At 43.0% G+C, this 144,179-nt stretch overlaps 1 protein-coding gene across 1 annotated transcript; it reads left to right on the top strand.

Annotated features, from left to right (window-relative positions):
• The first annotated feature begins 38,270 nt into the window (after positions 1-38,270).
• RMDN2 (regulator of microtubule dynamics 2) lies at positions 38,271-115,752 on the top strand. The gene is made up of 11 exons (XM_077811893.1): positions 38,271-38,571; positions 40,076-40,528; positions 47,010-47,205; positions 49,480-49,582; positions 51,838-51,898; positions 72,400-72,475; positions 75,207-75,288; positions 81,311-81,405; positions 89,999-90,052; positions 90,152-90,232; positions 114,835-115,752. The coding sequence occupies exons 2-11, from the start codon at positions 40,086-40,088 to the stop codon at positions 114,886-114,888; spliced, it is 1,245 nt and encodes a 414-aa protein (XP_077668019.1). The 5' UTR covers positions 38,271-38,571; positions 40,076-40,085; the 3' UTR covers positions 114,889-115,752.
• Positions 115,753-144,179: the final 28,427 nt, after the last annotated feature.

Genomic DNA, 144,179 nt, shown 5'->3' with positions numbered 1-144,179 from the left:
GCCTTCTTCAGCTTCATGGTCTGGGAGCCTGCCTTGGGAGGGTATTGGCTCCAGGATGATAAACAGTTCCTGGCTGTCGGGGAGAATGGTTTCTCCTCTTGCCTGCTGTGTGCTATCCTCATCCTCAAAATCCTCATGCCTGTTGCAGGAGACTCCTCCCCCCCCCCTTGCAGGAGTCCACATACAGGGGTGGGGCATTGGTAGGGGGACCCCCTAGAATTGCATGCAGCTCATCATAGAAGCAGCATGTCTGGGGCTTTGACCCAGAGCAGCCGTTTCCCCCTTTGGTAGGCTTGCCTGAGCTTCTTAATTTTCATGTGGCACTGCTGCAGGTCCCTGTTGTAGCCTCTGTCCATCATGCCCTTGGAGATTTTGGCAAATATATTGGCATTTTGTCTTTTGGAATGGAGTTCTGCCTGCACAGATTCTTCTCCCCATACAGTGAAGGATCTGGTACCTCCCGTTCGGTCCGTGCTGGAGCTCTTTTGCTATTCAGGGACTGCATGGTCACCTGTGCTCATGAGCTTGCCATGCTGGCCAAACAGGAAATGAAATTCAAAAGTTCCTGGGGCTTTTCCTGTGTACCTGGCTAGTGCATCGGAGTTCAAAGTGCTGTCCAGAGCAGTCACGATGGAGCACTCTGGGATAGCGCCCGGAGGCCAGTACTGTCGAATTGCGTCCACACTACCCCAAATTCGACCAGGTGATGTCGATTTCAGCGCTAATCCCCTCGTTGGGGAGGAGTACAGAAATCGATTTTAAGAGCCCTTTAAATTGACAGAAATGGCTGTGTCATGTGGACGGGTGCAGGGTTAAATTGATCTAACGCTGCTAAATTCGACCTAAACTTGTCGTGTAGACCAGGGCTAAGTCAGTTAAGTTGATAAACATGAGTTTAAACAACTAAAATATATAATAAAGCAAATATAGCAAGAGAATTCACTTTCCTCTCCAGATAGAAAAGACAGACAAGTCTAATGGGAAAAAAGGGTTTTTAATAAATGAAGTATAATGTTACTAACAGGCACCCTTTGATTGTTAAAAACAATGATCAAGCCGCCTGTAGTATTTCAATAGCTACATGGCATTGAGTGAGCATATCTAATTTTGGATGGGCAACCTTACATTGTTAAAAGTATATTCAGGGCTGGATTAAGGCAAGCCAGGATGCGAGGCACACCATACAGCAAGGCCCCTCATAGCCCCCCCCCATACCCCATGATCCTGGCTCTTTCTTTCCCACGTTAGGTATGGTAGTGATGAAGGCTTGAGCTGGTTGGAAGTTTTCCAGTGGAATGTTTTTCCCATCAGAAAATGCAGATTCATCCAAAACTGTGGGAATGTGTTGATTTTCTGCAGGAGAAAAATTCCAGTTCCTGCACAGCTCTCTCACAGATGCATGCGCAAGGGCAGCAGCAAGGGGCATCCTTCTTCATTCCAGGAGCCGCAGGAAGTGTACCCTGCTCTTGGGTCCTCTCTCACCCTTGGAGACAGGCAGAAGTGGGGAGTGCACTACTTACTCCAGCAGCAAAGGGTGCCCGCTTAGTTGGGGGACCAGGGCTGCTGTATTTTTAGCCTTCTGGCACACAGTGCTCTGCTGGGCTGGTGTTGATGGACCTCCCCTGACCCCACACTCTAAACAGTGGGTCTTGGAGTTGACAGTCCATTGAGTTACATGGGGCAGTTCACCACATTCAGAGCTGTTATTTCAGGCGGACTGCAGACTGGACACACATAGCTGCATCAGTTATGCTCAGATCATGTTTCAAACTTTTCTTCAGTCATGAGGGCTAGATGCTTGCATTTTTTTTTAAATGAAAGCTGAGATTCTGAGTTAATCATGACACAAGGAGTTTAGGCCCTATTCCTATATAGTATCTATGCCTCAATCCATCTTTGAGCATATTTATTTTCTTCACAATAAAGACACTGGAATGAATTAGCATGCCAAAGCAGGACAAATGGCAGTTATCTTACAGTAAAGTTTAGTTTTGCCCAAACCCCTGAATCATATAAAATCAGATTCAGCCAAATCCTGAAGTCCTTATTCAGGCCCTGATTCAGCAAACCCCTTAAGCACATGTTTAACCCCCATTGACATAAGTGCTTTGCTGAATTGGGACATCACTTCATACTCAGGAGAAGCTTTTATTCAAGTTAATGGAAATTTTTCGTGGGTGAAAACTGGGTTTCAACTTTTCACCATTGTTTGAAGTTTCAGGAACATTGCACCTGCAAATAAAAAAAACTCATCATCTCTTTTTATCCCATTTAGCTTTTTTCTTCAATCTACCCCTAATTTATTTTACCACTTATGAGTATTTGTACAAGCATAAACTGAGCAGTACAGCCTTGTAAGGCATCTGGTCAAGAGGCAGAATTAAACTTGTCATGATTAAGAGATTTGCCATAAAAAGCAAGCAAAGAGCTCATTCCTCTTTCATTGATTCCATTTTAGGTTGTAAACCAAGAAGTGAATATTTTGTTAAAAAACCTGTGTTGTACACAAAACCAGAAGGTTAAACATGATTTTTTTTTTTAAGCAAGTGCAAGCTTTTGGCTACAACCCAGCAGACGTTTTTCTTTGTCCATTAAGATCTCCTACACAATGTTCCAGGGGAGGATGAAATTCCTTGGGTCATGTTGTTATAAACATTCGTCACTGCAAACACACTCCTAATAGAAAGAACAGGAGACAAAATGTAAGACAGTACCATGCTGAATGTGCTCTACCTATGGAGAATCTAAAGTCAGGACCGAACCAATAAAGCCAAAGACCAAATAAGCCACCATGAGGCAATTAGAAAAGATAATTTGCAGATAGTCAAGTACAGTAAAAGTTAGGAGGAGAGAAATTGAACTCTGTCATTGTAAACATAAGACACTGTAATTTTGAGATATCAAAGGGAAGAGTTAGGTGTGTTGACTCTGTCATTGTAAACATAAGACACTGTAATTTTGAGATATCAAAGGGAAGAGTTAGGTGTGTTGACTTTATTTAAAATATCTAAACAAAACAGGAAGAGTACTGAGATCTCCCTTGGGAATCTTTTGCTAAAGAGATCTTATCTAGAAGCACTTCCAAAACCAAAGAATTAGCTTAAATTTCCTCCACTTGGGCTGGAGGCTCCCCGCATCTTCATAAGAACTGTGAGGAATCTCCATGTTACCCATCTCTTCCTATTCCCTCAGCTCCCATTACTTGGTTCTGCCACTGAACAGGCTAAGTCTGAATCACCTTTTATGCCCTGGTTTACAGTGAAAAATTAGATTGACCTAGCTATGTTGCTCAGGGGTATGAAAAAATTACACCCTGCGCACCATAGTTAGGCCAACCTATTGCCTGGTGTAGATGTAGCTACATTGATTGAAAAATTCTTATGTCAACCTAGCTACTGCCTCTCAGAGGGGTGGATTAACTATAGCAATGGAAAAAAAACAAACTTTCCATTACCATAGGAAGCATCTATACCATGATGCTACCGTAACACAATTACAGCACCATAGCTGTGTAGCTGTAGTGCAAGTAAATCCTCTGTCTTATTTCCCCACCCCACCCTCCTCAACAGTTTTCCTAACTACCTCAGGTAATTTGGCCTCTGCCCTAATATACAGGGCCTACCCTCAGGAGAATTGGTGCTGTAAAACACATTTTTTGGTATTCAACCCTGGCATGTTCCGAGTCAAACTAGAGGAGAGAAATCCATGTACCCTGACACGACCACTGGTCTATAATTCGTGCACCAGAACTCTCCCACATTCCACAGGGACAGATTAAAGGGTTGGCTGATGCTACCTCCACAGACACTGCACTGTCAGTTCCCAGCCAATCCTAAATGGGTTGTGTAAGGAGAAGAGCCGGTGGTTGGGCAAATGTCCTTCTGCTGCTTTGTCTGCACCTATCTTAGTCCTCACTAAGTTCCTAGCCAGCCAGAGTGCCATACATCCTACAGCAGGGGTCGGCAACCTATGGCACCTGTGCCAAAAATGGCACGCGAGCCCATTTTTAATGGCACACTGCAGCCTGCCGGGGTCCTGGCAGGCAGCAGCATGCCATTAAAAATCCGGCCCGGCCCTCTCTTTTCCGCTCCCTGCCCCCTCCTGCGGGGGCAAGGGGCAGAAGCTTGGTCCTGCCAGCTCCCCTGCCTCTTCCCGCAGTGTGCTGAGTTCCTGCCTCTCCTCCTCCTCTCCGTCCCTCCCTTCTTGCTCGCCAATCAGCTCCTTGTGAGGGAGGCGGTGGGGGAGGAGCAGAGTCAGCATACTCGCTGCTCCTGGCGGAGGGAGAGAAGAAGCAGGGGCAGAGCCTTGGGAAAGCAAGGCATATCCCCTCCAGCCCCCTGCCATGAGCACCCCACGACCCCAGCCTACACCCCCAGCCCTCTGCCCTGGCCCTCCCCCCTCCACGCACCCCCGGCCCTGCAGCCCCACACACCCCCAAGGCCCCTGCCCTGAGCCCTGCAGCCCCCTCACATATACCAAGCCCTCTGCTTGACTCCTTCACCCACCCCCCCAACCCCAGCCCTGACTCTGGCACCCCCACACCCTATACTCCTGACACCTGCACCCCCTCACATGCCCCAGGCCTCTGCCCTGACTCTTGAACACCACCCCCCAACATCCCCACTCACACCCTGAGCACCAAATGGGACCTCCTGAACCTCCCCCCTCCCACATTCCCACCTGCACCCCTCCCACCAAATGGGAGCTGCCCAGGTAAGCACTCCACACCCAAACCTCCTGCCCTAACCCTGAACCCCTTTCCTCATTCTAGCTCCTGACCAGACCCTACACCCCAACCCCCAGCCTACTCCTTCACCCCTAGCCCTGTGCTCAGTGCACTCCCACCCTCAGCTCAGTGCAGAGAGAGAAAGAGAATGGCCAGAACCAGGGAGAAGGTAGGTACCCACTGTATGTGGGCAGGACCAGGACCCCAGACTGGCAGCGGGCTGGGCGGGTCCAGCAGCTGGGATCCCGGCTGGCAGGAGCCAGCGGATGGAACCCCTGAGCAGCAGCGGGCTGAGCTGCTCAGCCCACTGCTGGTCTGGGGTTCTGGCTGCCAGCCCCTTGCTAGCCAGGGTCCTGGCCGCAGGCCCTGCTCAGCCCGCTGCCAGCCTAGGTGAATGGAACCCCAGACCAGAAGCGGGCTGGTGGCATAAGATCAACATTTTAATTTAATTTTAAATGAAGCTTCTTAAACGTTTTGAAAACCTTGCTTATTTTACAATACAACAATAGTTTAGTTATACAATATATAGACTTATATAGAGAGACACCTTCTAAAAAACATTAAAATGTATTACCGGCATGTGAAACCTTAAATTAAAGTGAATAAATGAAGACTCGGCACACCACTTCTGAAAGGTTGCCGACCCCTGACCTACAGCATGGTGTTCTGGCTGGTTGGCTTTTAGTCCTATGCCTTGGCCACCACTACTGATTACTTGACCATTTTCCCCTTATGGGGGAGTCCTATGGAATTACTAGAGATTAAACCAATAAGGTTCTATAGAAATGTAATAGGATTCTGTCAAACTACTCTGAAAACTTGTAGAATATAATAGAGAATGAAGGCTTTTTATGCAGGGTTTTATCTGTAAAACCAACCTACATAAATCTGTGGAAGGGTGTAAATTTCTATTAAATTCAGTAGGATGGTGCAGAAAACATATAGAAAAGTTATCATGTTCTATTAAATCCTATAAGACTTTTCCATAAGGCCCAAAAGTGTGATTTAACTTTTCTACAAGCAGCACTTCCTGGCTGTGACTGGCAAGCAGCTCCTTCTCTGCAAGGATGGATTTTCCCAATCTTCCTTTGTTTTTTTTGTTTCTTCAAATATTCAGTTTTGTCTCTTCTCCTGCTTCTCTGTTTCCATCCTTCCCCCATAATATTTTTCTTCAACATTTCCCCTGCAGCTCCTGTATTGTAGTAATTCAGAGAACATGGGTTTGTTCTGAAACTTTGTGTTTCTGGATAAACTCATGTTTAGCATTTGTGCTTTGTTTAGGGGTCTGCTAATAAACAAATCTCAAGATAAGTAAACTAGTTCAGCTCCAAACTCAAAAACAAGAAGAATAAAAAGAAAGGGAACTGTAGCAATGCAATGACTCACTGGTACGGCACCTCCTACTGGTCATCTGGGAATTAGCTTTTTTTTCCTGCTTATGACACACCCTCTGCAGGCTGGTGTCTCACCTGCCACTGGCCCAGTGTCCATTCCAGACCCTGGTACCCTTTATCCTGGGGTTCTGCCCCAGCAGTACCCCCACACCCAGGGGAAACCACAACCTTCTAAACCCACCTTGCTTCAGTGGCTATTGCCAGTCATCAGGTAGCCCCTGCTCACTAGGGCAGACAGCAGTCTGTAATGGCCACTCATCATTGGCACAGGGGTAGGACCTGCTGCCTTTTCCTATCCTCAGGCTGCCCTTCTGCAGCCCCAGTACCTTTTGGCCTTAAACAAGGCCTGCAGCCTGGGGGTTTACCAGGCTGGAGCTCCCCAGCTCCCCTTGCTCTTCCCCAGCCCTGTTCTGCTTCAGGTAACTGCCTCTCAGGCAGCTAGCCCTTCCTACAGGGCTAGCTGGGCCCTAATTGAGCTGGCCACAGCTGTGGTCAGCTATGTACGTGCTTTCACCCAGCTGTTCTTAATCCCTTTCCCTGCTGCAGCTCTCTCCAGGGCTGCTTTTATCCCCTGTTCTGCAGGAGTGGGGCAGTTGCCCCACTACAGGAACTATTCTGCTCTCTGAAACTAGCAAACACATCATAGTAACTGCTGCCTTGCTGGTTGAGAGATTTGGATACAGGCTGAAGTATTAATGCACAATGTCATTCCTTCCTCCACTTGAATCCTGCATCTCTTCTTCCTTCACAGCATCCCTCAGCTTAACTATCCCCTTTCAAGATATATCTACACAGTGAGCTGCAGCGAGTCTCAGAGTCTGGGTTGACAGACTGTGATGCTAGAAACCTCAGGGTCCTACCACACTCTGTTCCTGAAAGAAGCAGAAGAAAAGTCCTTCAAGCAGCCTATAGTGGTTGTGGGGAAGCTGCCAATGAGAGAGGCTGCAGGGAGCAGCCAATCAGGGCCCAGCAGACTCACATAAAAGGAGCTGCAGGGGCAGAGTCAATCAGTGATTGCCTGAATCTGAAGGAATGTAGATGGTGTTTCTATCTGGCTGAAAATGCAACAGGACCACAGACAGATCAGTTGCTGATAGGGACTCGGGGAGCAAGAGAGAGCTTCTGGCTAGCTGCTAGAACTGAAGATAGAACAGCTAGGGCAAGAAAGGATGAAGAGTCTCCAGGGAGGAAGCCCTGGGAGCATTGCCCTCATACTAGGGTTGAGGGACTATCTGAACTGGATAAAGACTGCAGACTCACCTGACCAGAACGGGGTGCTTATGAGAGGTGGGTGCCATGCTGTTACACAGACTCAGTTGGGCTCGCAGTGTTGGGCTACTCCCCTCCCCCAGGCTTCAGAGCTGTAGCTCTAGTCTGAGCTTCACTGTCTAAACAGCTGTTGTTAGCATGGTAGCCTGAGCCCTGTGAGCCTGACCGAGTCTGTCAACCCAGGTTTTGAGACTCACTGCCACAAGCTCTTTAGACATACTCTCAGATGTCTATTCCATTATGTCTCTGTTCTTTCCTCCTGCCACCCTGTAGTGGAATGCTCAACTGTATTATACTGTTCAGCCACTAGGTTTCTCTGGGTGTAACAGCTTAAATAAGGTAACTTCAGCAGTACCTGGGAGAGCATTAAAGGATCTTACAATGAACACATCTGGTGTGTATCTTGCTCAGTAAGAAGCTCTGTGACTAGCTCATATCTGGTACAGGAACATGACCCACCCAGTTCCTCTCTTCTCCATCATTCTGTCTTTGTTCTCTTCTGTTCCAAACCTCTCTTTTCAAACATCTCTTCTCCTTTTTCAATCCTCTTCCTAGAAAAACTAGTAATAGCCGAATCAAAAAAATAAAAATACTGTAAGTTGTTCAGTTCAGCAACCAAAACTTTATGCAAAATGTCTAAGCCTGTTAGGACCAAGATTTTAAAAACTGGGTGTCTAACGTTAGACTCCTATGTTCATATTAAAGCACCTAAATAAGTGGACTGATTTTCAAAAGTGCTCAGCACCTCACAGTTTCTAGTGAAGTCAATCAGACATTTCTATCAGTGTCTAACTATGGATTCTGATGTCACATTTTAGGCCTCCCATTCAAACAAACAAAAAACCCCCAAACCTATCTTAGCCCAGCTCTATAGGCTTTCACTGAGAATCCCACAGAGGCTCTTACGTGAGCCTTCCTGTTTATTGACACAAGAACATGTAGCAAGACCTTGTAGCATTTCAACATTTCCATGCGAAGTCCTAAGTGGTATCATAAAGTACAAAGCAACTGGTGAAAAATTGGGGTTGGGGAAGGGACTACATATTTTTTAATTTTATAAAAGTTCCTTTCAAGAGATGGAGCAAAAGTTCAGCGCAATTCTTATTTTTATGTAAAATGTGCCTTTCCCTAGTTAATATAATTAATAAACTAGAAGAAAGAAATCCTGGAATGTCATATGCACTGAGAAGTGTTTGTGTTGATATGAATCCTAGGTTCCGACTTCCCCGCTAGCCAGGGGGTGCTCAACTCCCCGTCCCCCAGGTCCTGCCCCCACTCCACCCCAGACCACCCCGCCCCACCTCTTCCCACCCCTGTTCTGCCCCTGTCCTACCTGTTTCCCTCCTCTTACCGCCCCCTCCCCTGCGATCGCCCCGTCCCCGCTCCTCCCCCTTCCTCCTGGAGCCTCAGGCACACCGTGAAACAGCTGTTCTTCGTGGTGGGCGGGAGGCGCTGGGAGGGAGGGGCAGGAGTAGATCCATGGGGTTGCGGGTGGGCGAGAGGTGCTGGGGAGTTGGGAGGGGAGCTTGGCTGTCGGTGGGTGCTGAACACCCTCTAATTTTTCTCCGTGGGTGCTCCAGCCCCAGAGCACCCACAGAGTCAGAGCCTATGATACGAATAGTGTGCAAGAGAACAGGGCTGAGATGTGCTAGGATAAATGAGGACCTTACACATGCCTCTGTGATCCAGAAGATGCTGTGCAACTCTGGAAAGGCGCCAAAAAATATTGAAGTCAGTGGGAGTAAAAGGGACTCAGGCCCTCACAGGATCAGGCCTGGGGTCAGTCCAAATGTTGGGGACTGCTTTGTTTTAGCACTGATATTCATGCGGAAGAGGAGGGGTACTTTCAGACTCCAACGAGAGATGGCTGAATTGGAATTAATTTGCAAACTGGATACAATTAACTTAGGCTCGAATAGAGACTGGGAGTGGATGTGTCATTACACAAAGTAAAACTATTTCCCCATGTTTATTTCCCCCACCGCTCCTCGGACGTTCCTGTTAACTGCTGGAAATGGCCCACCTTGATTATCACTACAAAAGGTTTTCTCCCCTCCACTCTCCTGCTGGTAATAGCTCATCTTAAGTGATCACTCTCCTTATAGTGTGTATGATAACACCCATTGTTTCATGTTCTGTGTGTATATAAATCTCCTCACTGTATTTTCCACTGAATGCATCCGATGAAGTGAGCTGTAGCTCACGAAAGCTTATGCTCAAATAAATTGGTTAGTCTCTAAGCTGCCACTAGTACTCCTTTTCTTTTTGCGAATACAGACTAACACGGCTGCTACTCTGAAACATCCCTTAAATAGTTATGCTTCATCAATTGCTTTACAGAGATCTGCCTGACAGCAAGTTACATTCTAGCCCCCCCTAGTGGATGATCACAAATATGAGCCCGAGATGACATGAAGGTGATGTAAGGAGACCTAACGGATAACCTAGATTTTTTCTAAAGTTAAAACAAACCCTGTTAATATTAGGGCCCTGGGCCACAGGAACTGAGGGTGACCCTTCCTTCTCCTAGAGTCAGCCCAAGAGCAGCCAAATATCAGACATTTTCATATGTGTGGCTGAAGGTGGAAGAAGTCATAGCTAGCATTTCCAAATGCTCACCTTTTAACCTGCAGGGGATTAACATATGGTGCAGCTGCTTTCAAAAAGTAATGAAGGCCACCTGCTTGCATTGCAATATCATGCTGGGAATTTTTTTTAAAGGCTTGCTGCTTTATGATGTGATTTTTGTGCCATAATTGTTTCAGTGCTGAATTAGGTACTTCCAATGTCAACTGTGCTTGTCCAGTGCTGTTGGATGTGCCTGTGATCAGTACCTTTTACTTGGACCAAAACCCAACTACAGAGGTTCCATTCCCTTTCCATATCCCCGTTGCCTCACCCAAGGATGTAAAAAAATACTCAGCAGCCTGAACATAAAGTAATGTGAACCACTAAGGTCTGTTGAAGGATGGGTCCAGGAAGGCCATTCACAGGCCAGGGCCAGCTCCGAAAGCAGACTCTTAGTGAGATGACATTCAGCACCTGGTTTTCTGCATCAGAGGAATCAGGAACCCTGGAGAGACCACCCAGAACTCTTCGTCCTATCAGAAGCAGCTAGGTCATGTAGAGTCAGTGTTACTGGAAGATTTAAAAACAATTGCATTAGGCCAATGATATTGCCTACAAATGTTGCTTTTAATTTAAAACCTTTATTTTTAATTTATATTTAATTTATCGATTCTGGTAATTAAGGTTGTGGCCTGCCCTAAAGGAGGTTCCAGGGAAAGCCATGGCTGGCTAACTTTCTCTTGAAAGGACATGGATACAGCCCTCCGATCAAGAATAGACAGTCAAGCAGTAAATCTTTGAAAACAAAAGTAATATTTATTTAGAAGTGAGTGGTTATAATAAAAGAGTACAGATAGATAAAATAAGGTTACAATTAAAAAGGGAATGAAGAGGCACGACAAATAAAAACACAACACTACAATAACAATTTCAATTTAACTCTGGCACACAGCTCCTCCTTGCTTAATGTCATCGTTACATTTTTGAAATATGCGACTAAGCAAAATATTGTTAAGAGAATCCAATTTCCCAATAAGAATGAATGTAAACAGGGAGGGTTAGGTTCCAGAGAAATTTTTTTTGCCAGACAAAAGACATTATATACATATACAGTATAAGTTTTAAATAACTTTAAACAAACAATTTAATACTGTACTCACCAATGATGATTGTGAAGCTTGGTTGAGGTGGTGAAGTCATAGGGTAGAAGACGGTGGATTGTCTGGCTGCTCCTCTTGCTGAACTTTCCCAACTTGAAAAAACACATCTAGAGATTGTTGTTTTGCTTTTCTTTTTTTTCTTCTTTCTTTATAGTAATTTGTTACATCACCAACTCCCCTAATCACTCTGGAGTTGCGTTTCCTGTTAGGATAGTCATCACTAAGGATTTGCAAGCCAGCTTCAATCATTTGGAAAGCTTCAGAAAGACGTTTAGTAGTCAAAATTCAATGGGTTGGTTCCTCTACTTCTTGGCCCTCTTCTTCCATTGCTCTCATCACCTCTAGTAGTAGCTTTTCTCCGTGTGATTGCAGAAGTTGTGTAACATCGGCTTCTTCCACCTCATCAAAACCCACTTTCTTGGCCAAGCTGAGGATATCTTTTTTCATAGCAGGGACATCTTTAAATCCTTTTAAGTCATTGACACATTCAGGCCACAACTTCCCCCACGCACCATTCATGCCTGCCTGAGTAACTTCAGCCCAGGACTCACCAATGCTATCGATGCATTTGAGGATGTTGTAGTCACGCCAAAATTGCCGAAATGTAGGCTTGTCTTCCCCATTGGTGCCTATGATGACTGAGCTGGTCTAAAGTACTGCATAAGTAATATGCCTTAAATGCAGTGATGGCTCCTTGGTCCATGGATTGGACGAGTGATGTGGTGTTAGGTGGCAGAAAGACAACTTTGACATTTTCGCACAGGTTGTCCAGGTTGATTGGATGAGCCGGTGCATTACCAATAAGTAATAAAATCTTGAAATCAAGATTTTCCTTGGCACATTATTCCTTCCATGCAGGGATGGCAGAGAGAGTCAGCCATTCTGAAAAAATAGCTCCAGTTATCCATGCCATCTTATTGGATTTCCAAATGACCCAAAGGTGTTCCTTTGAAAATTCCTTGAGCGCTCATGGTGTTTCAGAGTGGTACACTGTCAGGGGTTTCATCTTCATGTCTCCAGCAGCATTACAACCTAGAAGCAAGGTTAGGTGGTCTTTAGCTGCTTTAAATCCGGAAGCTGTCTTCTCCTCTCAGGAAAATGAAACTCCGTTCAGTCATTCTTTTCCAGGAGAGGCCTGTTTCATCAACATTGTAGACTTGCTTAGGTGAATAGACGCCTTCCTCGATTATTTTCTTGAGATAGTTGGGGAATGTTTTAGTTACTGCAGTATCGGCACTATTGGCCTCACCGGACATCTTGATGTTATGAAGGTGGAAGCACCTCTTGAACCGATCAAACCATCCCTGACTTGCCATGAACATCCCTGTCTATGATCTTTCACCTTGGTCTCTCTTCAAATTGTCATACAAACTTTTTGCCTTAGCTTGTATCACTAGCAAACTCAGAGGTATGTTCTGCTGGTTGTGGTCCTCTATCCACACTGCGAGAAGATGCTCCATGTTTTCCATCAAACTGCTTCTTGATCAACTTATTTTAGTAGCACTAAGTGGTGTTACACACTGAGCACTAGCCCTGATCTTGTTGGCATTACTCCGAATTGTTCTCACAGTGGTCAGAGTAAGACCTAGAGCGATGCCAATGTCTACTGCACACTCACCTGCATCAAAACAGCTTAAAACATCTCATTTAATACCCAAACTAATGGTTTTCCTGGTTTTCTTACTGCTACTGCTAGGCACTCCACTATCACTTGCTGGGCGTTTTTGACTCATGATACTGCGTGATACAATCACAATGGGTTAGAAATGTTCAGGGAATACTGACACAACGTAAACAATGGCTACCACACTGAAGCAGGAGTGTCGCTTGGCTTACGTCACAAAGTAGTTACCTACTAGCAGGGGGTGGCCAAACTACATTATAACAGAACATTGTATGACTTTAAACGAGTATGTTCTCTAATAGATCAGCGACATAATAACGAAACAACATTAACCAGGATAACGTTAAGTGAGGAGTTACTGTATAACAATATAATCATTAACTTAATATTCTATAACTTATAACAATATAATAATTGAACAGGTAACCATATATTAAACATTCAATATTAAATACTTAAAACTAAGCATCTAGTAAGCACTGGCCTGGCAATTACTAAATGGGTAGGAGAAGAACTCAGACCACAGGCATTCAGCTTTATTTACAGTTGAAACCCATACGCTCTAGGACAGTGGTGGGCACCTGTGGCCCGCGGGCTGCATGTGGCTCATCAGGGTAATCTGACTCTGGGTGGCGAGACATTTTGCTGACATTGACTGTCTGCAGGCACGGTCCCCCGCAGCTCCCAGTGGCCACAGTTCACCGTTTCCAGACAATGGGAGCTGTGGGAGGCGGCGGCCAGCATGTCCCTGCAGCCCGCTGCTTCCCGTGGCTCCCATAGGCTGGGAACAGTGAACTGCAGCCATTGGGAGCAGCGGGGGGCTGTGCCGGTGGATGGTCAACGTCAGCAAAATGTCTCGCCGCCCACAGTCAGATTACCCTGATGAGCCACATGCGGGCCACAGGTTGCCCACCACTGCTCTAGGATGTTAAAATAGAAGAAAATTCAACTTACAAATTCAGAAGTCCCTCTGAACTGTCTTACAAGGTCCTTCTGCTCTGTCTCAATTAGGGATCGTTTGTAAATTTAGGGAGCGCAGGTTCTCTGGTGAGTTCACCGCAAGCTGCTGCTGAGGTAAATGCTGCTCCATGGTGGCAGGGACTGAAGCCGGTTGGTAGCTGCTGTGGTGGCTGCTGCAGTGGCCTCCTGCTGTCTGGGTAGCAGAAGCGGCTGTTGCCAGGGGCAACCTTGGAACTCGGGGAGGGCTGCTGTTACTGCAACGGCAAGAGCTGCTCGGGAACCAGGCTAGCGAGCGTGCGTTGCTGTGCTATTGTGCGGCGTGGCTGGGGTGCCATTGCTGTGGCTTGTGGTGCTGCTGCAGTAGTAGCTGCTTTGTGAGCGATGGCCTCTAGTGAGCATTGTCTGAGGCTAGCGAGCGTTGTCGATGCTTCTGATAGTGGGTAGCTAGCTTCTTTGCTGCTTGCTGTAAGGAAATAGTTAGCTTTCTTACTCAGCAGGGTTCCGCTGGTGTGGTTGCTGCAGCTCTGTGAGTGGCTTCTTTCTTCCGGGTGTCCTGCAGCGTTCCGCTCTCCTTCAGGTCCCTGTCCCCTAAAAGAGTTTAGCCTGCTGGCTGTCACCTTTATATATGATTTGCAGCTCATTAGCGATAATTTGGCTGAATTACGATAATAATCAGCTTTCAGGGATTTGCATATGCTAATTTATGTCGTGTCCCAACATGACACTCAAGCTCAGCCAATCAGCTTCCAGTTAGTCACATGTACTTGTCGGTCCTCCTCCCATAGACTTCTATGGGCTCAATGTATTCCTATTCAGTTTTTCAGTTGACCTGTGGATGAACCCTAGCTACTTCCTGTTTGAAAGTCCTATGTATTCCTATGGGCTACAATGTATCTGTCTGGGATTTTGCTGAGTCATTCCCCACAGGAAGTGGAATTCACCGTTGCATCACAGAAAGTGAAGTTATTACATCATATGCAATGGACCCCTATGTGCCCTAGAAACTACAGTATTCTTAATTTTTATTTAATTAAAGACTTATTCCTAAAACAAATTACTATCCTAAGCATTCCAAAGGGTCCTGATACTATTATCACTCATTTTATGTCCAATTAATCAGTTTATAATTTTTCCGAATTTAAACCCTTCCGAGGTTTTTCTGCAAATTTCCAATTTAAAGGTTTTTTGCACACACTACTCCTTTGGAAGGCTATTCCAGAACTCCATTCCTCTGATGGTTAGAAACCTTTGTCTAATTTCAAGCCTAAACTTGTTGAGGGCCAGTTTATGTGCATTTGTTCTTGTGACAGTGTTGCACCTTAACTTAAATAACTCCTCTCCCTCCCTGCTCTTTATTCCTCTGATGTATTTAGAGAGAACAACTGTATCTTCCCTCATCCTTTGTTCTGTTAGGCTAAACAAGCCAAGCTCCTTAAGTCTCCTCTTGTATGGCAGGTTCTCCATTTCTCTGATCATCCTCGTAGCCCCCCTCTGCACCTGTTCCAGTTTGAATTCATCTTTCTTAAACATAGGATGCCAGAATTGCACACCGTATTCCAGATGAGGTCTCACCAGTATCTTCTACAATGGTAATAATACTTCCCTACCTCTACTGGAAATACTTTGCCTAGGATTACATTAGCCCTTTTCATGGTCGCATCACATTGGTGGCTCATAATCAATCATTCTGTGATTCACCAATACATCCAGGTCTTTCTTATCCTTTATCACTTCCAACTGATACAGCCCCAGCTTACAGCAAACATTTTTGTTGTTAGTCCCTAAATGCATGACTTTGCACTATTAAATTTCATCCCATTTCTATTACTCCAGTTTCCAAGGACATCCAAATCTTCTTGTATGATATTCCTGTCCTCCTCTTTAGTGGCCATACCTCCAAACTTTACCTCATCTGTGAATTTTATTAGCACACGCCCACTTTTTGTGAAAATGTTAAATAATACTGGTCCCAAGACCAATCCTTGAGGAACTCCACTAGTGACGTCCCTCCTGCCTGTCAGCTCACCTTTCAGCATGACCTATTGTAGTCTCACCTTTAACCAGTTCCTTACTTTCCTTTCAATTCTAGTATTCATCCCCATCTTCTCTAATTTAACTTCTGTTGAAAAAAGAGACAAGCTTCTGAACTCCACAACACTCTTCAGGCTCCCTGAAAGCTTGTCTCTCTCACCACCGGAAATTGGTCCAATAAAATACATTACCTCATTCACCTTGTCTCTTAAGTATATTTCAGATCACTTTGTACTGTCCATGACCACACTGACCTTCACACCTCCTGAGGCACTCTTCATGGACTTTTCATGGCTTTCATTTCTGTTTGGAAATTGTGTCTCTCACTGTGGGTACTATCACAAATGAAATGTGTAATAAAATTTAGGTAGCAGGAATGCAAACTTCTCCATGCCCTAGGTCTTGTTTTCCCCTCTATTCCCTTCTCCTGTTTCTGCCTCCCCAGAATTTGGATGCTCTCTCCAAAGTGCATATCAACTACTGACTCAGCTGACAGTTATGAGAACTATTTCAGACTCTCAAACAAAATAATATTTGGTAGTATTTCTTGGCATTTACTTGAAATAGAGTTAAATCATAAAATGAATAAAAGGTGTAAAAATATTCTAGCCTGGCCAAACTCGATGGAAAATGTTACGTACAAAGTATTGAAACATCTTCTTGGACCTAAATTTCTGTGTCATCTTGACCTTTTCTCCCGCTCTTGTCAGGAAACACTGCGCCAGCCTCCAAAAGGAAAATTTCTCTTAGAGCCAAATTTAGCCTGGGAGTTAATAGGTGCAATTCATACTGAAGTCCATGAGAGTTGTGCCTTCTTACTGAAGCAAAGAAAGCCTACCAGATGCTTCACCAGGTATGTGTTTGTCTGCCTCCATTGTGACTGAAGAACCTCTAGATGCCCCATAACCTCAGAACCTGCGCCAGTGAGGTGGTGAGTATCCTCAGCTCACTGTAATGTCAATGGAAGTTGATATATGCAGTGTTGTAGTACACATGTTGGTCCCAGGATATTAGGGAGACCAACTGAAGTTGGTTCAATAAACGATATTACTTCCCCCACTTTGTCTTTCTGATGGAAGTTGACATTTACCACCTCTCAAGAGGAGCTCATCCCTTTGCAGAATTGGGCCCCAACTGTTAGCATTTGGCAGTGCCACATCTCCAGTCAATGAATGACCATCACTACCCTTTTGTTTTACAAACCTGTTTTCTTTTCATTTATCAGCAAACTCAGTTATAAGACTTCTTGGGCATGAGCAGAGATAATCTGTTCTTCTCCTGTTAATGTCTGTAATGCTTAGAGCTCATTGAAATTTTTAAAATGTAAAAAGTCCATTGAAAAATGGCTTTTTTAAAAAAAGAAAAATTGTTGCAAAAAAACTGTTGACAGGAGTTCCCCTGCATAAGGACCCCAAAGTACAAGAATCCACCCCTTAATTAAGGAGCCAGTAGTCAAGCTCAGGAAACAACCAATGCTTTCTGGGCATGGAGTTGAGCTCCATTTAGTCTTAACTCAGTGGTAACTAAACTTTTCCTGTCATGCCCCACATTATCAATAATGGAATCTGTCCAACCCTCCCTCCCCACCTCATTACTGCATAGTTGGCTCAGCTCAGCAGAGGAGCTTGGGCTGAAGGTGGATCTGGGGGCAGCATTGGGGATGGGGGAGGAGCTGGGGCTAGAAGCAAAGCTGGGCTGGGGGTGGAGAGGGAATGAGGGCAGAGCAGGGATGGGGTGGACCTGCAGCTGGTACCAGAGCCAGGGTGGGGGTTGAGCAGGTGGCGGAGCGGTGCTGTGACTGGGTGGCAGAACAGGGCTGGGTGGCATTCCCTCCCTGCTTCTTGTGAGGCAGGGAGGGACCCTGCTGTGTCCACCCCCAAACATTCTTCCACTCCTTCCTAGGGGGACACACCCCACAACTTGGGGACAACTGCCTTAAGTGTTTTGATCAGACTAGTACACATTGTACCAAGAAGCCACTTGGAGCTAAATGTCCTGTACAGAAAAACTACATGAAAAAAATGGTAAGGTTGCAAAATGAAGTGTTCAGGTGTTAGGAAAAGAAAAGGGGTAAAGCTGGTCAGGCCACCTGAATCCTGCCCTCTTCCCCATATGTGTTTTGATGCAGTCTTTCATTACACAGAATCTGATTATCCACTATACCCAAGAGGGGCAGCTGCAGGGAACTAGTTATGGCTCCATGGTTCAGAGCTGGCATTCTCTGGTGTCAGTTATGGCTGCACCGGGGCACCTGTAAATTATGCCATCAGAGGCTTGAGCATCGCAGAGCTCTCCCACACCACCTCCTCCCTGTTCCACCCATGTCCTGAATCCAGAATGCCCGCAATAGGCCTAAGATTGCCAATTTGGATTGGATGTTTTCCTGGAGGTTTCATCACATGACATAGTCTTTAATTAAAGATTCATCTTTAATTCCTGGAGACTCCAGGACACTCCGTGAGGGTTGGCAACCCTAAACAGGCCTCTTTTCCACCTTACATCCAGAGTGGAGGGGGTAGGTAGATTTAGGATAGTTTGCCAGATTATTATCAACAGAGAGTTCCCCTGCACAACAGCCATTGTCAGCTTCTTTAAAGTCACTTTGCGCTGCGTATGATATATTGAATAGATTCCCCCACCACATCTAGCCACCCCCACACACGCAGTTACACCTAAATATACACAGACTGTCAGACAGCCAGGTGACTGGTCGTGGCTTTAGCAGGAACAGGAGAAGGCACAGTCTGTCAGAACTACCAGGCAGATGGGACTATCCCCAGCAAGGTAGCAATCAGGGTTGTCCTTACACATATGCAAAGTATGCAGCTGCGTAGGGCACCAGGAAATTTGGGGCACCAAATTTCCTGGTGCCCTGGGTAGCTGTGTGCTGCTCCAGGCCCTGCTCCGGCTCTTCCCCAAGGCCCATGCCCTGCTCCACCTCTGCCCCTTTCCTGCCCCAGCCCTGCCTTTTCCCGCCCTTGCTCCGCCCCCGCCCCGCCCCCACTCCCCTGAGCTCTGCAGCAGGGCCGGGCCTGCACTCACCGGCGGCGGCAAGTGCAGCGACTGGGCTTGAGCCGCACCACCGGAGTGCTGGGGGGTGGTTCCTCCCTGCCCCACAAGCCAGCCATGCCCCCCCCCGGCGGAGGCCTGCCTCCCCACAGGGGGGCTGCAAAGGCCCCAGAATTGCTAGGGACAGCCCTGGTAGCAATGTTGACCAAGCTGGGGTGACTGCTTTCATTAGGAGCCTATATACCTGCCTCAGAGTGATCTGGTTGGACGCTTGCTTATGGATTGGCTGGACTGTTAGGACTCGCAGGGAATTACTTCAGATGACTCATCAGGCTCAGAGCACATCAGGCTCACACTCATCACACAGACTATTGTATAATTTAGTAGGAGGGATGCAAATTATAAACCTAAAATTTATCTCAGATCCCATTTAAATATAGCAGCAGTTCTGTCTGCCTCATTGGGAACTACTTGTTTTACTGGTTTTTGTTGTTTCCCTCATGTTGGTTGATTCCAATTCCACAGGTCAAAATGCTGATTTTAAGCTTTGGCAAGTACATTGGGCCACAAACAGGAGATACTCTGGTTTTAATTTAGAATCCGCTCTGCAGAAGCTATGGAACCAAAGAGGACTCAGTTTATTTAAAAAAACAACAGGAAAAAATGTATGGGAAAAAATACCTTCATAGTAAATCCTTATATTCCTTCTAGCTGTCCTTACACAACACTTAGAATTATGTAATGTAGTTGTCAAGAACTGAGTACTTTCTCAGATGGAGAAAGCAGTAACACTCTTCTAATAGCGGGAGGTGACAGAAGCTTTGGGAAGATACTGATATACATTCATTATATTGCTTTTACAGGCTTCAAAATTTCTTCAGGGCATTTCCTGCTCTCAAAGGTGAATTCAACTGAATAATACTGAATCCCTGCTTAAAAAAACACCCCAGACACTCCTTTCCTGTAGAACAATTGGAAATTAAAAGGTCCAGGATTATACAGAAAGGGCACTGGCAGTTATGAATGTAATGCTTTAGGAGATGAGATGGGTTCTCCTGTACAAAATTGAAGGAAAAGTTGCAGCTGGTTGAAAGCCAGGTGGTAGCGTAAAGTAAACGGTAGAGGGGACAGAAATCTACACACACACCACCCCTTCCTCTGTTCAAAGTACAAACTGATTGAAAGGGGTCCTGTAGTAGCGGTGGGAGAATGAAATCCTTTACCCATGAGCTTTGTTAAAGAGACATACTCGAAGTGTATCAGGGGAAAATAAATTACTGGACATTTATTAATATACAGTGTTTGCCATAGAATGCATATAAATTAAATTAATTTAAAAATTATAGGGTGGCTTTAGATTCACAGTGGCAACTTTAAAATATGCAATAATTTTATAACTTTTTGTCCTGTATCAAATATACTGTACATATATTCTGTTTTCTTTTCCCCTTTGTAATCAGGCAAAATTCAGAAACTGTAAATTTCCCCACTCACTCAGACCATGCCAGAGGAAAGAAATGTCTATATATGTGCTAGCTGGTTAACATCGAGTATTGAGCCACTACTCATTAACTCTTACTCAGGATTTGTGTAACTTTCTGGTAATGACGGTATTCTAGGATGGCATTTGTGTAAATTGCTGGATATTATGTAGTGACGTTCCCCTGGTGTTATCCAGACCGGTGGTCTGCTACGTCACTCCAATCCTTGACTCTGGGAGCCACAGCCTCTGGCATGTAAGCTGCTCCTTGGATTGTGCAACCAAGTGACACTAGCCAATATCTCCGGTCCCAGACACAACCCTAAGAGCCTCCGTCTTGCAGTGTCCAGGTATGCACACTGGATACTGCAAGCTTATATGAGTTCGTCAATTTAACAAAGAAATTGATATGCACCAGGCTTGTTATCCCAAGGGGAGTCTCTGACATGCTTCAAACCAAATGCACTGCTTCAGGTAGAATAAACAAACAAATTTATTAACTACAAAGATAGGTAGGCAAAAAGTCAGAGTGGTTACCAAAATAAAATAGAATATAAGCACGCAGTCTAAACTCTCAACCCTATTAGACTGGGCAGCATCTATATTAAGCAGTTTTTGTCACCCCACTGGACATTACAGTCCTTAATATACAGGTTTGTTTCTTAAACCTGGGCCAATCTCCTCTGTTGGAGTCTTGTCTTCTTCTCAGTGTTTTAGGGCTTGTCTACACGGGCAATTTACAGCGCTGCAACTTTCTCGCTTAGGGGTGTGAAACTCCGTCCCCCGAGCGCTGCAAGTTTCAGTGCTGTAAAGTGCCAGTGTAGACAGTGCACCAGCATGGGGAGCCATGCTCCCAGCGCTAGTAGCTAGACCCCTCATGGAGGTGGTTTCTTTAGAGGGTGGCTTTAGATTCTGCTCTGCTGCGACCACACAAGCCACATTAAAGCGCTGCTGCAGCAGTGCTTTAGCGTTGCCAGTGTAGACTAGCCCTTTGTTGCTTGCAGCAAAGGTGGGGGCAGGAGAAGGGCCCAGTATGTGTCCACTCTGTCTGTTTTATACCCTCAGTCCATGTACTTGGGGAACACAAGTCCAGGCATGTCTGGAGGGCATTGCTGAGCAATTCCTCTGGTGTGGCCACATGCAAGTGAGTCATTGCATTGTAGCTCCCTTGCTGGACAATGGCTGCTGATGGGTTTCAGAGTAGCAGCTGTGTTAGTCTGTATCTGCAAAAAGTAAAGGAGTACTTGTGGCACCTTAGAGACTAACAAATTTATTTGAGCATAAGCTTTTGTGGGCTACAGCCCACTTCATTAGATGCATAGAATGGAACATATAGTAAGAAGATATATATACATACAGAGAACATGAAAAGGTGGAAGTTGCCATACCAACTCTAAGAGGCTAATTAATTACGATGAGCTATTATCAGCAGGAGAGAAAAAAACAAACAAAAAAAAACTTTTGTAGTGATCATCAAGATGGCCCATTTCAGACAGGTGACAAGAAGGTGTGAGGATACTTAACATGGGGAAATAGAGTCAATTTGTGTAATGATCCAGCCACTCCTACATGCCTCCAGCTTCCATCCAGGACACACCACACAATCCATTGTCTACAATCAAGCTCTAAAATACAACTGCATTTGCTCCAATCCCTCAGACAAACACCTACAAGATCTCTATCAAGCATCCTTAAAACTACAATATCCACCTGCTGAAGTGAAAAAACAGATTGACAGAGCCAGAAAAGTACCCAGAAGTCACCTACTACAGGACAGGCCCAACAAAGAAAATAACAGAACGCCACTAGCCATCACATTCAGCCCCCAACTAAAACCTCTGCAGCGCATCATCAAAGATCTACAACTTATCCTGAAAGATGATCCCTCACTCTCCAGATCTTGGGAGACAGACCAGTTCTCGTTTACAGACAGCCCCCCAACCTTAAGCAAATACTCACCAGCAACCACACACCACACAACAAAAACACTAACCCAGGAACCTATCCTTGCAACAAAGCCCAATGCCAACTCTGTCCACATATGTATTCAAGTGACACCATCATAGGACCTAATCACATCAGCCATGCCATCAGGGATATATGCCATCATGTGCCAGCAATGCCACTCTGCCATGTAAATTGGCCAAACCGGACAGTCTCTACACAAAAGAATAAATGAACACAAATCTGACATCAGGAATCATAACATTCAAAAACCAGTCGGAAAACACTTCAACCTCTCTGGTCACTCAGTAACGGACTTAAAGGTGGCAATTTTGCAACAGAAAAGCTTCAGAAACAGACTCCAGCAAGAAACTGCTGAACTGGAATTAATTTGCAAACTAGATACCATTAACTTGGCCTTGAATAGAGACTGGGAGTGGCTGGGTCATTACACAAATTGAATCTATTTCCCCTTGTTAAGTATCCTCACACCTTCTTGTCAACTGTCTGAAATGGGCCATCTTGATTATCACGACAAAAGTTTTTTTTTCTCCTGCTGATAATAGCTCATCTTAATTAGCCTCTTAGAGTTGGTATGGCAACTTCCACCTTTTCATGTTCTCTGTATGTGTACATATATCTTCTTACTATATGTTCCATTCTATGGATCTGATGAAATGGGCTGTAGCCCACGAAAGCTTATGCTCAAATAAATTTGTTAGTCTCTAAGGTGCCACAAGTACTCCTGTTCTTTTTGTTGATGGGTTGTTTGACACCCCGCCCAGGCATTGGTTACTTTCCTTGCTGTTGCCTCTGGGGAGCTAATATCTGGCTGATTCCCCAGTTTACAGCCTGTTTTAGTGACCACCGTACAACACAATTCTCATACCTTCATATGCATTAATGATACACATGTATGGATAGAGAAATGACTTTCAGCAGATCATAACCTTTCCCCTGATACCTTACAAGGCATGCTTTATATGTAAGATCACGATTATATGAAAATGAGGAATATGGGTATTACAGTACGCTCCCCCAAGGTATGGAATGGCATTTATGTAAATTGCTGGATACTATGTATAAAAGATTTTAAATGTAAACGTACATTGTGTATGTTTTCCCCCTTTTTCAGTGGCAGGGAATTAGCTATCCTTTGAAAAACTGGCTTATGACTCCTATTTCTCAATCCTAGAAATAAAATATACTTAAGTCCATCCACTTCGTAGAGTGGTAATTTCAAGAACTTTTGGCATCTCTAAAAATAAGATTTAAATGTCTAGATAAATCAGGTGACACGTGAGAACATTGTGCTTCAAAAGATTACCATACTGTCATGCCAAAGTGTGTAAGATGTTCCTGGCTTGCTGTATGGCACACAAAGTAGCTATTAAACATGCATTATCTTTGAAAAGGCAGAAAGTATTGAGTCAAATGAAAATGATGGATGAAGTGATCTTGATGGGGTACAATTGTAAAAAGTTATGTAGCATTAATACTGTGTAGAACCCAGGAATATCCAGCTCCAATAAAAGAGCACAGTTTCTAAGGTACATACTTTATATTTGATTCACCCAGTATTGGAGGGCTATATTTGTTATGTTAACCTACTTAGAGGTTGGAATAGATACTTATTTGTAAATACATTGAAATAAAGAAATCAAATCACATGTATCTGTGATCCAGCTATGTAAACATTTCTTTTTTTACTTTTGTTACACAGGGTGATGTTGGCTTGTTGGGAGCTATATTTCTGCAATTTGTCCATCTCAACATAGCAGGTACTAAAATGCTGCTACAAACCTCTACTGCAGACATATTACATTGGTAATTTACTGCACTGTATTACTGGTTTAAGCCCCATTTTAAACTAGTATGGTGTGCCTATATTAGGGTTTTGCACTGGTATAAGTACACTGAGGTATTTACACAATTGCAGATTTCACTAATCTAGATGAGACCGCCCTAAACCTAATCTTTCTCTTCCAATGTTTTCAAATTCCTGCCTGCATTCAACAGTGCCTCTATTGTGCATGGCAGAGAAGTGCTAGTCGATTGCATCATCTTCACAGCTGATACTTAATGCTGTGTGATTATACAATTTATATTAAGCATTACTTGTTACCGATGGAAACAAATTGCAATTTAGGCCCCGATTCAGGCCTCAAATTGAAATTAAGCACATGCTGAAGCACCCTTCCTGCATAGGGACATTTTCCTGAATCAGGGCCTAAGACAGTGGAATTGTTGACATAGCTGTGTCACTTGCTGCACAAAACCACTTGGTGTGTGATATGTTCAGGGACACAGTTGTGAATTCTGTGCACCCTCCAAAGTCCTGTTGATTTCAGTAGGAATTTTGGATGGATAAGGAATAGAGAATGGGAACCCAGGGATTGCTTTACAACTTAAAAATTCTTCTAAATATTAAAAATACAACTTTTTGCAGCCACAGGATCTACTGCATTTAAATGTTTTAATAAAATGTTTTGCATCCTTGAAACAACTGTAAAAAACAAAACAAAATAAAATTAAAAGTGAGATTTTATTATAGGTAGAAAACAGTTTATATTTTATTAATCCTGAAGCAACTCTAAAACCGAATTCAAAGCCTTCTTCAAAATCTTGAAACAACATTTAAAACACCAGTGGATAAACAATTGCTCTAAAACTCACTACATATTGTGGGAGCAGACATTGTCCCACTGAAATTAATATAATTTTGTCAAATTGCATTGAACAAATTATTATTTTGCAGGCTGGAGGTCTAATCCTGCCATCCTTATCCATGCAGAACTCCAAGTGAAGTCAGTGAGAGTTTGTCTGTGTAATCTTCAGAAATAATCTCTATGATCCTAATTCAGCAATCTATCCCTATTCAGCAAAACACTAAGCACGTTTACTGAATAGAGATGGAATTAAGCATGTGCTTAAACGCTTTCCCAAATTGGGGAGTATGAATACTTTATAATATGTAATCACTATTTAATGTGCCTATTAAAGTGCAAAATAATATATTTGGGTATTTGAAAATTTGACAATATAAATTTGTTACTGATATTCCATTTATTATTGTCAGTAAATTTTCTTTTTGAGGTTGGCATCACTAGTCAATCTTCAGATGTGTCAAAACTGTTGCTTCACTGAGTTGCTGTATAAGGGCACAAGCTAATGAAAACCAAGAAAACATATGGAGAAAAGCTATATAGGTTGTGTTCCTCCCACTTAATTCTAATACTGACCTCTGCACAAGAAAAGTGCCAGCTAATATCACAATTGCTATAACATTTGTTCCCACAAGATGGCATTGATAACACTATTGGGTAAGAAGCGTTACTAAGACTGAGCATCCCATTGAAGGTCAAGAAACTATCTCTACTTTTTTCATCTTCTGGTAAAGAATGGATCAGTTTAATTTGTAGCTGATAGTCACCCATGAAAAATGACACAAGAAGGTAAAACTGGGTGCAAACTGCAGAAGAAAAATAAAAACCTGAATTTACACAGTGTGACCCTAAGCACCACTGTGTTCACACACTAGTGTAATGACGTTTGTACAAAAGGTGCTTTGTAAGGTAACTTTGAAAACTAACAGCACACTGGTAATTAATATCATTGTAAAATGCATGTGCTAACCTTATATGTGAAGTTATGAATTCCCTCTTTATAATGTTACTAGGCCAGTTTTAAGAGGACAGACTAGCTTAGGTAAAGGTAATAAACAGGTCTGTCCTACCTCAGTTTACATATGAGCCATAAACAAAGCTATTAAGCAAACCAGTGTGGGGGTGGAGAGGCTGTCTTGAGCATGAACTCGAGGGACAGAGATTTAACATGGCACCTGCACAGCAGAGAGACACAAGAGGCTGAATCCCCAGTACACCTTCCTATGTCTAAGAACAAAGAGAGTTCTTTGGGAATATAAGGGACAGAGGGAGATTCCATCTTTTTCTTTCACACCTAAGACAACAAGGGAAACCAACATCTCGTACTTCTGTGGAAGGTCCTGATGGAGAGACAGTCAGCCATGCTGGACCAACAGTAATTGGTGAATAAAACCATCTTAAACAGAAATTGTGCCTTGCCTGATTAAGTTTTAGACTTTTAGGTGCGTGTTTTCACTTTTATTCGTTTGTAACCATCTCTAGCTTTATTTCTTTTACCTGGCATCACTTAACCTATGTCCTGCTGTTAATAAATAATCTAAGCCATCCCAGTGCTATTTTTGAATTGAAGTAATTGTTAACTCCATTTAATATGGCTAACTGATGGGTATTGTCTCTTTAAAAGAGCAAACTAATGCTATTATTTCTCTGAGTGGCCTAGAAGAGGGTCAGACACTTCTGGGAAGATGGTTGTGGGGAAATTTGGGATTGGAAGTATTTTTGGGCCATCTTGCCAGGTGTAGCCAAAGTTCATGGAAACCTGGGGCTTCTGTTGTGTTGTGCAGGCTGCTGGGGTCAGAAGGACTGAACCAGGGCCGCACGTCACATAGACACTTAGGATACTCCACGCTTGTCTGCTGGCTGTGGGCATCCGAGCTGTGAGCCGCAGCAGCAGAGCATTTAAGGCACCGGGGTGACAGGGCAGGTGGTGACACAGCACCTTACTGGTCTGGATTGCACCCCAAAACGTGACACACTGTACATTAGCACACCAGTCAACTGCTTGAAAAATAAAACCCGGGGGGACTTGCAACATACAAAGGTGTCAGGTGCCGCCTCCTACAAAGCGGAGAGGTTTTACAGAATTCTTTTTGCTAGAAGCAACCTAAATCACAGATAAAAATTATGGTTGTATATAGCAAATATCCTATAACATATTGTGAATGACTTCCTTCCCCTCAATTCTTCTCATTTCACCACTTTTCCTTCTGTATCTTGATACATTAAAAAGCTGTCACTCACAAACAGTGATCTTTTTCAGTGTCTTGTTATTTCCCCCGCAACATTAAAAGCCTCCTGGAGGGGAGGAAGGGCTCTGAAGCTCCTGCCCCCTCATGTCCCACTCACCCCAAGTTTCAGAGCTCCACGCTGAACCACAGCTTCAAAGCACTGTCTGCACAGCTATTTTCAGAGCACTAGTGCAAGTCCTGCTAGCCCAACTCTGTCAACCTGGGCTTGGAGACTTGATCCCGCAGGCTCCAAAATGCTGTGTAGACATAGCCCTAGCCTCCAAGTACTGGACTGTGGCTGCCTTAGAGCAGGGCTACAAGAGGGAAGGGAGGAAATTGTTAGCTCAGACCCTCTTCTGCACCAGCACAGGTGACAGCCAGAATTCTGGTGCTTGCACTCCCCGAGTGTTACACAGCTGGGTAAGTGGAGCCAGCAGTCCTCCACACCCTAAATTGGTAGCATGGCCTGCCCCCATTGCTAGTGCTTAAAGGCTATTGCTGGGAGGACTGCATGCTGCTGATGAAACAGTTCATGAACGCACACCCCAGGACCAGTGGAGGCATTCGGCCTGCCTCAGCACTCCTCACCCAACATCTTCGACAACTGCCGCTTGTGCGGTAGACCTCAGCATCAGCCCTGTGAGCTCAGTGAGAATTTAATTCCCTGGATACAGCATTAACTATAGCCCAGGTACATATCAGTCGCTGGAAATTTCAGGAAGAAGTTTTGCAAGCACAGTGGTAAAACGTTCCTAACGCATGCAGCGGACTAGATGGAAGAGTTGTTCAGGACAGGACTACCTAGTGCCCCTAACAAAGTTTGTTGGTGACATCCCTGTGCTTGGGACAATGAAAATATGTGAGCATTTGGTGGTACTCCATCGGAAGAACCTAGAGCCCTTGACTGCCAGTCTCATCATCTCACCAACAGACAATGCTGGAGAACTTGAAATACCTAGATGTATATATTAGAATTATTAATGAAATAGTTAATAGTATTGTCAGTGTTAGACTTCATTTTGATGAATGGGGCAATTCATCCCCCTTGGCAAGTGTTTTAGTTTACCAGAGAATTGATAAGACTGCTTTGGTTTATATTCAGTTCAAATTCTGAAAATCCTCCCTGCAACTGGCTAGAACCATTTGTATTTAAATAAAAGCATACATCCTTCAGGGATTGACAACTACTGCCACTGTCTAGTTGGAGACAGGTTGAAAACTTGGCCCTTCGTGCTTTAGGTGTCATGCCGAAATTTTCATAATTTATTACCTGTAAATCCCAACATTCATTCCTCTAACTTGTTATTAACAACAGATCCAAGCCCTGCCAGCCCTCTAAGAGATATTTGCATCAGAAAGTCACACTTCCTAAGGCAGGGGTGCGCAAACTAAGGCCATGGGCTGAATCTGGCCCTCGAGCTTCCGTTGGGGAGCAGGGTCCAGGGCTTGCCCCGCTCTAGCGCTGATGAGGGAAGGGAGGTTGGAGCAGGGTTGGAGGCTGCTCTGCGTGGTTCCCAAAAGCAGCGGCATGTCCCCACTCCGACTCCTATGCATAGGGGTAGCCAGGAAGCTCCGCTCTGCATGCTGCTCCCTGCAGCTCCCATTGGCCAGCAACCGCGGCCAATGGGAGCTGCAGGGGCAGTGCCTGCAGACAGGGCGGTGCACAGCAGAGCTGCCTGGCTACGCCTTCACTTAGGAGCCAGAGGGTGGACATACCGCTACTTCTGGGAGCCGCTTGAGGTAAGCACACCCCAGAGCCTGCACCTCTGAGCCACACCCCCGCCATGCCCCAACCCCATGCCCCAGCCCTAGTCCCCCTCCTGCCCTCCAAACCCCTTGATCCCAGCCCAGAGCATCCTCCTGCACTCCAAACCCCTCATTCCCAGCCCCACCCCAGAGCCCGCACCCCCAGCCCAAGCCCTCACCTCCCCCCCTGCCCCAGCCCAGAGCCCCCTCCCACATCCTGAACTCATCATTTCCGGCCCCATACTGGAGCCGCACCCCCTCCTGCACCCCAACCCCAATTTCATTAGCATTCATGGCCCACCATACAATTTCTATAGCCGGATATGGCCCTCGGGCCAAAAAGTTTGCCCACCCCTGTCCTAAGGGGTAGAAGCCAGCCCAGCCCAGCCCAGATGAGAGGACGAGAGGAAAAGAGGTAGACTAGATCAGACTTGCTTAAGAGAGAGGGGGGTTAATTAGATCAGATGGGTAAGAATGAGTCTGTGGGAGGAGGCAGGCAGGAAAGTGAGACTGTGTCAGCAGGAAACTGTAGTTTGCTACCCAATACCAACGTGAGCAACTGTCCTGTAGAGTCCAAGAAGGCTCACTCGCTTGTGGCTCCTGCAGATGGAAATTGTCACAGCCCTTTTAAATATTCTAAAGTTGCACATCAGGGATAAAGGACAGATGGACATCCCTTGTCTAAGGGCTTGTCTATACTTGAAACGCTATGGTGGTGCTGTGGTAGCACTTCAACGTAAACACTATGGGAGGAGTTCTCCTGTTAATTCACCTCCCTGAGAGGCGGTAGCTGGGTCAATGGAGGAATTCTTCTGTCGACCTAGCACTATCGACACCAGGGGTTAGGTTGACAATGACGTCGCTCAGGGTAGTGGATTTTTTACACCTGTGAGCAACATAGCTGTGTCGACCTAACTTTTTTGTGTAGACCAGGCAAAAGGGAAAAAGGATTAAATAATGTGAAACTTTAATGTTATTTCAAAGTTTGAAACCTTGGAAGATTTCCTGTAACATATGTTCATTATAGCATAAAAAGCTTTCTTGGACTTCTGAAGGACTATATAATTCTTATATTTTTAAGCCATTTCTTAAATTTGTCTTCTGAATAAATCTGCTAATTCAGTCATTTGGAATGCATCCAAGTATTTGCAGCATGGTTTCTGGGTAAGGGTTATTTCTGTGTAGGAGGAAATTAGACCAGCAGTATAGAATTACCCCTTACATTTTCTGTGCCCTGGTCGGCCTGTTAACTTTTTCTTCTCATTTTGAACACATGCTGTAGAAAGTCTTCTATCTTCTGGACAGACAGCTCTTATCTCCTAGGTCAATTAAAGTTAACCATGCACCTTGGCCCAAAAAGTGAACATGCACTGGGATAATACATTTTGACAAAGATGTCCTTGAGTATCCTGACAAGCAGAAGAAATGTATGCAGACAGAAGAACATATTTCAAAATAAATATTGCCATATTATAAATAAAATAAACTTTACAGATAGTTTCCAGTACTCCAATTTGAACTGTCAGTGCAAAAAAAAAAAAAAAAAAAGTGTTAATCTGAAGATCAATGAGCAATCACCCAGCCCCTTTTAACTTGGAGGCTTTTTTTAAATTAAGAAGTGTGCTTGGTACATATTTAGGGACACTTGCAGCTTAGATGGGTGATGAGTCTAATGGGGAATGCTCCTCGCTTCCCTTTGAGGTATAAAATAAATATTTGGTAATTTGTTAAAGAGGCTTACCTATACACTTAAAGACAGTTGCCAAAACATTAATAGTTGATCAGCTGGCAAGAGCAAGCAGGACAAATGTGCACTTTTGTCAAAAAGTGGGGTCCAGAGGAACATGCGGGAGGGAGGGGAGAGCGGTGACGCAATCCCTGTGCGGGGGGGAGGCAGGGCTTGAGTGAGAAGCAACAGCAGCCCCAGTCTCACGCTGCGGGCAGGCAGGGCTCAGGCAATCAGTGGGGGAGGAGGGGCTTGGGCTAGCCCCACGTGGTGTCCCGTTTTCCCTTTGGGAAATATAGTCACCCTAGTAAACCATCTCCTGTTTGTCACAAAGTGTTAAATTGTCTTGTCACACACAAAAAGGAGACACTTTGGTCAAGAAAATTAGATGAGTTGCTTCAGTCTGTGCTAAGTAGTTGCTGCTCTTAACATTTACAAAATAATAAAATACAAATAAAATAGAATATTTCAGATATCTTATGTCACAATCTGATATGACTCAATGTGATAGGACACCTCATATTATGCACTGCTACTAGTGACGCTCTCAAACGGATCCTCACAGCTCCTGCCACAGTGAGGTAGGCAGGAGAGGCTTGTTATCCTTACTTGACAGAAGGAGAAACTAAGGCTGAGAAAGGTGAAGTGACTTGTCTTAGGTCATGAACTGCTCAGGGACAATTATTGGAGAGAAGCAGCAAGATTAATCAGACACATGATTGGTTATGATTTATTTGCTTGGTCTTAAGTTAAAAGAGAACAAAATGATCTGAGTCTCCTCCGCGTCAACAGCCCCCTGCTCGGCCAATCAGCATTCAGACTCTCGGAGCTCGGAGGCTGAGCAGTCTCACGAGATGCCCCGAAGGATGGGATCACTCTCAGAGCACTATTCCAGCCCCCCACCCCTCTTTGTGAGGGTAACCTCTTCACCCCACAAAACACAAACATCCTTGGGGGAGGGAGGGAAGAAGGGAAGAGGGAAAATAGAAGCAAGAGAAGATGAGAAAGGAGGGAGGGAAAGAGTAAAAGGACAAACCCCAATTTCCCCAGTGATTCTACAGGACAAAGTCCTAGCGGGAACGTGGCATGCTCAGGGGAGGAGGTGAGACCAGGGCAGGGATTTGGGGAAGGAGTCCAATAGGGGCTGGGTGGGGGCTGAGTTGGGGCGGCGACTTTGGGGAAGGGGTTGGAATGGGGGAGGGGCAGGGGCAGGAGGGGGCATGGCTGGAAGCTGGGGCTGCGAGCACCCACCCGTGCCAGGAGAAGTTGGCACTTATGCCTACAGCACAGCAGGAAAAAGCCATCCAGCCCTGGTGTTACATAGGGGCTAAGCACAGAACAAACACATGCTTAGGACCTGTGTTATCCAGAGGCACTGAACAACATGTGGGGGTTAGCAGCTTACAAATGCATTATAATCGTATAGTGTAGACAGGCCTCATCTGTGTCTCAGTCTCTCACCCCATAAAATGGGGATAATAAATGAAACCTTGATTATCTCTATTTTCTAGTTGGGGAAACTGAGGCACACAGAGGTGAAGAGACTTGCTCATAGTCACAAAGCCAGAAACAGAAAACAGCAGGTCGTCTGCTTGCCAGTCCTGGGCCCTAGCTCTGATTCTCCTGGCCTCTCTGCTCTAACTTTAGTCTCAGCCCAACTCGAGGGTTTCTTCTTCTCTGTGTCCCTTAACTCCACATCACTACAGAAAAAAGATTTTCTCTTAGCCACCTGGCTCTCATGCATGTGGATGCCTTTCCAAAAGCCGTGCTTTGGCTCAGTCACGTTATAGGTTTGACGGAGGAACCACTTGGTGACATTGTACGGCCTGTTATACAGGAGGTCAGACAAGAAGGACAGAATGGTCCTTTCTGACCTTAAAATCTGTGAATCTACACATTTTCCTGCTGCTGCTAGTAAGATAACTCTGGTCATATTTTCTATCATTCACTTTCAGTTGGAATAATAAAGCAATACTTACAAGCACACACTACTCAGGGCAATTTATTTATCCAGTATTGGCTCCGAATCCATAACACCAAATTAGCTTTCTTCCTTCTCTTAGCATGTGCTATATCTTGCCTCCTTTCCCACCTCCACCCCCACTCTCTCTTTGAAAAGGAACTACCAGCAGTTTGCAGTAATACAGGGTAGAAGCAGGCAGAGTTATATGAAGAGAGCATGAGAGAGATCGGATGAGTTAGCAGCAGATACACACTGATTATAGCATCATCTGCTTACTTTTTATTAATGAACAACCTCAGAGAGGGGTGCATATAGTTAGCACTGGAAAAGCAATTACATGCCGTCTGCATCCATAGAGTAGTGTGCTGTTGTAAGATTTCACAAGATAAGCAACATCAGGGTTGGTTGGCGCTTGGATAAGTGACCTCTAAAGAAAACAAAATGTGCTGTCGGGAGTACTGTGGATGTTTTAGTAGGAGGCACGGTCTGTTTGAGGCAGTTTGGAATCAATGTCCCAGCAGGGTGCTCTTGGACATGCAGCTTTTTGGCAAAGATGGAAAACAATGCTACTGACCACCACTCTCATGCTCAAAAATCCTAGTCCCAGACAAAAAGAAAAGGAGTACTTGTGGCACCTTAGAGACTAACCAATTTATTTGAGCATAAGCTTTCGTGAGCTACAGCTCACTTCATCGGATGCATACTTTGGAAAGTGTAGAAGATCTTTTTATATACACACAAAGCATGAAAAAATACCTCCTCCCACCCCACTCTCCTGCTGGTAATAGCTTATCTAAAGTGATCACTCTCCTTACAATGTGTATGATAATCAAGCTGGGCCATCCCAGACAGTCTCCTGGCCAGATGCCAATATAAGAAGCTACAATCTGCCTACCCAACTCCCCTTTGAATATAGTATGCTTTCCGAAATACGTGTCCTCAACGGTTTTCCCAGAGCTTGCACAATTATTACCTTCCTCCCCAGAGGTAGCTGCATTTCAATACAAGATAAAATGGTTCCTCTTTCATGAATCTGATTCAAAACCCAGCGAAGTCAACGAAGTTGACAGAAAGACTCATAATGAATGTTGGCGCAGGTCCTATTGGCATTAAGGATAGCCTTATTAGATCATAACCTGATCAGACCTTTCCAAGAGTTACTTTGTATAAGAACCACCTACTATAAAGGTTAATCCTATGGTAAGGAATTCATCAGCCTTCTGAAGACCCCTTAATTATGTCTGGAATGGATTTCAGGGCAGCCAGAGAAGCGAAGGATTCTGGAGATTAGACACCTCTATGATGGGCTTCATTATAAAACAGGAAAGTGAATGTAAAGAATTTTTAAATTTGTTTTATTATAAATTAACTTAAATTTCAAAACAAAGTTGTATCACCTCCAAAAATTAGAACTTTGTTTAGAAAACGTTGAAAGTGATGGGGAGGTCTTTCGATAATTTTGAAAATATTTTTTCAATTTTTTGTTAAGCGGGAATTTTGTCACAACCATTCTTTTTCCATGAACCAGGGTGGATAAAAATCAATGATTTAAAAAAAAATCTGATTTTTAAAATTTAAATAGGATTTTTTTGACAACATGCTTTTTGAGGAAAAAAAAACCTATCTAAAGATAGTTTTAATTAAGATACATTATAGCTCAAAGATATCTCATCGTGGAATAAGGATTATAAATTCTAATTCTATAGTATGAGACAATATATTCATGTAACATTTAAGAAAAAGTTTTCTAAATGCGTTCCAATCACTCATGGATTAGGGACCCAATTTTATGGGGTTCCAGGGGCTTTTGTATAGATTATTTAGGTTAATCTTTCTATCTACCCAATGGGACTCAGTGCTCAGTCTAGAAGATACCATCAGAGATGCTTAGTTTTGCAGTTCTTAGACTGTGGATTTGTGTCTCCAGAGGTAACATGCTTGTTAACAGCAAAAATGTTTTAAATAAATAAATAATATATAGAGGTGAGAAATAACAGACCTCAACACTATTATCTCTCTGCAAATTTGTGTACACACAGTCAATCCCTTACCTTTCTATAAAAGTGCAAAGTTTCAAAAAGTTCAGTGAATAGAAGATTGTTGGGCGCGGAATAGATCTGGACAAGGACAAGAAATCTCAAGATAAATGTGAGAAGTGAGGGACATATGCTTGTTTTGTTAAAATATTATATGTTTGCTGCTGAAGAAAAAAGTCCAGAATACTTAACGTGGTTTTAGTTAAATACAACAATTTAAATGTCTGTCTGGTGATGTTCTCCTCCTAATACAGCATGGCAAGAAAATCCTCCAAATATTAATGATTAACCTGATGAATTGGAGATAGTTCACCTCCCAATGACTTCATAAATATCTGCTTCAATTACCTTTGGTAAATGAAATAACCAAACAATCATTCATTTTCTGATATAGCTGTAAAACTAATCTGAAAAGTTTTCAAAATAAATCGCTGTTTAAAAATGTATAGTGTGTACCTTCTAAAAATGAAACCTACATCTATTTCTGAGTTGTGAAGAATATGTATTAAGTTTATAACAACCAGCAAGAATGCACTTTTATGTAGAAAACCATGATTAAATCGAGTATTCCTGACTAGTGATTTAAATAATGATTTAAATCAAATCCACCCTGCCACGAACAGTTTCGGTTTGAACAAATCAGCATTTTCCAATGAAAGCACCTTTCATGAAGAAATTCCAATCCTGCTCTAGATCTGAGGGTTAGCCCCATTGTTGCTGTGAAGCTCCAAGTAGCCATGACATGAAAACTATGAGCTCAACTATGAGCTCCAAGGTGACCTCTGGCTACTTGCTTAATTCAATCCAACTAAAATGCTAGAATGCTGGATTCAGACACTGCCAGTCTCTCCTGTTGGAGCTGTTCCACTTGGTATAAATATTCATTGAGCCAGAAACAAAAACTGACTCTATAACCGGGTGAGTAGGAATCTGAGAACCAAGTCCCTGCGCTGGCTGATTCAGTTCAGGGACTTAAGCTGGGGACTCCCACATCCGAGAAAACTGTCCCAACTACTGGTATTCTGGGGTCTCTGTCTCCCTTGGTTTTTTTGACAACAGATTTCAAGAGGCCTCATTTTCCTTCTGCATTGGAATGTAAATGAACTTCAAAACCTTGCAAATTTTTGCAAAACAGAATTGTTGTTTTCCAGTCAGTTCCAGGTACTGCCCCAATGCACTTTGTGGGTCATGGAGAAAAATAAATACATATTCTATGGCAGCCACTTCTAATGCCTGACTGCCTCGCGGTGGGTAGCTCATCATGAGATAACGGGTAGAGGGTTGGGCAGGGCACCACGCAGCCTCACAGTTCAATTCTTTATGAGCAAAATCGTAAAATACCTTTTCCTCTTCAACAGGAAGAACAGCTCCCACTGAAGTTAACAGAAGCACTGGACAATCACCCCCATTAAAATTCTTGGAAGTACTTTTGAAAATCAGACCACTTATCTAGATGCCTCATTTTAGGCACCTACTTTTGAAAATCTTAGCCCACTGAAACAAAAAATTAACTGGTTGCTACATCTGTAATCTTTTATTTCAACTTTGTGTTGCATCTGTCATGTGCTAGTAAATTCACCTTTGGTAATCCTTTCTAGCTTTATTTAGCTTGCATGAATATATTTGGCATAGTACTTAAAAATTAAAATATAAATAAAGGTTTGCAAGCAAGGTTTTTGCTACACTTGTTCCTGAACATCAACACCTGAAACACAATTAGCTAGAAGACTGGCACCATCCTATTGTCTAAAAATAGAAGATGTATTATGTAACTTAAAATTATAACTCTCACTATACTAAAATCCAATCCTTTGGAAATAATATAGCTAATATTTTCATGAAGTTTCCAAGTTACGTAAGATTTTTTAAACTGATTTTCTAAACTGCTGAGCACTCACAATTCCTACTACTATTGGTGCAAGTTGCGGGTGCTCAGACCTCTGAGACCACGTTAAGACTTGACTGAGTACGGACAGCTCCCATCAACTGGAATTGTTAGTGTTCAGAAATTTTGAAAATCAGACACTTAAACTCTATTGAGATTATCTCAGTTCCCACTTGTAAAATGAGAATAATAATAATAATTCTTTGTATCAGAGGTGTACTGAGGATAAGAACATAAGAATGGCCATACTGGGTCAGACCAAAGGTCCATCCAGCCCAATATCCTGTCTCCCGACAGTGGCCAATGCAGCCCCAGAGGGAGTGAACCTAACAGGTAATGATCTAGTGATCTCTCTCCTGCCATCCATTTCCACCCTCTGACACACACAGGCTAGGGACACCATTCCTTACCCATCCTGGCAAACAGCCATTAATGAACTTCACCTCCATGAATTTATCTAGTTCTCTTTTAAACCCTGTTATAGTTCTAGCGTTCACAACCTCCTCAGGCAAGAAGTTCCACAAGTTGACTGTGCGCTGTGTGAAGAACTTCCTTTTATTTGTTTTAAACCTGCTGCCCATTAATTTCATTTGGTGGCCCCTAGTTCTTATATTATGGGAACAAGTAAATGACTTTTCCTTATTCACTTTCTCCACACCACTCATGATTTTATATACCTCTATCATCTCCCTCCTTAGTCTCCTGTTAAAATAAAATAAATTTATTAATGTATTAGAAGTGCTCAGATAAGGGTGTGCTGGGAGCCATAAAAGTACCCTGATAAAGCCATTCCTTGTAATAAGTGTGTCAAATGTATCAATCTCAGACCAAACTGTAAAGGACTTGGCTTCAGTCTTACAACATGCTCCATTAGGGTCTGCACCCATGTGAAACCTCAGTGGGCCACTGTGTGGGCACAGAGATCAAGGCACTGAAGTCTAAGACCCTGATCCTGCAAACACTTTCTCACATGCTTAACTTTACCTCTGTGAATCATCCTGTTGAAATCGAAGTGTGAGTGTTTTACATGATTTGGGCCTTACAGAGCTCTTATATGAGGGTGCAATGTAAAAGCCTGTGTGAGATATGGCACCCCTTTCTCTGTTGCACCATAAGCTACTTGTCTTCACTTTCAAGACCCTTCATGACCTATCCCCACCACACCTATCATCTGTCATTTTCCACCACTGCCTTCATTGCCCACATGTTAAACTTTCAAGCACCTTGTGCTTTCTCTCATGCCACTTCTCATGCTTGGGAGGTGCTGCCTGTAAACATCTGCAAAACTATCTCATTATCTTTCTTCAAAACCCTCCTTTATTGTGATGCCTACAAAAACTTTACAGTGACTAAGCTTCTGGCACAACTAGACCACTGCCTGTCATTCTGACCAATACTGTTTCATTGTCTTTTGTCCTCCCCATCAATCTGTCCAAATCTGACGGTCTCCTGTCTTATACTCAGATTGTAAGCTCCCTGGGGCAGGGACCTGCTTTATGTTCTGCTCACACAGCCCCTAGCACAATGTAATCTTGCTCCACACCTGCGGCTCCCCTAGGCACTACGGGAACACGAATAATCAAAAAATATATCCCAGGTGGTGGCAGGACCTTGCTGCAGAAATCCCTGCCCCGCTTTGGCTTCTTTTTCTCTCAAGCCACCTGTAAAACAGCGCTGCTCCGAAGGGCGTTACCCGCCTGGCACTGCTCCGCCAGGGGGCTGCCTAGGGCAGCGTTAGCGTCCCCGCCCTAGGTCACTGGCCCAGCCCGGCTGCCCCAGGAGCCCCGCGCAGGGCCCCGCTGGGATGGGCGCACCCGGGGGAAGCCCACTGAAGTCACGGGGGGTTGCAGGAGGCTTCCGCGGGGCCGGGATTTCACCCCGGGCCCTTGTCCCCGCCGCCGGGGAAGCTGGCTCCGCACTGCTGGCCTGCAGCCGTCAGGCTCCCGCCGCCAAGGAGGAGCCGCCCCACGGCGGACGGGCTCCGAGCGGGCCGCAGCCCCCGGAGTCTCCAGCCCCGGAGCGGCCCCGCTCGCTCGGCCCACCTGTATCCGGGTCTCGGCAGCTCCTGGGCGGCCCCCTGCGCTGCGCTGCGCCCGCCCCCTCCGTCCTCCCAGGCGGAGCCGCGTCTCCTCTCCGAGCCGGAGCCCCGCTGCCCGGTACGTAACCGGGGCTGAATCGGCCCCCGGGGTCCCGCTACCGCCCTCCGGCTGCAGGCCGCCCGCCAGCACCCAGCCTCCCACCAGGCAGGAGGCGGCGCCTGGGGCTCCGCACGCCGCAGAGGGGTGCAGCCCGGCCGCCCGGGATATGGGCTGTGGAGCTGCCCTCCCCGCCGCGCCCTGAGCTCAGAAACCCGGCCGGGCGAGTCGCCCCGCGCCGCCTGCTGAGAAGGCGCCAGCTCGGCAGAGGCACCTGACCCCGCAGGCAGGGTCCAGCTCCTGTCCCCCGGGGAGAAGGGGCCTGAGGGGTCAGTCACGGGCCCCGGGTCCCTGACGCCGCCGACCGGGATGGCCTTGGACTGTGCTGTCTGCTCCCCAGTGAACATGTCCTGGCTGGGGTGCGAGAGAGAGCCGCAGTGAACGCTCCAGTGCCGGGGCAGGTGTATCTTCCTCTGCTCCTCTAACCCGTCCCTCTTTTCACTCACTTGTGCTTTTATAAAATATCCCCCCTTTGGGCTGAACGTGTCCTGCTTGGGGGTCAGCTGGCAGGGGAAGACTTTTGTGAAGTCTGAAGACCATCTGTCCCTTTTGGCTCTTTTTTGATCAAGGGGGTGAGGGGAAGATAGTGCTTCTACTTCTTAAAAAATTGTTACGACTACTTTTGTGCATGGAAATCTCTAAGCCAACTTTCAGACGCCAAGGTAATCCTTGAGTGTCTTTGAAAATAATTTAAAAATTATGAAGATACAAGCCATTTTTTAAAAGGCTCCATGCACGCACAATAGACATTTTATTAAACTATGTCAGTGCCTGTTGTAGAACAGGCTGTGCCACTCCATAGAGCCATAGCTAGGTATTTTGCATATGTGCAAACTAAGGCAGCCCCCTTTGACTTTCACGGTTTCTTTGGGGGCATTGCAGGAGGGCAGATCCACATGCAGAATCTGACCCTGATCTTGCAAACCTCTATGCATGTACATAATTTTTAAGCGCATGCAGGCAGGATCATATCTGAAGTTACACAAAAAAAGTCTGTAAAATCATGGCTTAAATTTGTAAAGTGCTGTGAAAATATAAATCCTGAAGTAAATGTTAATTGTTGTTAGAAAATTTTGTAGTTTAAAAACCACAGAATTTTATAAAACCAAACTACACAGGTTTCGTCTCTTAAAATAGAAACGCCCAAGAACATTAACTACAATATTAAAGTTACAAATGAAGGCCCCAGTCCTGTACACACGTAAGTGTGTTTGCAGAACGGAGGCCCTTGAACACAAAAAAACTGGGAAGTACATAAGTTAAGGTTGTCATTGCAACATTGTCGCCCTCATTGCATGTATGTAGTATTTTATTTTATTACTACTGAGGCTAATAAATGTATGATATATAAATATATACCGTATCTGCTGGCTGGTATAGATTTAGATTTATATATTTAAAGGGAAGAGTATTCTGACAGAGTGAAAAAGTAGATTTCATTCTCTCCCCCCTCCTTCATTTTCAGATAAACAGAAATGTCTCACTCTGAAAACAAAGGGCTGATTTTGGGCATAATGGCAGGGGCTGCAGGAATAAGCTTGGTACTGGTTTGGTATCACAAGATCCGAAAACCTGGGGCAACTGCATTACTAGATTTATGCAACAGATTTCATTATGTAGATTTGCAAAATGAAATGCATAACGAGCAAGGAACAGTGATGGCTTTACAAAGAAGACAGCTTCAGATACTGGAAAAATTGAATGGCTTACTATTGAATATGGAAGAACTGAAGAGAGAGGTGAAGTTTCTTAAAGAAGCTGTTCCAAAGCTGGAAGAGCTTGTTCGAGATGAGCTTCAAGGGAAGGCTGATGTTCGTCGGATTAGCCCTTCACACAGAGCCACCAGAAAAAGAAGAACTGAGACAGCTTATGGAGCAACAGAAACTACCAGTTCTGAGGAGGCAGATAGTGAAGGCGGGTGAGTCTAAAATATTTCATGCACAGTACACTTTAAAATTGGTATGCAAACATTTCATATATGTGGAATTATGTTCTGTAAACAGCAGTCCAATTTATTTATGTTTCACATGTACTTATTATTCTATATCTCAGCATCTGATAAAGCTTTCCAAATCAGTAGGGCCAGATCCTGTACGCTGCTGTGGCTGATTTGCACAGGTCTTCTAGGAATGTCTCAATTTTGATTGAAAAAACAAATAAAAATAAAGCATTTTGGAACAAATGGGATGGGGTGGTTCAATATTTTGTTTCAACGTGACTTTTAATATTGAAATTTAGATTTTCTATTATATAAAATTTTAGAGGTCAACATCAGAACCAACTGTTTCAATTTATCAAAATTAAACAGTTTGATTTGAAATAATTTTTTCTAAAATACTTATTTTGCCTGAAATTTTAAGTTTTTTGGGTTTGTTCCTATTCAGAATGAAAACAGATTTTGAAATCTTGAAATTTCCTGCATAACATAATTTCTGGCTCCTGCATAGCTTTGCTCCTGACCTTCTCATGGAGGCATCCCATATCGCCACAACTTCAGATGAGATGTTTAAAAAGAAACTCCTGGATCATTTTTTAAGGGTCCCGGTTGTGTCTAACAGTTATTTAGTGCTTTCTCTTCAAAGTGCGTTATACTCATTACTAATTGTGTTAAATGCTCCCTATTGCCTGAGAAGTGAGTATACTGTTTTCTTAGTGCTGTCATCATTTGCTGGCCTGGAGACACAGAATCTAATCTTCAGTTTCGGGTCTCACTTTCTGTAAATTTAAACAGGTACAACATGGGCAGTGGCAATACAGATTTCACAATATTGCCCTGATAATGCATCTAAATCCTGACCTGGAGGGCCCACTTTTCGGGTCAAGAGGTCTCCGTACCATTCAGTCCTTGGCCTTTTTTCTCGGGCTGCTAATAAATGCCAGTTGTCATGGTGGGTTATGTGGAATTTTATTAATGGGTTACTTTTATAATTAATTTTCCGTTTTAAGGGAAGGAAAGAAATATGAGCAGTTTGCCCCAACTGTGTGTTCTCAACTCTTCAGTGCATATATTGACAAATCTGCTACACCACTTAAAGACTGTTCTGAAGAGAGCTCTCTTTATGTCCATGCAAATATCCTCATGGAATGACTGCACTCAACTCTAAACATACTGTAGAATTGTAAAGGCCTGCATTTAGTAACAGTCTAAGATAGGGGTATGCAACCTATGGCACGCGTGCCAAAGACGGCATGTGAGCTGATTTTCAGTGGCACTCACACTGCCCAGGTTCTGGCCACTAGTCTGGGGGCTCTGCATTTTAATTTAATTTTAAATGAAGCTTCTTAAACATTTTAAAAACATTATTTACTTTATAGTTATATTATAGACTTATAGAAAGAGACCTTCTAAAAATGTTAAAATGTATTACTGGCACGCAAAACCTTAAATTAGAGTGAATAAATGAAGACTCAGCGCACCACTTCTGAAAGGTTGCCAGCCCCTGGTCTAAGTCATTATAGATAGCCAGCTTCTATGATCGGTCTTTAATGTGATGAAGGCAAAAGTTCTGGGATCATGCTTTTGGTTTAATTGTGTTTTAGTAGGTAAATTCCACAGAGAGAGCCTCTGTCTCTCTCCTTTGACATACTAAAGGTGTGATACCATCAGAGAAATACAGAACGGCTCTTTTTCGGTATTTATGCCTTTTCTTTTATTTCTGACTTCTAGTAGCTTTAAAGGTAGTTATTGAATGGTTCTATAAACAGGTGTTGCATATTATGGTAACCTGTTGTGTCTGAATGTTACATATGTGTAGAGTAGACTGCATCTAACATGAATACTGAATGCATCCGATGAAGTGAGCTGTAGCTCACGAAAGCTTATGCTCTAATAAATGTGTTAGTCTCTAAGGTGCCACAGGTACTCCTTTTCTTTTTACGAATACAGACTAACACGGCTGCTACTCTGAAAACTGAAAATTAGTAAATCTAACTAATCAAATATATTTGACCAACAATAATCATTTTGTATAAGTTGTTGTTAGACTTCAGCACTAAGATATTCCCCAGATGTATTTGAAGTTATATGTAGGGTGTCTTTTAAATCAGATCAGATTAATGTAATAATAAACTATGATATTCTTGGATTATTAGTTTGATTGTCATAGGAAAATGTTTTAATAACATACAGACTTACCTGAGGCTGAAATAATCAGTAGCAATTTTTTTCATACTAAGGTAACCTGCAAAGGTGAAAGTGTAGAACAACACTTTTCTACTGAAATATATTTTATTTTGAGCCTGAGTGGATACTCTACACCTTACCATCATAGTTCTTTGCAGTAGTCTTTCCTTTACAAATGCTTAATAACTTTACTTAAATTTCAAAGCATATACACAATATAACAAAACACCAAAGTGCAAAGCTGCCCCTCTTGTCATTGAAATTGTTCCTTAAGATTCACTTTTTCTTTGTTACCAATAAGAATCACAATTATAATAAAAAAAACCCCTAAACACTACCTTTTACTTGAATTGTGAAGCTGTGCACATGCCTAACCTGAGTCTGAAACATATTGCTCTGAAATCTAAGCTTACTCATAATAGTGCTCTCCACCTTTTTGTTACTCTCACTCACTGGATCATTTCTAAGTTTAGGTTCTGATCCTGCAAACACTTACGTATGAGCCTAACATTATGTACATGAGAAATTAGATTACACACATGGGTCAGTGCTTGCAAGGTTGGCCTTAGATTGCAAGTTCTTTAGGGCTTGAATTCATTAAGGTACTTAAGCACATACATACGTAATCCCATTGACTTCAGTGGAAGTGCTGATGTGATTAAAATTAGTCCTGATTAAAATGTGCCGGGTGTTTTCCAATCTTTACGCATAACTTTTAGAACCAGGGTGATATAAAAGGCTGCTAGCTTGTTCCGGTGAAACCAGTCATTGGGCTCCCTTTAGCATTTTTCACATCAGTAATTTTTAATATTGTCTTACTTTGTCATTTAACAATTGGAAGAATTCTCTACTTTGCGGTAAAACAGCCTCTGATTCAAACTGATAAACTGCATATAATCCTTGCTTTAATGAGAAGATACCTTTGTTGATTAGTTGTCTTAATATCTGTGTTCCCTTCTTAGTATGTAATGCTTTCATACTGAAAATATTTAAAATATGTTATAAAGGTGTAGGGGAGAGAATAGTGAGTAAATTCATAGGTCAAAGACACTCAAAATGTATTTGTTCCCTGATCCTGCAAACAGTTAAGCAGATGCTTAAATTATGTACTTGAGTATTCTCATTGCTCTGTGTCAGTAGGGCTACTAATGTGTGAAGTTATGCATGTGTTACTATTTGCAGGATCAGAGCCATAGATTGTACTCTCTTTGGATGTTTTGCTGTGGGGACAAGTAGTTTTCAACTTATCTGAAAAAGTGTGAAAAGGTCAAGCTAGGAGAAGATTTTTAAAATTGCTGTACTACATCTGGGCTATCAGCATCCATCAGTGCTAGTTTTTTTTGGTGCCCAGTTCCCTGGTGGACTAATTGAGTGTCTTGTGACTCTTTTCAGGAAGAATGGAGTTGTAGTATAATACATTATAGCTCTCAGAAACCAGTGGTTTTGCCTTAATAATGTAAAATTGTTTCAGCATGTTTCATTTAATAATATACCGAGCATTTTTCCTTTGTCAGAAATGATTTGAGATACTTAAAAAAAAAAAGAGAAAACAATATCAAAATGAACAATGTCATTTATCTTTATCAAGGGAACAGATTGTCTCCTCCACATGTTTCTGTGAGGATTCACAAGCATGGGGGTGAGGAAGTGCTACATATGAATATTAATACAGACTAGGAGAGGTTTTTTTTTTAAATGCACTTCCATGGGATCAGAGGGGGATGATGTGCAACCACCTGCCCATTCCTGTTCCAACTCACCTTATCTCCTCCCTCGTCCCCCGCACAGGCTGTAGACTAGAAAAGGAGTTCTTCTCCCTTGTTCTGGGAAGTGAGGAAAGGCACATTATGTGGATTGATGGGGATATGATCTGGCCATAGAACATTATTACTTCCCTGATATTTTTATGTTTTGTTATTGATGAAGCTTATTCACTTGTTATAATTTCCAAAACAAAATATTGCTCAGCTGTGACCTGCTTACAGATTTTCCAAGTGAAGTTGCTGAAAAATAGTATTTTATGATCTGGCTGTCCGGAGCTGATGCTTGGTATTGACAGGTTGACATGAGACCCTTTGGAGTTCTCTGATGAGCTTGCTTTTGAGGCTTCTCAGCATAAACTTGACCTTGGCATTTTTTGCTTATATGGGAACATCTTGCAGTAATCATATTAGTCTGTTTTTCAGCCTTGGACAAACAATGTTTTTACAGGGGGAAAAAGAAACAAATGGGGGAGGAGATGTTATTTCTGCTAGTTATCGTTAATGATCATTGATAACACTGAGACCTTGATTCCCATGAGCAAAATCAAACACTTTAAACCTTAAAGAGTGTTTGATGTGGTTCGGAAAAGCTTTTAACTCTACACTTTTACAGTTAGTGTCGTACCGGAACATGTAGTTCCATTTACAATTACTATTTAATCATTGCTACTTTACACTATCTAACCAAGCTTTTTCAATTCGTAGTTAAACAAAACAGCCCTTTTGACCTGAGTAAGATTTCCAACTGATTTGAGAGAAGGAGTTCAGCACTGAAGCATGCATTACAGCCAAAGAAGCATCTAAAAATGTACTGCTTTTTTGGTGGTTTATATAGTCATTATATACACAACACTTACATATGCAATAGCTTTACAACCAGTTCAAAATAATAATGAAATAGCAACATATTGCATTTTTAAATATGTTTTAGCAGACTACAGTAAATATTTAACAACTTTCAAATCCTGACTCTAATGAAGTCAAGGGAACTTTTGCCATTGGACTTCAGTGGTGTGAGGATTCAGCTCTAAATAAATAAACTAAATATATAAAAATCTGTTCTGAATATTTCACTTCTTTGGTCCATCATACTTCGCTTTTCAATTTTTCACTAAGAAGCTTGTGTTCCTCTTCTTTCCCTTACCAGTGGGGTAATTTAGGTTTAGAAACTACTGTGCCAAATCTGGCAATTCTGTTATTCAGTAAGCAGCTGCATACGTACTTTAACTTATCCAAGCAAGACGTAAATGCACAGTGTCATTTTAATTCTGGTAGTTTTCTTAGAATGATTTATTGAAGACAGGATTATTTAAATAAGCCTATCAAAAATCATGTAGCTCTATATTTCCAACACACTATAGTGATCATATTTCTATAAAATCATTTGTGTGTTTTGGTTGTTCTGAGCAAATTTGAGGGAATTATTTATTGCTTAAGGTGTGAAATAAATATTAAAAATATGCAATTTGTATTTTATTCTGGTCATGATAACTTTGAGTGCTTTGTGCTTGGTAGAAAATAATTTCTAAAGATTACTGCAAAGAGATTGTTCCATAAGAACATGATTTTCAAAAAATGGATGTCAACAGTTACTTACTTTTTTTTTTTTTTCTTTTGGGTATGTGCACCTAAATAGATGGCCAGAACTTCAAATGTCTTTTGGAGTTAGTGGAAATTGTTGGCTGGTCAGCTCTTTGGAAAATAAGGCCACTTATTTATCTCTGCGTGGCAATTTATAAAATAGGATTCTTTCCTTAGTTGTATTTTCCCATAACTCAGTCAGTGAAGTTAGTGAACTACTTTAGTTTTTCCAGTGTGGGATATTAATCTTCTGAATGTACAAAATATATTGATGTAATCATGCTTAACATGTAAATAGCATTTGACATCATTAAAGCATTTTTAAAATGCTGTGTCATTGATTTTTGCAGCATTCTTATGCAGTTGGCTCGTATTTACACCTGCATTTCACAGATGGGGAAAATGAGGCACAGAGGTCAAGTGAGTTTTTCAAGGCTACTGTAATGGAATGTTAAACTGTATTGTACGGTTCAGGCACTAGATGTCTCTGTGCATAAAATACCATACTTAAGCTAACCTCAGCCACACCTGGCAGTGCCTTAAAGGATCTTATGATGAACACACCTGCTATGTATCTTGCTCAGAAGCAAGCTCTGTAGCCAGCCCATATCTGGTAACGGGATCATGTAACAACCTACAGAGACAGTGTCAGAAACAGAATAAGAACTCTCTGTAGTCCTGTGCTCTAACCACTAGGCAATGCCTCTGACAATCACGTTTTGCAGACTTTGGCAGAGTGCATCAAGATTATTTGCCTAATATGCTAGTGATAATGAATCTATTCTCCAGTTCAGAGTAGGGATACTGTAAAATGAATGTGAAATTATCAGGAACTGAGCTAACTTTTTTGAAGTTGGGGAACTGGCACAAATTGTTATAGAATGTTTTGTCAATATTTTTAGAATATATAATTATTGTTTCTATAATTTTAGCTATATTACAGCTCACACTGATACTGAAGGAGAATCCGAAGAAGAAAGGCGATGGATTAGTTTACCTGCAGAATCTGCGAGACCAGAAAAGGAAACAGAATTATTTAATCTTCTGCAGCAGGTGGACAGTTTGCGTTGTGGTTCAGATGATGATAAAAAGGAGAGCTTCAGACTGTTACTTGAGAAAGAGGAAAAGGTACTAAGGGATAAATGTACAATTATTTTCATGGTCCTGGCTCTAGGTTCACTACTGTATATGTCATCCTTTTTAACTCTTTGAAATATTAGAACTGTAGTACAGAAGAATAGAAGGTTTTGTACAACAATTGACATTAAAAACAAAAATTCTTTCAAAGTATCATCACATCAGTATTTTTATTAGGGTAGCTGTAAAGGTTTAATTGTTTTGTTTTGCACTAAAGTTAAAATATATCAAGTTCCAGTTTGTTACAGCTTCTTAAGGAACAGACATGGCATGGACTTTTTTAGACCATAGTTTTTTCCAGCTCTTAAATTTGTCTATATGGAAAAGTCTTATGGAATTAAATAGTGAAGAAACCAATAGGGGTCTAAAGAAATTTAACAAGTGTTTATCGAAATTACACTAAAAACCAATAGAGGAGAGATCCACTGAAGCCAATGGAGCTATGACAGTTTACATCACCTGAGGATCTGCCCCATAAAATCGAGTAGAGTGATCATTAGTGTGTAGTTTTTTTAAGTGTCCTATAGGAGGGTATGATGGCACACTCACCTCGAGTGCCTTCTAGTGGCTGGATGTGGTATTGTGGGCCTTTCTTGCACCTGTCTGTAGGTTGTCAACCTCTCTTGGTGGGTCTTCAGTGGCTGAGCTCTCCAGCCACGTCTCACAGTCCGTATGAATGAATGAACCCCTTTTGGGGTAACAAGGTTCCAACAAGGACTACCAGTTTGTCCTTATTAGTGTCTTCAGCAATGTCTCTGGACCCTTGAGTCTAGCCTCTTTATTGGGCTTTTAGTAAAGAGCTCCACCAGGAATGTTGGTCTACCCTCATCTGTGCCCTGTTTCTTGGCCCTTTAAATCTAGTCCCTTTTCTTGGACTTTTAAACTAGCTGTGTCCCTTTCCAGGGCTTAGGCCACTCCAGCACTTGCTGGTGGGGGACCCAGGTCCATCTACTACTCCAGGTACCAACACACAGCAGCCACTTACTACTCCCTCCAGTTTGCTGCTGCTATTCCTTGGGCCTTTTCTCATACTTCAGAGGTGAAGTTCTCAGAGCCTCTTCCTCCTGTCTGAATGCAAATACCACAGAACCCTTCTGCTTCCCTCTGGAGCTCCTGTGACCAGAGAGGAGCACCCTTCCCTGCTTCTCTGGTCACAACCAGCAACTGACCTGCTCAGGTCTTGCAGCTTCTTTTATCTGAGTCTACTGGGCTCTGCTTGGCTCCTTCCATATAGCCTGTCTAGGCAGGCCTATAGGACCCACCTTTGCTGCTCTTTTCCAATGGCAGGGTGTAGTAGGACCACAGGACCTCCAGCAGGGGGCCACAAAGGCCCAGTACACCCCATTACAGAGGGATATAATTCTCTATTAAATTCTAAAGAATGATTTGAAAAACGAGTAGAAAGTTACAATTGTCTGGTATATTCTCTAGGACAGGGATAGTCAATTATTATTTGCCAAAGTCCAAATTTCTTGGTCAATGTATAGTCAAGGTCCAGACTTCAGAGAAAATAATAATAATAAAAAAACCCAATAATGATGATAAGTGTAAAAAAAAAAAAGATTTCAGGGTCCGTTAAAAAGTGTCTGTTAATCTGAATTTGGCCCGCAGTCTGCCTATTTACTATCCCTGCTCCAGGACTTTTCCTTTAAGGTGAGCTTGACCTTCCAGCACTTACGCTCTCATTGAAATCACAGGGAGTTTTAGGTGCAGGAATCAATACAGTGCTCACTCTTCATACATTTCTTCTGGTTAGGCATATATTAGTGCTTCTGGTAGTGTTCCTCATTTAATAAGTGTAGAAAATAGCTGTCAGACTGGTAGATGTGATACTTACTGTGAGTGTATGATGCGACTTTTATTTCATGCACAAAGAAAACATTGTAATTGCTTACTGCATGATATTTGTATAATGGATTACCTTTTTAATTGTAATAATGAACAGTTATAGAAAGTCCTTTGGTAATGAAAAGAGAAAAAAAACCTGAACAGACCTAATACATGGGTTCCAGCTAAGTGTCCCAATATTTATCTTCTCTTCCTAGAGGAAAAATTCATCTATCTTGCTCTCCAAACATAATAAACATAGTGTGGCAGGAATAAAAATAGCCCAAGATTCACCATCTTTCAATGAGGGGAACGAAGGGAGAGAATAATTATGTGTTAAATTATTTTAACTATTATTCAAGGAAACTGTATAAAATTAAATTTACATTTTGGTCAATTTAATGGTCTAATATATCTGCTTCTTTCTTCTCCTTTCAGTATGGAAACCATGAAGGGTTTCTTTGGAGACTTGCACGAGCTTATGGAGATATGTTTGAGATGACTACAGATATTGAAGAAAAGAAGAAATATGTTGCTAATGGTAGGGGGAGCAAAAAACTGGCTAGATAAAATGACACCTGATTATTGTAGAAAGGCTCATACTGTGAACTTTTAGTGGTACTTTTCCCTGAAATGTCATAGTCCAAGCAATTTGTAATCTGGTTTTATAAGGATAGCGTTTAGACTTTGATGAAAATGTTTTGCATGATAAAACTGCCAAGCGTTTTGGCATCAAGCACTTAGTTCCACTCTACTCAAAAGAGGTCCAGGACTGGATTAGAGGGGGTTTTGCCAGTCAGAATTGGCTCCAGTCAGTGCTTTTAATCCTTAAATGTGAGCCAGACTGACACAGAACTAAAATAAAAAGACTCATGAGCCTGATGACAGCTAAATAAATGCCAAGGCTAAGACAATTTTTTTCCTAGGGCAAAGGTGGAGGTCCGGGGTTTCCTCTCCGCTCACCCTCCCCTGGCCCCACAGTTTAGTAACCCCATCTCAGGTGAGGAGGGCTGAATATGGCTCTTTCGGGAGCCTGGGAATACTGTGGACTAGAAGCAGTGCTCAAGAATGAAAAGCAGAACATGCTGCATCCACTGCACCTAGCCTGTGTATCCAACATCTCTTCCTAGATGTCCTGTTGTCAGCTTAATCTCAAACTGGTCCAAACTAAATTCATGATTTTTTTTCCCCTCTCCCTACCTCCATTTTTCCTCTGCAACTTTCCAAAGCACCACCATCCTGGCCATCACTCGGGTTCATAACTGGGAGGTCGTCATTTGCTTTCTCTCCCTGGTCCTGCACATTTAAGCTGTATCTAAATCCTGCCACCTCTTCCTTTTCAGTACCTCTAGCATCTTCCTTTCTCAATGAGAAATTCTCACCCAGGCTGTCTTGACCTCGACTACTGCAAAATTCTGCTCTCTTGCCTCTCTGACATCCCCATTGCCCCCTCCCTGTCCATACAACGCACTGCCACCAAAATAATCCTCTTTGCCCATATCTTTGATTACATCACTCCCTCTGTACCTCATCAACTGGCTCCCCCTGCATCAAATTTAACTTCTCCTTATTGCCTTCAGAACCCTACATAATCCTGCCTCTCCATACTTATCTCTTTGTCTTGTTCTGAGTTTTCATTAACCCACTCTGTTCCTCCAGGGATGCCAGCCTGGACCACTCATTTGACAGCTTCTCTCTCTCACACACACACACACACCTCTCCATGCCTTCTTTCTCGCTATCCTTACACACGTAGTGTCCTTCCTGAGCTGCTCTGCAGGGTACCTACTCTGTCTGCCATCACATCTCTTGTGAAGACTCATCTCTGTCTTGATTCCTATAAGAAACTTGCTAACTGACATTGTCTTGCTTCATGACTAACTTGGATATAACTTACAAGCTCGGTATGTGTTTAATATTAACACAAGTATATCTTTGTTACTCCCTTCCCCTTACTCACTGTCCATTTGTTTACATGTCTGTCTGTACGGTGAGCTCCTTCGGGCAGGGATGTTCCCTTCTTTGTTTGGAAAGTGCTCAGCACACTGGAGCTACCAAAAATAAATAATAAAATAATAATAAAAATATACTTTGATCTCACATAATTTGCTGCTGCTTGTGATTAATTTTAGCACCTGTTGATGGGAGAGATGAGAAGCAATGGTGGTATGTGAAATGGGTCAGAGGTATTCATGTAATCAGCAGTGCGGCATCACAGCCTGTTCAGATATTTATCCTGCAATGGCTGGGTGTTCTGAGTTCTGAAGTCTCTTGCAGCATTTCTTAATTATTTTTAGTTTGGGAAGAGGCTCAGAGAGAACTGTTTCTAAAGCGGACTTGGCACAGTAACTTATTTTTAATTCCACCAGGACAGAGGATTGTTTGCTTTACCTCTTGCTTTTAAAGTTTATTTTTAATAATAATAATAATAATAATAAAAAAAAGTGTGGCTTAATTGGTTACAGCTAAGGCTTTAGAAACAGCAAGCTCATCATCTGGACTCCTACTCAAAATGTGAATTTGGCCAAGTCGTTTAATTTCTTCATTCCTGAGTCAAAAGCAGAACATCACTGAAAACCAGTTGGTTGCATCTGAATTGAACTATCCTAAGTAAACAAAAGGATAAAAAATACATTTGTGTATGTATTGTGAATCCATAATGTTACAATGTCCTCTCAGTGTTTAAATGGAAAATCAGATTGGTTTCTTTTATATCTAAAATATATTATCTCATAATGTAGTTCCTGGCTTAATCTAAGATGGAGAGATGCTTTAGTATATCTTTTTCTTTTACAGGAAAAATTGTAGCTGAAAAAGCTATTCAGCTGGATACCATGAGCGCTGACAGCCACCAATGGTAAGTTTGAATAATGGAGAAATATTGTCTGTATTTTGGTTTTCTGCAAAGTCAGAAAGCTGAAATTGTCTATAAACAATTTCCACAACAAGTCCTATAAGAGTTACAGGCTTCATACTTTATCATTGTAGATTATTGGTTGGATATCAGTTTTGCAAGTTAGCTGTTTATAACTTTATATGGTTTTATTTACCCAGCATAATGCAGTTACATCTAATAATTACATTAAAATATTTTGAGAAAAGCTTGCTAAGGTACATGAAACCTCATTTTTTTTGGTGAAACACTAAACAGTTTTCCAGTAAGTATGATGAAATGCAGGAATGAGTATTTGATTATACCAGTATCTCATAACATTCATGCAAACTACTATTTTCCATTTTCTTTCTTTTCCTAAACTATTCAAAACAGTTGTTTAACATGATTTTCTTTTTGATGTTATTTTTCTTATGTCATTCAAATGCACCCATCCAAAGCTCTAGATGAACTTACAGTCTGTAGCAATGAAAGTTAAACAATAGGGCCAAATTCTGGTATGTATAGAGTAGTATCTTTCTATGTAAGTATTCCCTCTGGAATCCAGAGTTTTAGACAGATGCATTGTAATAATAAATTAAATATACACTATATTCATAGGAATACTTTAGGAATAGTTAATGATGAAAAAAGTAAACAAAGTAAATGATGAAAAGTAAACAATGTAATGGAAGAGAGAGACAAATGGAAAATTATGGCTTGTGTGAACATTTGGAGATATGGGTATATCTGGATACTAATTTCTGCATTTTATCATGTTGCTTACTGAAATGGTGTTGGTTTGAGACCTCAAGATATTGGCCCATTGTCCATCCAAAATTGAAAATCCTCCCACATCCCCAGAATTGAGACTTTTCCATCACTCTTCCCAAATTAATTCCTCCTCCACACAACAAGAAGGAAACTGTGAGGGTAGTTAATGACTTGCAGCATTAATTGGAGACCAACAAATTTGGTTCTGGTGGACCAATAGGGAAAGAAAGCTCCAAAATCATATCTTCAGCCCCCTGTTATAAACAAGGGAGTTATTTGCTGCAGCCTTCAGCTAATCTCCTAATATATTGTGAGGAGTAGGTGATTTATGAGATGTTTAGGCCTTTCCTGGTGAACTCCAATAATATAAATTACACCTAGAAATGAATTGGTGGCCAGTGCAGATCATAAAGATCAAATGTGATGTGCTCCCTGTGAGGAACGTTACATAGGAAATAAACCACTGCTTTCTACACCAGCAGAACTATTTTTACTGTCTTACATTTGAAAATTAATATATATTTTTTTCCTGTAGCTTGATGTAAAAATTAGGAACATGAACAAAATGACATATGAAAAGTTGGTAATAGAATTGGGCAAAATTTGGAATTTCTTTTGCATGAGAAATTCCAACATTTCAAAATTGTCTTTAGTCCCAAATTGGAACTGAAAAGTCAAAATTTCCTGAAAAAAGAAGTGTGACAGGGTCGGGACAGATGGCTATGGGAGAGTAATAAGAAGGCAGATATACTAGCCCCAGGCTAAGTAGGTCCCTTTTCCCTGGGTAAGGTAACAGGGAACGTTCCAGAACCATCAGAAACCTTCTGGAGACAATTAAGACAGGCTGATTGGCTTCAGGTGTTCTAATCAAGAAGCTGCTAGAATCAATTAAGGCAGGCTAATCAGGGCACCTGGGTTTTAAAAAGGAGCTCACTTCAGTTTGTGGTGTGCCTGTGAGGAGCTGAGAGCGAGAACGTGGACTGTTGGAGGACTGAGGTGTACAAGCATTATCAGACACCAGGGGGAAGGTTCTATGGTGAGGATAAAGAAGGTGCTGGGAGGAGGTCATGGGGAAGTAGCCCAGGGAGTTGTAGCTGTCGCACAGCTGTTCCAGGAGGCACTCTAGATAGCTGCATTCCACAGGGCTCTGGGCTGGAACCCAGAGTAGAGGGCTGGCCTGTGTTTCCCCCAAATCCTCCCAACTCCTGGTCAGACACAGGAGGAGTTGACCTGGACTGTGAATTCAGAAAAACGGCCAAGCTGAGGGCTGCCTTGAAGCTCCAAGGCGAGCTAATCCGCCAATAAGCACAAGACCCACCAAGGTAGAGCAAAAAGAAAAGGAGTACTTGTGGCACCTTAGAGACTAACCAATTTATTTGAGCATGAGCTTTCGTGAGCTACAGCTCACTTCATCGGATGCATACCGTGGAAACTGCAGCAGACTTTATATATACACAGAGAATATGAAACAATACCTCCTCCCACCCCACTGTCCTGCTGGTAATAGCTTATCTAAAGTAATCATCAGGTTAGGCCATTTCCAGCACAAATCCAGGTTTTCTCACCCTCCACCCCCCCACACAAATTCACTCTCTAAGGTGCCACAAGTACTCCTTTTCTTTTTGCGAATACAGACTAACACGGCTGTTACTCTGAAACCTGTCAAGGTAGAGCAGGAACTTTGTCACAAAAGTTTTTAAAAATTTAGTTTTGGCGATATCAAAATGACCTCATTAAGGCACTTTGCTTTAGTTGAAACAAATTGTTTTTCCCTTATTAAAATAAAGCACTTATCAAAGTCTGTATGTTCCCATGAAATGTTTCAAGTTTGGCAAATCAGCATTTCTGACAGAAACCTATTCCATCAAAAAAATTTCTGCTAGCTTTAGCTGGGGTCTCCTCAGTGCTGCTATTTTATTTATTGTTTACTTTTCTCCTTTCTGATGAAAGTTTTGTTTCTGTTTCTTTCATTCCGGTGTTAGTTTATTAATTATTTGCTAATTATTGCATCAGTTTAGTCTGTCTGCTGCTATGCTGAGATCCGCACTTTGTGTTGTCCCTGCACAGGGGTTCCTGAGAGAGTTGCTGTGCTTTTAAAATGGTGTATTTCCCCTTTCTTTGATGTTAATCTCACCTCTCCTTGATCCAGCTCTGCTTTCTGGCTCTAGGCCATTAAAGAGGTATACTATGGAAGGGGAGTTTAGTCTGTGCTAGAGGACATTACCCCTTGAGACTTTTAATTTATCCCCTCCTCCTTGCCAACTGTGTCATAGTTGAGAAGTAAAATACTGTAATGACAGGCCCCACTAGTAGGGAAAAATAAGTACAAAAGTAAGGAAAGAAAAGGTGTCCCAAAATTAGATAGATCAAATAACTTGTTCTAGAGGTTGAAGTGTGGAAGGAAATCCCATGGTGTCTTATTGCAAAAAAAAATTATATACGTTCTACAATTTCATCCTTGTATTTCTGTCCTTAGTAAGTGTGAACTTTTCTTTTACTATGCAACCAGAGGTACGGTGGCTTTCCAAAAGTATAATGGCATTGTAGGTTTCGTTAGTTTGGAATGATCAAGTGCTCAGCATTGGTGGCGATTTTAAGGATTAATATGGTATAGACTCTAAAGTAATTTATAATCCCACTTTGTTTATGAAGAATATTGTAATATTTGATATTATTCCCCTGATTAGTACTGGATAAGGGTTATCTCTAATTCACTTTGCAAATGTGATATAGACGGGCTGCAATAATAAAAGCAATAATATTATAGTATAATTCCTAGCAGGCAGCTAAGTCTACTTATCTGCTTTTATTAAGGCCATGTCTACACTTGCACTTACGTCGGCAAAATTTTTGTTGCCTGAGCGATAGAAATTTTGCCAGCATAAGCGCTCGTGTGCACAGCGTTATGTTGGCGGAAGATGCTCTCCCACTGACATAGCTACCGGTGCTCATTGAGCTGGTTTTATTATGTTGATGGGAGAGGTCTCTCGTGGCTACACAAGTGCTGCTGTAAGTGGAGACATGGCCTTAGTTCGTACAGTTCTTTCTCTTTCTTGATTACACAGACACTTGTAATCTAATAATTTGGGGAGAAATGAACTTTAATTAGACAACTCTGAAATTGTATATCAAATTGTTATTCCTTCCTTTTGTGGGAGAAAATTTGTTTTATAAATTGGCACTAATGTTTCCCTGGATTTTATTCTGTTTGTCTATTAGGAACATAAAATATATGTCTCAGAGGATTAGGATAATAGGCTTCTTTGAAAGCTTTTCTTAGGAGCTTATCTCTAATAATTAGGAGCTCTAACTAGAACATAAATTTCTATATGTACAAGTGACGGAAGTTCAGCAACTGTGAAGTATAATTGATTGAGGGGAAATTGCTAATTCTGCCCTTCTTTTCCCACCCATACAGATTTTTTTTAGATTTATTTGACCTGGTAACCATATTTTATATGTTATATGTCAACTTGGTGACTTCATTTAGTCTGTTCAGAGAAGTCCTATGATCTGAGAACAAGTGATGGGCTTTCTGGGCAAAGACAAATATGCCGTTCAACAAAAAAATACCTTCATGTCTACCTATCTCTATACTTAAAAGTTTTTTAGCATAACGTGTTGGTTAGGAGTATGAAAATAATCTCACACACTCCTACTAGCATAGCTGTGCTGGCAAAAGCCCTATTGTATACACAGTAACATCAGCAAAAAAGTCCTATTGCCAGTATATCCTTTTTAGTTTGTGGAACTGGTATAAGTTATTTATTTGGGCAGAAGCACTCTTTTGCTGGTATAAGTAATGTCTTCATTAGGAGGGTTTGCTGATATAGCTAAGGTCGTTTTTTAAGTACTTTCCACATCTGCCTCCAAAAAATGCCTGGAATTGGGCCCACTGCCTGTCTGTGTTTAGTTGTGTGATCTGTCAGTGCAGAAGATAATCTTTTTGCCAAAAAGATATCAGTACCAGAGGTAATCAGTGTTTTTACCAGCAGCGTGCAAGGTACTCAATATTCATCTTCAAATTAAATTTAATCAGTGGGATAAATATAGAAAGTACTGACCAAAACGTCTTTTATCAATCAGTCAGCCTTGGCAATCGATTTTTTTTTCAGCCGCTAATAATCTCAAAATTAATAGATGCATCCAGACTTCAGCTGTTGAGTGGTCATACTTTATTTTATGGTTCCTGGATATATCATGAAGCCCTTAGATTGTTTGTTTGATTAGAGATATTTTAAACTGTTACTTTCAAGAAAACTGTTGACAATGAAAATCAGCTGTAATTTTCATGTCTAATCAGTCCAGTAGCCTGTGAAGAGGGATTAGAACGATAGTAAGATTTTAGCGAAGGATATAAATGTGCACTCAAATGTTTGAACACCTTAGAGCATTTTAACTTGTGCAACTTGTTGCAAGTTCCATGGGAGTGGAATGCAAAAATTGGCGTTTGTCAGTTAACCAGCTTTAAAAAAAAAAAAAAAAAAAAAAAAAAAAAGCAAACCCAGCAACCTCAAACAGAATCTTGTTTGTGATTGTTTTATGACCAAATTCATGGTCCATTTTGGTCAATTTCATGGCCGGGGGTATAAAATTAGTCAGCTTCATGTTCTCAGATGTTTAGATCTGAAATTTCACTGGGTTGTAACTGTGGGGGTCCTGACCCAAAAGGCGGTCAGGGTTGCGGGGGGTTTGCAAGGCTATTGTAACAGGGTCATGGAATTGCCACTCTTACTTCTGCCTTGCTGCTGGCAGGGGTGCTGCCTTCAGAGCTGGGCAGTTAGAGACGAAGGCTGCTGGCCAGACGCCCAGCTTGAAAGCCAGCACCACTGCCAGCAGCAGCTCAGAAGTCATGGTCGGAGGTATGTGGGGTTGATTACCATATGGTTTTCCTGGCAGTCTACCGCCCAAGTGTGGGGCTGACAGCCGGAGCCGCAGCTTCCCTGTGCAGATGAGTGGGGGTGACAGCTAGAGCCGCTGAGTTTCCTGCAGCCGGGGGAGGTTCCCAGAGGTAGGTCTGCCCCGTCTTGAGAGTGGCACCTGCGGGGGAAGAGCAAGTCCCGTCCCTCCCCGTACCCGGCCGGGAGTAGAAACTGGAGCCCTGCACAGGGTAGGGGCTCCTAGCTGGGCACCAGATTTCACAGGGGAGAACAGATTTCATGGACTGTGATGCGTTTTTCACGACCATGAATTTGGTAGGGCCCTATTTATGTCAGATGTTTTCAACCTTTTTTCATTTGCGTACTCCTAAAAAATTCTGAAAGGAGATGAGGACTACTTTGGAAATCTTAGATATAGTTTGCGGACCCTAGTTTGAAAACCACTGTTCTATTACCTTAATAAATACTAGGAGCTCTTAGAATATAACAGGTACATTTTTTATTTCAGCTACAGCATTATTTATGAAAACATCCCATTCTGCTGTTTTTTCTAAGGCACTTTTCTAGAACAATTGATAAAACTAAATAAATGTTTTTCTGTGAGTAGCAAAATCTTTCACACTTTTTTCTCTTTACGCTTTTCATATGCCGCTGCTCAGTCCACCGTACCCACTTTTTGGAAGAGGAAGGTTGGTTACAAGCTCTGCAAAGAGCAGAAAGATTTCTAAATACTATCTCTTTTGACTGACATTTGTTTACACAGAACGTTTTCTATACTTTACAGGGCCGATGTATATGTTAGCCACAAAACTAACTGCGGCAGTAAGTTAATTATTTCTATACGTTTGTAGGATGTCGCTGATTACAGAACGTCTGAGAGCACGCGCACACACTATTTAATACAAATGACTTTTCAAAGTGAAATCTGCACACAGTACAACCGCACCCACCACTCTTCTTCCCCATGCACATGTATGTTAAGCAAAAGCTCAGGGTCTGTCAGATCGGCAGGGGAAGTGAATTCTATAGTTGACCATGCTGAGCCAGCTGGGGCGGGATATTCTGGTATGATGGTGACTATTGACTGTCGTTGGCGGCTCCCTGCATAGTGTGCTGGTTTTGTGGATTGCATTCGCAGGCATCTGTCTCTCCCCATGTATTGTATAGGGAGCTTAGGCTTTTAACTCAGGCTTTGTGGGTCCCATTGTTGTTCCAGGGATTTTCTAGGCACGTAAAAGTTAGGTGTTGCAACACGCAGTTACACCTCGGTCCTTTGGTGGATCTGAGCCTCTGAGGCTAACACTGCCAACTAGGAAGTCATTTGTATGCTCTACTACAGAGGTGGGCAAACTATGGCCTGTGGGCCATATCCGGCCCGCGGGACTGTCCTGCCCAGCCCCTGAGCTCCCGGCTGGGGAGGCTTCCCCTCTCCTGCAGTGATGCCGCCGTGCAGGCAGTGCTCTGGCCTGCCGCTCCTACTGGGCAGTGCAGGGAGCGCAGCTGGCTTCGGCCGGGCGGCGCGATCCTGCTGCTCTGAGCAGCATGGTAAGGGGACAGGAGGTCCCGGGGTGGGGGGGGGCAGTCAGGGAGCAGAGGGCGGTTGAATGGGGTGGAGGTTCTGGGGGGACAGTCAGGGGATGGGGAACAGGGAGGGTTGGGAGTGGGAGTCCCAGGGGGCCTGTCAGGAGGGGGTATGGATAGGGTTTGGGGCAGTCAGGGGACAGGGAGCGGAGGGGGGTGGATAGGGGGTGTGAGTCCCGGGGGGCCTGTCAGGGTGGGGGTGTGGATAGGAGTCAGGGGGGCAGTCAGAGAACAGGGAGCGGGGGGGTTGGATAAGGGAGTGAGATCCCGGGGGGCAGTTAGGGGTGGGGGGGTCCCAGAAGAGGGCAGTCAGGGGATGAGGAGCAGAGGGCGGTTGGTTAGGGGGTGGGAGTCCCAGGGGGGCTGTCAGGGGGTGGGGGTGTGGATAGGGGACAGGGAGCAGGGGGTGTTGGAGAGGGGGTGGGATTCCAGGGGGAGGTTAGGGGCAGATTTCCGGGGAGGGGGGCGGTCAGGGGACAAGGAGCAGGGAGGGTTAGATGGGTCGGGGGTTCTGAGGGGGGCAGTCAGGGAGCGGGAAGTGGGAGGGGGCAGATAGGGGGTGGGGGCCAGGCTGTTTGAGGAGGCACAGCCTTCCCTACTCGGCCCTCGGTACAGTTTTGCAACCCCGATGTGGCCGTTGGGCCAAAAAGTTTGCCCACCCCTGCTCTACTAGCTTAAACTTCAGTGTGACATTAAGGGTAGTTGTTCTGTGTTATGTTTATTTTGTAAAGAGCAAAAGTCCAATGTAGAGTACATTGTAATTTCCAGACTGGCTTATTGCAAAGTCATGGAGATGTCTGGCTATGTAAATGTGTAAATGCCCAGCCAGAAGGTGCTTTCGGCTTCCTATCACCCCTGAGAATCCAAAAATAGTCAGGGATCTGAATGCACTCTCAAACTGTGAATTTCCTGAACTAAAGGGGAACAGCTCCCTCAGGAGTAGGGACATGCATTATAACCATTCCCATTATAATTTGGGAATCTTACTCATCATTTTGACTTTACCAGGATTAAGCTTCACCCAACTCACAGCTGGTGTTATGCTCCCAGTCCTAGCAGAAATTACTACTGCATGTGCATGAAACCAAGTCTGTAAATGCCTTAACTTGGTTATTATACATCTGTGCACATGTGTGACTAACAAAAGCATCTAGTCCTCAGGGCTAGGCAACTTGGACATTTCAAATTTTAAAGTATTTGAGTTGTGTGAGGACAGGAGAGGGCTAGGGAAGGGAGCTATTTATATGGGGGAAAAATCTTTTATTTAACCCTCATCTAATACAGGGCTGAAGGGATTTTACAGAAAGTTCCCAGCAAAATAGAGAATGCTGACAGGCCCCCACAATAGAAGAAATGTTCTAGATAATGTCAGGGTTTGAAGGGGGAATGGCTGTAAAATGTTTCCCTAGGGAAACAAAATTCATCAAGTGTGACAGACCCAGACCAGTGGGGTACAGGAGTCTGATAGAAGGCAAATATACTGGCCACTGGATGAATAGTTTTCTGTTCCCTGAGTGACCAGAGCAGGGGCTGCCCTAGAGCAATAAGGAACCTGCTAGAACCAATGGACAGGCAAGCTAATTAAGACACCTGGAGCCAATTAAGAACATACAAGAATCAATTATGGCAGGCAGACGAATCAGGACACCTGGTTTAAAAAGGACCTCCCATCAGTTAGTGGGGGGTGTGCAAGGAGCAGGGAGTGAGAAGGTGTGCTGCTGGAGGACTGAGGAGTACAAGCGTGATCAGGCTTCAGGAGGAAGATACTGCAGTGAGGATAAAGAAGGTGCTGGGGGGAGGCCATGGGGAAGTAGCCCAGGGAGCTTTAGCTGTCTCCCAGCTGATACAGGAGACGTAGAGAGCTGCTATCCACAGCGCCCTGGGCTGGAACCCAGTGTAGTGGGTGGGCTCAGGTTCCCCTCATTCCCGCAACTCCTGATTGGACACAGGAAGAGCTGGTCTGTGAGCAACACCAGAAGGGAAGGTCTAATTTGGAAAGGGTTCTGGCCTGTCCCTGACCTACTAGGTGGGACAACAGAGACTGCGGAGATTGTTCTCTGTTTTCCCCCATTCTGGCCAGTGATGAGGTTAGCTGAGTGAACTGCAGGTTTAAGCCTTTAGCAGAAGCGGCCAAACTGAGGGCTGCTGTGAACCTCTGAGATGAGCAAATCCGCCAAAAAGTGCAGGACCCGCCAAGGCAGAGGAGGAACTTTGTCACACAAGACAGAAATATGTGTGAGGATAATAATTTACAGCTAAGGAAACTTTCAAACTTGGAAGTAATATTTTTACACACTTTTATAGCTAAGGTTCATAACACTTTTCTCCTTGAATTACACATATATTTTTATATTATAGCTGAGCCAGATAGCACCACTGTGCCTAAGGTGAGCAGCTGTTTCCATTATAAATTCTTCATTTTTTAAAGGATTGACACTTCGGTCAGAAAACTTGCCCTCAGCTGAAACTTGGCATAACGATGTCTCAGGTTGGGGAAAGATTTTTTTCCCATGTTTGATTTATGAGGAGACACAAATAACGTGTGTGTGTGTATGGATCTATGCTTTTTTATGTTTTTTAATTATGTTTAGTGTCGACACATTGTATACACTAATCACTTATTATTTTGACAGAAGTAATGTAAAACTTCAAATATATAGGCCCAGATGCAGAAGAGATGTTTCAGGAGCTGCAAATTGCTGGTTGGTAAATGGGCCTAAGGGAGACCTTATATAATTTACTCTATATTTCTAGCCTCTAAGCGGGTAAATTATGCACATTTAGACAACTGGTAGAGAGCTACAGCAGTAAGATTACTTAATTGCTGAAGCTAGTGATTAGAGTTGATTTAAAATTTTCTGCAGGAAAAAAATTACAGGCTATTTATTTATTTATTTTGCAGAAAACAGAAATATTTTTATTCGAAAATGCTAGTGTAGAGTCTCCTGGGAGTTGTAATTCAGGTGGCTCATGCTCCCAGACTCCTTTATAATATGGGCTCCCTGGTCAGATTACATCTTCCATGATTAAGGCTGTGAGTCTGTCATGGAAGTCATGGATTCTGTGACTTCTGCAGCAGCTGATGCTGGCTCAGGGGCTGCCCAAGGCATGCAGCCCCTGGGTCAGCAGTTCGGGTATGTGGGAGGGGGCTAGGGGCATGGGGTGCTGGGGGGTTCTTAACTCAGGGTGGGGGACTCCCCGGCTCCCACTGGCATGGCCCTGCAGCTCCTATGCGGCAGCGGGGAGGGGGCTCTACGCTGCATGCTGCCTGCCCCTGCAGGCCCTGCCCCCATAGCTCCCGTTGGCTGTGGTTCCCAGCCAATGGGAACTGTGGCAGCCGGCACTTGTGGTGGGAGTAGCGGAGCCCCTGCCCTGGTCCCTCCGCCGCCTAGGATTGCAGGAACGCGGAGGCGGGTAGGAAGCCCCCCCTCACCCCCAAACACCCCCCTAGTCATGGGGCTATTTTTAGTAAAAGTCATGGGCAGGTCACGGGCCCATGAATTTTTGTTTACGGCCCATGACCTGTCCATGACTTTTACTAAAAATACCTGTGACTAAAACATAGCCTTGATAAACCGTGGTCTCCTTCTTGGTGAAGGGGAATGGTGAATCATGGGAGATAGAACCCAGTTTATAGAGAGGTATGAGGCACCTTCTGCAGCAAGGTCCTTTGATTAGTGACACTCTGGTGGAAATTCTGCAGCAATTCACTGCAGGTGAATGGGACATAGTTTGGGATTGTGGCATAAACACACCAGTTGGATGTTTCTGTTAAAATAGTCAGTAAAGGAAATAACGACAATTAAATTATGATAGGTTTCAGAATGAACACCCAGTTGAGATTAACAGAGCTATTCACACCTCTGAGAGCTATTGTTTCACACAGTGCAGATTCATGAAGATATGACTGTTGATTTATGCTCTGTTTATATTTTCAGAGTTATATCTGCAGCCATACGAGATAAGAACAAATATTTTAAAAATTAAAGTTTAGTTTCTAGGGGACAGTTCTGCTACAAATTCCATGGCCACAGAAATGCAGAAGGCCCATAATATTCTGTTAATGTTGTTTTGGGTACAACAAATTAATCTGCATTGAATACTAGTCTAAAATGTGTGCCTTTGGATTCCTCTTTGTGTATTGCTGTGTCCTTTACAATGTTTTACTATATGGAAAATTCTCAAATTTAGTTTGCATTCGTGTGGGTATTTTTTTAAAACTGTTGGTTTTTTCCCAGTGTGTTTGCTTGTGTTAGCTGCACGTGTCATCTGCACCTGACATTTCCATGGATCTCAGCTTTATTACTTTTATGAGATCTTACAACAAAAACTACTGTCCCTGCCAGCCTGGATTAACCAATGTGTACTCTTGGAACTTGCACAGGGCCCCTATCTCAGGGGGGCCATCCGATGACCAGGGGTAGGATGGGGGAACCCTGAGCAGCACTGCATTTCAATGCCACTTGCTCAAATTTGGCCTGGCTGCCCGCCACCCATGCAGAACAAGCAGAACTGGGCGACCAGGACCAGGAGAAGCTGCCCTAGCCCAGGATGGCACTGATGAATGGCCAGCAAGGTTGCGGGGATGGTGGGTGAGTTGATGGTGGGCTATGGGTTTAGTGAAGTGAGCAGTTGGGGATGTTGACGGTGGCAGGGTTGGAGACTTGGATGTTGGGAGCTGTGCCCAGTGGGGCTGAGGTGCTGAGGGCTGTGTGAACAGGATGTATGTCTGGGTTGCTGGAATGTGTCTGAGGGCTGTCAGATTAAGTGGAGGCTTGTTAGAGAATATGTGGAGTAGGAGGGGCACTCGGGGGTCTGTGGGGAGAGTGGGGAATTGGTAGTATGTGTGTGGGGTGGGGCATGTAGGAGGTGGGGGTGCTTTGCTGTCTATTTTATGAAAGGTTCAGAGCAGGCAGTTTCCACAGTGCACAAGGCCCAAAAATTCTTTCTTCCAGGCCTGGTTCCTGCCAGAGTCTACAGTGTAGGCTCTGTTGCATTGCAAGTAAGGAAAAACTCAGGACTTCGCTTTGCATCTTGGCAGGCTTGCAGATTCCTAACCCCAACCCCACACTTTCACCAACATAAGTAAATGAGCATCCCACTGATGCTTTCCGTGTGCCCTGAGACTAATCAGATGCATTTTTATAACTAAAACACTCTATAAATAGTGGTAAGAAAAGCTATAACTTCAGGTACAAACCCATGATATCTGTAGTGTAAAGTAACAGCGATCATAAACAGCACTGTAAATCACAGAGCTGAGAGCAACTCTATAAGGCTTTAACATCTCATTCAAAGCCAGACTTAGAAAGGAAGCCTAGGAGGCTAGTTGCACTGCCACAGAAGCGATCCGTGTGTGTCTGAGGCTGTGGATACTGTGTAAGCAGCACATACAGCCGCGAGGCGGGGGAGAATGTGCTGCTCTTCTGGCTGATACAGGGAACTCTGCAGACGGACTCGGGGGGGAAAAAAAGGTCAAGTGGTGGGATGATAATTGTGAGACAGGACCTCTGAGAGGAGCAGTGAAAGGGAAAAGGGAGGGGATGAATGAGGCTCCCATGGCCGGGGGGTGGGGGAGGGGGAAGGAGAATTAGGATCAGCATTGATAACTGTGTGAAAATGAACCCTTCTTTTCCTGGGCTTTGCATGTATTTGAACATTACCCTTTAAATAAAAAGGATGGAATGGATGGAAAACTGCCTGGCATTCACAAATAGCGCTAACCCTTTCCCCCTTTTCCAAATTATAGAGCTTTGATTACAGTATATCTAGCAAGCCCACGCCTATGGAAATGAGAATGTTTAAAACCTTCCTAGGAGACCTCAAAGCTCTTCCCCTGTGGGGCAATAGTGGGTGGGTTTCCAGTCTAGGGTCCATCTGGGAGGAAAGGGAAGGAGAGCAGGAACTGGGGTGGACTGAGGGAGGTGGGGGTAGGTCAGGAGCAGGTCTAGAGGGTTGCATATCATTTCCCTGGCTCTGAACTCATGGAACTTATCTGGAAAAAGTAACAGCCTTTGCTGTGGATCCAGCTCCTGGGGACCCATGCAGGTGGCTATGTTGCCAGAGACCACCCCTGGCTGCTAGCACCCACCCATTTAGAGATGCCAATACAGAAGGTGAAAGTCATGAATTTAGGAGTGTCTCAATCTGATGCATGCATTACATGTCCTAGGCATGAGGCACTCTTTCGGAATGGACCTTTTAAAGTCGGACGCACTGCAGTATGAACAAGGAGACCACCAGGGTCCAGAGTAATAATGGGATATGAGACTTCTGTAGTGATGACTCTGCCTTTCCATCAGCCCTCAGGGATCTTTAGGCAAACCCCAGCCTCCTCTCTCTCCTCCCCGTTCCATCAATGGCATGGGGTGGAGTAATCGCTGTGAAAGTGTCCTCACAGAGATTTCCACTGAAAATATGCCCTCCCTCTGCTTTTCATGCTTGTGCAGAGATGATCTGTATCATTAACGTTTAGCAGATCATTAGAGTTTGCCTCTGTAGGAAAAATTAACAATAAAGATTCTGGAAATTCTTGGATTTTATCTTCTGAATGGAATGCCAAACTCACAAAACTTTTGGCTTTGTTCACGAGATCACATCATAAATCTCATGGATGTGCAGCAAGCAGTCACATGTCAAATGTTACTTCCCCTGAGTGAATGGGGCAGAGGGACGGTGGTATTAGCTATATGTACCGATGAAGCAGCAATATGCTTCAAGCATTCCTAGCAAGGCTAGCAGCAGAATTGCTACTAATTATTGTTGAATTGCATTTTCAAAATTAATCATACCATGCAAAATAACTCTTAAGAGTCATTTAATCAACATGACTATATTTAGAGATACTTCACACAGAACGATTACAGGACATTTTCTGAACAGTACGCCTCAACTTGTTTATAAAAGTGTGATGACGCAAGATCCATTTATTACCGAGAAGGATGGGTTTATAGAAGTTAGAAGAGGGTCCCAGGACTGACTACGGGCTAAGATCTTGGTCTCCCTGTAGAGTTTTTCATATTTGACACGCTGTTGTAATACACATGAAGACAAAACTCAGATTTGTCTTGTAGGTTTTAATAGTTTGTATTACTAAAGCAGACTAGTTGGAGCTATTTCATTTACAACTTCAGAAACAACCTATACATTCTTCTTCATTCTTCTTCAGCTGTGCTGATTTGGATGGCCTCCTAAGTCACTTAGATGCTTTGGCAAATATTTTAAACTACATCTTGTTTTATTACTGCAGGAGAATAACTTAGGCCACTAGCATATCTGCTGAGAATCATGTTTCTTCTGTCAAGATTTAGGGGATAGACTATGTAGAACAAATGTTCATCCATAAATTTCCTTGTTTTTAAGACAGATATAAATCCTAGAACCATCTACATTTTCTGTTAACATTTGGGCTGTTTATGAACATGCAAGGTAAAATGGGCTGAATGAACTTGCTGTACTTCTGACTGTAACAGGTATGCCCTAATATGTCTTAGTTTTGACTGAATGCCAATAGACCACCTGGAGCACCATCAGAGGAAAGGTTAATTCATTGTATGCTGATCTTCAAGGAGCTCCATGTAGGCAGACCCATCCACCTGCATAGAGCTTCATTTCAACAGGTCTCCATGTGGGCACTGGGATCCATCCAGCCAAAGCTCATTTCAAGATCAGATCCTTGGTGACTGCTGAAAGCTAGCTGATTTTTATTGTGTGTGTTTGTGCAAAAACAAACAAACAAAAAACCAAAAACGTTAACTGCAGGAGAATAATTCTTGTTTTTCAGTAAGTTTTTTTTCTTCCAGAAATCTAGACATTTTACCTTCATTTCCATTTTTCTTGGTTTGTCTGTTTCTGTTTATGCTTTTTTTCAGTGTCTCTCATACAGTGATTGTACTAAAGCATATTTCCAAGTTCATAATTTGATTTAACTTTAACAAACAATGTTTGCTCATACAAAAGTAATTATAACTGTATCCATTATGTTTGTTTAATGAGCATGTTTGAATGTATGGGTATTTGATATTAGTTAAGTACCAACATTAACTCAAAAAGAAAAGGAGTACTTGTGGCACCTTAGAGACTAACAAATTTATTTGAGCAAAAGCTTTCGTGAGTTACAGCTCACTTCATGGGATGCATCAGATGACTGAATGCATCCGATGAAGTGAGCTGTAGCTCATGAAAGCTTTTGCTCAAATAAATTTGTTAGTCTCTAAGGTGCCACCAAGTGCTCCTTTTCTTTTTGCAAATACAGACTAACACAGCTGCTACTCTGAAACCTAACATTAACTCAGTCGTGGTGTCACTGTTGTAGGTCCCTAGTCTTTAAAGATTTGCTCTTTATTTTTCCAGACCTAGATGTTATAAAGTTTTATTCTTTTTATACAGTATTTGAACATTTTATTTTTCACAAATTTTATAATACCGTAGTGGAATTACATTGTCATACCAAGAATTACTAAATACTCCCCGCTTTAAAGGTGTCTGCTGGTTCCTAATTGAACCACTAGATGGGGCAAGTGACTGTGGAGTGGTGTACTCTTAAGAGGGAAGTTCCCTAGCAGTGCGCAGCTCTGAACCCTGAACATGCAGATAAATGATGAATTTGGATAAAAGGAGGTTGTTAATATTTCAATATGTGTAATAAAAGCAATGTTCCAGTTTTATTTCTTTTGCTAGCTTTGCTAATAAATATGCCAGAAGTCCGTACAGGGATCTTTATGCAGCGAAGACTCTTTCATCTCACTGTTGATTGTTTAATTCCCCTTGATTTATTTTCTCTAGTGAAACATTTTACCAGGTGTGAAAGTATTATTTGTCTTAAAGTAACATCCAAAATGTTGGGCAGGACAATGATTAGCACATGTTTTGTTAGTCCCATGCTCTGGTTTAGTGTTAAGGTGCTCCTGTAACTAGCCACAGGTGTCCAGATTGGTTAATCCATTTAACAGATTATCAATTTACAAATAAGGATAAAATTTCACCTTCCCCACCCTCTTTTTTTTTTTTTGTACTCAAATGCATCCACACCTGGAAATCTGAAAAGTTATGAATTCTGTCTTTAACCAACCACTATCCACAAATGATTGTCCAACGTGCTTTGCAATTTTAACACTACATAATTAAGTAATTTGTACACACAAGTTGCCAGCATTACTGTTCAGATAGAAAAGTGTAAAGTAGAACAATGAAGCAAGTATGTGAGAGATTTCCTTATTTTTAGAAAAGGGAATGTATTTAAAATTGATGTTTTAGCTTGTTTGTTTTTCATTTTGTGTGTATTTTGTTGGGATCTCTTCATATTAGAGATAATCGCTATAAATAAAAGTACTGCTCTGAACTGGTTTAAGCTAGGGCCCTTTTTCCCTTGTCACGCACAGACAGGAAAATACTGCAAGATGCGGGATTAACTTGTTCGCTTTTCATTGTTTTCTTTTCGAGCAGCAATCCGTTTAGCTATGGTATGCTGAGTTTATCTGATTAGCACCTAATGAGTAAAGGGGGTAGGAGACATGTTGCCTAGATTTGAGTAATTTATGCCAAATAACATTTTTAGTACCTTTCCCCTCTCTCTAAATACCTGAACTTTCTTGACCTTCCTAGTTTCGTTCCTCCTCACCAGCTCTTTCCCATACGAAATCATGCTGTTTAAGTTGACTCCGTACCAGCGTGATTAGCCAGATTCTGCTCAGTGTACATCTTGCTCAACAATGTTTGACAATCTGTCTGAGAGTCACATGAATTCAACAACTGTTGTTATGCCCACTTTAATGCCCTACCAGGAAACATTGGCAGTATCAGAAATCAACAGTTCATAACATGATTACTTTTATCATTGATTTTTATAGTAAAAGCATTGGATTTATTTATAAGCAGTAAAATGATATTTTAGTACTTGTGTCAACAATTACAGTATATACATTTAAAAAGGATTCACTAGTAGTTCGAACTGTTAAATTTTGTAAAGAAGCCAATAAAGCTGAGATTTAATAATGCTTAAAATAAATGAATACTAACATAGACTGTTCTTCTATTACTGTCATTTACTTGCTAAGTTTTTTGCATAATTCTCACTTTAACTCGATACTTCAGCTTATTTTTTCTCTTTTAGATTACTCTTTATTTTGATTTAATAATGCATTGTGAAATCTTAAATGTCTTAGCCGAACTCTACAAGATTTAAGAAACCATATTTATGAGTTTATGCTGCTTTAATACTTCTATACAGTGGTGTAAAGTGGCCTTAGGGCAAATTAAAATCAGGCCTAGGGGGGTCTGTTTTCCTCTCTATATGCATGCATGATTCCATTATAATTGAAGTAATATGTGCACATCAGTAAGCATGCATAAGCTCCTGGAGTTTCAAGAAGATGAGAATATTGTTCAGATAATACAAACCTAGAGAGGGAGTCCATTTAAAATTATTTCTAAAACAGCATATTTTCCCCAATTGTAACTGTTTTTGAGGGGCCCTAAATTTCCTTTTGAAATGCTAATGTCTCCATACCTAGTAATTTTATCATAATTTGAAAAGTCTTGTAATTATAGACAGTTTGGAATGAAGGCCTTGATCCTCCAAGCACTTAATGTACATGCTTAACTTTATGCCCGTGAGTCATCCCATAGAAATCGATGTATATAAAAGATAAACATTCCAGAATTGGGGCCTAAACAAATAGCTCAACTGGGACCTCATGGCTGCCCTGTTAAAATGCTGCTTGCCTCCAACAATTGATCATGGGCTCATATAGAAACAGGGAGGAGAAAAAAACCAAGATATAATAGGGTGGTTTTTTTTTAAAAAAAATAGGTGTGAATTTTCTCTGTGAAATTATTATTATTTTTAAATAATTAAGGTAACAGGTCCTAAGATGCACTGAGAGGGGAGGAATGTGATAGAAGTCAGTAGGTGACTAGGCTTGGAATCATGGAAAGAGCAGCATTGTGTGGTTTGCTGTAACAGAACACACATTTTAGGAAATTTTAAAAAATAACTGGACAAAGAATATTAGAAACGCCAGAACAACTAATGAACATGGAGGAATGGGTAAAAGGGAGATGAGACATTCTGAAAAGTGACTAAGATATTTGAAAAACTTCTAAAAAGCTAGGCAGCAGCAAAGAGTGAAAACATTGCTTAACTCAGTTACAGCAGAAAAAGCCATAAATAAAATACATAAGATTTGAAGTGTCTGTTTATATTCTGATTGTTCACTCGTGAGTGTAAGCACATCAAAGAGCCCCACCTTTAGCTGAGAATACTCTGGTTATAGCCAGTGCTACATCATTGAGTACAGTGTAATCTATTTATATACATTTCCATAACAGAATCTACCTCAAGAGAAAGTTAAGGTAGCATTCACAAGTCAAGAAATGGGAGTTAAGATTGTGCACACTCTTAACACTCTTCTCCCTTGTACATAAGAACGGCCATACTGGGTCAGACCAGTGGTCCATCTAGCCCAGTATCGTGTCTTCTGACAGTGGCCCATGCCAGGTGCTTCAGAGGGAATGAACAGAACAGGCAATCATTGAGTGATCCATCTCTTGTCATCCACTCACAGTTTCTGGCATACAGAGGCTAGGGACACTCAGAGCATGGTGTTGCATCCCTGACTGTCCTGGCTAATAGCCATTGACGGACCTTCCTTCATGAATATGCAGCCTGGTACAGTCTTTAATTACATGATCACATACAGTTTCTCAAATACAATGTCATAGACTAGTCTCTGTGTAGCTGCATCTTCTACTTCTGTGTGCTTTCCTGCATATGACAGACAAACAGAATCTGCAAAAGTTATTTATACAGAAGATGTACATACAAGATCTTCTGTGAGCTCTGCATGCCATGAACTATCAGTTTTATCCTTTGCTTTCGCTCATGTTTCTAACATCCCTATCAAACCTTTCCTGCACCATGTAACTGATGTGACAATCATTGCATTCTTGTAATAATTAATAAACGATTTCTGTGAACCTTGCTAGCCTATAAATACATGAATGATGCAACCATGTGATTTGAGAGCCAATCTTGTACTCTTTCAGGCATAGCTGCCAATTGCTGCAGTTACATTCCTATCAAATGTGTGTGGTCCTGCTGGCCTTTTTCGCCTCTCAGGTATATTATCAGTAGCAGCTTGATGTGAGGATACGTGTTTGCAGATGGGGGTGGTGTTAATATCTCATGGTCAATTCGTGCAGTTAAAATAATTGCAACTCATGCTGGCTGCCCACCTTGCCCTAAGTCCATGCCCCTGAACACACCTTGGTATTATCACAAGCTCAGTATTTCCATGCTATCTATTAGGTGAGTATTTGTCTTTGCTTGTGGACATCGTGGGTTTCCTTCCTGGGCGCTGTCCGGGGCCTGTCTTGTCACCCCCACTGGCATTCTTGACATATCACTGACACAACATAGTGTTCAGCTAATCTACTTGGTGCTGCTTAGTTGTGGTACTGTGTGTACTGATTGCTCCACCATTGAGGTGAAATGATTTGCTCCAGCAGATTCACTGCTGGCTCCAGGTTCTGAAAGACAGGATATGATAATGCTGTTTTCTATGTATAGCGAGCTGGGCTCCTTTTTCAAGCTCGACAACCTCATCTGTGGCAACTTTCACCCTTCTCTGTACGCCAGGATATATGTGTGTTGCTTATGTAATCCATATTAAGAGAGTGTGGATCTTTCTCCACCTCTCATGGCTGGTCCACATAAGGTTAATTAGTTTGGGTTCTAGCTGTCAGCTATAATAAAGGGTAAAAATGTTCAGAAGTGCCTAATTCCAATTGGGAGGGTGGGGGGGAAGTGATCTAGGCACTCAGGAGAAAGTCAATGGATTTAGGCTCCTAAGTGCCTAGGTCACTTTTGTAATTGGCACTTTGGTGCCTGAGTCACTTGGTACTTTTAAAAATGTTATCCTTAGTCCTTTAACTTAAGTAGTGGCAACTCATACTTTCAGTTCTGAAGGAGGGTCCCTGGTTCAAACCCCATTGATGGACTATATCAGTTATACTTTCTCAGTGTCTGGCAACTTTTTTGCTGCCAGTTTATCATGTTTTTCTATTTTCCAAATATGCACAACTCACATTAAATTTTGGGCCAGCCATACATTGCTAGACTATTCCTGAAGATTTACTGAAGTAATTATGGAAATATTTTATAATTTGGTTTAAAGGGGTTTGACTAAAATGATCATAAATGTGTGAACTTTATTTTTGCTGCTTTGTTTCCCCCTTTCTTCCCCACTCCAGGTTTGCAATTATGTGTGGCTATATGTCTGAGTTTGACAGTATACAAAACAAAATCAAGAATGGCTGTCTCTTTAAGGTATGTTTTTTGGTAGTTTCATTAGCAACTCTTCTTAATTTACTTTCCCCGATAGTATAAAAGAGAGGTTTTTCCAGCAAACTAACTTAGCCTCAGGGTATGTTGCAATGCCAGTGTTATGGTTAAGAAATTATTTGTATGTGCTCCTACCACATATTGTCCATTAGCTTTCAAACTACAAAGATTTAAATATGACTTCATATGTCAATGCCAAGATTTTTTTTGCTTTATTCCTTGACCTAAGTAAAGTGGGGAAAAGTGATTCTGCTGTTGTAATTAAAGAAAAAAAAATAGAAAATTGAAACAAGTTTAACACTAAATGCAGCAGTTTCCTACAGTGATTGGTGTTGCTTCATGTCACCCTGGGGAAGTGATAATTTTGTTTAATGTTTTCCATTTGCAGATACATGTATATTTCACATTCAGAAATTTGGGCCATGTCACTTAGCATTATAACATGGGGGAAGGTCTTGCCGGGGGCTTTGTCCATATCCTCCTTTTCTAGCTTTACATCTTTCCCAGGGATTCTCATACACACACATGGCTTCAATTATCATCTTTACATGGGTGACTCATAAATCTGCCTTTTTCTCCTGACTCATCTCTGCTCCCCCAAGCCTGTATTTCAACCTCTTTCCAGCATCTCCTCTACAGCAGCAGATTACACCCCCCCAGAGACCCTCAGCCTGCTTCTTGAAATCCTGGCCCCTAGGATACTGGCAAGAGAATGCCATGGCTAGCATCCCTGCTTCTATTAGCTACACCAACCAGTGCCCAGTGTCTTTGTGTTGTTTTCTCTGTAGCTCCAGTTTTTAAGGTTTCGTCTGATGTTTAATTTTTATCTATTACATGGCACCATGGATGTGCATCACACTTTATAAAACAAAAAGAAGGAACTAAGTCTCTGCCACAGAAAGCTTAAAATTTTAGTTGTAACTTAAAGGTGTCTAAGGAGAGGTTTTGCCGTCTGCTGTTGTATTGTACATGTTATTTATTGAGGCCCACACGCACCTATACGATCCATGTTGCATACCGCCTTGCTGCACAAGTAGTCCCAATGAATGAATGAGACCCAGAAATAGAAGGCTGATAAACTTGTGTTGCTATTCAACAAGAGCAAGGGTAGCAGAATTGTCTCTTATATAGCACTATTCAGCGGTATCAGGGCATTTTACATTACACAGTAAATAACAAAAAGAAAAGGGGAAAAAAAAAAGCACAACTAATAAACACCTATGCCAAATAAGGCAGTTTATATCAATGAAAATGCTTCCATAATTAAGTAAAATTGTTAGCAATTGTCTAAATTGTAAGGTGTAATTTAAGTCGGGATGTGAAAAAGCATATTGTATACTATCAATATAGTATACATCTCATCTTAAAGAGCATTCCACCCTAACAGTACCAAGTGAGTGAAGCCTAGAATATCTGGACACACAGCAAAGGGCAAGAACGGAGGAAAATGGATCGATCATGAGCCAGATATAATGACAAGAGGTCATATATTTAAGAAGCAATTTTTGCAGTTATAAAAGGAGTGAGTTTAAGAAGCGTCTCAAATGTTAACTGTACAATTTTCAGTAAGATTCTCCTCTTCAGAGGTAACTTCTGAAATCACATGAATAGTATAGAAACATGGGAATTACAGAGAAAAATAGATTGGAAGAGTAGTATATATGTGAATAGTTTGCCAAAAAAAAAATGAAATAGGGAGCTCTCAGATCTGCAAGAATACGATCATTTGAGTGGTTCAGATGAGAAGTTATAATACCACTATTTTAGTGATTGGCTTAGTTAAAAAAAAATAGAGATGTAGGAAAAGTGAAACCTAAAGTATCTGACAATTGAGTTCTGTTGAGAGGGTTGGAAAAAATGATAAATCAGGGTTGGAAAAAACTCCTTATTCTTTATTCTTGAAATACTGATTATGCAGAAATAATTTGCCTCAAAAATGAGACCTGAAAATGGAGGGAGGAGGGGAAAGGTGGGTTTGGAAGAAAACATCTCATTTGATTTTTATTATCCTTTGTATTGTTTAATTCAGACCCATTTTATCTCCAGAACTGCGGGGTGCGGGCACAGGAGCTGTACTTCAAGTCACATTTCAATTGAAAAGTTAGGTCTGTGGTTCAATTCCTGTCCTATGTCCAATTAATTCTAGGTTTCTGACTACCTGCCGTGGATGTATTTTCACACTATCTACCTCTCAGAAAACCAGGTCCTGCTTCTAAATACAAAAGGTTATGTGGTGCCATGTTCCACACCAGAGAAGGTTACACTTCAGTGGTTGATCATTAGTTCAAGCATACGTTATCTAGGAAGCAAAATAGGAGTGTTCGCATGGGGTTGATGCATTATACTTTTCTAATACCCGATAGGGATAAAACCAAAGTTTAGTAGGTTTGGAGTACGTCAGTCTCTTGTTTGTTTGTTTTTAAAGCTCTTTCAGCTGTTTGTTTGAACTTCAGAGTTGTTAGGTCATATTCTAAATGCAATGTTATGGTACGTTATGTGCAGAGTTGTTAAATAATTGTGTTTGTGGTTTTCTTCTGTAAGCAAGGGTATTGCCGGGTAAAATATTTACAGATCATTTGAACTGTAGCAAAAGCAGTCACAAAAGAGAATTTAAATAAATTTGCACTGATTTTGCAATGCAGTTTTAAAGTTTGAAGGCAACTCCCAACCAGAAATGAATATCCCATTTTCTTTCTTTTGAACTTATTTCTGACAGGAGCATCTAGATAAAGCAATTGAACTTAAGCCTCAAGATCCCTTTTTATATTACCTAAATGGAAGATGGTGCTATTCAGTAAGTTGTTTTCTATGCCTAACAGTTGACTTGAATGTGCTGAAAAATGATAATGTGTTTACAATGGAATAGTGTAACTGAAATCTGAGAGAAATGACACGTTTATTGAAGTGGAAACTTTGAAACTGTAAACAAAGCATTGCTATGTACTTGTCATGAAATCATTTCTACGTGCCTGGTTATTAATACAGACTGTCCTTGTTACCCATCGTTCTCCCATGTGTTAACTATACCACATACTGCTATTCAAAGCCCCTTGTTTTGCATTTTGTTTTATTATTTACACATATCAATGGTAACTAAGATTTGGAGAGGAAGCATGGGTGGTTAGGTGTTAGGTACAAGCTCCTTTCTGCAAGCCCCTCTATTGTTTTTTTTTTTTTTTTTTTTCCCCCTTTAGTCTGGTGGTACTTCTATAGCACAACTTTCCTAGCCTGGCCCCTGTTTTAGGCTTACCTCCCTTTTCAAAGTCCTCACCCAGTCCTGCCCTTCTCTTTGGCCTACAATCCAGGAGTGTTCCCTTCTCCTGCTCCCGACTTTTCTTCCCAGCCTTCTCCTAGTCTGGCTAGGATCCCAGGGCTTCCTCCTCCCCACCTCTCTATTTTCAGAGACTGATTATAGATTCTCCCTGCAGCCCCCTTTCTGCTTTTAACTTCCTGACTTTTAGTAACCACACAGCTCCTTCCCAGCTGGCACTCATGTTTCATTAAATCTGGCTCTTCCTCCCGGTGCATCCAAGAACATAACTGGCCTTCCCAGCCCACATTAGCTCTTTCAGGCCCCAGATGGAGCAGACATCCCATCTTAGTACTGTAGCTTTGTTAAATTTTCTTGAAAGTTATACAAACAAATACATGGCTTTTTTATAATAAAGTTTTTCATTGCTCCAGTTAATGTAAAGGAGCTGTAATCCTGACCTAAGTATCTGACTGAGATGGAGTTATGGCTGCTTTGTATCACAGGAGTGATGCAGAACAGCCAAAACATACCAGTGAAGCTGTACCAAGGCCTCTAATAAAGGCCACTTAAATGTTAAAAGTCGACTCTCTTGAGTTTTCTTTTTGCAGATTACTCACAATTGCCAGACTCACCGTTGGTGTAACTCAAATGATTTCAGTGATGTTACACAAGGAATCAATTTGACCCAATTACTTATACCATATTCTTTGTAATTCTCTTCCTCTCATTCACTGGTAAGTGAAAAGCCTAAGGAGTTTGTGCTGGATAAATGGGTAGGTACATATGCAGACTATTATGGCATTTCTCAACTCTTACACGGCAAACATGAAAGTATTTGCATTGGAAGCTGATAGTTTACAACAAGGCTGCTGTCCAGTTACTTAATTTCTGCCAAAAGTCCTGAGACATTATACAATTACTTAATTCAATTCCATCTTAATATACTTAATATACTTAAAAACAAAAAGAACCTCTCATGATATTTAAGTAGGTGACAGTAATATTTTTGCTAAAATTGGATGGATTGGAAGGTTTTATTGAGAACAATTGTTTTGTGTGTTTTAGTTAGCTATTACCAAGGAAGCACTGAGGGAGGGAATTCTTTAGGGATGCAAGTCTCTTCCAGGCTGAATTTTCAGATTGAATGGGTTTGTGTCCTTGGCAGCAGATTCCTGGTATTTGAAAAAGACTTTGAATGGACACAATTTGCATTTTGTTAATTAGCTGATAGCAATAAGTTCTGGTACTGCTGGATCCTGTGAGAAAGGGAGGCTGCTAGGAACTTCTCATGTAGCCTTAAAATCTCCAGTAGAGAATTGAAGTCTGCTCCCCATCCTCCAATAGCAGGATTTTGTATGAGATTTTTGGCAGCCACTGCCTCTGGCAGCAGCCTTTGGGTAGCTTTCTTTCCTCCCTGGCAGCAACAGAAAGACTCAGCTGCCAGTCCCCTTCCCCCTCCATGGTTTCTGGAGGTGTCATCTGATTGTTCCCCTCTTTTGGCAGTAGGTGGGATATCTTGGTGACCTCTCCCCCGTCAACTTTAGTAGGGTTAATCTGGGAGTTGATGACTCCTTGGGCTCTCTCCTCTAAGTACCTTTTTCAAGCAGGGCAAACAAAAAGAAGCACGGGAAAGGGAAAAGACCAAACCCCCCTCATCCTCAGATGTTGGAGAACGGTCGTCTTCTTCAGACTCCCAGGAGTATGACAGACTCCAGTGCGGAAAGCAGGCTTTTTTAAGACAGGCACCCTCCAAAAGCTAATTGTTCATCCTTCAAAATTGATCCTGATGGTGGTATGGATTCTATTCCTCCAAGGGACATCAGGAAACAATAAAATTCTGGGATGATGCCTTGTTTTCAATATCTGATTTCCAGAAAGTATAATGGACTCTGAATGGAAAGACCCCACAAAAAGAGGGGCATCACCAGATTATGCCAGAAGGTGTATAAAGTTCAAAGAGGGAGAGCATCAAAATTCTCCTGAGATCTCAAAGGGGATTCCCCCATTTGTAAGATGCTAGTAAACCCACTGTCCCAGTAGAAGGGACAGGCACCCTCAAGGATCCCGGTGACAAGAACCTAATGTTTCTTCTGAAATGAGGCCATAACGCTTCCTCCCTTGCCCTTTGCAATGCTGTCAGGGTAGCTTCAAGCTATTAAGTTAGAGCCATGGGCTAGCTTCAAAAATACTAACCTAAGGAAGGTTCAAAAGTCAATTAGAGGCCAGGCTTGTTCTTCCTTTACTGTGTTCCTGTGATATCAGCCACATTCTGCTCTGCTCTCCACTCCCAGGAGGAACATGTGGTTCTGAGCCCAGGAATCAGATAGTGGGTGAAATCCTGGCCCAGCTGAAGTCAAGGGAATTTTGCCACGGACATTGAGAGGGTCCGCATTTCACCTAGTCTTTCTGAAACCCCTCTTGTACAGACCTCCGCAGCTATCTCACACTCTTTGGGATAACCCTGAACATCGTAATTAAAGGGTTTTTTTAAACTGGAATAAATTTGAGTTCAACAGCTCCAATACAATTCTTTCTTGGCATCATTATAGCCCTGAAACACCTTTTAAAAAATAATACACATTCTGGGCCAACATTGTCCCTTCTATTTTTGCACCACTTCCATGACCCAAAGGGGATGGAGAGCAGCTCCAGTAGGATGGGTGGGGATTCTCTTTGCATAGGGGAAGCAGTTAGAGTATAAATGAATATGAGTATAAATGAGTTGAATGCTTAAAGCTCTGTAGAAGCCAGTAGGATGCTTATGTATTATCCATAATAATAGTACCAAACCCTGTGCACCCTAAATATTATTAAAAACTGAAATATTGCCCATGCATACTTCTAAAATGAAGATAACTGTGTTGCTTTAAATTGGTGTTTCTTTTTAATATAAAAAATGCAGAGCAAAGCTATTTATTTTAGTCTGAGCAGTGCAAACGCACACCCAAGTCAGCCAAAATACAAAACCAGACCCCAGTAAAGTAATTCTGATTAAATCTAGTAAGAAAACAAGACAACTGCCAGACAGAACTTGTATTTAAATTTCAGGTTGCAGAATTAAAGCAGCTAATTATAAATTGCACCGTGGAAAAATTTGGAAGTCCCTTCACTATTGAATCATATTAGGGGAGTGTGTGTGTAGTGATTGTATCTATGTAGTGTGTCTGTGTGTATAACTCTAGAATTTTGGGTGGTCCAGAGAGGTTCAATATGAGCAGTTTCTCTCCCTTACTTTTTCTCTCCTACCCTACTAATGGGTTCACTGCACCTGGATCAGATGGACCTAAAGATATCAGTAATAACTTCCTCCCATTCTAAGAGAGCAAAGATCATTGCAGCAATGGATTGGCCTGAAGAAAGCAATATATTCTTTTAAACTCTGCTGCAACTTCCCTGTCCCACGCAATGAGCTTTAGAAAATAAAGAGCAGGTGAAAAGTGCAGCATGAGGAGGAGGAATCATTTTATCTACACACTAGCTTACATTTGTATGTTTTAACTCACAGGCTGCGCTTAGCAGCACAATATTGGCACTATGCATTGTGGGGGTGAAACAAGTTTTAATGAACAGGAAACAGTGAGCTTGTCAAAGAGTATGTCTCTCGAAACCAGGTCTTTGAAAGAGGCATTGGGAGGGAGAAAGATAATGAACATAGCTAAAGTTACTTCTTAATATTGTTTATCTTCAGAATATTATTTTTAGTGGTTTCAAGTGAAAGACTCACTGATGAAGTCATTCCTCAGGAACTGGCTTTTGCCAGAAGACCAGCAAGATTGGGCCAGGTTGCTTTGTCTCCATGCAGTGCTACTCAAACTTGGCCAAAATGATTGAGGTCAGACAAGAAAATAGTCTGTATACACTTTACTGTTGTATGCTGGCTAAATTAATACTTTGCAATGGCATATTTTACAGAACAGTTTATAATAAGAAATATTAAAAAATTCACATCCCGTGAAAATTAAAAAATTGTAGTGGATGGCAGTGGCTAGGCATATGTTATGATAGTTAGTTCTGGATAGATTCTTTTTTTTAATGGAAAGCTATCAGCTTTCAAAATCTGGTGGATAATAGGTAACCGCTGCAGCAAAGAGCAGAGGAGCAACTAAGTAAGGGTTTGAGGGTTCTGAAGCTCTCCATCCCCTTCTCATTCACCACCAGTCATCAGTACTGTAGCAGAAGAGATATGAATTTTAAAGGCCCAAGTCTTTGGTTACAATGTGACGCTCTGTCTAAGCTGAGACTGGGTTGGCTCACCACATTTTCCAGCTCCTGGTTCTCACATGAATTCTTCACATCTCTTCATTCTTTGGCTGCATCCCCTCCTCTCTGGCCCCTCTATTTAGGTCATGCCAGCAGTTGCCAAGGAATCATAGTGCCTAACTTCTTGGGCATATGCCTTGTGAGTCCTAGTCAATTTCAGTAAGCATCAGGTGTACAGTTAAAGTACAGATGTGCAGGAGAATCATCCTGCTTTTCCTCTCCAGAAGCACTAGTTTTCCTCCAAACATTAGTTGGGGGAAAACAGATAGTTCCTCCACTCAGTGAAGTGGCATTCCATTTGAGAAAACCAGGGGAGAACTCGGGGGGGGTCACAAGGTTATTACATGGCGAGTCGTGAGCTGTCAGCCTCCACCCCAAACCCCGCTTTGCCTCCACCGTTTATAATGGTGTTAAATATATTTAAAAGTGTTTAATAGATAAGGGGGGGTTGCACTCAGAGACTTGCTATGTGAAAGGGGTCACCAGTACAAAAGTTCAAGAACCACTGCTGTATTGTCATCTCTTTGCTGTTCCTGCTTTGATTAGGGATTTGGAGTCTCTGGTTCATTGGGTTAGGTGGTGGAACTAAAAATATTATGGCAGTAACACACTCACTCTCAAGAATCCTTTCATGTGACTGCTGGAGTATGCCTAGATATATATGGGAAGGAAATGGCATACAGTATATACTGTAGTGTGACAATGGCAACACAGAATGAAGAAAACTCCAGAAGGTCCCTTTACACCAGCCTGTAATCCTGGGAAGTTAGAGGCTCCTTGGCGTGTGCTATTGGTGAGAATTCAAGCGGACAGCTGGGCACCTACTTAGTGATATCTGTGTCACACCACTGCACAAAAAATGAACTTGTCTTAGAAGAGCATTAGCTACCCACATAATGACCATATCAACAACTGCCTCTAATGGTCAGAAACGTTCAGTAGATGGGCTATCAAGCTATACCATCTATTTCTCTATACCCTCTAACTCAGACATTATAAAACTGATGTGGGTAGTGATAATTGCATGTCGGTTTAACCAGTATTTTGCACTGAATTTCTCATGATGTGTGTAGTGTATTTTTATAGTAAAAAGGGATTTATTAAAAAACCCTTTAAATTATGTCAAATATTCAGTGTGTGTATACTCTTTGGGGTAGTGAAGCAAAAATATTTTATTAAAGACTCCTTTGGGTGTTCCTTTGCACACCAAATTGTATAACTATACAGTAATACAAGGCAATATTTTGCTCCACAACTGAAAAATAAGCCTTAAGTGTATTTTCCTTCTCTGATTTTATTATAGATAGCACAGTTGTCTTGGATTGAGAAGAAAGTAGCTGCTACTCTTTTTGGGACTCCACCAACTTCAACAGTACAGGAAGCTTTGCAGAATTTCCTTAAGGTAGATCCTATCCAATAGTTTTTATGAGTAGCTATTTACCAAATACTCTGTGTGACTGTTTTCAAGAGATCAGCGTAGCAGCTATAAATTCAAGGTTCTATCACATTTCTGCAATACTTTTTTTTTTTTTTTAAAGTTAGTATGGGGTAGAGTGAGTAGCACCACTTATTTATTCTCTTTTTAAAAATTTCAGTAACCTCCCAGGTTAATTGCTATCAGATTTCATGTCAAAGCTACAGATGCCTTCGAGACAAAAGTAATCGTAGTGAATAACTTTTATGTTAAGCCCATTTTTTAAGGGACTTGCATAAGTGAGGATGATTTTTATGCAATTTCAATGGAAAACTCTGACACTGTGGCAGTTTCCTCTTTCTAATCTAAACTTTGCATTCTGTAGCTTTCAGTGGGACATTCTTCCTTGTGTGGGAGATGAGTAAATACTGAGTGCACGTAATATGAAGCAAAATGGATGGTTCCATCACGTAGAAGCATGTTTCTGTGCATTTGTCTTTGAATTCACAATTTTAAGAAAACTGTGTGTGCATGCGTTAAAGCTGCCATTGGGCAACTTTTATCAGTTACTGCTATTTCTGCAGTTGATAAGTATAAACCAGTTAACAAATTCAAAAGGGTAAATTTTCATAAATGTGATTCCTTAGGATCATAGATTAGGTTGGAAGAGACCTCAGGAGGTCATCTAGTCCAACCCCCTCCTCAAAGCAGGACCAACCCCAATTCAATCATCTCAGCCAGGGCTTTGTCAAGCCAGGACTTAAAAACCTCTAAGGATGGAGATTCCACCACCTCCTTAGGTAACCCTTCCCGTGCTTTGCCACCCTCCTACTGAAATAATGTTTCCTAATATCCAACCGAGACCTTCCTCACTGCAACTTGAGACCGTTGCTCCTTGTTCTGTCATCTGCCACCACTGAGAACAGCATAGCTCCATCCTCTTTGGAACCCTCTTTCAGGTAGTTGAAGGCTGCTATCAAATTCCCCCCTCATTCTTCTCTTCTGCAGACTAAATAACCCCAGTTCCCTCAGCCTCTCCACGTAAGTCATGTGTCCCAGCCCCCTAATAATTTTCGTTGCCTTCCGCTGGACTCTCTCCAATTTGTCTGCATCCTTTCTGTAGTGGGAGACCAAAAACTGGACGCAGTACTCCAGATGTGGCCTCACCAATGCTGAATACAGGGGAGTAATCACTTCCCTCGATCTGCTGGCAATGCTCCTACTAATGCAGCCCAATATGCCATTAGCCTGCTTGGAAACAAGGGCACACTGACTCATATACAGCTTCTCTTCCACTGTAATTCCCAGGCCTGGTCTACAGTACGCGGTTATTTCAGAATTAGCCGAGTTACTTCAAAATAAAACTGATTCCGTTCACACGAGCAAACCAATTTTTTTTGATTTAAAGGGCTCTTTAATCCGATTTCTGTACTCCACCTCAGCACGTGGAGTAGCGCTAAAATCGAGATCGCAGTTCCGGGTTACAGGTACTGTGGACGCAATTCGATGTTATTGGCCTCCGGGAGCTATCCCAGAATGCTCCCTTGTGACCGCTCTGGACAACACTCTCAACTCCGATGCACTAGCGAGGTAGGCAGTAAAAGCCCCAGGAACTTTTGAATTTCCTGTTTGGTCACCACCAGCACAGGCGACCGTGTAGAGTCCACTAGCACAGGCGACCACGCAGTCCCAGATTCGCAAACAAGCTCCAGCATGGTCCGAACGGGAGGTACTAGATCTCATCGCATGTTGGGGAGACAAATCTGTTATGGCAGAACTATGTTCCAAAAAAAGGAATGCAAATACGTACACTAAAGTCTCCAGGGCCATGACGGAAAGAGGCTACTCCAGGGACACAGGGCTACTCCAGGGACACAGAGCAGTGTCGTACAAAAATCAAGGAGCTCAGGCAAGAGTACCAAAAAGCCAGGGAGGTGAACAGGCGCTCTGGGTTACAGCCCTATACATGCTGCTTCTACCGTGAGCTGCATACAATTATGGGGGGTGACGCCACCACTACTCCACCACTGTTCGTGGACACCTGCAAGGGGTGAGTAGCACGGAGCGAGGAGGATGAGTTTTTGGAGGAGGAGGAGGACAGTGCACAGGTGGCAAGTGGGAAATCCGTTTTCCCCCCTCCAGGAACTATTCTTAACGCTGGAGACAATAGCCTCCCCTCACTCCCAAGGCATGCTCCCGGACCATGACCCTGGAGAAGACGCTTCTGGTGAGTGAGAGCTTGATTGGAGCCGTGGGGTGGGGGGAAACCCAGCTGCGCTGGGGTGTTCGTGTTTAGTTTAAAGGGCTTGCTCATCCCTGCTCAGAGCCTCATCGGAGCCACATGGCCGGGGGGGGGGGGAGAAGGGTGTTGTGTGAAGCGATCATCCCAGAGAGCCTGGCAGTTTGAAAGCATTGAAATGAATGTGGAAGAAGCAGAACCCCGTGTGCCCCTAGGGCTTACCATGGCTGCCTGCAAGCTGAATTCTGTTGCCCGGTCGCATGTGATGGCTTACTCACACCAAAGTGGCAGTCACTTCAGTATAAGAGTGTGCAGAAAGAACATGTGTTGTGTACTATGAATTGCCTGTTTCACTGAGAAAGAGTGTCCACTTTGTTCTCTAAAATGTATCTTTTAAAATACTATCTTCCCTTTTTCTCCTCTTGCAGGTGCGAATGTTTCAACGTGGCCCCTATCTACTCCGTCCCAGAGGCTGGTCCAGATTAGAAGGCGGAAAAAACGAACTCGGGACAACATGTTTGCCGAGCTCATGCAGTCCCCCCCCACACTGATAGGGCCCAGCTGAAAGCGTGGAGGCAAACAATTAATATGAAGAGAGGAGGGACGCACGCGATGAGAGCAGGCAGGATGCTATGGTCAAACTCATGGGGGAGCAAACTGGCATGCTCTGCTGTATGGTGGATCTAATGCAGGAAAGGCAGCAAGGCCACAGACTGCCGCTGCAGCCCCTGTATAACTGCCCTCCCTCCTCCCCAAGTTCCATAGCCTCCTCACCCAGACGCCCAAGAACATGGGGTGGAGGGAAGGCTACGGGGACCCACACAGTCAACCCCAGGGGATTGCACAAGCAGCAGAAAGCTGGCATATCTGAAATTTTGATTTGGTTTCTGGACTTGTCCTTCCCTCCTCTTCCACTCCCCTAACCTAATACTCCCTCCCACTCCCCAGTCTAGCTCGGGGGCAGGTAACTTTGAGAAAAAAACACAACTGTCACACCGTAGCCTGGCCAGTCATGAAACTGGTTTTCAAAGCTTCTCTGATGTGCAGCATGCCCTGCTGCGCTCTTCTAATAGCCCTGTTGACTGGCTGTGCAAAACTGGCCACCAGGCAAGTTGCCTCAACCTCCCACCCTGCCAGAAACGTCTCCCCCTTACTCTCACAGATATTGTGGAGCACACAACAAGCAGCAATTACAATGGGAATAATGGTTGTGCTGAGATCTAAACTGAGTCAGTAAACTGCACCAGCGCGCTTTCAAACGTCCAAACGCACATTCTGCACTTGCTCAGCCTATAGTTGAACTGCTCCTTACTACTGTCCAGGCTGCCTGTGTACGGCTTCATGAGCCATGGCATTAAGGGGTAGGCTGGGTCCCTGAGGATAACTATAGGCATTTCAACATCCCCAATGGTTATTTTCTGGTCTGGGAAGTAATTCCCTTCCTGCAGCTGTTCAAACAGACCAGAGTTCCTGAAGATGTGAGCGTCATGCACCTTTCCTGGCCATCCCACGCTGATGTTGGTGAAACGTCCCTTGTGATCCATCAGTGCTTGCAGCACCATTGAGAAGTACCCCTTGCAGTTTACATACTGGCTGCCAAGTTGGTCCGGTCCCAGGATAGGGATATGCGTTCCATCTATCGCCTCACCACAGTTAGGGGACCCATTGCAGCAAAGCCATCCACTATGACCTGCACGTTTCCCAGAGTCACTACCCTTGATAGCAGCTGGTCCATGATTGTGTTAACTACTTGGATCACAGCAGCCCCCACAGTAGATTTCCCCACTCCAAACTGATTCCCAACTGACGGGTAGCTGTCGGTTGTTGCAAGCTTCCGCAGGGCTATGGCCACTCGCTCCTCAGCTGTGAGGGCTGCTCTCATTTTGGTGTCTTTGCGCTTCAGGGCAGGGGACAGCAAGTCACAAAGTTCCATGAGAGTGGCCCTACGCATACGAAAATTTCACAGCCACTGGGAATCATCCCATACCAGTCTGTGCTTGTTTCCCGGGCCCAGAATCGGCGTTCCATGGCATGAACCTGGCCCAACACCACCATGATCTCCCAATTGCCACATGCCATGCTTCTAGGAACATCTGTGTCCATGTCCTCATCAGTATAGTAATCGCGCTGTCATCACTTCATCGCACGATTTTGCAGGCACTGCACATATTGCTGGATAATGCGCAAGGTATTTACAATGATCAAAACTGCAGCAGAGATCTGAGCGGGCTCCATGGCTATGGCACCTGCATGGGTAATCTTGGAAAAAGGGTGCGAAATGTAGGAGAGCAGAGTGGCAGCGGAACAGGTGCTGTTCGGTTCACGTTAGCCATAAAAAGGTGGGAAAAGGTTGTCTTCTGTAGCTTTCACGGACGCGGGAGCCCAGGACAGACAACATGGAGAAGCTTGGTAGCGCGGCAAGAGCGGGAGAGCAGAGTTGGCGGCGGAAGCTGTGCTGCTCGGTTCACGATGGCCGAGCAGAGTTGGCAGCGGAAGTGTTCGATGAGGAAGAGAACGAGTAGATACTAGAGATTACGAGAGGAAATGCGAGATGGATTCATAGTAGCTGGAGAGCAGCGGTGCACCGTCTGCTGAAAGCAGTATGGCATCTGCACGCCAAAAAGGTGCAAAATGATTGTCTGCCATAGCTTTCATGAAGGGAGGAGCGACTGATGACACACACCCAGAAACACCTGAGAGAATGTTTTTGCCCCTTCATGCACTGGGAGCTTAACCCAGAATTCCAATGGGCGGCGGGGACGGCGGGAACTGTGGGATAGCTACCCACAGTGCACCACTCCGACATTCGATGCTAGCCTCGATACTGTGGACGCACTCCGCCCAATTCACGGGCTTTAGTGGGGACACAGAAGACTGAATGTATAAAATCGCTTCCAAAAATTCGAATAGAATAAATTCGAAATAATTTTGTACTGTAGACGTACCCCAGGCTGTAGAAGTGCATGGATTCTTCCGTCCTAAGTGCAGGACTCTGCACTTGTCTTGTTGAACCTCATCAGATTTCTTTTGGCCCAATCCTCCAATTTGTCTAGGTCACTCTGATCCCTATCCCTACCCTCCAGGAGGTTCTACCTCTCCCCCAGCTTAGTGTCATCCATGAACTTCCTGAAGGTGCAATCCATCTCATCATCCAGATCATTAATGAAGATGTGGAACAAAATTGACCCCAGGGCAGTCTGCTTGATACCGGCTGCCAGCTAGACATCAAGCCATTGATCACTACCCATTGAGCCTGACGATCTAGCCAGCTTTCTATCCACCTTATAGTCCATTCATCCAAACTGTACTTCTTTAACTTGCTGGCAAGAATACTGTGGGACACCGTATCAAAAGCTTTGCTAAAGTCAAGGAATCAACTTTCCCCATATCCACAGAGCCAGTTATCTCATCATAGAAGGCAATCAGGTTGGTCAGGCATGACTTGCCCTTTGGTGAATCCATGTTGACTGTAGCTGATCACTTTCCTCTCCTCCAAGTGCTTCAAAATGGATTCCTTGAGGACCTGCACTATCATATTTCCAGGAACTGATGTGAGGCTGACCGGTCTGTAGTTCCCTGGATTCTCCTTCTTCCCCTTTTTAAAGATGGGCACTATATTTGCCCTTTTCCAATCGTCTGGGACCTCCCCTGATCGCCAGGAGTTTTTAAAGATAATGGCCAATAGCTATGCAATCACATCAGCCAACTCCCTCTGCACCCTTGGATGCATTGCATCAGGCCCCATGGACTTGTGCCTGTCCAGCTTTTCTAAATAGTCCTTAACCTGTTCTTTCACCACTGAGGGCTGCTCACCTCCTCCCCATACTGTGGTGCGCAGTGCATCAGTCTGGGAGCTGACCTTGTCTGTGAAGACAGAGGCAAAAAAAGCATGGAGTACTTCAGCTTTTTCCACATCATCTGTCACTAGGTTGCTCCCCCATTCAGTAAGGGTCCCACACTTTCCCTGACCACCTTCTTGTTGCTAGCATACCTGTAGAAACTCTTCTTGTTACCCTTTAAATCCCTTGCTACCTGCAACTCCAATTGTGCTTTGGCCTTCTTGGTTACACCCCTGCATGTTCAAGCAATATTTTTATACTCCTCCTAGTCATCTGTCCAAGTTTCCACTTCTTGTAAGCTTCCTTTGTGTGTTTAAGCTCACCAAAGAGTTCTCTGTTAAGCCAAGCTGGTCACCTGCCATATTTGCTATTCTTTCTGCACATTGGGGTGGTTTGTTCCTTTGCCCTCAATAAGGCTTCTTTAAAATACAGCCAGCTCTCCTGGGTTCCGTTCCCCCTCATGTTAGCCTCCCAGGGGATCCTGCCCATTAGTTCCCTGAGGGAGTCAGTCTGCTTTTCTGAAGTCCAGGGTCCATTTTCTGCTGCTCTCCTTTCTTCCTTTTGTCAGGATCCTGAACTCGACTATCTCATGGTCACTGCTGCCCAGGTTGCCACCTTCTTCTGCTTCCCCTACTAATTCTTCCCTGTTCATGAGCAGCAGGTCAAGAGGAGCATGGTCCCTAGTTGGTTCCTCCAGTACTTGCACCAGGAAGGTGTCCCCAACACTCTCCAAAAACTTCCTGGATTGTCTGCACTGCTGTATTGCTCTCCCAGCAGATGTCCAGATGATTGAAGTCCCCCATGAGAACCAGGGCCTGTGATCTGGAAACTTCTGTTAGGTAGTTGTCCAAAGAAAGCCTCATCTACCTCATCCTCTTGCTCTGGTGGTCTATAGCAGATGCCCACCACAACATCACCCTTGTTGCACTCACCTCTAAACTTAACCCAAAGAGACTCAACGTGCTTTTCTCCAGTTTCATACTGGAGCTCTGAGCAATCAGACTGCTCTCTTACATACAGTGCAACTCCTCCACCTTTTCTCCCCCGCCTGTCCTCCTGAACAGTTTATACCCATCCATGACAGTGCTCCAGTCATGTGAGTTACCCCACCAAGTCTCTGTTGTTCCAATCCCATCCTAGTTCCTTGACTGTGCCAGGACTTCCAATTCTTCGTGCTGGTTTCCCAGGCTTTTTGTGTTTGTGTACAGGCACCTAAGGTAACTAGCTGATTGCCCTACTTTCTCAGTATGAATCAGGAGATCTCCCCTGTTGCATCCTCCTCCTTGTGTTTCCTCCCTGTATCCCACTTACCTCAGGACTTAGGTCTCCATCCCCTTCTTGAGCTATTTTTCAGATTTATTGGACAAACACATTTTTCCTCAATATCAAGCTTGCTTTTTTCATGTCCCTACTTTGTTTAAAAATAAACACAAATTCCTGTATTATTGGACAATACATATCTACATCTACACTACCACCCTGCCTATATAACCAACGTTTATTCTATTTAAGGGTCACTTTCCACTAAGTCAGTGGAAAAACTCCCATTGACATCAGTGGACTTTGGCTCAGGCTCCAGTGCTGTAAAGTAACTGTAGTTTTAAGTGATCTTCTGCACCTGTCTAAAGCCTGATGATAAATGTTTGTGCATTTTTTTTCCACAGTACCACCAATAACAGTGAATGTTTTGGCCTAAGAAATAGCAGCAATAGTAAATTCCGCTGAGATACTTCATAACTACTGTCCTTATGGTTACCAATTATTTTGTAAAGTGTTCAGTCATCATTAAGATTTGCACGTCTCTTGTATATTCAAAAAGGGGTAATATCTGTGGCTCATGCCGAGATAAGATTTTTTGAATACATGTATCCAACTCTGCAGGGCATCAGAGGAGTCTATCCAGAGCTCTTATAACAAAGTTAGCATTAGGGGAGTCAGATGCTCCCAAATATATTTTAAAGACATCTTGAACCTTCCCGGAGAGAGGGTGAAGAAGAGGGTGGAGACACAGATAAAAGAGGGAAGGAGAAGAGGGGAAGGGTGAAAAAAATCGTTAAAGCAGCTGTGCATAGTTCTTGCTCACTTGCCTAGAGTGAGCAATGGTTTCTTGGTTATTTGACAGCAGAGTAAAATACCACTTTTTAAAAAAAATTATCTTCCACCTGGTATAAATGGGTGAACGCTGTTGATTTTGTATCTGGGGTGATGCATTTTCTTGATCCTTTTACAAGCGTTTAAGAGACAGAAGCCCCAGGACTTGAGCAAAGTCTCAAAAAACTACTTTTCCAGCTTTTGCATGTTAACCATAAGAATGTTACATGTATATATTTTTTAAACAGTGCTAAAGGAATTATGGAGCATTGGTATGAGATGATTCAGACAGAAGGGACCCAGTCTAAATCTTTGAGGAAGCTTTGTGCTTTATTGGAAATTGAATCTTGATCACATTAGTCTCATCACGCTATATTTGTATTTCTGTTGTTTCCTGTATTTTATTATCCAGGCTGAAGAAATGCATCCTGGATATTCCAAATACAATTATGTGTTTTTGGCAAAGGTAACTAAAACAGTTTACTTTAAAAATATATATATATAATTCATAGAGTCTGGCATTGTAGAGGGCCTGGTTAGTTTTTACACAGTTTTTTTCTTTCAGTGCTACAAAGATCTTGGCCATAGAAGCAATGCACTGAAATACTGTGATTTTGCATCATCAGTGTTACCAGTTACCAATGAGGTAAGTACCGAAAGTGACAACAAGTTTCTGTTGTAATTGTTGTCCTCTCTTTGGCACTCATCACTGTTGTGTCCAAATGCACTATGGTAATAAAGCTACACCACTTTACCTCTTGAAGGTGAAACCCTCCTCCTTTCTTTTTAAGCCAGTTTATTACAATAGTTGATTGCATCTGTGTGAAATATCTTACAAAATGGTTGTTTGGGAAGCTTCCTAAAGCTTGCTCTAAAGAGTCTGGTTTACGCCAAAGAGTTGACCCATTTGTAATTCATCTATTTGTATTAAACTAACTTAAGCTCAAACTGTTCCGTGTGTCCACACTAGCCATTCTTATTACCCAAACAGTCCAGGGCACCCCAACTTTACCCTTCTGTGGGCTCAAGGCGTAACCCAGTTAATTTAGGCACACTCACCCTTTCCCAATTCCTAGGCACCTATCCTTACCCAGTTCCTAGAGCTCAGGGCCACCCATAGAGCTCAGGGCATAACCTGCTTAATTTAAGTACCCACCCTAAGGCTTAGAGTGGGTTTGCAGGGCCTGATACCGGTGAAAGAGCCTTACAGAGTAATATCCTTAACCTCTATTTATTAACAGTTACCAAAACAGAATACACACGCTAAGCATACAATGCTCATCACTCCCAATAAGGCAGATGAACTTTTCTTAGTGGCCAGTCAGGGATCAGGTCATCCGGGGCTCCTCCACCTTCTGCACGATATAGCTGACAGGCTGTTGAAGTCTGGCAGCTCTGATCTTGGACTATGTCCTGGAGTTAATTTCCAAAGAACTTCCTTTTGGACCCCCGTTTATATAGTTAAACTTGAGTCCTGCTTAGCTGTACCATAATCAAAGTGCTACAAAACAGTATTTTCCACCAATCCTAGCCCATTACAAAACAGTTCTTTAACCAATCTGACCCCACCACCTTAATGGATATAAATCTTGCAAAATTAGTTATGTAACAGACAGACACCATACAGCTAAACAATAGAGAAGTGGGGACCATAAAGGCAAAACAATAAAGAAGTATAGATTTCACAGTCACATCTGTTGATGAGTGATTCCTTGCCAGACAGAATGCTATCAAACAAAGTTTTCTTTAACCATCTTAAGATCTGTTTCTTTATCTGGTGATGGTCAGCACTTACGACAGGAGCGCCTTCTTAGCAGCCCAATGTTACATTGTTTTGATGCGATTTACATGGAATGTGGGGATGTGACTTTCTGCTTCTTAGCTCATGGCTGCTGCTGTCCTAATGTGGCTGCAGAAAAAGGCCTCAGACCTTACATGCTGCAAAGTTTTGCCCCACGTCCACATTTGCACTGCCCTAAATAATGTTGGTCTCAGTGACTCGGGATTGTGGATTTCTGGTTCTGCTTCTAAAAGCAGTGTACTCTGGAACCTGGTGATTCTGCAAGACCACCAGTGCATTGTGGGTCAGTAGCAGAAGGAGGATAAGTTTCAACTTGTCTTCAGCCACAGTACTATTAAACTAGTACAGTCTGAACCTGTTACACCTGCTGAAGAAAGTCTGTTCTAACTGACTATTAGATCCTTTGTTGACCATTTGGAGTGCTTTGGTATGTGGACACAACGCGTTCTATAACTACCCTAGAGACTTCAACTGGTTTAATTTCTCCAGTGTAGACCAGGTTGTGGTAATAAAATCCATACATATTCTCTGATCTCCTGTAGAAGCAAGTTCCACAGTTACAGACCTTCCACTGAAAATGCCTTAATGTCCTAGAGCGTCACAAGTTCAAACCTGAGCTTTGTCAGCCTAAGACCCCACTGTGAGCATAGCAGATGTGGTGGGACAGGAGAGAGAGATAGAGGTGGTTCCTGAGAGGAAATGGCCGTATCCCATTCAGTTCTTGAAGTTAAGGAAATAAGACCTTTAAGTGGCCCCATAGTTTGATTGATAACTGTGTCAAATGTTCCTGCTCAGAAGACAGACCACTGCCTGCTGCACCAAGAGCAGCTTCTGGGTGGGCCTTAGTATCAGCCAAAGTTAGGGTATATTATAATATAATAAATCAACCATGACATTTTCTGGTAATATATATTGGTACAAATATTAATATTAATCTCCTTAGCAGTGTTTCATTCTTTACTTAATGCTAAGATATGCCTTGAGTTAACTTTTTTTTTATACTAAAGTTAAGAGAATCTATCATCAGTTAGCAGAACACAGTAGTACACAGTAGATCTGTCATCAGTTAGCATTACACAGTAGATTGTAGAAAAATCAAGACCACAGGCTTTGGGGAACAGTTTGTAACTGAACTGGTTTAAGCAGAGACAGTTTAGCATGTCCACATTAGTCATAGAATCATAAGACTGGAAGGGACCTTGAGAGGTCATCTAGTCCAGTCCCCTGCACTCATGGCAGGACTAAGTATGCTGAATGGTTTTGCCCCCATGTTCACCCTTGCGCTATCCACATGATGTTGCAATGAGCTCTGGGTGAAAAAGTAGAGGAAATAATTTCAGATATTACACAGTAAAAATGCATCAAAATAGAACAGACAGATCCCAGAAGGTTATGGTGGGCACATGATCCCTCAAATACAGCAAGCAAAAAGGATCAATTCTCTTCAAGATATATGTGAAAACTGGTTAAAGAAAGCTTGAGGCAAACAGCACTATGTTAAAATGCACTAGAGAACATTTGGACACCAGCAACGTCTACATGGACCAACTAATGCTCAGCACGTTATTGTGCTTTAGAAATCACACCCTGTAGAGCGCAGCACCCCACTGTGTAGACAAGCCTAAGAGTGGGGACCAACTGAGTCCCTCTTAGCAACAAAATACTTGTTCAACTAAAACACTTAAATGATTCACCCTTTTCTGTTTTGCATGATTTTAAAGATATCACAACATTCTGTCCCTGGATTGTTGTTTGCGTGACTTGGCTTTGTTTACATGTGAAATGTTTTGGATTAGATTTAGAAGAAAGTCCAGGAAAAAGAGACATTGGGGTCACAGTGAGTAATGCAGTAAAACCAATGTGTGTGATCAAACAACAAACAAAGTCTGTGAAACAAGTAAATATAATGTAGAGATTTGAAAGATGAATTGTGCCAAATGTCAGCTCTAATTACATCTGAATTAGAATATTGTGGATTATTCTGTTTATTGAATACGGGAAGGACTATTATTGAAATTGGAAAAAATGTGATGGAAAAGCTCAATAAATGATACAGGGTTTGGAGATTAAGGCGGGAAGAATATCTAGTCAGATTACTTTGGGGAGGGAAGACGTACTGAGAATGCAGAGGCTCATGGAAAGAAAATAGTAAATGGATACCAGTAAAGTTTCTAAAGTGGAAACAGATCTGAAAATAAGGAGGTCATAGATTGAAGATGGAGAGGAGGAGAAGCAATTCAGGCAGAATGTATTCAATGTGAAGGTTACTTCAGTATAATTGTGCAGTCTCAAAGTTCATCATATGACACATGGCTTAAGATGCTGTCACAGTCATGCTAGAAATCTGTCATTTCCATCTGTAACCCTCTTCTCAAGTGGTTTAAAATGTCAATTCAGCAGGGGAATTCTTTGATTATACTTTTTTTAAAGATTGGTGGTTCTTGAGAAATATGTACATTTATATAAAAAGCAGAAGCATAATATAATAATACTGTGGACAACACTGTCATCCTACCTGTCACTCAGGCCCGTAACCTGGGTATCATCTTTGCTTTGAACCTCTTTCTAAGTCCTCATTTCCAGGCTGTGTCTAAGTCTTGAAGATTCTTTCTGTGTAACATCTCTAAAATATGACCTTTCGATTGATTGATCTATCCATCCATCCAGCTAAAACCTTTGTCCAGGCTCTCATCTCGTGTCTTGATTCCTGTGACATCCTTTTCTCTGCTCTAGGGCCTACAAAAAGCTTGACTGCAGTTAGACAGCTGGTGTGCTGAGACCACTGCCTGTTATGCTGATAAATATTATTGTCTCATTGTTTCCCAGTGCTTCCCCCCCGCCTGTTGATATCCACCTGTTTGTCTCTTGTCTTGTAATTAGATTGTGAGCTCTTTGGAGAAGGGACTGTCTCTTTGTTCTGTGTTTGTACAGCGCCTAGCACAATGGAGGTCTTGGTCCATGACTGAGATTCTTAGGTTCTATAATAATACAAATAATAAATAATAGACTAAGGGCTAGATCCACAAAGGGGACTTAGTCTCAGCATTGCAATGTCTAACATTTAAGTCTCCTGCCACCTAATGGAATTGATTCTCAAGTTAGGCAGCTAGGCTCCTATACAAAGCATGGGGAGAGTTAGAAGCCTAAGAATGGGAGTCACAAAGGCCACTATGTGGACAAGGAGCTGCTTAAACTAGCCTGTAGGAAATACTGAGGAGGGAGATGTGTCCTAAGCCCCAGCCCTCAAAGGGACTTAGGCGCTTAATACTGGGCCAGAAGGTGGTGCCTCATGTACTCGGGATTCACAGCCATGAACCCGCTCCTGGAGTTAGGTGCCTAAGTCATGTCATCCTCTTTCTCACAAAAAATGGAGGAGGTGGTAATAGTGGCCTTCTATTCAATATCCCAGTGGCTAGAGCGCTCACCCAGGGTACGGGAGACCCCAATTCAAATCCCCACTCTGTCTAATTTGTATCAGGGATTTGAACCCAGGTCTCCACCCTCTCAGATGAGTTCCTAACTACTGCTTTCTGAGGTGGGAATCTATCCTGTGGAAACTGTTCCACTTTGTACGAAATAGTTAAATATTCACTGGACCAGGGACTGGAACCATCAGGTGAGTGCCCTAACCATTGGGCGAGAGAGCTGTTCTCTCTCTATTTAAGTATTTCCTACAAATTGGAACAGCTTCAAAAGCAAGAAAGAGTGACCCACCCCAGAACACCCTAAAGCCCAGTGGTTAGGCGCACATCTTGGAAGGGAAAGAGATCTTGCTCCACATCAGGCAGAGTAGGAACTTGAACCCTGGTTTCCTAGATCTTGGGTGAATTCTCTAACTTCTGACTGTGAGGGTGCTGCTGTTGCCATCACCACCTCTTTTTCCTGGGCTGCGTTTTTGGTGGATGGGTGGGGGCAATCTGATAGGTGGCTTCTGAGGATGCCTACCGGATTGGGCCTTGCAGGTGAGATAGGTAGAAGAACACCTACTTTGTGTATAGTCACCAAGCTGTTTGGCGTCATCAGGAGACGTTACCAGAGGAAACTTAGGTGCCTACCGGGTTAAGCAGCAATTTAGTGGGTATTTTGAGGATCTAAATTTTGGGCTTAGGTACCTAAAGTGGCAGTTAGGTGCCTAGATCCCTTTGTGGATCCAGCCCTAAATGACAAATTTCTGGAGTGGTGCAACAATGAGTTTTAAGTAATAAGCACTTAAAGCTGTTTGTGGTGCAATTTATGCTGCTGCATAAACACTAGAAATAATTGTCAGTGATGGCCTGATTTCTCAGAGCTGCTGAGCACTCACAGCTTGCACTGAGTTCTGTGTGGGCTACAGGTACTAAGCATCTCTGAAAATCAGGCCATTCTCATATTCACGTTCGTCCCTAATGAATTTTGATCCTAGAAAACATAGGCCCAGATCTTCAGCTGGTTTAAATGAACATAGATCCAGGACAGTAGTCACATCCAAATATCCTCTTTTTCTCTGCTCTCCCTGCTACCGAATATGCACTTATTCCCAGGGGGCCACTTCCAGTTGGGAGCATCTCTAAGTAGACAGGTTTCAAAGTAGCAGCCGTGTTAGTCTGTATTCGCAAAAAGAAAAGGCATACTTGTGGCACCTTAGAGACTAACAAATTTATTTGAGCATAAGCTTTCGTGAGCTACAGCTCACTTCATCGGATGCACGAAAGCTTATGCTCAAATAAATTTGTTAGTCTCTGAGGTGCCACAAGTACGCCTTTTCTTTTTTCTAAGTAGACAATATCCCTCATGAAGGAAAAAAAATTCAGTGGGCCAGTTTCAAACTGGGAGTAATTCTTCAAAGGGGGCACAAAAGAAGTCTTCAAGTAAAATGACAAGCTACTTCTCAAAGAGAATTTATTATCCTTCACGTTCATTGTTCCTATAAGTCCCTATATCCTGAGGTTTTGGAAATGGGCAACTTGGCATCTCTGAACAGGGGGCCACAATCATATACACAGTTTTTTTAAAAGCAAGGGAATACACGAGTAATGTCACAAACTAGATTTGGGGGTTAAATTGGTGGTACAGCCCTATTTTAGATTTCTTTGCCTTTATCCCCTGTACTAAACAGAAGGCTTTGATGAATCATATGGTCTTCCATAAATCTCATATTGTAAAGTTAGAAGTGCATGAGACGTTACGTTGTCCTGCTTGTCTCTGGTAGCTCTCCAGGTGGCTAACCTCAGGGTCCAGGGAAACATTTGCCCTCTCAATAAAACAGGTCCTAATGTGCAAGACTGTTTGTGAACTATAGTTGAATGCATAATGGCTGCTCTGTTTAGCCAGTGGTCATTACGCTACCATTACTTTGAAATGTGCTTTGAGGAACTGAGTGTGTGAAAGGCATTATATAAATTCTGTCCAAAGCAGATGTGGTGAACTACCTAAATGAAAACAATACTTTTTGAAATCTTGGGAGAAAAATGCGATAATTTAATTTGAAAATATGAACAGTCATTTGAAATTTAAAAAGGAGGTGTGAGTTTGTATATGCATATAGTATTAAAAATACAGTTCTCAGCAAGCAAAGGAGGCCTAGTGTTGCAGAACTGAAAGCACTGATTCCTTGTTTTTAACAAAGAATCTTGTATATTGTCAGTGGTGAAACTTGTAGTAGCAAGAACCTAAAAATATAGTTTTAATATGTCCAAGTATAAAAAGCAAAACAAGAAAAATAACTTGCTTTTATATCCTCCATGTGGGCCACAGTGAAGATACCATGCTTGTCTATTGGGAACAATGAATTCATCGCTAAGCAGTATAATAAAAGATTTAGTAGCATGTTACCCGAAAAAATTGGAAGGTTCCAATCATCCATGGCCCCATATAAAAATAAATGTGAGGAACTGTAGTTATAAATGCCTGCCTCCCCTATCCCCCAAAAAAGAGTTGTCATTTCAGAAGAGCTGAAAACAGCAAAGCAGGAAGAGCTATCCATTTACACTGGAAGATGTATCCAATCCAGACAAAAATTATATTAAACTGGAGTTAAGATGGAGACTATATATAAGTATATTAATGGTGGTACAATGTATTGGCATACTGTAGTTATCAAAAAACTACTACTAAAAACACAAGAAATTCAGAATTAAGGTTAAACGTCAAAGAAACAAGGAGGGTGAGGTAATATCTTTTATTGGACCAACTTCTGTTAGTGAGAAAGACAAGCTTTCAAGCTACGCCTGAAGAAGAGCTCTTGTGTCGCTTGGAAGCTTGTCTCTCTCACCAACAGAAGCTGGTCCAATAAAAGATATTACCTCATTTATAATCTCTCTTAATTCCTGGGACCAACATGGCTACAATAACTCTGCAGACATTAAAGAAACACACATTTGAATGTTATAGAAATGCACAATGAAGATATTGGCAGGAGACCGGGTCTGAGGTGTTCATGCCTAGTGGTCAGAGTCCAAATGCCAGAGCCCTGGCTCAAGACAAGGCCAGAACCAGGGTTGAAGGTCAGAACTGGAGTCAGAAGCCAAATGACAGAGCCAATGGTAAAGACCGAGTCAGAATCAGGAATCAGAGCTGAGGATCAAAACTGGATTACCGGGGTGTCCGGGAAGAACATAAGAATGGCCATACTGGGTCAGACCCAAGGTCCATCCAGCTCAGTATCCTATCTACTGACAGTGGCCAATGCCAGGTTTCCCAGAGGGAGTGAACCTAACAGGTAATGATCAAGTGATCTCTCTCCTGCCATCCATCTCCACCCTCTGACAAACAGAGTCTAGGGACACCATTCCTTACCCATCCTGGCTAATAGCCATTAATGGACTTCACCTCCATGAATTTATCCAGTTCTCTTTTAAACCCTGTTATAGTTCTAGCCTTCACAACCTTCTCAGGCAAGGAGTTCCACAGGTTGACTGTGCGCTGTGTGAAGAAGGACTTCCTTTAATTTGTTTTAAACCTGCTGCCCATTAATTTCATTTGGTGGCCCCTAGTTCTTATGTTATGGGAACAAGTAAATAACTTTTCCTTATTCACTTTCTCCACACCACTCATGATTTTATATACCTCTATCATATCCCCCCTTAGTCTCCTCTTTTCCAAGCTGAAAAGTCCTAGCCTCTTTAATCTGTCCTCATATGGGACCCGTTCCAAACCCCTAATCATCTTAGTTGCCCTTCTCTGAACCTTTTCTAATGCCAGTATATATTTTTTTGAGATGAGACCACATCTATACGCAATATTCAAGAGGTGGGCAAATACCATGGATTTATATAAGGGCAATAAGATATTCTCCGTCTTATTCTCTATCCCTTTTTTAATTATTCCTAACATCCTGTTTGCTTTTTTGACTGCCGTTGCACACTGCATGAACGTCTTCAGAGAACTATCCATGATGACTCCAAGATCTCTTTCCTGATTAGTTGTAGCTAAATTAACCCCCATCATATTGTATGTATAGTTAGGGTTATTTTTTTCAATGTGCATTACTTTACATTTATCCACATTAAATTTCATTTGCCATTTTGTTGCCTAATCACTTAGTTTTGTGAGATCTTTTTGAAGTTCTTCACAGTCTGCTTTGGTCTTAACTATCTTGAGCAGTGTAGTATCATCTGCAAACTTTGCCACCTCACTGATTACCCCTTTCTCCAGATCATTTATGAATAAGTTGAATAGGATTGGTCCTAGGACTGACCCTTGGGGAACACCACTGGTTACCCCTCTCCATACTGAAAATTTACCATTTATTCCTACCCTTTGTTCCCTGTCTTTTAACCAGTTCTCAATCCATGAAAGGATCTTCCCTCTTATCCCATGACAACTTAATTTACATAAGAGCCTTTGGTGAGGGACTTCGTCGAAGGCTTTCTGGAAATCTAAGTACACTATGTCTACTGGATCCCCATTGTCCACATGTTTGTTGACCTCTTCAAAGAACTCTAATAGATTAGTAAGACATGATTTCCCTTTACAGAAACCATGCTGATTTTTGCCCAACAATTTATCTTCTTCTATGTGTCTGACAATTATATTCTTTACTATTGTCTCAACTAATTTAGCAAGAATTTTTAATGACTCTGTAAACTCAGGGGTTGTACTGTATGATTGAAGAATTGCTAACATAGTTCCTATTTTTAAGAAAGGGGAAAAAAAAGTCATCTGGGTAATTATAGGCCTGTTAGTTTGACATCTGTGGTATGCAAGGTCTTGGAAAAAATTTTGAAGGAGAAGGTAGTTAAGGACATTGAAGTCAATGGTAAATGGGACAAAATACAACATGGTTTTACAAAAGGTAGATCGTACCAAACCAACCTGATCTCCTTCTTTGAGAAAGTAACAGATTTTTTAGACAAAGGAAACGCAGTGGATCGATTTTAGTAAAGCATTTGATACCGTGCCACATGGGGAATTATTTGTTAAATTGGATAAGATGGGGCTCAATAGGAAAATTGAAAGGTGGATAAGGAACTGGTTAAAGGGGAGACTACAACGGGTCCTACTGAAAGGTGAACTGTCAGGCTGGAGGGAGGTTACCAGTGGAGTTCCTCAAGGATCGGTTTTGGGACCAGTCTTATTTAATCTTTTTATTACTGACCTTGGCACAAAAAGTGGTAGTGTGCTAATAAAGTTTGCGGATGATACAAAGCTGGGAGGTATTGCCAGTTTAGAGGAGGACAGGGATACCCTACAGGAGGATCTGGATGACATTGTAAACTGGAGTAATAGTAATAGGATGAAATTTAATAGTGAGAAGTGTAAGGGCATGCATTTAGGGATTAATAACAAGAATTTTAGTTATAAGCTAGGGACGCATCAATTAGAAGTAACGGAGGAGGAAAAAGACCTTGGAGTATTGGTTGATCATAAGATGACTATGAGCCGCCAGTGTGATATGGCTGTGAAAAAAGCTAATGCGGTCTTGGGATGCATTAGAAGAGGTATTTCCAGTAGGGATAAGGAGGTTTTAGTACCGTTATACAAGGCACTGGTGAGACCTCACCTGGAATACTGTGTGCAGTTCTGGTCTCCCATGTTTAAGAAGGATGAATTCAGACTGGAACAGGTACAGAGAATGGCTACTAGGATGATCCGAGGAATGGAAAACTTGTCTTATGAAAGGAGACTCAGGGAGCTTGGCTTGTTTAGCCTAACTAAAAGAAGGTTGAGGGGAGATATGATTGCTCTCTCTAAATATATCAGAGGGATAAATACCGGAGAGGGAGAGGAATTAGTTAAGCTCAGTACCAATGTGGACACAAGAACAAATGGATATAAACTGGCCACTAGGAAATTTAGACTAGAAATTAGACGAAGGTTTTTAACCATCAGAGGAGTGAAGTTTTGGAATAGCCTTCCAAGGGAAGCAGTGGGGGCAAAAGATCTATCTGGCTTTAAGATTAAACTCGATAAGTTTATGGAGGAGATGGTATGATGGGATAACATGGTTTTGGTAATTATATATTCATGGTAAATAGGCCTAATGGCCTGTAATGGGCTATTAGATGGGGTGGGATCTGAGTTACCCAGGAAAGAATTTTCTGTAGTATCTGGCTGATGAATCTTGCCCATATGCTCAGGATTTAGCTGATTCCATATTTGGGGTTGGGAAGGAATTTTCCTCCAGAGCAGATTGGAAGAGGCCCTGGAGGTTTTTCGCCTTCTTCTGTAGCATGGGGCACGGGTCACTTGCTGGAGGATTCTCTGTTCCTTGAAGTCTTTAAACTACGATTTGAGGACTTCAATAGTACAGATATAGGTGTGAGGTTTTTTTTGTAGGAGTGGTGGGTGAAATTCTTTGGCCTGCGTTGTGCAGGAGGTCAGGCTAGATGATCATAATGGTCCCTTCTGACCTAAATATCTATGAATCTATGAATTTGCCCGGTACAGACGTTAGACCTACCGGTCTGTAATTGCCGGGATCACCTCAAGAGCCCATCTTAAATATTGACGTTACATTAGCTATCTTCCAGTCATTGAATACAGAAGTGGATTTAAAGGACAGGTGACAAACCATAGTTAATAGTTCTGCAATTTCACATTTGAGTTCTTTCAGAACTCTTGCGTGAATGCCATCTGGTCCCAGTGACTTTTTACTGTTAAGTTTCTCAATTAATTCCAAAATCACCTCTAGTGACACTTCAGTCTGTGACAGTTCCTCAGATTTGTCATCTACGAAAGACAGCTCAGGTTTGGGACTCTCCCTTACATCCTCAGCTGTGAAGGAATTCATTTAGCAAAGAATTCATTTAGTTTCGCTGCAATGACTTTATCATCTTTAAGTGCTCCTTTTGTATCTCGATCGTCCAGGGGCCCCACTGGTTGTTTAGCAGGCTTCCTGCTTCTGATGTACTTAAAAAACATTTTATTATCTTTTGAGTTTTTGGCTAGCTGTTTTTCAAACTCCTTTTTGGCTTTTCTTATTACATTTAATTTGACAGTGTTTATGCTCCTTTCTATTTACCTCAATAGGATTTGACTTCCACTTTTTAAAAGATGCCTTTTTATCTCTCACTGCTTCTTTTAACACTTTAGCACATAAATAGTGTGGCACTGATCCTGAACATGCTATGTTCAAATACAGCTGTCTGACCAGTTACCAAAACATCAACTATGACTACAGCTATGACATCCAAGAGTGCTATATGACCCATTTTGCCACCAGATGGATTAAATGATGTGTTGCTACAGTAAAAATGTTATTAAAGTAAGTTTTAGTTAAGAGAATACTTTACCATTTCATTTTACAGTTTGTTACAAAATTAGATTTTGCTTTAAGTTAACTTTCTCTGAATATTAGGATATATGTCACAATAGTGAAAGACTAAGAGTTAAATATATACAGCTTGACTGAGTGATCATTAATACCCTGATCCTCCATATAGGCAGGACTGACATAGAGCCCCACTGATGTCGATGAGGTCTGCCTATGAACAGCCCCATTAAAGGATCAGGGTGTAAGGTGGCTCATGATAACCATTCAAGAGTCTTTGAAAGTACAAATAATTTCTCCCTTCTCAGTGTTAAGTCTAAGGTAGTATAACAAGTAGTAATGGAGTAAAACTAAGACGAGCATTAAGACTATTGGCAGGAGCAGGTCTGGTTCTGAGGTAAGAGCAGGGCTGGGACAGGATGGGAACAAGACGAGATGCAGGGCACGATCTGGGCTGGAGCTGTAGAGGAGCAGGGTTTGGTGAGAGGTAAGCACAAGAAAGCAGGGAGGGCGTGGGTGTATTTAAGAACTGGCCTGCTAGCTTCCTGAGCTAATCAGGCAGGGCAGTCCATCAGGCAGCCTAGGTGACTCATTATGGCGTCAGGAATACTGCAGCTGCAGGGCCTTACTCCTGACCGGCATCCATTGCCTGATGACCGTAGTAGGTTAGCAGGAGCCAGGGATTTACTAAGGATTACAGCAGCTCTTGAAAATATTAAAAAGTCCATGAGGAGGAGGCAGATGGACTGGAAACAAGGATTAAGATCTGGAACTTGTGGGATCAAGAGTAGAGGGCAGATGAGTCAAGGTACTTAGCTGGGAAATGTGAAAATCTGAAGAATCCCTTGATATTGGACAAGAATGCAGCAACAGGGGAAGAACTCAGCCTGTGCGGGTTTTTTTGTGTATATAAATAACCATGACAGACCTCCCTAGTGATAGATTCACATTTTCAACAGTTTGCATAGGAAAGGGCTAAAGACACTCACATGTATATTTTTGCACTATATATATGTGCATGTGTATATATAGAGAGAAAGTATGTGTGTATACACACACACACACACACACACAAAATAAATGTGTGTATATGAGAGAAAGAGAGAGAATTGCAGTCTCCATCAGTCATTTGACCCCTTTGAAAGTTTGCTGTACCTGCGCAGGGGTGGCAGGTTTGTAGAAATTTTGGTGGTGCCCACAACCCACCCACCCCAAACTCCGCCCCCCACCTGCCTAAGGCTCTGGGAGGGAGTTTGGGTGGGGGAGGGGGTCTGGGGTGCATGCTCTGGGATGGCGTTTGGGTGCTGGGTGTAGGCTCCGGGCTGGGGCAGGGGGTGGGGGTGCAGGAGGGGATGAGGGGTGCAGGCTCTGGGAGGGAGTTTGGGGGTGCAAGGGTAAGGGCTGTGGGGCTGAGGATGAGAGGTTTGTGGTGTGGGGGGGGCTCAGGGCTGGGGCAGAGGATTAGGGTGCGGGGGGATGAGGGCTGGGGATGAGAGGCTTGGGGTGTGGGAGGGCAGGATAAGAATAGGGGGCACTAGGACCCTGCGGCAGCAGTTGATGCGGGGAGCTGGCAGAGCAGAGTCAGCATGAGCTTCAGGCTCCGGGGTGGGGGAGGTGAGCAGGGGCGGCAAGTGGAGGCCTGGGGACATTCGGGGGAGGGGCGGCAGGCGGGGCCGGGGGAGAGACCTGGCCCCAAACCTTGGTGGAACTGGGCCCTGAATATTGCTGGAGCCCAGGCACCACGAGTGTATATAACTCACCGCCCCACAGGTTATTTTGATGTTTGAAACACTCCTGCATCATCTTAAATGTGCTTTTCCCAATCTCACAAACTGTTCACCCTTACTAGGTCTTGCCAAGATACTTCAAATAAACCTAATCTGAAATTTCTGTGACAAGTTGGTTTGTAGATATGGCATGGGAGTACAAAAGTACCAAATTTTAAGGGGAAATTACCTTTATTGAGTATTTGGGATTGGGGAGGAATCAGGATTTTTCGTCAAAAATAAGTCTCAAACTCAACCATAGAGAGGCTGCCTCTTTTCCATAATCCTGCCATGGGAAGAGAGCTAGAAATCTTGGTAAACCACTATGGTTGTGTTGGGAACACTGGGGCATGGCCACTGGGTAACTCGAGGGGATGGAAGACCACGAGTGTCGATGAAGCCCCCTCGCGCTAGGCCCCAGTGTCCTTGGCCCCCCCTCCTGCCTGGAGGCACTCGCAGCAGCTCTGCGTGCTAGGCCCAAGTGTCCTTGGCCCCCCCCGCCTGGAGGCACACACAGCAGTTATGCTGAGAATCTGCAACAGTATGTTGCAGAGTCAGACTGCCTGAAACTAAGCAAGGCCAAACAGGGGAGATATGGAAGAACAATGCTGAATAAAGCAGCTTTATGTATAGTTTAACAAATGATACAGAGAATCAGGGAACTAGCTGGGAACTGGATTGGCTGGCTATATGGATACTTGGAGCAGCTTACTATTGGATAAGTATGCTGGGAAAAAGGATGTATAAAAGCCTGTGTAACTTCCTGCTTTGTTGTACAGGATTTGAGATTCAAATCTCCCTGTACCTTTTTGAAGCTTCAAATAAACTTTTCTGCTTCTCCACCCCGTTGTGATTATTGGGTGTAGCACACCGGGTAACGAACCACTCAAGCTGTTGTTCAGCCTCTCGGCACTGGGTGCCGGCAACAGCTTTTGGCGTCCCTGGGTGGGCTCGAGGCTGCAATTTAGCCTTGCCCGGACCCTCCTGGAGGTCAAGGATTGCGGCGAGAACCGACGCCCAGCGCGCACCGGTGAGTTCATCGGGGGCCTCGGAGGAGACGCGATTTGATCGACCCCGGAGGGCACAACGGTGCAACGCACTCATATAGTGGAGAAGCTGTTGTGGACGGCGGTGAAGAACCGGTCCCTTAGACGTGGGGGAGGAGCAGCTGCAGACCACGGTGAAGAACCGGTCCCTTGGATAAGGTAGGAACCTTTTGAAATCCGGATTATATGCTCTGTTGGAACCTGGGGACGCCCAGAGTTACCCTGTAGGAATGGGACAGGGACAGAGCTCAGAGGTTAGGGCACGGTGTACGCCCCTAGAGTGCATTCTAGCAAACTGGAAGGTATTTGGTGCGGATCCGATGACTAAGAGCCAATTAAAACGATTCTGTACAGTTGACTGGCCTCAATATCAACTAGAGGACCAGGAGTGGTGGCCACCAGGAGGGTCAATTAATTACAACACGATCCTTCAGTTACTCCTGTTCTGTCAGAGAACAAGGAAATGGAATGAACATATGTATGCGCATTTGTTTCTGACTTTATGTACTCGACCAGATATTTTACAGCGCTGTAATCTGACTCCGACTGGTTCGGTAGCAGCTAATGTTAGTCCCCAGACCCCCACCCCCACTGTAATGGCAGAGCCGGTGTCCCCTTCGGCCCCCACACTCCCACCGTATAAGGGTAGGATGCCTCGGGTTACAGAGATTGCCCCCTCGGTGGGACTCTATCCTTTGCTTACCGAGACTGTTGTGGCTTGCCCAGGGGCAGACGGACGTCAGGCTACCACTATGCAAGTTTACACCCATGTGCCATTCAATCCAATAGACTTAGCAGCTTTTAAAACACAGGCTGGGGAATTCTCAACGAACGCAAGCAGGTTTATTTCAGTCTTTGAGGAGTGCCCCAGTAGTCACAAGCCGATTGAGACGACTGTAATATCCTCCTGAGAACCCTGTTGTCTGAGGTGGAGAGGGATCAGGTTACAGCTAAGGCAAGGGGAGCGTCAGCGTTCAAGTGGAAAAAAAAGAAAGGAATCTATCTGTCAAGTTCCTCTCCAAGTAACCGTAAGCGGCTCAGGGCATTTCTGGGTATGGCAGGCTTTTGCAGGATATGGATCCCAGAGTTTGGACTGTGGGCTAAACCCCTGTACGACTGTGTAAAAGGAGCAGATCATGACCCCTTCTATTGGACCCCAGAGGCTGACAGGGCATTTAAAATCCTGAAAAGAAAATTGATGGAAGCCCCGGCTCTGGGCCTGCCAGATCTCTCTAAGCCGTTTCAGTTGTATGTACATGAACGAAGGGGGGTGGCCCTAGGAGTGCTTACACAGCTGTTAGGAGCATGGAAGCGTCCTGTGGCTTATTTTTCTAAGCAATTGGATCAGGTTGCAAAGGGTTGGCCGGCATGTTTACGGGCGGTCGCAGCTACTGCCCTATTGCTTGAGGAAGCTGAGAAGCTAACATTGGGAGGGGTTATGCAAATCTATACTCCCCATATGGTCCGAGCCTTATTGGATGCAAAGGGAGGGCTTTGGCTCACCCAGGCTCGGATTGCTCGGTACCAGGCTAAGCTGTTAGAGAACTCTGAAGTCACCTTACAGCCTTGCCCCTCCCTTAACCCAGCCACCCTCTTGCCAGAAACAGAGGAACAGAAACATGACTGTTTAGAGATCATAGATGTCCAGTACTCCAGCCGTCTGGATTTAAAGGATGTACCTCTCCCAAATGCAGATTATGAGTGGTACACTGATGGTAGCAGTGCTGTAATAGATGGGCAAAGGAGGGCGGGTTATGCTGTTGTGACCCTCCATGACACTGTGGAAGCTGAAGGTTTGCCTGCTGGGACCTCTGCCCAGCTTGCCGAACTAATAGCCCTGACCCGTGCACTTGAACTGTCAAAAGGAAAGCGGGTCAACATTTTTACTGATTCAAAGTATGCTTTTGGTGTGCTGCATGCTCATGCTGGCCTATGGAAGCAAAGGGGAATGCTGACAGCCCAAGGCTCCCCAGTCAAGTACGGGCCCCAAATCCTCCGGCTCCTAGAAGCTGTACAACTCCCCTCAGAAGTGGCAGTGGTACACTGTAAAGCCCATCAAAGGGAGGATCAAGATGTGGCCAGAGGTAACGCCCGAGCAGATAGAGAGGCTAAGCATGCTGCCACCCTGCCATCCCCTCAGGCTGAGAACGCCCATATGCATGCCCTTATCCCATCAGTAGGGGAGCTTCCAACCCCTCAGTACTCTGGGGAGGAAAGACAGCTAACTGACAAACTCAATCTCCGGGAAAAGGAGGGATGGCTCCATTCCTCAGAAGGGAAGGTCCTCTTACCAAAGGGCCTAATCCGGCCAGTGCTGCAGAAACTACATCAAACTACTCATGCTGGCAGGGAAGCACTTATCCAACTAATGGGAAAATACTTTATCACTTCTGGACTCCGACCCCTGGCTGCCCAGGTACAAGCGGACTGCTTAGTCTGCCAAAAGAATAACCCCCGACCGGGACATCCTGTGCCACCAGCTGCCCTAGAACCCACTCCGGGCCCTGGACAAGTGTGGCAAATAGACTTTACTGAGTTTCCCCGGACCCAAGGGTTCAAATATCTCCTTGTTATAGTGGATTGGTTCAGCGGATGGCCGGAAGCCTTCCCATGCCGTAACTGCACTGCCAGGACAGTGGCCCTCAAGTTTGTTAAGGAGCTCATTCCTCGCTTTGGACTCCCCCTGTGGATGGAATCTGACAACGGGACACATTTCACGTCAAAAATCATTCAAAGCATCTCACATGCCTTACAGATCCCTTGGAAACTCCATACGCCCTGGAGACCGCAAGCCAGTGGTGTAGTGGAGCGTACCAATCAGACCCTTAAACGGCATCTCTCAAAAGTGTGCCAAGAAGCCTCACTGCGATGGCCTGATGCTTTGCCCCTCGTCCTACTCCGTATCCGCGTTCTCCCAAAGGGTAGATTAGGGCTCAGTCCCTTTGAAATTATGTTTGGAAGGGCATGGCCTATGAATGGTACCCCGGTTCTGTCAGGGGAATGGGAGTTGGGTAATGGTTTTTTGTCACAGTATATGTGTTCCCTGTCTGCTGTTCTCTTGTCTCTTCACAGGTATACCAAGGATTCCCAGCCTCTCCCCTTGGACTCTCCCGTCCACTCCTTACAGCCCGGTGACTCTGTGCTTGTTCGCACCTGGAAAGACGAGCCTCTCCAGGAAAGGTGGAAAGGACCCTATACCGTCCTGCTGATCTCCCATACAGCGGCAAAGATCGAGGGACACAAGAACTGGATCCATCACTCTCGTCTGAAGGCAGTACCTGCCCCCTCGTCAGCAGAACAGTGGACCGTCCAACCTGCTGACTCCTCATCTAGTGATGATCTCGGGCTAAAGCTACTGTTTAAAAGACACAAATAGCGGGCACCTTAATGCTAAAATGGGCCCACCCAGGTACTAAAGACCCTGGGTTGGGAAGACTCTGGTGATAATTAATTGGGTAACATTGTTATTCTCTGTATTGGTATTTCCAAACTGTGCATATCGGGAGCATAACTCCTTTGTTTTGCTTGCGCACCATGTTGCTAATTTAACGAACCAGACTGATTGCTGGGTGCAGTTATGAGATTTATGAAAAGGTGGTACAGGCTGAGGCCCATGCCCGAGCCGGAGCACAGGTTGCCTATACTGCCCCAGAGAACGATTGGTTGCAAACCTTGTTTTCAGGCTGGGGTTTGTCGTCTTGGCTTGGTGGTTTATTTAGCCTGCTATTGAAAATTCTCTTTCCTGTATTGCTTGTATTACTGGTATTATGCTGTGCGGTATCATGTGTCAGGGCCCTTTTGCAAAAGTTAATAAGTCATTCTCTTCAGGGCTATCACAAAGTGCTTATGCAAAGTCATATTGTAAAGAAATAAGTAGCCCAAGTGAGAAAACTCAGAGCCAAGGCTGTTGAGTGTTCTCAAAGGGGGGAGTTGTTGGGAACACTGGGGCATGGCCACTGGGTAACTCGAGGGGATGGAAGACCACGAGTGTCGATGAAGCCCCCTCGCGCTAGGCCCCAGTGTCCTTGGCCCCCCCTCCTGCCTGGAGGCACTCGCAGCAGCTCTGCGTGCTAGGCCCAAGTGTCCTTGGCCCCCCCCGCCTGGAGGCACACACAGCAGTTATGCTGAGAATCTGCAACAGTATGTTGCAGAGTCAGACTGCCTGAAACTAAGCAAGGCCAAACAGGGGAGATATGGAAGAACAATGCTGAATAAAGCAGCTTTATGTATAGTTTAACAAATGATACAGAGAATCAGGGAACTAGCTGGGAACTGGATTGGCTGGCTATATGGATACTTGGAGCAGCTTACTATTGGATAAGTATGCTGGGAAAAAGGATGTATAAAAGCCTGTGTAACTTCCTGCTTTGTTGTACAGGATTTGAGATTCAAATCTCCCTGTACCTTTTTGAAGCTTCAAATAAACTTTTCTGCTTCTCCACCCCGTTGTGATTATTGGGTGTAGCACACCGGGTAACGAACCACTCAAGCTGTTGTTCAGCCTCTCGGCACTGGGTGCCGGCAACAGTTGTATGATTGGAGCAGAGAAGGAGGGCATGGGTTATATTCTGTTTGTGGAGAAATTGATACCAAAGGCATTAGATATTGATTTGGTTGGGGATTCCCTTTGCATTGAATGTGACTGTTTGAATTTCAGTAAAGGGCCCAGCCAGAATAGGCAATCTTTGGGGCACCATAATTTACTCTTACAGACTAACAACTGAAACATGCTGCTTAAAAACAGACTATATGTTAAGGTACTAAATTTATAAAACAGAAGATTAACACCTTCTATATTCTCCTTTTCTTTTTTTACCTCTCTCTCATACATTATAATCTACATGGTTTTTAAGTTATTGCCAAAAGGCTTGACTTTTTCTATTGCTTACATTTTTTTCACAGTCCAAAAAAGTATATGGGGAGATGACCTGGATATTTGCATTTTTTTGATTGGGGGCACACTTGTGTGGTAATTTTTATACATATTAATAAACTATCCTACCTCTATGTATTGAGTTTAACATGTTATGATGAAACTGATGATTAGTTTATTACTAAGCAGTCATGGCAGCATACTCTCAAATGTAAGTAGGGTGACCAGACATTCCGACATTATCGGGACCGTTCCTATATTAGGGGCTTTGTCTTATATATGCAATATACCTAATGCCCTGGGGAGAAAAAAAATGGTCATCCCGATTTTTCATACTTGCTATCCAGTCACCCTAAATGTTTGAACATAGGTGTCAGTGTAATAAAAATGTGATTGATTGATTGCAGTGTGGGCAATGTTGGTGCTCCAAGGACTAGTTACGGACATGTAGGAGAAATATAAATTGAGATGGTAGCACATGCCAGGATTGAAGGGAGGTGCAATTAGTTTCATTTTCCTGAAGGGAGGCTCAGCTTTCAAAAATTCGGAATATGCTGCTGCTAACTGTGCTAAAATGAAACCAAATTAAGTAGTGAAATTTGGTTTTCAAGGTTGGACAAAGAGCCAGTCAGGATATAAAACTTTACATAACTGATGATCAGTATAAATTGAACCTCAAGTCATCTGTCGAAGACATACTTCTGCAACACAAATCCTAGAAATAGCTGAAATATGAGTTTTCAGTCATTTTGATAATTTTTTAAATAAAGTGTCATTAGAACATGCAGCATTGCAAACAGTCAACTGCATGTTTTTCATTTTGGTGGCATTGATAATTAGAAGTCTTGAGAAATCATGGCTCATTTCCAGAGGAAGACATTAGAAATATGTGAGACTGTAAAACGCCCTGTCTTGTGACATACAGTAACAACACAGAAAATTGCAAGTGGGTGACTGCAGTGATTTATTGAAATATCTAAGGAGGAAAGCAATATTATGAAATTATATTTGAACTGATGACTACTGCAATTATGCTTATTATATATGAAGTGCCTGCGGTAGTTATTAAATTGGGAACAGGCAGCAGGTTAGTTTATATAACTAAATATATTGTCCACAAGAGATTTTACTCTAATTGGCTACCATTGTGTGTGATTGGGTCTCTCTCGTAGTGTACTTGAGGGTGTCTCATGGACCTGTACAGGAATTATATAGCTATAACCAGAAGTTATGAGAGTGGTTCTCAAAACATGGTAACATCAATGCTGTCCATTTAATGAATATTAGAGTATAGTTTTGGACCCTGATGGCCAAACTCTGAACTGATGAAACAAGCCTTGTAGCCCCATTGACTTCAGTGAAGTCATACCTGACGGATAGCAGTCTAGAATTTGGCCCCAATAGCACAAAGTTATGTTCTGGTTTGCTAGTGCACCCATTTTGCAATGTTGCCATGATGTGTCGACTCCCAGTGATGCACAGTTGGGGCTTTATCACCAAACACACGTTAAGTATCCATTGTGCTGAATGTTTCATGCATAAGGAAATAGCTGAGAGATGGGAGGTAAAAATAAAGATTTTTATCTTTCTCCCATATTTTTATTTGCAGTTAAAGAAAAACATTCAGAAATTAGCTGCAAAACACCCGCAGATTAAGGCTAGCAAACCTCTCTCCCCAACAACCTCTTCTCCCTTTCCTGTTCTCAACAACCTCCCTTTCCTCTTTGTCCCCTTTCTCAGCTGCCTCTCTTTACTTTTTCTATCTCTAATCCCTCAGATCTTTCTCTCCGTTGCTAAATTCCCTGAAGTTGATGGACAAAAGAGAGACATCTAAACAGGAAGAGAAGGGAGCGGGGGGTGGAGGGGGGGAGAAAGCCGTGGATGAGCCCATAACCTTAAATGTCCTTTAGGGAGCAGTTTATGGCCCACAGAACATATGGAACTCACATTTGATTGTAAAAATATATTAGAAGCGTTTAACCAATGTGTGTTTTTCAGTAGAAAGTCAAAGTTGAAAATGGCAATTGGTCCTACCTACTCAGCTAGAGCCAATCTTCAACCTAGGAGTGAACAACTGGGTCTCTTGCCAACAAACTGCTTTCCTGGTCTCCAGAAGGAGATCAAGGCCTTCCCATCCTCCCAGCTACAAATGAATCAATATGATTGTTCATCCCTAGAAGATGAGAGACCCAGTGAATTTCTAAAATGCCTTAAGGGAGAAAGCTGTGCAGGACCAGTGATCCTCTACTCCCACAATAATCAGTGATCACCTTTACCTCCACACTGCACCTCCGCATGCCAGGTTGACAGCCCTGGAATCTGAGCTCTTCCTCCATAAAGCACGGTCACAGTCAACAGCAGTGCAAGCTTTTCTTCCCTGACAATGTGCTACAACCCTCACCTGGAGGGACCTGTTTCTATTCAGTGTTTGGTTTCTTTGTTGGTATTGCCAGCAAAAATTCCAGTAGTTGTGCTTTTTGCAATGTGGTCTCTTCTCTCTGGATAGAACAATTCACATAGGCCATTAAGCAGGCTCCATGCTATTACCAATCTCTTCTTTCAAGTCGTTTTTAGAGCAGCCACATTTTGGTTTCTTTCTCTAATTTCTTTTCTTAGCAGCAGAGGCAGATGCAGGAAAGATTGCCCAACCTTTAGCTCTGGGTGTGTTGCAACTGTCTGAAAAGATTGCCCAATGTATTAGTCTTGTTTTTCTTCTAAGGAAAGAGAGAAATATGCACGGCTATTTTGGAGATGATTTTTAAAAGGGATAATTTGTGGTGTGAATAAGGAACTCAATCCGTCTTTGAAATACTGAATAAAATTCCCTAGGATATGACAGAACCTGAGAGAAGTATTTATACCTTTTGGCTGAGAGAAGTGTGAAAAGACTAGAACTATTTTTTTTTCCTAACTGTAGCAAGAGTGCCTGTTCAGTTACTTCTGCGTTTAGCCCTGAAAATCATTTCTGAATTCCATTGAATGAACAGTCATAAATTTGTAAACCTATTATACTTCTGAACCAAGATTGTGGCAGTTTCTTGATGCGAGGATTGTGTGTTTTCCAACTCTGTATTAAGAGCCAATGGCTATGGCTACGCTGGCACTTGACAGCACTGTAACTTTCTCGCTCAGGGGTGTGAAAAAACACCCCCTCGCGCGCAGCAAGTTACAGCGCTGCAAAGCGCCAGTGTGAACAGTGCCCCAGCGCTCTAAGCTAATCCCCTCGTGGAGGTGGAGTACCAGGAGCGCTGGGAGAGCTCTCCCCCAGCGCTGGAGCGTGACCACGCTCTCACTTCAGAGCACTGCCACGGGAGCGCTTTGAAGTTTCGAGTGTAGCCATACTCTTAGACCAGACACTCTGGGGGGGTGCAGTGGCATGAAATTTAAGAGGTGTGGGATATAATGTGATATTTCTTCCTGTTACCAAGAGTATTCTGGCAAGAGTGTACAGGCTGTACGATATGTGCCTTTCAAGACTCTGATAAATGATTAGGTGGATAGTTTAGCCTATTGTTGCCAGTGAGAGCACATATTCAAGGGACTTATACAGCTAACGTATTTATGCCTTAATCCGGCCTGATAGTATAATATCATTTGACATTTCTTGCATATGTTTTCTATCAGTTTCAAATATTTCTCTTTATTCCACCATGTCATTATAGACAACTAACCAAAATAAAGAGGAGCAGGAGTTTATTCACCCATAAACTATATTTTAAAATGTTCTGTATTTTGTTCCAGTTCTTTGATTGAACAACACAGTGATCCTGAAATTAAGTGATTGCTTCACTGTCTTGGTCTGCAGAATTTTCTTTTAGAAAATTTCCTTTGCAGCGTTACCTTGGCGGTTGAAGAAACCACGGCTTCTAATTTTGGAAATACTAGTACAAAACACCTGATGTGTGCATGCCTATGCTTTGGTGCATGTGAACCCCGAACTTGTGTGTGTGAATCAGGTGTTTTCACCCCTACTTCTTTGTGTGCATCATGTACAGACTTTTAAAAATGTAGCTTTATCTGAATTGATACTGGCTTTGTGAGATGGAAGTTTGTGCATGGGCAGGGAGAAGTAACACACAGGTGGCAATTTTCAGGAGAAATGCTTCAATGACTAGATCATCATATTTTAGAGCTGATATTTTGTATAAATACAAAAATACCTTTGGATAATGGATTATATTTAATGGCCAAAACGTAATCATTTATGACCTTCAAAAGAATTCGGTTGGCCAGGTTTTGCCTTTAGGCACGGCCTTGTGTAAGCTGTTTACCTGTATACTGCCCTAGGAGGAGCCCAAAGTTCTTTCCCTGCTCCCCGCTTATTTCCAAGTGAGAGTAACTTGCCGTGCTATAGCAGTAGCAGATTACTACCTTTGCCCCCATGATGCCTCAACTCTACTGGCTGTAGTATGTGTATGGGGGGGGGGGCTGGGGGTGGAGCCAAAACTGTATCACCCCTCCACTCCTCACCCACATGTACAGGGGAGGGGGAACTACCAGGCATGCAGCCCCTTCTCTTCCACTCCATGCCTGGAACTGGGAGGAGGGGAGGGAAGGGTATATCGACACATAGGGTTAGGGCAGGATCTGGCCCTAAATCATTAGGTATGTTTCTCATATTTTCTTGATAATTGGATGATAGAGTTCCAAAGAAGAGTCAGAGATGCATCCTCTTAGACACAGTATATTCACAGCATACAAACTTCCACACAGAATAGAAGCCAAATGTCTGTTGACCCACACTGTACCCATAAAAGTGTGGGCCTCGCACCAATGCTTCCACACTAAGGATATTACTGGTAAGGTGGAAGTGCTTTGTCAGAGCTGTGTGAAGAAGGCTGCCATGAGCTCTACTCCCCCCCCCCCCCTGTTTTACTTGTACGATCACTGAAAAAGAAAAAGTAACTAGTTCAACGATTTGTAGTTGTGGACATTCCGTGGCTATTAATTTTACGTAATATCTTTTGTTAATAGAGAAATGTGCGTGAGCACATATTAGCATGATAAAAACAAACTGCAACACACGGGGCATCCCACATCTCATCGCATGCTTGTTTGTTTTCTTGTCTTAGGATAAAGAAGCCCAGAAAGATTTAGAAGCTTTACTTCTAACGTTGCAGCTGTGACGAAAAGCACTTTTAGCTCTTCATGCCGTGATGATATTGTAGAAGAACCATAGAGAATAGTCCCTGGGAGTCTGATCCAAAGCTCATGGAAGCTAGTGGAAAGACTACCTTTGACTTCAGTCATTTTTGGATCAGGCCCTGTAAGTGGATGGCAATTGGGATATGAAATTGATGCATTCTATCTTTTTGATTCATAGCTTTATTTTTAATTTTTGGATCTACGGTTTGTTTTAAATTATTCTTGCTGGAAGTATAATCTCTCATTATAAAGTCCACTGCTGGCAATGGACACCACATAGGCAAGAACACCAAATGCATTAACTGTGTTCTTGGAATGATTAATCAACTAAACTGCAATGCTAGCACAGAATTGTATGGAGCAATTTCTTTGTTTCTACACTAAATTATGTTTCTACGAATTTATCTATATAAATGTATATGAAGGTACATCATAAACCTATGTATGTGTGTTCCTCTGCTTTTACTCACAAGAAATGTGTAAGACTGATGGAAGTTAAGGAAAAAGGGATAGTCTTAAAAAAAACTATTTTGACTTTAGCCTATTTTTAATTTTAGATGGAAGTGTGAACACTTTATAAATCATGTTTTAAAGTCATATTTTATGTTACTTGAAGGGAAAATATTAAAAATTGGACCAATGAAATGAAATATTGTGGTTAAATCTGTTAGAAGTGTGATACTTGAGCCCCACCAGGTAGATGAATCCTGGACATTTGTCTTTGAATAATAAATAGCCTGTTGCGGTATTGTCAGTCTGGCTTTGAGAGCCCCTTCCCCCATGTGTAACGTTTGTTGATCTTTCATGTCATTTGTGTAATGTGGCTTATGTATACATATGTAATAACTGAGACCTGTTTCTTCTGCTTAATCAAACCAAGAGTTTATGGAACAGTAGGAGTTTAAATGTTAGAGGAAAGGCAGAGAAATCGTTTTGTTTGCTCACGGCCTGATCCAAAACCCACTGAAGTCAGTGAAAAAACTCCGACTGCCCTTAATGAATTATGGGTCATGATCTTAATCTGGATTAAAGTATGTGGCCAGAACAAGAAAATGTTCCCATAAATGAAACATAAAAACAGGTGAATATATAAGCAAGAGCCAGTGAATATATGAGCAAGAGCAAACATCATTTCAGACAAAGGGCCATATATTTTCCTTTATGTTTAAAACATCCAGGAGAGGAGCACTCACTTCCCTAGTTTCATGCAATGTTGTTATAGCCATGTTGGTCCGAGGATATCAGAGAGACAAGGTGGGTGAGGTAACATCTTTTATTGGACCAACTTCTGTTGGTGAAAGACCTGAAGGAGAGCTCTGTGTATCTCAAAAGCTTGTCTCTTTCACCAGCAGAAGTTCGACCAGTGAAAGATATTTCCTCACCCACCTTGGTTCCCTAGTTTCATCACCTTTAGGGAGCTACTGATTGACTTCATTAACTTCTTGGAACCTTTAGGCAGCGTGGAAGAGACCGAGCTACTACCAATATATAGCTGTGACCTCTGCTTATCATGCTGACTAGTATTGTTTTCTTATGCTCTCCCAATCTGCTTGAATCTCTGTCTCTTTTCTTATGCTTAGATTGTAAGCTCTCTGGGGCAATGATTTTTTTGTACCGTGTTGTATAGGGCTAAGTGCAGTGCTTTACTGCAATAAAAGTAATACTCTCAGATATTGCTTGCTGATCTCCATCCTAGTCATGGATCAGGAATACATTGCAGCAGGCACGTACATTCACATAGTAAGAGACAGTCCCTGCCTCAAAGAGCTTACAGTCTCAATCATGTTTTGTAATATTAATTTAGTAGGTCGTATATCAACAGTGAGTATGTCATAATGAAAATTTTACATTTAGAGAGCTACCATCTTTCATTCTGCAGAATCCCAAAGTTCTTTACCAAGCTTCACTAAATTCGCTAAACCACCATCTCTCAAAGCAATATAGAAGCTGTTCAAAAGCACTAGGTGACCAAATAGTTTAGTAAACAAAGTGAAAACTCCTCTATCCAATTATTTTTTAAAACTCTTATAATATTTAAAGCATCTCCAAAAATATGGAAAGGAAGCTACCAGGGGAATGTAGGTAGACCTGGATTTACTATCTATCTACCTATTTCTGTCTCTATATAGATCTTTGCATTCTTACTTCTGCCCCTCACGATTGTATCTGAACATCTTCCATGTAAAGTTGTTAGCACCTGTGAAGTCCCTAGTGAACTCCAGGGAATTTGGGGGATTTACCTACAAAGGAATGTATGTGGTCCTCTGATTTTTTTAATGAGCACAAGAAGTCACAACCTATACTTTAAATCTTATCCAAAACACAGCAACTCCTGTGATACAGTGACCACCAGCCATCCTAGTTTTCCGTGATATAAAAGCCCAAAATTCTCCAATAAAAACACACAAAAATGCACGTTTTTTTCTGTGATTAAAATGAAAGCTGACAGCCGGAGCCCCACTGCCTGGGGCTGACAGCCAGAGCCCAGCCGCCCGAGGCTGAAGTGTCAATTTCCCATATTCCTGTGCATGCACTAGTGGTATGCGGTTCTATTGTATATGGCTTTTTTTTTCCCCACAAAATGTAAAAACTAAAGATTCTTTGTAAAAATGCAAATTCCACATTTTTCCATGGGAAATGGATCCCTCGTGACCATGAATACTATGCTCCAACATTTATTCAATACAAATTCAGAGGAGAGAGCAGTACCTGCTTAATCACCAACATCACTTCCTGCAGCACCTGGATTTTCCTTTATACCTAAAGTTATGCTGTGATTTTTACTGCTTTATGTACCACAGATCCTCTTAAGTAGATCTTGAAACAAATCAAACTGACTGTGAGATCATTCCTGGCAATGTATAAAAAGCAAGCTTTTCTGATCCATTGTATGTCTGTGTAACCCCTGCATTATGTCACTGGTAAACAAAATACTAGAATGAAAATGAGAACAGGTTTCTGTTTCCTTAAAATGTTAAGCCTTTTCAATAAAACGTTTTACTAAATTTCAGTAAACAGGCAGAGATTTTAGAACTGTATTAAGAGGGCTAGAGCAATAGACTGGGACTCAGGAGCTCTGGGTTTCAGTCCTGGTTCTGTCAGTGACCTGCTGGGTGAGCTTAGACAAGTCACCTCACCTCTGTTTCCTTTCCCATCCCATGTCTTCCTAGACTGTAAGCTGTCTGAGAGAGGGACTGTCTGCTACTCTGTGTTTGTACAGCACCTAGCCCAAATGAGGCACTGCTGTCATATAAATGATTTTCACTGGGTACCAATGGGGCTCTGATAGAAAAAACACATTTAAAGGCTGTCAGCTGTGAATGGGGATAAACTTTTCCAGCCTAACAAGTAAAGAGAACTGGAGTTATGGTTTCTAGTTTATAGAAAGAGATGACCAGTGTGGCGGATAGAATTTCAACACCTGGATATGTCCGAAAGAGTCATTCTTCTTTGAATAGTGTCCCTATGGATAGAATCATAGAACTGAACCTCGAGAAGTCATCTAGTTCAGTCCCCTGCACTCAAGGCAGGACTAAGTATTATCTAGACCATCCCTGACAGGTGTTTGTCCAACCCGCTCTTAAAAATCCCCAATGATGGAGTTTCCACCACTTCCCTAGGCAGTTTATTCCAGTGCTTAACCATCCTGACAAATAGAAAACTTTTCTTAATGTCCAACCTAAACCTGTCTTGCTGCAATTTAAGCCCGTTGCTTCTTCTCCTATCCTCAGAGGTTAAGAAAAACAATTTTTGTTCCTTCTCCTTGTAACCACCTTTTACATAATTGAAAACTGTTATCATGTCCCCCCTCAGTCTTCTCTTCTCCAGACTAAACAAACCCAGCTTTTTCAATCTTCCCTCATAGGTCATTTTTTCTAGAACTTTAATCAGTTTTGTTGCTCTTCTCTGGATTTTCTCCAATTTGTCCACATCTTTCCTGAAATGTGATGCCCTGAACTGGGCACAATACTCCAGCTGAAGCCTAATCATCACGGAGTAGAGCGGAAGAATTACTTCTCGTGTCTTGCTTACAATACTGCCAATACATCCCAGAATGCTGTTTGCTTCTTTTGCAACAGCGTTACACTGTTGACTTATATTTAGCTTGTGGTCCACACCACCAGATCCCTTCCCACAGTACTCCTTCCAAGGCTGTCATTTCCCATTGTGTAGGTGTGCAACTGATTGTTCCTTCCTAAGTGGAGTTCTTTTGATTTGTCTTTATTGAATTTCATCCTTTTTACTTCAGACCATTTCTCAAGTTTGTCCAGATCATTTTAAATTTTAATCCTCTCCTCCAAAGCACTTGCAACCCCTCTCAGCTTTGTGTCATCCGCAGACTTTATAAGTGTACTCTCTATGCCATTATCTAAATCATTGATGAAGATATTGAACAGAATTGTACCCCGAATCGATCTCTGTGGGACCCCACTCGTTATGCCCTTCCAGCATGACTGGGAACCACTGATAACTACTCTCTGGAACGATTTTCCAACCAGTTATGCACCCACCTTATAGTAGATCCATCTAGGTTGTATTTCCCTGGTTTGTTTATGAGACGATAATGCGAGACAGTATCAAAAGCCTTACGAAAGTCAAGATATACCACATCTACCGCTTACCCCCATCCACAAGGCTTGTTACCCTGTCAAAGAAAGCTATCAGGTTGGTTTGACACAATTTGTTCTTGACAAATCCATGCTGATTGTTGTTTATCACCTTATTATCTTTTGGTGTTTGCAAATTGATTGTTTCATTATTTGCTCCATTATCTTTCCGGGTACAGAAGTTAAGTTGACTGGTCTGTAATTCCCCGAGTTGTCCTTATTTCCCTTTTAATAGATGGGCACTATATTTGCCCTTTTCCAAGATGCTCCACTTCAGGTGCATGTATGCATCTTGAGCCCTTGATCAGAGATTTTTAGCTAGCAGTGCCCATTTGGCCCACACGTGCTCCCCATGCCTCCTTGTGGCGGACAGCAAGACTATATAGGGACATATGGGTGAACCACCCTCAGTTCTTTCTCTCCCTCTTCAGCCCAAGACAGAACACTAGTGTGTCCACCTATTCATATCCTAATGAATAGGTGTAAGGGGGCTCCCATTTCTGCCCAAAGACTTTCAAAATGGATATTGGGTCAAGTCTGCAGGTGCTCAGACCCCTGCTGGTGGTGAGAGCACATTCAACCAGATCACAAGTGCCGTCTACTGCTTTTTTGAAGAATACCCTGGTATCTGAGATAGGTAGCGCCGCTACCAGGTCTTCAGTCCATCGTTTTCAAAACATTACACCCTGTTCCGTGCTATCAGATCTGATGTGGTACTTGGCTCTGCAGTACTATCTTCAGTTCTGGATCCTGTTCTGAAGCTCCTTTCTCCTTCTGGGGATACTGTTTGGAAATCACCCGACGTGGAGCACCGCTAGGGATGCTACTCGAAGAAGGAGGAAATGTTACTCACCCTGTACAGTAACTATAGTTCTTCAAGATGTGTCCCCGTATGGGTGCTCCAGTACCCATCCTGCTTCCCCTCTGCTTCAGTCGTTCCCTAGGGGATGACTGAGAGGAAAAGGAACTGGGGGTGGTTCACCCACACACCCCTATATGGCCCCGGTCTTGGTGTCTGCCACTAGGAGGCATAGGACACCTGTGTGGGCCAAATGGGCACTGCTAGCTAGAAATTTCTGATCAAGGGCTCAGGAGGTGCATGTGCACCTGAAGTGGAACACCCATCCGAGGAAAGAATTGCAGTTACTTCACAGGGTAACATTTCCTTTACAATGTTGAGGAGTCAAATAAGGGCCAGGATAGCAAAGTTGGTGCAAGTTGTTTCCCAAGTTTAGAAACTCAGACGTTCATTTTTTCATCTTGCTGATGCTGGAGAGAATCTTCTAGGGAGAAATAAAAATCTTCTGTAAGACTCCTGATTGTGTCTTGTTATCTAGCGTGGGTAGTTTCCAAAACACTGGGTAAAATCTAATGTCTCTCCTCCTTCGGTTCACAATATAAAGTAGTGTATTAAGTTTTAAAGCAATACCTAAGGTTATCAGATCTTCGAAATAAAAAAACAGGATGCTTTCTTGGGAACATTTTTAGTGTGACAAAATATTCATACAAAAGAACATTTAAGAATGCGTGTTTGCATCACTGTATGCCAGCTTCTGACTCAGCAGAACATGTGCTCTTTGCTCCGGAGTGGAGAATGTGTTCTGCTTAATGTTCTGAATGAGTTTATCATGTAACCCTGCACAATCATAATGAACATTCAGTTAAGAGTAGTTTGAGGAGTGTCTACACTCATTTGACTTTTCTGTTTGCTCAACACACTGTGGATCACACTAAACACTGGTTGTACTGGACTGTTTATTCCTGGCAAAGGCCCCACTGAAATCAATGGCAAAACTCCCTTTGACTTCAGTGGGGTCAGGATTGCACCCTGAGAGTGAGATTTTCAAAAGCAGCCAGCTGACTTTCAGTGGGATTTGTTGCTCCTTAGCAGTTAGGCACTTTTGAAAATCTCGCCCAGAGTAAATTCTACTCATTATAGAAAAGCCTTGAACAAATGTTTTGCAGTTATTATATAACTAATTTTTTTATTGGTTAAACGAAAAACTGAGACTTTTCCAGTGTCTTGAAAGAAGTTCCTGGGATAATGGGACATCATATGAAAAACCAGGACAAATGGTCATTTCAGCAATAGCTTAAATCAATAGTCCATCAGCAGTGGTTTTCTTAAAACCCATTAGTTCTATATTTTTTATTACAGATTAATAGATTTTAAGGCCAGAAGGGACTGTTATGAGCATCTAATCTGACCTCCTATATAACACAGGCTATAGTTTTTCACCCTGTTATTACACTGTTTATGCTGCCTTGAAGGCGTGTGTAATTACATCACTTAGGGTGGGGTTCACAAAGGTACTTAGATACTTAAGTCCTGTTTTTAGGTGCCAGTGTGATTCACAAAAATTCCTATTCATCTGGAACCTAACCGTGTAGGTGCCTAAAGTATTCTGGTGCCTATATTTTTTGCAGTAAAAGTTCTGAAGACATCTGTGTTTCTGCCTCTGAGCAAGTGTGCTGCTGGCTCACTCTAGGCATCTGGGTATCTATCTCCCACCTAAGCCCCAGAGTGATCCACAAACCAGAAGAAAGATTGACATGTGGCTGGCTGAGTCACAAGTGGGGCCTTATCCATTAGTAAGGCTATGGTTTAATCATGGGTATTTTTAGTAAAAGTCATGGACAGGTCACGGGCAAGAAACAAAATCATGACTCATGACCTGTCCATGACTTATACCATAAATACCTCTGACTGAATCTTAGGAGAGGAGCGCTGCTGGAGGAGGAGGGGAGCCTTTGGCACCCAGGACAGGGTCTCCCGCAGCCCCTGTGACCACTGCTCAGGCGGTCCCCGGGGCCAGCTGCGTCAGCCGCTGCTCAGGCGGTCCCTGGGGCCAGCTGCATTGGCTGCTGCTCGGGCGGTCCCCTGGGCCGGCTGCCTGGGACCGTCTGAGCAGCAGCCGGGACTGGGGCTGCTCCAGCAGCACAAGTCAGCTCACTGTGGGGCTGCCCAGGCAGCTGGCTGCAGAGCCATTTCAGCAGCAGCCATTGGGGGCTCCCCCAGGGCCTCCAGAGCAGCTGGCCGCGGGGTCAGCCACACTGGCCGCTGCAGAAGTCACAGAAAGTCACGGAATCCATGACCTCTGTGACAAACCTGGACCCCTATCCATTAGGTGTGTGCAAAGGTTGCCTAACTCTACAAAACAGCCAAGGGAACGGCCCCCTCTCTTGTAACCTTTAGCCCACTGGCTAGGGCACTCACCTGTGTTGTGAGAAACTGCTAATTCAATTCCCCCCTCTGCCTGAAGAAGAGGAAGTTATCTGCTACCTCTGAGGTGAGTGCCCTAACCGCTAGGCTATAGAATGACTGTCTATCCCAGTGGTTAGATCACTTACCTGAGGGGTGGCAGAGCCTTGTTTAAATCCCTTGTCCTTATTAGGCAGAAGGAGAGACATGAACTAGGGGTCTCCCACCTCCTGGGTGAGTTACACCAGCCACTAGGCTAAAGGCTAGAACAGAAGTCAGCCTCAGCCTCTTCTTCCTACCCCGCTGGTGGTTTTGTAGTGGTAGGTGCATTTCTGTTTCAATTCGAGTCTCTTTTTGTTCTGGAGAAATTGATTTTTAAAACTGTGGCAAATGAGAATGGAAGTATTTGTAGCACACACAGTGCTGCAGGCATTGTAGCCAATGCTGTCAAATTTGGGTGCCTAAAGTTGTCCCCCTAAGTCCGTGTCTGAATCCTGATGTAAACCTGTGTCCTGAAGCACTAGAGATGGGAGTTCGCTATTGACATCTGTTGGTGAAATGGGAGAAGAGCAGCCCAGAGCTGCTTGAGAGCTCATGCACAGGGACAGAGGCTCCACAGGGGAGGGAGCTTTGCCAGCATTTGTTGGTGAACAACAGGGAATGACTGAATGGGCCAGGCCCTATTTGCATTTCAGTTGTGAGAGTTTGGGGGCATTTTGGTTAACAAACAGTTAACGTTCTACATTTGGGGGCAATAAAATGGTTCCTGTTGGGAAATTAAGGGACAAGAGAACTGCACTACCTGTGTCTGGAGTGAGGGGTCACCCTAACCTTTCCCACAGTTGGGTGGGGCAGCTTTAAGAGAGAGCGAGAAAGAACGTGAGTGCGGGAAAGAAAAAGGTTCTATCCTCTGAGGGGAGGGTGTCTCCTAGTAAGGATTCTGTTATAGGTCCTGTGTACTGTAGAGCCCTCTCCAAAGACCTGAGCTGAGCTAGCTACAAAACAGTGACTAGCACACAGCTGAGACAGTGGGTGGATGTTCTAGAGGTGAGGTGGCTTTGAGGTAGTGGATAGTGCAGAGTTGAGGTGTCTTGGGCTGAAGTTGCAGCAGCCTATTTGAAAGACTCTGGTGCAGGCCTTCCTATGCAGCAATCAAAGCTGACCTCACTCCAGCTGGGTCAGGTTGTAAAGCCTCTGGAGCTTCACTGACCTTCCAGAATGCTTGGATACCACGCACCCAGGACAACAAACTGTGAGTGGGGAAGCTGGGCAGGAGGGAAGTGGGTAGAATGTATGAGCCACTCCCGAGAGCAAGTGGAGGTCTGAGGTTGGGACTACTGTTAAAACAGCCTGTGGGGGTGGGAGTCTTGCCTAACAGATCTTGTTCATGTAGTAATTGCTGCCTTTCCCAAGTTCATTCTGTTGTTTCCCTCTTCCCTCCCTCTAAAGTTCTCTGTTTTAAACTCCTACACTCGGTGCTTGTGAGTAGGGAAATATTGCTTATCAAGGGCGCCTAGGGTGGTTGTATGTAGTTTCCTAGGTTTCTGGGTGGGGGCTCAAGCTGGAGATATTTGTTTTCAGAAGGAACCTCCAGAAAATTGAACGTGGCCCTTTTTGCTGTTGACAACACCTGGAAGACGGGTTACCCTTAAGTAGGTAAATTATTTTTTTGGGGGGCTAACAAAGAGGAAGACAGAAATTAGAGTCATAGACTTTAAGGTCAGAAGGGACCATTATGATCATCTAGTCTGACCTCCTGCACAATGCAGGCCACAGAATCTCACCCACCTACTCCTGTAATAAACCCCTAACCTATGTCTGAGCTATTGAAGTCCTCAAATCATGATTTAAAGACTTCAAGGTGCATTGAATCCTCCAGCAAGTGACCCGTGCCCCACACTGCAGAGGAAGGCAAAAAACCCCTACAGCCCCTACTGAGCTTAAATAATTCCTCTCCCTCCCTGGTATTTATCCCTCTGATATATTTATAGAGAGCAATCATATCTCCCTTCAGCCTTCTTTTGGTTAGGCTAAACAAGCCAAGCTCTTTGAGTCTCCTTTCATAAGACAGGTTTTCCATTCCTTGGATCATCCTAGTAGTGCATTTCCTTTATCTAAAAAATCTGTTACCTTCTTAAAGAAGGAGATCAGGTTGGTTTGGCACGATCTACCTTTTGTAAAACCAAGTTGTATTTTGTCCCAATTACCATTGACCTCTGCCCCAACCCCAAATATGGTGATCAGCTAAACCCTGAGCATGTGGGCAACGCTCACCAGCCAGATACCCAGGAAAGAGTTCTCTGTGGTAACTCAGATCCCACCCCATCTAACATCCCATCACAAGCCATTGAGCATATTTACCGCTAATATTCAAAGATAAATTAATTGCCACAATTAGGCTATCCCATCATACCATCCCCTCCATAAACTTATCAAGCTTAGTCTTGAAGCCAGATAGGTCTTTTGCCCCCACTGCTCCCCTTGGAAGGCTGTTCCAGAACTTTACTCTTCTGATGGTTAGAAATCTTAATCTAATTTCAAGTCTAAACTTCCCGATGGCCGGTTCATATCCATTTATTCTTGTGTCCATATTGGTACTGAGTTTAAATAATTCCTCTCCCTCCCTGGTATTTATCCCTCTGATATATTTATAGAGAGCAATCATATCTCCCTTCAGCCTTCTTTTGGTTAGGCTAAACAAGCCAAGCTCTTTGAGTCTCCTTTCATAAGACAGGTTTTCCATTCCTTGGATCATCCTAGTAGGATGATCAGTACCTACCTTCTCTGTACCTGTTACAGTTGGAATTCATCCTTCTTAAACACAGGAGACTAGAACTGCAGTGCCTTGTATAACGGTACTAACACCTGCTTATCTCTACTGGAAACACCTTGCCTGATGCACCCCAAGACCGCATTAGCTTTTTTCACGGCAATATCACATTGGCGGCTCATAGTCATCCTGTGATCAACCAATACTCCGAGGTCCTTCTCCGCCTCTGTTACTTCCAACTGATGAGTTCCCAGCTTATAACAAAAATTATTGTTATTAATCCCTAAATGCATGACCTTGCACTTTTCACTATTAAATTTCATCCTATTACTATTACTCCAGTTTACAAGGTCATCCAGATCTTCCTGTATGATATCCCAGTCCTTCTCTGTATTGGCAATACCTCCAAGCTTTGTGTTATCCGCAAACTTTATTAGCACACTCCCACTTTTTGTGCCAAGGTCAGTAATAAAAAGATTAAATAAGATTGGCCCCAAAACTGATCCCTGAGGAACTCCACTAGGAACCTCCCTCCAGCCTGACAGTTCACCTTTCAGTATGACCCGTTGTAGTCTCTCCTTTAACCAGTTCCTTATCCACCTTTCAATTTTCATATAGATCCCCATCTTTTCCAATTTATCTAATCATTCCCCATGTGGAACCATATCAAATGCCTTTCTGAAATCGAGGTAAATTAGATCCACTGCATTTCCTTTATCTAAAAAATCTGTTACCTTCTCAAAGAAGGAGATCAGGTTGGTTTGGCACGATCTACCTTTTGTAAAACCAAGTTGTATTTTGTCCCAATTACCATTGACCTCAATGTCCTTAACTACTTTCTCCTTCAACATTTTTTTGAAGACCTTGCATACTACAGATGTCAAACTAACAGTCCTGTAGTTACCCGGATCACTTTTTTGTCCTTTCTTAAAAATAGGAACTATGTTAGCAATTCTCCAGTCATACGGTACAACCCCTGAGTTTACAGATTCATTAAAAATTCTTGCTAATGGGCTTGCAATTTCATGTGCCAGTTCCTTTAATATTCTTGGATGAAGATTATCTGGGACCCCCCATTTAGTCCCAGTAAGGTGTTCGAGTTTGGCTTCTCCCTCGAATGTGGTAATATCTACCTCCATATTGTCATTCCCATTTGTCATCCTGCCATTATCCCTAAGCTCCTCATTAGCCTCATTAAAGACTGAGGCAAAGTATTTGTTTAGATATTGGGCCATGCCTAGATTATCCTTAACTGCCACTCCATCCTCAGTGTCTAGCGGTCCCACTTCTTCTTTCTTTGTTTTCTTCTTATTTATATGGCTATAGAACCTTTTACTATTGGTTTTAATTTCCTTTGCAAGGCCCAACTCCACATGGCTTTTCGCCTTTGTCACTTTATCCCTACATGTGCTGACCTTATTAACGTAGTTTTGCTTGCTGATCCCTCCCATCTTCCACTCCTTGTAGGCTTTCTGCTTTTTCTTAATGACCTCTCTGAGATGCTTGCTCATCCAGCTTGGTCTACAACTCCTGCCCATGAATTTTTTCCCCTTTCTTGGGATGCAGGCTTCTAATAGTTTCTGCAACTTTGACTTGCAGTAATTCTAGGCCTCTTCCGCCTTTAGATCCACAAGTTCTTCAGTCCAATCCACTTCCCTAACTAATTTCCTTAATTTTTTAAAGTTAGCCCTTTTGAAATCAAAAACCCTAGTCACAGATCTATTTTTGTTTATCCTTCCATTTAGTCTGAACTGAATTGGCTCATGATCGCTCGAACCAAGGTTGTCCCCTAAAGCCATTTCTTCTATGAGATGTTCACTACACACCGAAACCAAATCTAAAATGGCATCCCCTCTTGTTGGTTCAGCAACTACTTGATGAAGGAATCCGTCAGCTATCTCATCCAGGAAAATCGGAGCCCTATTATTATTACTAGCACTTGTCCTCCAGTCTATATCCGGGAAGTTAGTCTTCCATGATCACCCAATTCCTATTAGTATTTACTTCATTAAAAACATTAAAGAGGTCTCTATCCTTATCTAAATCAGATCCCGGTGGTCTGTAGCACACCCCAAGCACTATCCCAGGGGAGGCTCTAGTAGCTTTCTTCCCCAATTTGATTTTTGCCCAGACTCTGTCATATCCATTCCATCACTTCTTATTTCTTTACAGTCTACCTCATCATTGATATACGCTACTCCAACACCTTTGCCTTTATTTCTGTCAACAGCACATACTCTTCAATACCTGTATGCCAGCCATGACTACTATTCCATCATGTTTCTGTTATCCCTATAATATCTGGTTTCACTTCCTGCACTGTTGGTAGGGATGTTACCCATAGGCATGATAGTATTTATTTTATGAAATCCCTTATGTCCTGAAAAGGAGGACTTCAAGGCCCTGATCTTGCAGTTTTCTTCCATGCAGGAAGACAAATGCCTGTGTGGAGCCTGTTGACTTCAATTCATAGAATCATAGAATATCAGGGTTGGAAGGGACCCCTGAAGGTCCCTGTGGCTTCAATGGCATTCCCAGAGGGCACAAGAGCCTACCTGTGTTGAACCAGTTACAGCATTGGGGCCCTAGTTACTAAAACAAGCCATGTCCTACATGGATTATTTGTGCTCTCTCTCTGCGCCTAGCATTCATGTTTATATGCATTGGTAAGTAGGATAACAGAATGAAGGGTTTGAAAAAATGTTGAACACCTTGATTTTTCTGATCATTGTTTATGTTGCATATAATTAGAAATTTTCAGCACTTTAATTTTTAGCAGAATTTCATGCACACTAAACGTCTTTTAAAATACAACACAAGGAAAAGACCTTTAATAGTGTAAATATGTTTGCCACTTGTTGCCTTGTCTGAGAACAGTTAATTAACATAAAACAAATATTTATGTGGGTTGAGCTCCAAAATGCTAATGTGACTATTTTTTATTTGATTTGTATTGTTTTATTTAATCTCTTCTTACTCTGGTTAATTACAGTCTTCACTACTGGACTTTTATAAAAGTACTGTACCCATTGCAGGTCAGCTCCTCAGCTGATGTAAATCAGTATAGCTCCTTTATGTAGCTCTGTTAGCAATGAGCTATGCCAGTTTAGACAGGGAGCGGAGGGTCTGGCTCATTTACCTCAATTAAACTATACTGATTTATACCAGCTGAGGACCTGGTTTGCAGTTCTAAGTGAAGACTACTCTGTGAGACGCTTTGAAACAGATGATCAATCTGTTGATGTATTTAAAAAAATCCAGAGTAGTAGAAACTTGTTGAGTGAGGGAATGTTTCTCCTGATGAAGAACAGTGTGCAGTTGAACAATAGCATACAGTAAGGTCTTATTTACGTTGTGTGTTGAGTATTATTGGATAAAAACCATGGGGCTTGACTGATTTCATTGGAAACCAGTGTAACTCCATTGGCTTCTGTGAAAATATTTCTGATTTGCACTGGTGTAAATCAGATCAGATTCAAGTTCTTAATCTCTGCTTTACCTTTGAATACTGAAATGAATGCATAGATATGAAAAATGGATGAGGACTACATTTTTCTCTAAACACCATAAAACAGTGGAGTTGTGAAGTTTGATTCGTGCAGTAGTTCATCTTAGAGTTAGGCAAAAATTACTTGGCCTTTTTGTGTTTAGGCGTTTTAGGTGGGTTCACAGAGTGTTTTCCCAAGAGACAGGATAAGACAGGGCATAGTATAGGCCATGTCCAGTGTTGGGTAGGGAGAGAGTTAAAACCCATCCTATAAAAAGATAAGAAATTGCAGCTGACTACCTTAAGTTCAGCAACTCCAATGGAACTCAGCCATGGGATGGGGTCTAGGTGGAGATAATTACTCTATCAGAGGAAGATATGAGCAGCTGTGGACTTTTTATTAGAGAGGGAGAAAGTGCTAGCTAATAGTCACACAATGCACACTGATTTTGGTGTAGGCCAGTCAGTTTCTGTCATTGGCCACTCATCCCCTTTTTCAGGGAGGGACAGAAGAAGGGTAAATGCTGTTGCAAATCAATGTGTTAACCTTCCTTTGCTAGGGACCTGAGTTCAGATCCTAATCTGAGTCCATAAAAGAGAAAAATTCTTCTTTTCCAAGGTTGTAATCCAAAGCCCACTAAAGTCAATGGGAAGACTCTCATTGACTTCAGTGGACTTTGGCTCAATTCTCTAGTTCTTAGCAGATGTATATCACTAAACCACCACACAATTCAGCATGAATATAAAAAGTCTCTACTTAAAGGGGGTCTGGCACTTGCACTGCAAATGTACTGTAGCAGAGTACTGAGCTGCGGTAGGAGAAATGCTTGAGGAAAGCTTACTCAGCACTTGCCTGGCTTCCTTCATCATCTTGAGCTCTGAATTCACTCTCAAATCTTTTTTTTAAAAGAAAATGGGTACAAAAAATATAGTGCAGAGGGTATGGATCCAAAACCAATTGAAGACCCTGAAGCATAGAAAATTACTAAAACAGCTGTCCTCCAGAATATCCTTTTGGAACTCTTAATTTACACTCTTTGGAAGGATAAGGTGGCTTGAAAAAAAAAGTGTTTTGTATTCTTGAGAAAATTCAAATGCCTCTTGAATATTCCCATCTTGCATACAAGGGCATTAAAGTGCCAATGTGTTTCGTTAATTTTAGTTCCCTTTTTTTGCTGAATTGTCTTCCTTGCAGGAGATTATTTCTAATTGGTTAAACATGGCTGTTATGCATTAGGGGTTGCAGCCTAGGTAGGGCTCTGATCAAATTGCAGTCTGTGCTCTCAGGGCAGTGCAAAGAGTCCCTCACTACTTCGCCAGTGGTGCATGGATCTCAGGAAGGGAGCAGGTGAAACCATGGCTCTGACCCCTGCCACATGCTAGCCAGCAGACCAGGCTAGCAGGGGGGAGTATACCAAATCACATGAAGGGGTGTAGCATTGTGCAGGCTTCCTCTGTGCACTAGGGAGCTCTGGGAGCAGTCTTCTAGTGTTCCTCTGCCTGCCTTTTTGTGGCAGAGCCACACTGCCCAAATTTCCTAAATCAAAAGCCAGGCTGTAGTATCTGCCCAGTATAGGATTACTAGAATGTGCATCCGTATCCCTCCTCCTCTCTAAAGAGCTAATAATCTCAAGATTGTAATCAGCAAACCACCCACCAATGCTGCATTAAATCCACTCCAGTTTTCTTGCCAAACCAAATGGTATTTTCAGTCGAGTTCCAAGTCAGAAAGAGCCAAAACGTAACCTTAAGCCAATGAGCTTAGAGCCAGGATTTCAAGGCTTGTTAAGTGATTCTGCACCAAGCAGATGGGCGGGCCATTCAACACCAACCACAAGCCTGTCAATAGGTTTGACCTGAGACAGATGAGCCTGTGCCCAGAAAGAAATATGTCCATAAAAATAAAATCCTGGGCAGAACTGTGTAAAACTTGATGGTTTTAGTTTGCAGGAATTCTGGCAAACTCCTGTATGTTGTTGTCTGTTTGCATAGTTCCCACCCCCTGAAGTTTGGCTTTGATTTTTCCCTGATTCCCCTGACACACTAACCAGTCAGAAAACACAGAAGTGAAGAGTCTCAAAGTAAAATTTGCTCTCCCGCAGCCACATGCAGAGTAGTTTTGATTACTAGTTAGGCTACTTAATTTATTTTGTATTTAATACATACAGCATGTTCAATGCAAGGGAGGAGGTGATGCACTAACTGATGTTATTTCTGTATCTGTTTTGATCCTTAATCTTGCACTAGCAGAACTGGGTTGGATTTTGGTCAGAAGACGTTTGACCTGGAGTCATGTCATCTCTTCTCACCCCTTCCCTCCTCCCATGACCTGTCAGGTAGTGTTTTCATGAGAATAGGTTGTATTTTTTTTGTGTGTGTCCACTGTCTGAATGCAGACTGGTCTTATTGTAAGTGACATAAATGTAATTTAGCCACAAACTAACATGAGATGATATTGAACAATCTGTCCCCTCTCTGCCTTTCCCAAAACTGGGAAGATACAGTGAAACTGTAGCAGCCGAAGAAATCAGACAAGGCAACTGGAAAGAACAGGCTTTTCCACTCGAGGATCCCAGCCCTTGGTGGTTTCTGCATAACTTTCTTCCTGGTATTTCAGCCCAAACCAGGAAGTACAGAAGCACCTGAAAGGTTTAAGACAAGAAAGATTAAGGAAAGTTAACCCAAACATGCCAGCCCCCTTATTCACTCAACCCTTATATAATATGAGTGAACAGTGTCACACTCTTGCAAAAAAAGCAAACATTCTGGGATGTATAATTAGCAGGAGTGTTGTAAGCAAGACACGAGAAGTAATTCTTCTGCTCATCTCCATGCTGATTAGGCCTCAACTGGAGTATTGTGTCCAGTTCTGGGCTCCAAGTTTCAGGAAAGATGTGGACAAACTGGAGAAAGTTCAGAGAAGAGCAACAAAAATGATTAAAGATCTAGAAAACATGACCTATGAGGGAAGATTGAAAAAACAGGATTCTTTTAGTATGGAGAAAAGATGACTGAGAGGGGACATAAGTTTTCAAGTGCATAAAAGGCTGTTACAAGGAGGAGGGAGAAAAAAATTAAGACGCAATGGGCTTAAATTGCAGTAAGGGTGGTTTCGGTTGGACATGAGTAAAAACTTCTTAACTGTCAGGATGGTTAAGCACTGGAATAAATTGCTCAAAGTTGTGGAATCTCCATCATTTGAGATTAAGAGCAGGTTAGACAAACACCTGTCAGGGGTGGTCTAAATAATACTTAGTCCTGCCATGAGTGTAGGGGACCGGAATAGAAGATCTCTCGAGTCCTTCAATCTATGAAGGTCCCTTCCAGTCCTTCAATGCTATGATTATAAGCTGTTTCCCCTCTGGTTAGCAAGAGAAACTAAGTCTGCATTACAAGACCAATATTTCTTTACAGTGAAAACCATCACATTGACAAATACTATTTCTCTGCCTGTCACCATCTGAAACTAGACAGTTCTCACTCATTTGACATTTGGTAAAAATAAAATTTTCATTAAGGTCCTGATCCAAAGACCACTGAAGCCAATGGAAAGACTCCCATTGCCTTGAGTGGGTTTTGCATCATTTCCATTTGTTACCTGCCTTGGACAATTAATCACTTTGTTTAATTGAAGTATGTGTCTGTCCTTTTTAATTATCCATCAAAGATATTTTGGCAGTTATAGCAACAAGAAAAGCACTGGGAGAACAATAAGATATATTTAAGGCCTAATTCAGGAAAGCACTCCATTTTCAGGAAGTCAAGAGGACTGAAGCACGTCAGTCCTGAATCAGGGCTTTGGTATTTTGCTTCTGTTTTGTCCCATATTCTCATTTCCCAACTCACAGTCTAGCTCAATGGGTTCTTCTGCCTTGAGCCTCCTTTGCCTGATAAGATTTATGGAGAGGCAAAAGCAGCTCAGTGAACAGTTTTATTTCTGCCCACTTTGTTTCATTTCCTGTTTAATCTGGGACAAGGTGGCAGACCTTATTAAAGACATGGTCCAAAGTCTACTGAAGTCGCTGGAGGTCTTTCCTTCAACAGACATTGCCTTCAACAGACTTTGGACTAGGCCCCAGCAGTGTCTCTTGTGATGAGCAAAAAGAAATAAAAATAGATTTGATGAAAGAAAGCCCTGTGAAATTACTTGTGACGGGTTGGATCACATAAACCTTCTTGGGGCTGCCAACTGATGTGCCAAGACTACTTCTGCCCTTGCTTTCCCTGCCAGCTTAGGGACTCCAGCGCCAGCTTGCTGAGCCAGAAACGCCAGTCTGCTCCAACACAGACCCAGGGTCTGATCCACGGGCCCCAAAGCTGCAGACTTAACTGAAAGCAATTTAAGAAGTGTGTCTGTCTTTTACACTCAGATGCCCAAATCCCATTGGGGTCCAAACCCCAAATAAATTGGTTTTACCCTGTATAAAGCTCATAACTTGTTCGCCCTCTATAGCACTGACAGAGAGATACGCACAGCTGTTTGCCCCCCCCCCCCCGGTATTTAATACATACTCTGGGTTAATTAATAAGTAAAAAGTGATTTTATTAAATACAGAAAGTAGGATTTAAATGGTTCCAAGTAGTAACAGACAGAACAAAGTGAATTACCAAGCAAAATAAATAAAACGTGCAAGTCTAAGTCTAGTACAGTAATAAAAACTGAATACAGAAAATCTCACCCTTAGAGATGCTCCAATAAGTTTTTTTTTCACAGACTAGACACCTTCCTAGTCTGGGCACAATCCTTTCCCGTGGTAAAGCCCTTGTTCCAGCTCAGGTGGTATCTAGGGGATTACTCATGATGGCTGCCTCCCTTTGTTCTGTTCCACCCACTTATATATCTTTTGCATAAGGTGGGAATCCTTTTTCCCTCTCTGGGTTCCCACCCCCTCCTTCTCAATGGAAAGCACCAGGTTAAAGATGGATTCCAGTTCAGGTGACATGATCACATGTCACTGTAAGACTTCATTACTCACTTGCCAGCACACACACATACAGGAAGACTTACAAGTAAAACAGAACTATCTACAGACAACTGTCCTGATTAATGGGAGCCATCAAGATTCCAAACCACCATTAAAGGCCCACACTTTGCATAATTACAATAGGCCCTCAGAGTTATATTTCATATTTCTAGTTTCAGATACAAGAGTGATACATTTATACAAATAGGATGACCACACTCAATGGATGATAAGCTTTGTAATGATACCTTACAAGAGACCTTTTGCATGAAGCATATTCCAGTTACATTATATTCATATTGATTAGCATATTTTTACAAAATCCTGTAGACTGCAACATCCCGTTACTCACCCACTCATTCATGGAGAGTAACTTTTTAAATGAGTGTGTAGTATTTCATTCATTATTTCATAATCATCATGGTAAAAGGTGGGCTTGTATCTGTGGGTTTCTTTTCCTATTTTGTGAGGTGGTTTTAATCCATGCAACGTATATGTTTTAAAAAACCCAATACCAGAACAAGACACTCCACTGCACCCATTTCTCTGGGGAGAGGATGAGAGAACGGACAACACTTGACGGGTGTTAAGTCATGTTGCTTAATGCACCAGTGGAAGGTGCTCAGACTACAGTGATGAGTGCCATATGAGATCAAATATAGAATGGACTAGACTTCATGAAGCCCTTTAGGGACTTTGCTATTGATTTTCTATGGAAGGCACTCAGATACCATGGTGATGGACATCCATATATAATTCTAAAGTGGAGAAACAGATTAAGAATCCAAATGCAACTTAGAAAAACTACTGAGCTAAATAGGAACTAAGTGAATGCACAGGGCAGAGAGAACCTGGGCTTCCCTTCCATCCCCCGGCAGGCTGATAAGTGAGGACAGACTCACACAATGAAGCACAAATCAGAACACTTTCTCATTGGCTGAATTTACTCTGAGGGCATAGTGCTGTTTGTAGCAGCTTCTGAAAGCTTCAGTTTCCAAATTAACCCTTTCATGGGCATCACATACGCCACAAAATTGACCTAATATATGTCCCTGGAATAGGGAGAAAATAACGGATTCCTGAGGTTTTGCCTGCCCATGATCTCAGAAGCAATAAAAAATAAAGTTGAAAAATCCCTCCAGTTTAATCACCATATGTCTCCAGAAATTAACTGTGAACTATTTTTGCTACTCCATCCAAAGATTTGCTGTACTGAAAGTGGTTTTAGAGATTTTTTTTTTTTCCTATCTGTGCCTTTTGCCATATTTCCCCCCATGTTAATGTGCAGGGAAGCATGTCTGAGAGCTAGATTTTTAAAACATGAAATCCAGTACTAGAGTGGTTTTCCTAGGAACAGTGACCACATGAAAGCGCCTAGTTCTACCCCAACATGTGGAACTATTTAGCTATTCTGATAGTATTGATAGTAAAAAGAAATGAAAATATAGAAAGATGGTGTGATGGCAACAGTGATATTGTGCTGCTTGCGCAGCTGCTGAGCGGTGAGGCAGGAAAGCTGACATAAAATGAACCATGTATATCACCTCTTATGTTCCTTGCTACAGCATACAGGTAAGGGCCCCGATTCAGGGAGGTGCTTAAGCTCATGCCTAATGTAACATGTTTAATCATGGTTCACTGATATGATGGTAGACATAGTTTGTTCTGGTCTACACTAAACCATGTTCCAAATCGCATCAGCTAATACGCTTGTTGACCCCAATCCCAGGGAAGGGTGGTCCTGTGGGTTTAGAGTGCTCACTGGGGACTGGTGAAACCTGACTTTGCTTCCTCTCTCTGCTAAACTTTCTGTGTCTGACTTTTGGCAACTCACTTGGGGTGTGATCCACAAAGGTACTTAGGTGCCCAAGTCCTATTTTTAGACGTCACTGTAATCCACAAAACTCCCACTTGGCAGCTTCCTGACCCTACAGGTGCCTAAATTCACTAGGCACTTAAATTTTTGCAGTAAAAATTCCCTAGGCTCCTATGTGTCTGTCTGGGGATGTACACTGCTTCCTCCCTCTAGGCATCTGGGCACTATCTGCCATCTAAGCCCCAGAGTGATGCACAGGCCAGAGAAGAAAGTCCTTTGGCCACCCAAGTTGTGTGTGGGGAGAGGGAGAGGGGCAGAAATCTGGTATGTGTGCTCAGAGGCTGCTCTACCAGATGAGGCCCCTCAGGTGAGTTCACACTGAGTGGGGGAAAGCGGGAGGAGCTCTCTCGTAACATTTAGTCTCATGGATAGGTACTCACACAGAATGTGGGAGACTCCTAGTTCAAGTCCCTCCTCCTCTAGGGGAGAAGGGATTTGAACAGATACTGGCCACCCCTCAGATGACTGTCCTAACCACAAGACTATGAAGTCATTCTAATTAATAGTTAATTAACTATTTTGTACAATTAAAGTGGAACAACTTCAATAGGAGAGATTGAGGGAGACCCATATCAGAATATTCCATAGCTTAGTTAAAAGGAAACCGCTAACTATACCAGTTGCACATGTCTCTTTTTCTGTGCAAATGCTCAAATGTAATTAGCAGTGTTTCTGCTGCCAGTTTGTGTGGAGATTATGTAGAGTTTTGGTGGTTTGTTTTCAATTTTCATGTAACGATTAAGGGTGACACCTTCAGAAATGCCAAAGAAGCATGAAAATCAGCATGTGGTCTTAAGTCACTTAGCTGCCTTTGAAAGTCCCTCTTTAATGTTAAGTATCAGGGGGTAGCCATGTTAGTCTGTATCCACAAAAACAACAAGGAGTCCAGTGACACCTTAAAGACTTGACAGATTTATTTGAGCATAAGCTTTTGTGGGTAAAAACCCCACTTCTTCAGCTGCTCAAATAAATCTGTTAGTCTTTAAGGTGCCACCGGACTCCTCTTTAACGTTATAACATATGAACACCATAGTACATATTGGCCCACTCATCTACCAACAGTATTATATTTCTGTTTCAACTGATTCCCATATACTAGAAACAGATGACTCACATTGTGCTAGGTTCTCATTCTGTGTGTTGAGAGTTTTGTTCTTTTAATGTAACAGATTTTCAGTTCCCCATCAGGTTGGGGAAATCAGTTGTGAATTGCCTTGGCCACAAGTAAATGGAATATTTTCCATTCGCTGTCACCTGAGTAGCTACCTGCTTAGGACTCCTTATTTCTAAACCTTTACAGCTAAAGTGGATCCATCACTGAATAATTTAAATCTGTATGTAATCTATTGCATGTGAACAATGGTTAGTCCCATTTCAAAGAGACCAGAGAGGGTACCCGCTAAGGTAATTCTTACAAGCACATCAGTGGAGCGTGAAATGGAACATAAAATATGCCTCCTAATTTGGTGTGAGTTTTATAGAAAGATGGAAAAATGCACTTTTCCTGTGTGGATAAAAGAAAAAAGAAGTAATAAAGTTGTTGTGTTTTTTTTTTTTTTTAAACCAATGTAGACAAGTAAATAGTCTGTGACTCCAAAACAGGTGCAGTCAGAAAGTGTTTCCAGCTGTGGCATATAAAGTATGTGCATGTTCTTAAAATCTACCCCCACAAAGCAAACAGCAGACTCTTTTAGTTCCAAGAGACATTAGTAATTTACAAACCACCAAAGTACAAATTGATGCTGTTGTTGACGGTGGCAAATCCTCACCTTTGTGCCCGGCCTGGGCGCAGGGCAGATGTGTGTGGGGAGGTGATCAATCCCCCTCACCAGAGCCCCTTAGTCAACTCTGCTATACATTGGTGGGACCCCCTCCCTGTACCTTACTTGCCCTTTGCAAGGGATCCCCAGAGAGTGGGTCTTTTCATCGCACAAGGGCTGCGCACCCTCTGCGTGACCCATTCAAATTGTACCTCCCTTTCTACAACAGAACAGCTCTCACTAACAAGGGCAAGGTTTGTCTGTGCTCAAACCATCTCCAGTTTGCAGTGTTGACAGTATGTTAAACGGCTTTTTACTTGGAATTGAACTCTTTGGCTCTGGTAGCATATGGGAGGCTCCGGCCGCAGAACCCCTCTGTACCACGTTCACAGCATCGCTTTTCTGAGGAGAGTTGCACTTTCACAGCTAGATAAGATAAACAACCCATGAATTCTAATGTCCCAGCTCATGTGGTAAGACCCATATTTCAGCAGTTTTCATTTCGAATGACGAACTGTGATATCTTGGAGCTTAGGTGAAGAGGTGCTGTGCTGCGAGCCAGAAGACCTTGAGTTCAAATCTTCTCTTCCACTGCCTGCTTACCCCCAATAGATGTGGTCAGTACTGAATTAAAGCAATTCAAAGCCAAAAGAACAACATAACATGGGGCTCCTAATGGCACCAACCCTGCAGCCTTGCTCACATGCTATGGTCCCACCCCTCCTTTGGAGTAGCATAGAAGTGGGGTCCCCTTCCATGCAGGTATTGGCATAAGACCCCTGAGGAGCAGCATTAAAGGTAGTAGCAGGGATCCACTCTCTGCCTCCTTTCTCCCCACCCCCCAAAGCGGAGTCTGCAGCAGGAGGCACCCTCTTTACTTACCTGAGCAGTTGTATGTATCTACTTGGGTGGGGGAGCCAAGCCCTCTGTACTCATCTCTTCCTGCCACACACACTGTCTTCTGGGTTTGTGCGGTGGCTCCTGGAGCTCATGTTCCAGTGAGATAAATGGAGCAGTTCACATCTCCTGGAGCTGATACCTCAGGCTCTCAGTATACTCAGACAGGGATCACTCCAATAGTTACACTTGGTTCATGTTTTCTGACTTCTCTTCATAACCCTGAGGTCAAGAAACTTACATTTTTTTCAAAAATGAAAATTTAGCCTGATGTAATCACATTCAGGAGCTGGGTGTTAAATTTTCTATCACTTGGTGTTTCTAAGTTAAGACCAGATGGCTCTCTTAAGGAGACCAAAAGTTTGACAGGTTATTGATGTCAGTGCAGGAATAAATGCGTGAAATTCTATGAGCTGTAGTATTCATGAGATTAGAGACTATCATAATGTTCCCTAGACCTTAAAATCTGTGCATCCGTGTTATGCCATGAGAGAAATCCTCAACCGGTACAACTGGAGGGTGACTAGGGCAGGGATCTGCCTACTGGTATTCATATTCAGGCTTCCCAGTGTTCATGGAGTTTAGACGTGCTCGAACATGCAATTGTCCATGGTGAAAATCCTCCTGTGCAGACAACATGCACCAGGCTTACATGCTACTTATGTCATATTTAAGATCTATTATGAAGATTTCAGTGTTACTTAAATGGCACATAGACCTTGTGTGGTCCCTCTGAATGGGATACGTTTCTTCATATTTTTTTGTATCTTGTCTTCAAATGTCAGGAACAGTAGGTACAAAACCAGATGTTTTTATGCATATTGCTTTTGCAGTATGCTCGGAACACTCTGGTTTTTGAGTATGTGATAATCATATCTTATTATGACTTTAGCAGAGCTGTCCAATTTCCCTGTACTCAAGAACAAGCATTATTCTCATCCTGTTTTAGATTAATCATTTTATAAGCTAAAAACATACTAGGTTGCAAAGAGCTGAAGGTAGCCTGGAGTCAGGTACCTGAGGCCAATTCTTGCAAGAATGAGTTAGCTGCCTGCCTAACACCACACAAAATGGCCAGAGGAGGCAGCAGCTTCCTTTATAACTTGTTAGCCCAGTGGGTAAGGTACTCACCTGGGATATGGAAGACCCTGGTTCAGTTCAGTTCCCCCTCTGCCTGATGAGGAGATGGGATTTGAACATGAGTTCCCCACTTCTCAGGTGAGTGCCCTAGCCCTGAGCTATAGTCCTTCTCACTTTTCTCTGGCTCATTTAATATTTAATTATTTAACACACAGTGGAACAGCTAAAACAACAGAGCTGGAGAGAGAGCCACAGCAGAATAGTCCATAGCTCAGTGATTAGGGCACTTACCGGAGATGTGAGAAACCCCTGTTTAGATCTTTTGTGCTCATCAGGGAGAGGGAGGTATTATACCAGGTCCTCACACATCATAAATGAGTGCCCCAACCTCTAGGATAAAGGTTATAAATGAGGCAACCTCCTCTTCCCCCTCCCCAGTCCTCCAAATTTTGTGTTGAGGGGACATTGGTAAGAATTTGCATAGGCCGTTGTTTTGATTCTTAGTATGACTACTGTCATAAATATAAAGGGAAGGCTAACCACCTTTCTGTATACAAAACTATAAAATCCCTCCTGGCCAGAGGCAAAACCCTTTCACCTGTAAAGGGTTAAGAAGCTAGGATAACCTTGCTGGCACCTGACCAAAATGACCAATGAGGAGACAAGTTACTTTCAAAGCTGCAGGGGGGGAAACAAAGAGTCGGTCGGTCGGTCGGTCTGTCTGTCTGTGTGATGCTTTTGCCGGGAACAGAACAGGAATGGAGTATTAGAACTTGTTAGTAAGTAATCTAGCTAGAAATGCGTTAGATTTCCTTTTGTTTAAATGGCTGGTAAATAAGCTGTGCTGAATGGAATGTATATTCCTGTTTTTGTGTCTTTTTGTAACTTAAGGTTTTGCCTAGAGGGATTCTCTATGTTTTGAATCTGATTACCCTGTAAGGTATTTACCATCCTGATTTTACAGAGGTGATTCTTTTTACTTTTTCTTTAATTAAAATTCTTCTTTTAAAATCCTGATTGCTTTTTCATTGATCATAGAATCATAGAATATCAGGGTTGGAAGGGACCTCAGGAGGTCATCTAGTCCAACCCCCTGCTCAAAGCAGGACCAATCCCCAATTAAATCATCCCAGCCAGGGCTTTGTCAAGCCTGACCTTAAAAACTTCTAAGGAAGAAGATTCTACCACCTCCCTAGGTAACGCATTCCAGTGTTTCACCACCCTCCTAGTGAAAAAGTTTTTCCTAATATCCAACCTAAACCTCCCCCACTGCAACTTGAGACCATTACTCCTTGTCCTGTCCTCTTCTACCACTGAGAATAGTCTAGAACCATCCTCTCTGGAACCACCTCTCAGGTAGTTGAAAGCAGCTATCAAATCCCCCCTCATTCTTCTCTTCTGCAGACTAAACAATCCCAGTTCCCTCAGCCTCTCCTCATAAGTCATGTGTTCCAGACCCCTAATCATTTTTGTTGCCCTTCGCTAGACTCTTTCCAATTTATCCACATCCTTCTTGTAGTGTGGGGCCCAAAACTGGACACAGTACTCCAGATGAGGCCTCACCAATGTCGAATAGAGGGGAACGATCACGTCCCTCGATCTGCTCGCTGTGCCCCTACTTATACATCCCAAAATGCCATTGGCCTTCTTGGCAACAAGGGCACACTGCTGACTCATATCCAGCTTCTCGTCCACTGTCACCCCTAGGTCCTTTTCCGCAGAACTGCTGCCTAGCCATTCGGTCCCTAGTCTGTAGCTGTGCATTGGGTTCTTCCGTCCTAAGTGCAGGACTCTGCACTTATCCTTATTGAACCTCATCAGATTTCTTTTGGCCCAATCCTCCAATTTGTCTAGGTCCCTCTGTATCCTATCCCTGCCCTCCAGCGTATCTACCACTCCTCCCAGTTTAGTATCATCCACAAATTTGCTGAGAGTGCAATCCACACCATCCTCCAGATCATTTATGAAGATATTGAACAAAACTGGCCCCAGGACTGACCCCTGGGGCACTCCACTTTGACACCGGCTGCCAACTAGACATGGAGCCATTGATCACTACCCGTTGAGCCTGACAATCTAGCCAACTTTCTACCAGGTTATAGTGCATTCATCCAGCCCATACTTTTTTAACTTGCTGACAAGAATACTGTGGGAGACCATGTCAAAAGCTTTGCTAAAGTCAAGAAACAATACATCCACTGCTTTCCCTTCATCCACAGAACCAGTAATCTCATCATAGAAGGCGATTAGATTAGTCAGGCATGACCTTCCCTTGGTGAATCCATGCTGACTGTTCCTGATCACTTTCCTCTCATGTAAGTGCTTCAGGATTGATTCTTTGAGGACCTGCTCCATGATTTTTCCGGGGACTGAGGTGAGGCTGACTGGCCTGTAGTTCCCAGGGTCCTCCTTCTTCCCTTTTTTAAAGATTGGCACTACATTAGCCTTTTTCTAGTCATCCGGGACTTCCCCCGTTCGCCACGAGTTTTCAAAGATAATGGCCAATGGCTCTGCAATCACAGCCGCCAATTCCTTTAGCACTCTTGGATGCAACTCGTCCGGCCCCATGGACTTGTGCACGTTCAGCTTTTCTAAATAGTCCCTAACCACCTCTTTCTCCACAGAGGGCTGGCCATCTATTCCCCATGTTGTGATGCCCAGCGCAGCAGTCTGGGAGCTGACCTTGTTCGTGAAGACAGAGGCAAAAAAAGCATTGAGTACATTAGCTTTTTCCACATCCTCTGTCACTAGGTTGCCTCCCTCATTCATTAAGGGGCCACACTTTCCTTGGCTTTCTTCTTGTTGCCAACATACCTGAAGAAACCCTTCTTGTTACTCTTGACATCTCTTGCTAGCTGCAGCTCCAGGTGCGATTTGGCCCTCCTGATTTCATTCCTACATGCCCGAGCAATATTTTTATACTCTTCCCTGGTCATATGTCCAACCTTCCACTTCTTGTAAGCTTCTTTTTTATGTTTAAGATCCGCTAGGATTTCACCGTTAAGCCAAGCTGGTCGCCTGCCATATTTACTATTCTTTCAACACATCGGGATGGTTTATCCCTGTAACCTCAACAGGGATTCCTTGAAATACAGCCAGCTCTCCTGGACTCCTTTCCCCTTCATGTTAGTCCTCCAGGGGATCCTACCCATCTGTTCCCTGAGGGAGTCGAAGTCTGCTTTCCTGAAGTCCAGGGTCCATATCCTGCTGCTTACCTTTCTTCCCTGTGTCAGGATCCTGAGCTCAACCAACTCATGGTCACTGCCTCCCAGATTCCCATCCACTTTTGCTTCCCCCACTAATTCTTCCCGGTTTGTGAGCAGCAGGTCAAGAAAAGCTCCCCCGCTAGTTGGCTCCTCTAGCACTTGCACCAGGAAATTGTCCCCTACGCTTTCCAAAAACTTCCTGGATTGTCTATGCACCGCTGTATTGCTCTCCCAGCAGATACCAGGAAAATTAAAGTCACCCATGAGAACCAGGGCGTGCGATCTAGTAGCTTCTGCGAGCTGCCGGAAGAAAGCCTCATCCACCTCATCCCCCTGGTCCGGTGGTCTATAGCAGACTCCCACCACTACATCACTCTTGTTGCTCACACTTCTAAACTTAATCCAGAGACACTCAGGTTTTTCTGCAGTTTCATACCGGAGCTCTGAGCAGTCTTACTGCTCCCTTACATACAGTGCTACTCCCCCACCTTTTCTGCCCTGCCTGTCCTTCCTGAACAGTTTATAACCATCCATGACAGTACTCCAGTCCTGTGAGTTATCCCACCAAGTCTCTGTTATTCCAATCACGTCATAATTCCTTGACATCACCAGGACCTCCAGTTCTCCCTGCTTGTTTCCAAGGCTTTGTGCATTCATATATAAGCACTTGAGATAACCTGCTGATCGCCCCTCATTCTCAGTATGAGGCAGGAGCCCTCCCCTCACAGACATTCCTGCCTGTGCTTCCTCCCGGTATCCCGCTTTCTCACTTACCTCAGGGCTTTGGTCTCCTTCCCCCCGGTGAACCTAGTTTACAGCCCTCCTCACTAGGTTAGCCAGCCTGCTCGCAAAGATGCTCTTCCCTCTCTTCGTAAGGTGGAGCCTGTCTCTGCCCAGCACTCCTCCTTCATGGAACACCATCCCACGGTCAAAGAATCCAAAGCCTTCTCTCCGACACCACCTGCGTAGCCATTCGTTGACTTCCACGATTCGACGGTCCCTACCCAGGCCTTTTCCTTCCACGGGGAGGATGGACGAGAACACCACTTGCGCCTCAAACTCCTTTATCCTTCTTCCCAGAGCCACGTAGTCCGCAGTGATCCGCTCAAGATCATTCTTGGCAGTATCATTGGTGCCCACGTGGAGAAGCAGGAAGGGGTAGCGATCCGAGGGCTTGATGAGTCTCGGCAGTCTCTCCGTCACATCGCGAATCTTAGCCCCTGGCAAGCAGCAGACTTCTCGGTTTTCCCGGTCAGGGTGGCAGATAGATGACTCAGTCCCCCGGAGGAGAGAGTCCCCGACCACCACCACCCGCCTCCTTCTCTTGGGAGTGGTGGTCGTGGAACCCCCCATCTCAGGACAGTGCATCTCATGCCTTCCAACCAGCGGAGTCTCCTTCTGCTTTCTGCCCCCAGACATATCA

The sequence above is a fragment of the Eretmochelys imbricata genome, chromosome 3 (genome assembly GCF_965152235.1).
Source record: "Eretmochelys imbricata isolate rEreImb1 chromosome 3, rEreImb1.hap1, whole genome shotgun sequence".
NCBI lineage: Eukaryota > Metazoa > Chordata > Testudines > Cheloniidae > Eretmochelys > Eretmochelys imbricata.
This window is presented reverse-complemented; position numbering and strand designations above follow the sequence as displayed.

What these genes read in the sequence shown, in the direction of transcription:
- RMDN2 (XM_077811893.1), top strand. Translation starts at nt 40,086, where the DNA reads ATGTCTCACTCTGAAAACAAAGGGCTGATTTTGGGCATAATGGCAGGG. An exon ending in GAAGAAATATGTTGCTAATG is followed by an intron (nt 49,583 to 51,837) that starts GTAGGGGGAGCA and finishes TTTCTTTTACAG; the next exon opens with GAAAAATTGTAGCTGAAAAA. An exon ending in AGAATGGCTGTCTCTTTAAG is followed by an intron (nt 72,476 to 75,206) that starts GTATGTTTTTTG and finishes TATTTCTGACAG; the next exon opens with GAGCATCTAGATAAAGCAAT.